Below are 121,896 nucleotides of genomic sequence, written 5' to 3' on the forward strand. Positions count from 1 at the left end.
GGACGCTACAGCTTTGAGCAGCTGCGCGCGGTCCCATGGGTGGCAATCACTTTCTTGCAGACGATCACTTTTTGGCACAACACCTGGAGCTAAGGGGGCAAAACAATCGCACGAGTGCTGCTGTTTGACTGAGGAAGAATAAAGTAGTCGTGGTAAGTCAATCACATGACCACTTCAAGATGACAAAGCAACAAGGTGATATAGTTTTTAACTTGTGTTGATAGGCCACGCAAAACCAGAGTCATGATAAACAATATATACGCAGCATTTTTTCCTGAATAGTTTCGTCACATTTACTGTCTAAGGACAGCGCAGCAAGCACTCTCTGCTTATGAGCAAAAAAAACAAAACAAAAAAAAAAACGCCCTTTCGTGTTGGTGGAGAAATGCACCATGTCGACCAATCAAAAAATGATATGGCAACATGACATTTGGTTGTTTAGGAAGACGGGGAAGTTTTAGGAGTGATGATGATGAGAGAGAGAGAGAGAGAGAGAGAGAGAGAGGAGGGGGGAGAGAGAGAGAGAGAGAGTTTTGAGATGTGAGATATTTGTTAGGTTTAGAACAGCTGATTGTTATACAAATAGTTTGAAATGGTTATTAAAAAGGGTAAAAGGTAAATGGCTGCAAATAACTTTGTTGTTTGCAAAACTTATACATATGATTTTAAAATTGACAATTTATATTTGCATTTAAAGTTATGAAGTATGATTCATTAAACATGTTTGTGGTTGTTACAGTAAAAATATAACTTTTTTTTACTCGGATTTTATGTTTTCTGTCTGATTTTAGATCAGTTGTGTTAATACAGTATGTCAAAATGAAAACATAACTGTAAATTCAGACACGTGAGGTTGTGCTGAAAAGGATGATGCCAAACAAGGCAAAGTAAATAGTTTTTAAAGCTGAAATGTAGAGGGGAACTCAAAAGTAGTAAAATGGCCAATTATACCCTGGACCCCAGAGGGTTAAACATTTTTTTTAAAGTAACGCAATAGTTACTTTTCCTAGTAATTAATTACTTTTAGAATATTGTAACTCAGTTACTTCTCTGAAGAAGTGACTAGTAACTATAATTAATTACTTTTTCAAAGTAACTTGCCCAACACTGATCACACTAATCTGCCTTATTATAACAATGCCCCCGCCCCAAGAAACACTCACAAAAAACCCCAAAAACACATAAATACTGTATACTTTACTTTATATATACTGTATAAGACAGACTCTTTGTCCCATAAAGACAACATTTCACCCTTAAAGACAAGCTTTGACATATTAAAGGTGGCTTCCATGTGTAAGCAGCTCAGAAGCACTTTATGATTCATGTCTTTTGAAGAAATAGAGGTAATGACTGACATGTAAACCTGAAGACTAAACTCTTGTATCTGACCACAGTAAAAACAACACCAACTTAGAAACGTATTAATATCCTTACACCCTCTTCCTGTATTACACTGTAAGGACTTCTTACATCATCAAAAGGGAGTACTGTACTGCCCTAAGCTTTGAAATCCTAGCAGTAACTACTCAGTACTATTGGCTTGACCGTGTTCCCTGTCACTGACTCTTCATGGCTCCCCTCTGATGATAAGAAACACAGGCTATTACATCCCTGCAAAGGCCTAGAGCCTCAATGGCTTCCCTGCCGAGAAGCCACCAAGAGCTGCTCAAAAGAGGAAGAAAAGCTTTCAACAATAAAAGCATGTGTCACAGAGCGCCCCACTTAGCTAACAACTTCCAGTGCAGACATGCAATTACATCTGAAACTTATATAAAATGTGAAACATGCAGAATATTGAATATTGTACAGCCTAAGGTGGTATGTCAGCCCCGCATCAAAAGAAGGCAACCTCAAATTGTTAGAAACAAAGATGGAAGCCGCTCTGCGAGGACATGGCGTCTGTATGGTGTTGCCCAGGAACAGTGTTGAACTCAAGGACAAAGGCTAAAACCAGCAAATGCTCACATCACACTCCTTTCACTTCTTTCACAGGCTCGGGTTACTCGTTGAATAACAGACATGCTTGTGGGCACATGATCTAACTGGAAGGAGGTGATTCCACTACACTCCCTCTCAGGGTGCTCACAGATATGCACAAAAGAAACCACTCTTACTGCAATGTTTCCATCTCCAGCTGACACCCAGCGGGCGAGGGACTCACCCCGTGAGGACGACCACGAAGTCCATTACATTCCAGCCATTGCGGAGGTAGGAGCCTTTGTGAAATGCGAAGCCCAGGGCGATGATCTTAATGGCGGCCTCAAAACAGAATATTCCAATAAAGTAGGGCTCTGTGTCGTCCTGCAGAAAGACAGAGAGAATCAGAGAGGGGATGAGACCAGCAGAAGAATATCTTTTTGTTGGAGGTAGGAGAGTGTTTACTGAAGCATTAAGTCAAAGAGCAGGGGGTGAATAAAAGACAGGGAAAAAACTTCTTTCACTTTTTATGCCGGCATGAGCAGAAATGCAGGAATTGAAGCTCTCTTTTGGATGAAAAGACAGTAAATACTGGGAAAACAAATATCCACAAACGCAGGATGATCGTATGGGGGTATTGTAAATTAATGGCGCCCCAGGCGTGCACATTTAATGCATTCAAACAAAAAAATTTAGCTTCAAGTGAATGCAGACAACTACATGTGCAAACAAAAAATTGTCACATTAAATATCATCAGTGCTGCGTGACTCCAAAAAAAGGGCAACCTCTGCTGAGGCCATGCAACAGGGCACTTTAAATGGAATAGAGGGCCTTTCTGTCTCACCAGTGAGGTAACAAAACCAAAACTAGAGGTCAGGTAGAGTATCTGGCACTAAGAAATGGCCACTTAGGCTGACCAGAGAGGCATTTGAGATACTTAGCCTGATAGGGCAGCAACAACAAAGGCACTTGGCCATTTCTTGTATGACATAAGAGAAAAATAGGGAAGGGAAATCTTGCTGCGATTATGTTGGTAGATGGGCAGAAAGAGGAAAAGGTGAGGTGGGGACTGACCAGAAGGTCACTTAAAGTACTCGTGTAGCATTTGAGGTTCCTAATAAAGAATCAGATCCAACTGAAAGGAGTCTGAGTGCTTTATTTGCCCTTATTGTGTAAAATACAAGGCAAATGAAAGGCACCTTCTTAAGATCCTAACCACAGACTGTATATAAAAGATGGATGTAGCCACTATAATGTCATTGAATGGTTTGCATGGTGATTTGGAGCCAGACATAAGAGATGGATGGATGTCGCTGAGAAACTCTCATACAGTTTTTACTTGTGACTTATGAAGCTGCTAGAAAGCACAGCCTTGTTCTTTGTCTCTACTCTTATTGTGATGAACATTTACAAAAAGAAACATCCTGATATGTTTACAACCAGCTATTGAAGCAACAACCACATCAGAAAGGTGTTTACTGAGATCATGGATCATGTAATGAGCAGCTGAGCCATTTTTCCATAGATATCTACAGAGCTGCCCCCTGCTAACCATGAGAAAAAATTCAGGTATAAGACCTCAGATTAAAGACTTTTAAGTTACGTGAGTCTTTTATAGACAGTCATTGAAGGTTAGTTGGGCACAAGCATGGCATTAGAAACTTCCAGGGAAGAACTTGACCCAACCAGAAAAGAGGTTGGACTGTTCAAATGCCCTGCTCATGTGTCATGGGAAAATATAAGCAACCAACCAGGTTTTTAAGGTGTCAGCTAGAAGTGCCAAACACTGGAGCATTTGGACAGTCAAACTGGTGCTTAGAGCAACAACAGGAACACAAAAATGAAGCATCGCACTGGCAGGCAGGAGCAATTACAATAATTGGAGATAGCAGGGCCAAAAAGTCAGTTGGACCAACAAATAGGGCCAGTGGTCAGAACACATTGGAGCACATGGAAAGGCATTTAAGAGGCCCTGTGGCGTGACAGCCCATTCTTATTTCCTGGGTGTCAAATGCTGCCATTCTGTCACAGCTGCTGGAATCTCTCAGACACGAGGTCATGACGTGCTGGGATATAACCATAGTCACACTGGTTTCACATCCAGCTGGTCAATTATACATGTTTGTAAATAGCAGCTTAATGTCACACGTAAATGCACTTCATTTTTCAGCATGCTTCACTAATGCTGTGTATTATTAACCTAAACTAGGGGTGTCGAACATAAGACCAGCTTGCTAGAAATGCTGAAAGATTTCTTTCTTTCATACGGCAGCATGTCAATGTCATGTGAAAAGAGGTAATGTTGACATTGGACTTCCTTTTTCTCATAAGATATCTCAGGAATTAAATGCTACAACACCGTGAACTGTTAAACTCCTTTAGATGAACAGAAAGGGCCGTTTCACTGGTCCGGCCCTCTTAAGATGAAAGCAGGCTGTATAAGTCACAACACTATGACTTTTTCCTAAACCTCACCACGCAGTTTAGCCTTCTACTTTCACAAAATAAGTGTAAGTACAAAGTGAAGGAAAAGGAAACGAATCAGTAAGTGAAAACAAAGCAAATCAAACTGGGAAGCACAAAGTTCCCAAACAGGACACACACTGAGCACTGAACTTTAGGAGACGGCGATTATCTCCTGACATCTAACGCTGCTGTTGCACAATGGCTGTAAGGGACGCCTGGGATGAGAACGTGCTCCGACACGGGCCAAATGTTTGCACTCACATGGCAACACGTATGACTGGGCAGTTTATGTGAGCACTGCACTACTCTCGAACCATGTCAAACAAGCAGCTCTGGGTCACAGTGGAATAATTTGCACTACGTGGTTGAGCTAACCCTAGGATGTGCTGCAAGTAAAGGAGCTAGCTCTGGCCTGTGTGGCAGGACACTCTTTGCCTTTGCCTCCCCATTAATATCTCAGAGAGCCTGAAGCGACGCACAGGGCACGAGCAGAGGATATCTCACGCCTACACTTTGCCTTCTCTCCCCCCTCCATTTTTTGTATCTCTCTCTCTTGCTCCCAGCATGCTACAAGCTGACAGACAGTGCCCCCAACCCCCAGCCTCACCCAGCCTCCAACGTAAATAATCACATAAAAACAGTGTGACAGGCCCGTGCACTATAAGAAGGGTGACCTTTTCTATACCCCCTGAGTGAGTACAGGGAGCACATGATATAGATATGTTGGATGAGAGTTACTGAGGTGGTGGAACAAGAATGGGTTGGGGTTTTTTATAATTGAGGAACAAATTAGTGGCTTCTAGGCTATTAATTATAATAATTCCAGTGCCCTATAAAAGGACAATAATCATACATAAAGAAATTGAAATCTTTACATACATAGCAGGAGGAATTTTGGGAATCATAAAGAAAAGCCTTCTGAAAACAGCTAAAGAATCCTCTGCGGATCATGGCATTAAAGCCCTGCAATGGATGTGATGTACTCTCACTGAATAGCTTCTATCATCACTTCCACTTACAGCATGCCTGCTGGTCTATTGACAGAGCTTCATAAACAACAACAAAAGAAAAACCTGATCCCTTGTTCTAATTAAAAGGCATCTTGTTGCATTACATCCTCGAGGTGGAGGAGGCAGCGAGAGGATGCTTGTTTTCCTTCTTTGTGTAACCACTCTAATCACTTCCTCGTGCGCGTCTTCGCTGCTGAATTAGCATCACGACCATCAACAGCAGCAAGGTGGATGAATATGTGAGGAATTCTTTGACATTTTCCACATCAAGCTGTTGCTCTTCGTAGCGCTCTTTGCCTTGCTATTTTTAAGGCTAAATTCCCCTTCGGCCACAGCACCCTCAAACTCAAGAGGAACAAGGTGCTGGAGCATGCAGCTTTGCATGCACAATTTCTGTCCCCGGCATATATCACACTTGACCTCGCTGTGCAGCAGTCTCTTTTGTTTCTCGTGTCTCTTTTGACTGGTCAGCAGTGCGACGTGACCGTCAGAGTTCAAATGCTGGTTTAAATTGCATATGTGAGAATGGCAGCAGGAGTTGTGATAGGATGAGGAAGAAGAAGGGTGGAAAAACAACCAGTCACAGCTAAACACACCAAATAAACAAAAGTAATTAAGCAAGTGCAGATCAATATTTGGAAAGATGCTAATTAACTAGTTGCTTACTCTTATTGATAGCTTATTGTGCAGGATCATTTATTAGACCATAATGAAGAGCTTTGTCTTAATCAATAACCACCTGATAACCATTTATGATGTTCAGTAGGATATATTATTTCAGCATTTTTCTGCCTTTCCTTCTGGGATGCTCACTTTAGGGTTCATCACAGCAGGCCATTTGCCTCCTCTGTCCTCCTTCACTACATATGTGACCCTCGTCTGTGGTCTTTTTCTTTTCCTCTTGCCTGGCAGCTCCATCTTCAACACCCTCTGATTTCCACTCTCCCTCATCTGCACATCCAAACCATCTTAGCCTTGCCCCTCTTCCTTCTCCAAACTGCTCAGCCCGAGCTGTCCCCCTGATGTATTTGTTTCTAATCCAATCCCTCTTGCTCTGTCTTTCAACAAGGACTAACTGGTGCATTTTGAAAACATTGGTTATCGCTGTTTTCTGATACAGCTCAGTTTCCACAAACCTGCACTGCTCCTCCTAAGGCTACAGGGAACTGCTGAGTTTCTCACTCGTGATTTAATTTCTCTTTTTTTCCACATGATTGCAGAACTATCTCACTGTGGGTGTTACTTTCCTCAATTTAACATATTGCCACTTTTAGTGAATTTGTTCTTTCACTGAATCTGACTGGAAACTGTGCCTCTCAATAAGAAGAGGAGCTGCTAACTGCAGTAGTAGTGTGCCATGGTGAATTTCGAAAGTGTGAAGGAGGTTATTAAAGTGTCAAATACAAGTGAAGGAATCACTTTTGATGTTTACCACAAGAATGGACTTATATTTGTTAATAAGGATTGTAGTAGTGCCACGAAAGGCCAATACTGAGCATGCATAAATACGTAAAACCAATAAGCAGTAAACTGGAGATTAATAAGTGTCGAATAATTAGCAATTAGTAAATGTGTGCACTTAAAATAAAGTGTTGCCCAATATTTTTGTAAATCTGGCACCTCCGGGGAAGGGACAGAAAATCAACGTGTGAGGGATGCGACCTTAAAGAGATGGACTTACCAGGCGCTCTGACATGGGCGTCTTGTCACCGGCAGGTAGATGCTGCTCCAGGGCCAAGACGATGCAGTTGGCGATAATTGTGGCCAGGATCATGTACTCAAATGGAGTGTGCAGAGTTAAGGAGTAGTTATAAATGATGTCACATGTATTTCATTTCAGTATGTCTGCAAACCTTCTTAGCACTGATAAACTACTTTATACTGATGAATAAACATCACATTTTTGTAACTCATCTATTCTAATGGAATAAGGAAGCAGATTCATGGCGGTTGCACAGGAATAATCCTGCATGCCCCTGTGCTAAACTTGAATTTAGATGCATTCTGTCCAACTAAGCATAAATTTTCCATCAAGCTCTGGTTGAAGGCCTTTTGTGGAAAGAAAGCATCCTATACATGTGCTCATGATCCTTCCAGATGGTTGACCACTTCATTCTGTCATTCATTTTCACTCTGTCACTGCCCTGAGGGTCAGTGCCTATTGAGGGTCCATGAATCACAAGGGAATTGGAAGCTGATAATCGTAACAGCAAAGATATGGATAAAAATACTGAGCTGCTTTACATATCCTGAAAATTTCAGGAATGAGAGTGAACGCGGTGATTATTTTATTATCTTGTCCATATGGAATATCAGAGGTTCCGGTTCATATCAGCCCATAGAGGGCACGGACAAACTGATAAATGCTGTTATTTGATTAGAGCTAATGTTGTCCTCATTGTCGCCCACAGAGCAGATCCAGCTGTCTGGTCATGTTCATCACACAAGCCCTGTGGCTTCCCAGTCTAAACAATTTCAACACAGAAATATATAACCTCTCTCTGAGCTTATAACCTACAGTGGAGTCTTTAAGAGACATTAAAATATAAAAAAAATTTTTTTGGCTGTTTCTGGGACAAGCAGGAGTAACAAGACACCAAGTTAAAACCTGAATCTTTGTCAGATGATGGCTGATTTTTTTTTGTTCCCCAGGTGTACTTTTTCCCCCCTTCACACAAATAAAGCCTGAATGTGATCAGAAAATAGAATTTAAACCCTCAGCAGCAAAAGTCGTGCCTGTTGTTTACATGCAGATATCAGTTTAGCTTTTTTTTTTACATTTTAAAAGTTAATGTTGCATTATATATATGAAAAAATGTGAAAATGAGATTATCATTATTATTATTATTATTACATCTGTAACTCTCTAAAACGTTTTTAACGTTTAACATCATTAAAACACAGCTACAAACCTACTTTAGGAGGGGAGTGAAACTGAGTCTTAAAATCGGGGGAGATGAGATTATTTCCTGAGATTTTTTTTTATTGATTTTTTTTTTTTTATAAATGAATGAAAGACTGAGAAACACGCTGCTGATGATCAAGTCTTTCGCTAATTTTAAGAGAGCAAACTGCGATTATAAAAGTGACCACGACTCCTCGAAGAGGACTTTTTTCCTTTTCTTTTTTTTCCCTTTCTTTCTTTATTTTGCAGTGTGGAATAAACGGCGTGGAGCGGGGAGCGTGGGCGAGTTCAGCACCACGGAGAGGGCTCCCGACTAAGACAACGAGGCGTGCTGCTATCCTGGACGAGCGCTCTCTGTTTTTCTACTTAAAGTAAACTGCCCCCCCCAACACAACACAGTGTAGGAGAGCACGGGGATAGGGCGGTTAAGCGCAAGCCACATCGCCCCTTTTACGCACGCATCTCTTCATTGACTCGTAGCTGTGCGGATCAATAGCGATGTTTGATCGTGATTAACCACTGCTGTCAGTGCCCAGCGAGCAGTTTACAGCTGACATACTGATAAAAGAACTTCTCGGTATATATGTGGGCGCCGGGAAGGTGGGGGTAATAAAAGAGGCAGCACAATAGGCGGATGTGAAGTCTTTTCACAGCCCGCTGCTGTTCAGAGAACAGCTTTGTGTCATGTTGAAGGGAGATAAGAAGCGGGGCGACAGGTGTAGCCAGCGTTGCGCGGAGGGGGATAAAGAGGGGACAGTGTGTTAGCGGCTACTCCACGGGCGTAAATAGCTGCACATTCAACACTAGAGAAGATAATCCACATCTAAACTTAATAGCTTGGCAAACAGGCCTGCAGGCGGTTGTGTGGCTCTGCTTTTCAACCACTGTGCCTCTAGGCTACAGATGCACCTGCTCTGTGCGTCAGGAAGGATATGGCCACTCTGTTATTCGCTTTGCATACTTCCTGATGAGGTTGTCCTCGCGGAAGATGAAGAGGGAGCGGTTGACGGTGAAGCAGTTTTGTTTGACAGGGTTCGGGTTGTAGATGGCCATCGTCCGGGCTCTCTGGGCCATCGACTGCTTGTACATCCTCTGCCCACCCGGAGCGCCACCACCCCGGGCGCCTCCTCTCCCAGCGCCCGGTCCACCTCTCCCTCCGCCGCCTGCGCTTCCTCCATAGCGGGTGGGTAGATCTTCTGCGAAGCGAGCCATTCTGGAAACGCACAGATCCAAAAGGGGAAATCCAAAGTGGTGTCAGTGGAAATGGAGGGGAGAAGCATCACAACAAACACGCTTCATACAAACCACTGCTCAGCGTTAGTGTGAGGAGAAAGCGCCGCGTTTGGGAAATAACAGATAAAAGGTGGCCTCACTGAAAACCACGCTCTCTTGATCCTTTCCATTCATTCATCTTCGGCGAAATTTAAAACGTTAAAGTTTTTGAGCCGCAAAGCACTTCCGATGTAAATCACTCAGTTGAGGCTGTTGCATCCATTACAGCTCAAAGTGGAGAAAAATCAGGCTGAAATAAGATGAGAACATCCTGCCTCAGTCCCAAATCCTGTCAGCATCGTCTCCAAACACCAGTTGAAATGTCAGGCGCTCAAAAAAAAAAAAAAATACCATGAGGAAAAAGAAAATCCTTTTTTGCGGCTTTTCCCCCCAGCCGACAGCAATAATAAAACAAGCAAATCCAGCAGGAGTATTAGTCCTCTGATTTCTGTTTGGTCGCTCCCTGCATGAGGGGCTGTAGGTTTTATACCAAGTCCTCGGTGGAATAAGGAAGAGCGCACGTGACCAGAACGAGCCTATCAGTGACTGGAGCGCACAGACGCGCTCACCGTCTGCTGGCAGGTTATAATGAAGTTCAGAAAAGCCCTGAGGCTCGAACATTTCCCTTTTGGCACCAATGAGAGAAGATTAATGCTTATGAAAGACGAGGCTAAGATCCACCTTTAACATCTCACACTGCAAAACAGGTTGCGCAAGTATCCACATTCAGACCGTGGTTAGAGTAACCATGTTAGAGCTAACAAAAAATAAATAAAAAGGAATTCACTAGAAGATGAATATATGTTAAATTAAGATGAACGGAATCTACAGAGGTGCTGAAAATGATGTGAACACTTTAGAAGTTCAGATCCAAAAACAACATCAGATCTCCTAAAAGAAGACAAAGATAATCCAGTTAAACAAAAGACCAAAAAAACAGTTTGTTCATTCTTTCATTCATTCAATCCATCAGTTATTTATTTATTGCAGAAACACAGGAGACTCAACGTTTCAGAAACTTTGCAACATTATTGTACCTAACTGACATCTTTTATTTTTAAGCACATTTTTACCCCACACAGTGTGTATTTGTGCATATGATAGTTTCCTGTTTGTTGGGTTTTTTTTAATTGTTTTCTTTATGCTTTTGTTCCTGTTTGTCTGTCAGCAACGTTGTGTAAAATCTGTAAATCCAATTTTTATGAAACCTTTTCTGTCTGCACTTGATGAACTAAATTAATTAAACTAGCACATTAAACCTGATCTAAAGTACTTTCATCTTATTTGCTTATATTGAATTATTTCTTTATTTATTACTATGACTTATATTTGATTTTCAAAGGTACTTACTGTAAATTTGTTTAGCTACCAAAAGAATAGCTTTGAATCCATAACATCAATGTACTGCTGTCGAATGGCTCGGTCATTCGACAGCAGTAAAAATAAATAAATAGATTTTTAAAAATCTGTAGTTGCCTATCAGATTATTAATTAATCAGATTATTTTGATTGCACGTGTCGCCTGACGGGAGGAAACCTGTCTCCAAACAATTGCAATCACTCTCAGATTTTTAACATTTGTTTTGAAGACAGCAACTAACTGTGAGTGATCGTACACCTGGTCCCCATCTCCAGCGACCGTTTTCCCTCGGGTGACCCCAGCAGGAGAGGTATCGACTAAAATTAAACTAAGACTGGACTTTTATGCAAGACCCCTTTATACAGCAATATGTGACTCTATTTAACCACATAAGTCCGTAAAAACATTCTTATTTAAAAATTTGAAGTCCCCTAAGAAAACGGGGATAGGGCCAAAAAGAAATATATAAAGTTAAAAGAACGGAAAGTGAAAAAATCTCAACATACAAACTGGTAAAGTGCTGCCCCCTGCTGTTGAAGGTTTGAATTAAATTCCGCAGAGTGGGTAATTACAAAAAGTACCTTTTAAGATGGAGCAGAGAGACTCACAGGACTGTTAATGTTTAAGTTCAGAGATTGGTGGAGCATAGTAACTGTGCTTCAGCTATGTGGTGCTTAGGTTTTTGTGGATGTGCCTGTTGGATACAGATCTGAGTTTCCATTCAGGAGTTTTTAATTCACTTGCAAGATAAATCACTGGCCTTGGCAGAGGTATGCGCTCTCAAACGTCTTTCATTAAGTTACATAAATGTTTGATGGGCCTTTTTTCAACCTGACCGCATGCTCAGACTTTTGTTTCTTTATTATTTACACACAGCATGTGTGTACAGAATGTGGGGGCATTGGATGTCAGTTAAAACTTAACTACAAGCTTTAAAGTGCTTTATTATTTTTAGGGGGTTGCCAGATTTGATCCCCTTCCTGATGCAGCTTTCCCATTTTTCCGGGGCTAGGACCGAGACGCTAGCTCATGCGCCTTTGAAGCTGGGTGTGTCCTGCCAGAGCTGAGCATGGGGATATTTCACATGCATGGCAGATGTGTTAACCACTACAGCAAAGAGCCACAACTAAAGTATAAACATCCTCACAGACACACGCGTGATGTTGTCTCCTCACTCTCTCTTTTTGCTTTTCACATGGTAACGTTTCCTATTCTTCTAGCTGGGCTTGCATATGTGATGAGCTTTATAGATGTTCATGCTTCCACCATTGTTTTGTATTGTTTCGTTTTGTTTTCTGCATGCGTGATCATTTTAATGAGCTGCTGGTAGTTAGTTGTTATAGGAAGTGGTTGCTACCTTGATTCAGACCGCTATAAATCAGGCAGGAGTCTGCAGAGATGAACATTAATTGCCGTTTTATGTGTGCCACTTACCGGAGACGATGGTTATGCTTTTCAAATTAGATTTGGAAACTGAATCTGCTTTGCCACTTAGATCTGTAAGTATGTTTTCTTTCATTCATCATTTTCTACGACAGTATTAATGAGTCTGAATATTGAAGTAGTCTGAATCCAGTTTCCTGTTTTACTGCATGTCATTACTTCAGCTTCATGTGAGTCACCTCCTATTAATATTCATAGAAGAATTGTTGTACTGGTGTCTTTTTAAAGCAAACAGATGACTGTTAACTGCTTGTTTCTCTATAGGTTTCTTTGTGTTTGTCCTTCAGGTAGCATGTGGTGTTTAAGCTATGTTCAGTTGGTCTTCTGCCATCCAATCACGGTGAGCCCATGTGGTTTTAGTTTCCACTTCTTAGCTGCCAGGAGTGCACCGGGTCTGGTTTTCTGCTTCTTTAGTCTATCTGCTGCAGGGTTTCACATGTTATGCATTCGGAGACGCTCTTCTGCAAACATTGGTTGTAGCATTTCCACCTTCTCGGAGCAGTGTGATCATTCTCCTCTGACATCTACGTAGCAGTTCTGTATTTTAACCCAGAGGACTGTCGCTCACTGGAAATTTTCTCTTTTTTTAGACCATTCTCTGTAAACCCTATGGTTGTGCGGCAAAATCCCAGCAGATCAGATCAGCAGGTTCTAAAACACTCAGTCCAACAACCATATCACGCTCACAGTCACTGAAATCCCCTTTATTGCCCATTCTGATATTTCAGTTTCAACTTCAGGAAGTCTTCTTGAGCTGCTGCCACATGATTGGCTGATTAGACGTGCTAATAACGTAAAAAGTGGGTGTAAACCAAAATTACGTCGACACTGGAACACAAAACATGTGTCCACATAATTCACATTAGCCAAACAAACAAAATCTACATGACCTGCTCACTTTACACTCTGGTATGACTTTAATGTCATCTCATATTTGTTTAGTGTGTCATTTTATATTCATTTTCATGTTGCTTTATTTAATTTTTTATATACATATTACGCTTTGTTAAGCAAGTTTCTTGTATTATATAACGCTTTAAATAGAATTTTTAATGGATTTCATGATTTCCATTTTCTTACTGGGCATCTTTTTCTTGTTTTTCTTCATTATGTAAATGAGCTCTAATGTTAGTATTACCTTTGCTTCATCTAAGTATTTGTTTAGTTATGTAATTTCTTTATTTCTTTTTTTTTTACCTTTATACATTATTTAAGGTTTTATAGACTACATTTAATGTTTTAGCTTCTGTAACACAGGAATTTCACAAATAAACTTATCTTATTTCATAAATTTAACCTTTGCCACTGTATTGCAACAGATTTTATAAAGGAAGGTGTTGCCTTTTCAGCCTGAGTACACTTCATTTTAAAGCTAAACTGCATGGTGCCATTTATTCATGAACATGAGACAACATTTCACCATTAGTCATAAAACTTCAGACTTTTCTTACCTTTTTTGTATCTAAAGTATTCGGTTCATGTTAAAGTAGTTGCTGTGAAATGCTGATCATGGATGCAAACTCATTAGATATGACTGAGGAGACATCTGGTGGTTTAGCTGATTTACTGCAATAAGAGTTACAGACACTTGTGCTGTAGTTAGAACATTGAGTCAGCAGATGTCTGTGCAGTTGTGTGCTGGAAAAGCTGTTAAAATAAAAATTTTAAAAAAATGGAAAATATCCAGAGCACAGGATTTGGTGACAGAATTAGTCTACCAACAGTATGATTTCCAACCAGCCACACCCAAACTGTCTCACCTCTGATTAGTGGAGGTGCTCTTCAGGTTGTCATGGTTCTTTATGGCCTCCCGGACACCATCTCCCATTTCTCGTCTGCTCATCCCGTCCAGGTGCAGAACAGTCTCGTACTTCTGTTCTGGGTCCTTGTCAGCGGATATCCATGAGGACTCCCCCTGCTCTCCAGTATCTGATGGCCCCGGCTCCTCCTCCTCCTCCTCCTCCTCTCTGACCAGCTTCTCAGGACATTCTCTCCTGTCAGGTGACCGAGCCCAGGTGTCTAAGTACTCCGCCCCCATCGTGAGCATCCTCCAGGAGCCGAACGTGGCTGAGCGAACCGCTGGAGCATGAAACAAGTAAACAGGATGATATTTATTATTTCTGATGAGTTTATAAGTTTAATATTCTAAAGCTTAAGACTCACTATATTGGCTGCCATTAAGATCCCTCAGATTGTAAAGAAATATATACATTATACAGGAATATATACAGGCATTTTTTCAATTTATTTCTTCAAAATATATCGTGCAGTTTTATTTTAGCTTTTGGGTGGAAAAAAATGCACACTGATTATGTAGAAGTTTAATAGAACTCACAAAAAGATTCACTCGGCTTTAAAGGGTTATGTTCATTCAACTGGTTTAATGATCATAATACAATAAAATGCCATTAAATGCTTGTTTTAAACAATCAAAGAAAAAAAAGTTGAAAACACTATAAATATATTATACACACTGCAAATTTTCGAGGCTGTATGTGTCATGGGCTGTCACATTTATATCACCAAATGTGTATATGTTAATATTACGCACCGTTTTTTCTTCTTTACAACTTTGTTTCAGTTCTGAAAGGTGCCCAGCTTCTGTGACTGCACACCAAGCCTTAGATCATCACCAATCCTCCACCGTGCTTGACAGCAGCTCACTGAACTTTAACATTTAACATGCTAACTTTACATGTGTAATGATGAGATTTATGTAGCAGCTGAAGCTGTTTGAGCATCCTGGCTCAGTAACACCTACTCGAGCCTTTTTTAATGATAAGAAAATAACTTTTTTTTTGTGCTGTTTCAAATTCTTCAAGCTCAAGTTTAAATCTGTAAAATCTGACATCTTAATCTCTGTATACAAAAGTAGACTAAGTTTGTCAAACTTTCCATAATCTCCCAAGATAATCTCAGCCAATTTTACAGCAAAGATTCCCAAGAACTTCCAGAGAGCTGTTAAATTAAAGGTCCTTTAAGGCCGAGACACAGCATCATAACATGCTTTTGAACAGCGAAATGACTACACATCTCAGACCTGAACACAATCTTCTATATAAATAATTTTTAAATGCATAGTATTCATGCAATTACAATAAACTAAAGTTAATTTGTTAATCTTCTTGTCATTTCTGAGACTTTAAACAGGAGCTACTGACACTCGAGTTAATCTAGAGGCCTTTACGCACCATTTACTGCCGTTATAAAGCAAAGAAATATATGGAAGGCAAACAAACAAATACATCGAATGTGAGCAATCCAGAGTTTTACTTACCATAAACCACGGTGGATCGTCTTTCTGCCCATCTGGAGTAGTGAGGAACGGCTTTCTTCATCGCTGCTCGGTAAAGCAACACCAGTTCATGCAGGTCTGCTGACAGGAGGCTGCCCTGTATGGCACCATGTGAAGGGGCACCAAAGACCAAAAGAAAACTTTCTGCCACCTTGGAATGCGGAAAGGCTGCTTCCTGCCCTGCCAAGCTAAAAACCTCCTTATCAGATAAGCCATCTGCGATGCTCGGGGAGAAATTTCTCTGATTCAATTATCGACTCAGTTTTCGCTGTCCACCCTGGTAATCAGGAAGGGAGCAATCATCAGCCAGTTTATGAGACCTACAAGGCCTCCAGATGCACAGTCACTCGCTTCCTGTGTTGTTTTTGCTTTTTTTTTGGGGGGGGGGGCTCCCTGCTGGTCCTATGGGGACATTTTTCAATCTTGGTCCACTGGGGGTCTTACAGCTTAGCTGCTTGAGTGACAGCATTTCAGCCTTTACTTTTCTGTTTTACATTTATCTGACAGCTTTACTGTGCAGGATAAAGTTTAACGTTCCAGTGTAAGAGCAATACAACAAGGGGATGATTTGGTTTCCCCTACTGGATCTAAATTAAAATAGTCAAGGATATATAGTGTTGATTTAGGCTACTAAAAATGAACTTTTGAATTATTTACAAATACTAACCACTGTTAGCTGAAAAGAGGACCATTTATCCATTTAAGCAGATTTACTTACAAAAGACAAATCTATTAAAGCTACAGTTTGAGTGTATTCTTCCACGCTCGTTTCATTTATAACCGAATTTAAGAAAAAGGTGTGAAACTGATGGGTCTGCTCACTCCCTTTCACAAATATTATTTAAACTGTTTCAGTTGCATGTACACTGCAAGCTGCTTTGCAACATGGCAGCAATCCAATGGGCGTGACATGCATGTAGATATGGTCACGAAGGCCTGGTGAAGTTTAAACTGAGAATCAGAATGTAGAAGAAAGGTGACTTTGAATGTGACATGGTTGTTGGTTTTGTCAGTATCTCTGAAGCTGCTGATCTGCTGCGATATTCCCCCGACAACAATTTTTAGGGTTTACAGAGAAAGGCCAGGGAAAAAAATAAATAAAATAAATCCAATAAGCAGCAGTTCAGAGGATGACCACGATGTTTCAAGCTGATAGGAAGAAACAAACCAAACAAACAATTACAACCTAGGTATGCAGAAGAGCAACAGACCACCAAACTGGGTGCCACTGTTTGGAAATTGGAAACAAATTTGAGTCTCGATTTTTGCTCCAACATTCAGACAGTAGGGTCAGGACTGGGGATAAACAACAAGACAGCATGGCTAGTAGAGCCCCCTTGGGATGTGGTAAACAGGAGATTCCCATGTGTATGTGTGGATTAGTTGTCTCATCTGTAATATGATGAATATTCGATGAATGTAAGAAACTCCCATTAACCGCACAATATACAACCCCCCACCGCCCCAACAAAACCCAGAGAAGATCCTATTTTATCGTGCCTAGTTTAGTCTATTAGGTTGTATATTTTGGCATCACACATGAAGCTTTGCACACCAATTTTTATAGCTGATTCTCCCCCCCAGAGCTATACCGACAAAGATGAAGTGAACAAAGGGTCACACATTGGTCATTTGAACTGAAACATGAGACACGAGCACTGAATAATGTTTAACTACATGACTTTTGTAGACTTGATTGGCCAGAAAGCCCAGAACATTTTGTTCCTTGTATCAAAAAGCAAGAGCTCTCTGTTAGAAGAAGTTGATTTAGGTACTTACAGTCTAAACCGCTACAGAAATGAACTCATGGCACAAACAAGTTTAAAAATCTCAACTCATTAAAAGGAGGCTGCGTATGAAGCGTCAGCCTCTCAGGTGCTGAATATTTAAGCCCATCTGTCAAACCTGGGCTGCTACTCAGTTTGTGCTGGGTCAAAGTGCCTGCAGGCTTCACCTCTTTAAGTAATGTGTTCATGGTTGACAAAGTAAAAGCTACGAGGAAGCAGTTTCTGTTCTAGCACATTTTCAGGAATGCATTCAAGCAGACTCCAACAAATGAAGCATAACAGGATAAATGCATTAGTATTAAATTTATTGAAAAAGATACAACCAATCAGATGGATGGTTCACGGTCCAGAAATATGTAACAGAACATAATGGAAGTGCATTTTTATAACCTTTTTTCCACCTATACCTTTCAAGACTTTGCACAACAGTCACTGCTTTACTAACAACATTTAAAATGACAGGTTGGCTTCTGTCAGCAAAAATCATGAAACTAAAATAGACTACGGCAACTACAATTAGAAAACTGGAGATAAAATTAAACTTAAAAAAAAACTTTAAAACATTCTCTTATTTTACAAATTATGTTCACTTGGGTAATAAAAATGAAAACAAAAGTAAAAACCTTTGTCAGCACCATTTTCTTTTTTTTTTTTCCTTGCTCATTTTCACTTTAAATCAATTCGTCAACAAGAACGGCGAAAACGTCCGGCACGTTTCACACCCCGTACACATGCTCAATAAAAAGGTCAGCCAATTTATTCAGACTAGAAACGCCTCAATGCTGAGGAATGGATTAACATTGTTCCACTTTACAACCTATAACCACTTGAGGAGCAAATTAAAAGCAGTCCACTTCTTTCTCTTTAGTAAATTCATCTTCAGGTGTCGTGAAAAATGTCTGAAAAGTCCTTTGAAACACTCAAAGATGAATGACACCAAAAAAAGTGGCAACATAATTTAATATTTATCAGCTAGTTTTGCTGGAATGGTTCATGGTCAATAACGGAAAAGGTCAGAAAAGTAACACCCAGCTGTGCGCTGGGGCTGTCTTTGCAAAAGACAATATTACCCTTAATCAGTGACCTCAAATTCTTTGATGACTTTTGTAAAAGTCCACTGAAAATCGTCAGTCGTGTCAAAACAAAACAAAACAAAACAAAAAAAAAGAGGGGGGGGGGGGGAAGGGAAAAACAAAAACGCACAGTTCTGCTTTCCAGCAAAGTGAAGTATGAAATGTAAAGACTGTTTTATCGTCTCTGTGGCGTTTACTGTGCGTGATGACATCACCCCCTGCTGTTCACATTACATACGGCGGAATAATAGAGCAGGAGGTTAGTCCAGGATGTGATTGTGCATCTCGTCTTTAGGTTCTCAACGAAGGTCAGTGGTCCGTGGTTTCAATCCAAAGTGGAGATACAGTACAAGTTCACCAATGAAAGTTTAAAGAGGATGTGGACTGGCGTCCCCGTGTGTCCGTCAGTACACGAGGCCAAACTTAGTGTGTGGAGCGTTTGTTTGTTTGTTTGTTGTTGTTGTTTTTTTGTTTTTGTTTTGTTTTTTTTGTTGTTGTTTTTTTAGGAGGGACTGGAAGGACTGTTGGAAGAGCTGGTGTCAGGCGACGCGCTGGGCTGCTGCTGGTCCTCGGGTGTGCTGTCCGCCTGCAGGGACGCCATTGCCGCTGAGGAGTACCTGCACTTGGATGAGCCACATTCACAGCTGAACACCTTGCTTTTGACTTCCCAGAAGTGGTCACCATAGTTAAATCTGAGAGGAGGACGACAGAAGAAAGGAAATGTTTACATAAAAGTGCTGCCACTTTTGTTGCTTGCAAATACAATCAGCAGTGGTTAAAAGTTAGCATTTTTTATAAATTGTCCATCCACTTTCTGCTGTTTATTCAGGTATGCCACTGACACTGTGGCAGTGTCAATTCAAAGCTCTCCAGATCCCCTTCAGCTCTTCAGCTGACATTCCAAAACCAGTTCAGAGACACAATCTCTCCAGTTTGTCCTGGGATCTCTCACCCAGGAAGTTTCATCAGCTAGCTCATTGTGATGTGGAGAAGCAGTGGGTCAACCCAGGGCCCCGTGCCTCATTCTTGCATGCCACTGTTTCCCTTAACTGCTGAGGGAGGGAGATGCTGCATTCAGGAGAAAACTGCAGCAAGTCCGGCATGTCTCAAGAGCCAGTATAAATGGCAATGGTACCATGGTGGCCACAAACCAGGAGCTCATTTCTTCCACCTGATCCATGATGTCACTCTTTCAGTCACCACCCACAGCTCATTTCCCACACGTAAGGGTTGGAACTAAATAGCCGTGCTGATCTGTAGCAATTCATCACTATGACATTACTAGACCCCAGAAACGCATTTATTTTGCTCTGCTGTCTTGTACAGCGTTGTTGTTTTTTAACTTTGTTTTCCTTTGTTTTATTTGTTCAGATTTTCTAAGGGGTGGGGGACCAAAAAAAACAAAAACAAAAAAAGACAGGGGACTGTGTTATAACAACAACAAACACAACATTGCAGAAAAACAGATGAACATAAATTAAAATAACTAAAGCTTACCCAAGCTCCTCTCCAGCTTTGATGTTTTCACTGGCAAAGAAGGCAATGTGTGGAAAGCGCAGGTCCTGGTGTTTCGTGAACACTCGACAAGCGAACAAGTTGGGCTCGCACATGTGGTTGAGGAAGCGACTGATATTTCCATAGAAACGAGCATCAATGCAATAGAAATCCTGTGGTTTGCAGAAGGGGGAATAATAAAATAAATGAAAAGCTCAAATTAAAAGATTTTTTTAAAAGAACTCTGCATACAAGGAAGAAAACCAGAAAACAATCCAACGTCTATTCAAATTTTTCTTCACTTTTACTTCACCTTGTCATCCAGACTGAACAGGTAAGCATCATTTTGCCTCATCTCTGCTTCTGCTTCAGAGATTATCTCACCGACATACCTGTTCAAAAACAGACGGGCCATGAGGGGCGGGAACATTTTAATATTCATCTTTTGTTCACAAGTTTGTGACATGAACCGTGCAATACACCAGACTTTACAGCCCAAGCTGGTTTGCAACACCTAGAAGAGTTTTTAAAGCACATTCAGAAAATCAGTCACATAAGGCACGAACTGCAGTGTACCGAAGGGCCGTAAAACAAGGGGCAGCACATTATTCATGACCGATTCCTCTTTGAAAAGCAGTGATTTCAGCCAGGGTCCAGTCTGACTTCTGTAGATAAAAAATTCAAGTCATTTATAACTTTCTGTGTTGGTCAGACATGATGTACCACTTCCTTTGCTAAGACAGATATTTCAGATGCTTCCATGCTCCTGTTTAAAACTAAACTTAACCAAACATCTGGTTTTGTATGTGCAATACTTGCATTTAGACTACTGACAGTCGTCTTGGGTCAGTCTTGGGACCATCTGGCAGGAGATAAAGATAAAGCTGCACGTGCAAGAATAGCATTTTAATTTTTCCCAAAATGAAAGCAGAAGTGATAAAACACAAAGTCGTGGCCACTATTCTCCTCGTTTTCAAACTATAAATTATGCTGGGAAACACTGAAGGATCGATCCCTACAAAACAAGTGTTATTGGGCTGTCTTTGACTTACTCGCATACAAAAGTCCCTTGTGGTATGTCTTGCAGTGCTTGGACACCCCAGCCTTTCTTACTGGTCCTGAACAGCTGGAGTCTGGTCCTAGAGGACCAGAAACATCTTTAAGCAACACTCATCTTTTTTACCTTCACACAGCAAGTAGTGCAGCTGTTCACATCAAAACTCTGTTATATACACACATGCTGGCTTACAAAGCCACAAATCCTTTAAGAGTTGTATTTGTTAAATCACCTGAGTCCGTTTTGCACTACGCGGTTCTTGCAGGTCCTCCAGCAGGAGCACGCATGGTTACACTCAAAGATGAGAGGAGGCTCCTCTCGGCAGAATTCAGGTAGAAGTCGACCACTCTAAACAGGACAATACACACATGTAGTGCTCTCTATGAGCTTGATGGTTTCAATGATGGTAGTTACACTAAACTGTAGTGATTTAATGTTGGGTAAAGCTTATTTTATTAAGGTGTAGGCACACTTTCAGACTCGCAGATTGCCCGTTCTTACCTTGTCGTACCAGCAGCGCAGACTGAGCTGTCCACACATGCAGATACTCGCAGAGCAGTCTTCCTTACAAACACAGTACTGCAACAGAGCAGAAAATAATATAGGTCACTTCACAATGCAAAGAAAAACCTATAGTTCTTTTTAAAATGTCTAATGGCACTGTATTACTGATGGCTTGGATCAAATGCAACACAAACAACGTTAAAACATTTAACAGAAAGTGCCGGAACAGTCTGATCATGCATCCACTCCAAAAGTAAACTTTTGACCACAAGTGTCTGCAAAATTAGGTGATCTGAATCAAAGGATTTCAACCTTAGCAACAAAAAGTGGACTGAGATAAATGAGTGAAATCACAGGACTTCCTGTGAAGTTCTGGTAATGTGCTGTAACTTGTTTCCAGGTTTCAGCTGCACCCTTCCTCCCCTTGGCAGTTATGAGCCAGCATTTGTGGATTCACAACGTGATCGTTTTATTTATTTTTTCTTAAATACAGATCCAAGTACATTGTAAGTTACGATGTGAATTCTGTGTTATGTTGCAACAGTGAAGAATTTTCCATAGATTACTGGGTCCAAATCTGGATCGCCTCCAAAACTTCATCACTTCTAAGTGGAAACGCAAATTCATCTGCAACTTTTTGAGTAAAAAGAAAAAAGTTTTCTTCTTGAACTTTGTTGAGGATACTGGATCTTTGTGTTGATGACAGGGGTTTCTTCTGTAAATCTGAACTTGCTGTTCTTCATGCAGACAGTTTCCTTTTAGTTTGTCTCTTTATCGTTTGTTGTTGGGGTTTAAGTAATGTTAAAAGCCTAATCAGATGGCCTTTAGCTCACCTGTAAGTGTGTTATGTTCCTGTCAATATTCATAGGGGAAGTAACACAGTTTTCGGGGATGTACTTGTAGCCATCTGGGTAAGGTTCACTGTCAACTGCGTTGACACAGGGGATGGGAACTCGCTCTTGCCCTAAAGCTATGTCACTGTAAATGGACAGAGAGACAGTTTAGGTGCTTTAATTTGAAAGAAACAGGTGGACAGAATCTTGACATCGCTATTTATGATGCTTTATCCCTCCCAGCCTGGTCTTTAACCTGTGAAGGGCTTTCTCTTCTGCTTGACTAAGCCTAATGTTTTTGGCATCCCTCTCCTTCCTGTTGGCCTGCAGAGCGCCCCAGGCCTTCGAGTTGTGGCTGCAGCAGTCTGGAGGAGTTTCTCCCTCGCGGTTCTTCAAAAACACATCTGCTCCTCGAGACAGGAGGAGCCTGATGAGACAAAGAACACATTTTACCGACTATCTACGACAACAAGGACTTTTTTTAGCGCCGTTATTATCCAGTAGGTGGGGCTGGCAACTCACGTGATGCAATCCAGGCGATTCTCCCGAGCAGCAATGTGTAGAGGAGAGTCTCCGTGGATGTTGACAGCTTGCAGATTGCAGTGAGCGTTCAACAGCAGCTCCGTTATCTCCACACTGCCAGAGAATGCAGCCCAGTGAAGGCAAATGTTTTCTTCCTAAATGAAGATAACCCAAATAAACCCACAATTAGCCAACATTTAATTCTTCTGCAAAGGATTTCAAACCTGGGGTGGAGAGACTTCTATGCTAACCTTGTCCCTGATGCTGCAGTCAGCTCCTTTAGTAAGAAGCAGCTTCACCTGGTCTGCATGTTTGTACTCTGTGGCCCAGATCATGGGCGTCCAGCCTCCGTCATCCTGTGGAAAATTAATAATGGGCTTGAAAATCAGCTGAAGAAATACTGAAACAACATCAATCCAACTACATATTGGAATTCCTATTTTAAAAAAAAACAAAAACAACAACAACTAAGAAGAAAAGCACAGCTTTTAATTTTCAGTCCTCCTGAGTACAGAGTAGTAATAAAGGAAAGGCTGCTTCATTACGTCAAAGCTGTCCTGATGCTACATATAGCAAGTTCATACATCTTAATCCAAGACACATGCAGCAGAGTGCAGCACGTCATGCATCAATTATTCCCAGAGAACCTTTTAAGCCCAGTTACAAAGTGCTTTACAGTAAAAATACACACTGGAAATCCATCCTAGTGTGTCACATGAATGGAAAACAAGTAAATCAATGAATATTTATTTTTTTTAATGGAAGTTACAGATCATATGAAACATATTATTCATTACTGAGCTTTGAGAGCAACAATTTTTAGTGCAGAGGACATCAGTCAACCAAAACATTTTAGCTCAGTGCAAAATGTTTGCTTTGTAGGCAGTACACTGAATAAATAAATAAACTGAATACGAACGTACATCCTAACACGAATTACTATTATATAAAACTTTGTTTATCATCTCTCAGATCTGAAATTTTAAGAAACTTAAAAGACTGGTGTGGAAGTATTTTAAACAGGTATGGGGAAAGACATTTTTACAGGGTTTCAACAAATGTAGCTAAATTTAGGATTATGTTTTAAATTCTACTTTTAATGTCTCAAAATGAAATTTTGAAAACTGTACAAATTCTCTAGGATTGAGACAAGTTTCATGTGTACTCATGAGCATCCACAACAACTTCATCTATGTTGCTTGTTAGAACTGCTTAAACCATCAGATTTAAGCAACCAGCATCAATCATTTTTGATTAATGATGCATTTGAGACTTTTTAAGGACCCTCAGGAACCTGGACACCATCTGTTTCTTTGCCCATGGATCAGAAGCTTGATACCCCCTCATCTACAAAGCAATCATGAAACTACAGCCAGAAAACCAACCTTTTGCTAAGGTTGAAATCAACTGGGAACAGGGTGACTATGGGAAGCTGAAGTAAAAGCACACATGTTTTTTTTTTGTTTTCTTATAAACTAGGATAGCTGTTTTTCACTGCTTGTTAAAGCTAAGCTAGTCTACACATGGCTCTGTAGTTAACACATAGACAGAGTGCTGCATCCTGAAGCTGTACATTTCAATCTTGCAGCCTCTCCCCTTCTTTCACAAGAGACATTTTTAAGTGTACTAACCTGGCAGTTAATATCAATCAGTCCAGTGGACAGAAGGTGCTCAACAATCTTGTAATGGCCAGATTTGGCCGCTAGGTGGAGGCACGTGAACCCTTCAACATCCTGAGAATGGCAGAGGATTTAATTATTGACCTGGATCTTTAGTTGGCTGATGGGAACCTCAGAGAAAAATCTGGTGCATATTTACCTTGTGCATGGCACTGGCTCCAGCTCTGAGCAGGTACAGGACCACCTCCATGTGGTTGTTCTCACAGGCTTCCATCAGAGGAGTCCGCTGATCTTCATCACACATGTCCAAGTTTGCACCAGCCTGAAACATCATACAAACAGCTAATGTAAAACTGCTTCCACAAAATCAGAATCATTAATATTAGAATAAACCTCTGGTTGAGATTTTTATTTTAAGGTTTTTGTCAGAAAGTTACTCAAAGTTTAATATTTCCGTCAGAGAGATGTGAAGCACAAGGTTACCTGAACAAGCATGTGGCAGATGTCTTTGTAACCTCCCTCTGCTGCTGCGTGCAGCGGGGTGCGTTTATTCTGCGATTCCATCTTAAAGTTCGGGTCAATACCGTCCACTGGAAGGTAAAGGAAGGCGAGGAAGATGCATGAAAATACCTGCCAACGTTTATGTTTAAAAAAAAAAAAAAAAAATCCCCCCCGACACACACTTCTGTGTAAACTGTGCCAGCTGTCCAGCTTAGAGCAGAGCTAGTTTTGATGGATAATTTTCTTTTCTTTTCTTTTCTTTTTTTTTTTTTTTAAAAAATGGCATCATTTGTGATTTTACAATTAGTATTTGGATCAAAGTCGGCAACTTCTTGTCACATGTTGGATGCACGTGACAAGAAGTTGCCAGCTTGTGGTGACAGATGGGCTGAAATTGTATACAGTGTGTGGACTGTGTATTTAGGCTGGGGGTCAAGGACTTTGTAAGTTTTCTGTGTTTGTCTAATGCTACCAAATGCATGTGGTAAAATTATTCATAATAAAATTTGAGGGTCATGAAAATTACACCAGCTTCCTGGAAGAAGCAAAACTAGTTTTGGCAGACATCACTACAAGGTGAAAAATGAAAATGAGTGCAGATGACAGAGCCTGAATGGGATTTACGTACCCAACATGAGCAGGACCTTCTTCAGTTCTCCTTGCTTGGCAGAGAGGTAAAGTTGTTTAGGGTGGAAGCGCAGTTTCTTGGGTCTGATCAAACAGACACAAAAAAATGAATTAGCTTGTAAATGGATCGTGGTCTTTTAGGTGAATTAAGGTGGGTTTACTTACTTTTCTGTGTCGAGAGCCACCAGGATGCTCTCTAGAGTTTCTCTGGGTCCTGGAGTGAGTGTACACAGGGCTGTTGTTGCCATCACAGCCTGCAGGGGGGCAGCCCTGGAGGACCCAGGAACAGCAGATGTGTCGAATCCATGTGCAGAACGAACAGGCAGCGAACTGTCAGCCCGGCCACTGACTTCAGCCCCCACAGTTAAACAAGAGGAGCTAGAAAACAAGTGAGAACAAAAGTTTAAGTTCGGCATTTTGTAATAAACAAACAAAATAGTTCCAAAGTTGCATTTTTACCTGCCAGTGGTCGTGTCTGCTCGGCCCTCGAGGGCTCCAGGCGTGGCTGGCCCATGTTCAAGAGCAGGGGGCACGGTGGAGGTGGTGTCAGCCTTGGCAACGGTGACCTCCTTGGCCTTGCTGGCCTCTTCTCCGCAGTGAGGACAGAAGCTTTGACCTTTCAGCACTGAGGCACAAGCGTGATGGAAACGGTGAGAGATGTTCACATCTGGTTGGCACTCCATGAAGGTCCCCTGTGCAGGAACAACAAACAGTCTCTGTAAACAAACATTCACAAAGCACATGTCCTCTGACCACGTCTCACACGAAAACAGTGTCTAGGTTGCTTCTGTAAACCTACAATATTCACTCATAAGAGCCCAAAGGAGGAAGAGCCCTACAACCAACATCTGCCAAAAAAGAATGGTGAATGATGTGAGAGTCCGCCATAATGAATTACTTCAAGTTTCTCCTGATAAAGTTAGTTCTTCACGATACTGAATCACGGCGTGTACTTAATGAGTAAAAAGACTAACTGACATCCAAGTGTCATCCAGGACTCACACTTAGAAATCTGAGGCACAAATTAGGAAAGTGTTTAGTCAAGACTGTCAAGCACAAACTGTGTGGTCTTATGTATCTGTGAACGTACTGTGTGTATAAACATATTAGATGAGTTACACGTTCCTTATAGAAGCTCCACAGATCTATTAAAAGGCCTTGAGGTATGAGTAAAGGAGCCAGAGAAAAAAGAAAACCTCAATGGCTTCATTGAGAAATGGCAAACGCATCACATGCTGTGTCCTGTGTGAAAGCGTCATTAACCCCAAAGAACTGAGATTAGTGCAGCTTCTTCAATCTTCAGAGTAAATGCAGAGCCATTTACCATGCAAGTGTTTCATCTGTGTAAATTGTTCCATTTGTGACAGTAGCTGCAAGTTAAACTGCAGCCAGAGACCTCAAACTGATTGGCACGCAGTTTTCACCCACCGCTCTGCAGAAGAAGCCGCAGCCCGGACAGCACTGGTGCTTCACCATGCCGTTGCGATGGTCCTCGCACAGAACGAGTAGCTGAACGGAGTTGGAAGGACGCATCATTTCATGTTTCACTACAGCGTCCTGGCAGCGAGTCAGCTGTCCATCTACACTCTCTGTGGCCATGCACTTCCTGTCTGCCAGAATGAGAATTTCTCGACTCTTGGGGGTCTCCATGCGGCAACTGCAGAGCGGAAGCTCCTGAGCCTCCTCAACCGCCAACCCTGAAGTGTCTGAAGAAAGAAAAGAGCGTGGCCAATGAAATCAACCACATTGGTCTCACCAGGAATAGAAAACTATTTATTCAAATCAACAAAACAAGACATTTAACCCTTTATCACCCAAATATCACAGAAGCCCTTTGGAGGTTCATTGGATTTTTTTTGTAATTTTGGGTGTAAAACTTGCAAATTAAAATCGAATACTCAATTTTCACCACTCTCTCAGTTCTGTAGCATTTTGGCTTTTAAAACTTTGTGGCTCCATTGCTTTGAACGTGTGCACTATAACAGCTCCTGATTGACATGAAGGGAAGAAAAAAAAAAGAAAAAAAAAAAAAAAGATCCAGCAACCATATTAACAACCAACTTCACAGCAGAAATAAGCATGTTTACAGCCTGCTATGAACACACTTTTGGGTGGTGTTTCTTTTTTTTTTTTTTAGTAACTCATCCACCTGGATACTGAAGTTAGGCGTGTAGATGCTTCGATGGGTTTTGTGGCACAGGCAGGTGGAGCCAATCTGTGTCTGAGGCCTTACCTCTGGTAACTGGAGTGACTGAACTAGACTGAATCTCACCTTTGCTGGGTGAAGGCATGCTGAGGCTGACAGGTGGGACAATCTGCGTGTACTCCTTGTGATCATGGGGTTCGGCTGGAGTTGGAGCCTGAGGCTGAACAGCCACCTCCGGCTCTGTGAGAAAGACGAAGGATAAGAAAATACTTAAGGAAGAGCCTTGGTGAAAAATGTTCAGACAAGATATAATTATGGCATTTTTCCTTTAGTTCAAAGCAGCTGCAGAAGTGTACATAGTTTGTACACTTCTGCACAGTTCAAACCCAGCGCCAGTTGGGCGCTGGGTTTGAACTGTGCCATGTTTTCAGACCAATGTGGATCTGAAGTTTTAGTCAGCTTGCAATCTGACTTTTGTCATTTTAGTCAATAAAAGCCAAAGCCACCCTGTAGAGTCTCAGACAGATTTTAGGGTTTAGCAGACGCTTAAACTCACATTTTTAGAAACCAATTTTTACCCAGAAGATCACCAGCACTGTGATTATATACATTTTTAAAGCTCATTTTATTAACTGAGCAACTATTTACACAAATATAATATACTTTTAAAATTAAATTGTCAAAAATGGCCAGAAAATACAGATTTCTGCCAAAATAAGCCAACTTAACTGTGTGCTGTAATCCTGCGTGCATGTATACTGAAAAATACTGCCCGCCACCAGATACATATGTATTTTTTGCTACCAAACAGCTGGAGACGTAGCCTAGGGTTGGATTAAGAGATATAAAATGAGGCAATATTGCCAGTAAAGCTATCTCCACCTCTCACATGGGATTTCAAGCTCCCTCTAAAAAGGAACCTGAATCAAGGAGACAGACACAGAGCTGCTGCAACAATTGAGAGCTTTGTTTATTGTTTATTTTGTGAATGTGCAGTTCAGATCTTAAGTCTGAAGTGGAGAAATAAACTCACCAATCAAGGTGAGCAGCACACAAACAATTCACATGTTTTTGAACTAAAAGGACTGTTTCTGTCAGTCTGGCAGCAGGTAAAGAGGTGAAAAGTTTATTTAGAAAAGAATCTAAATAAAGCCAGTGTATAAACCGATACTGAATCTATTAGGTGGCTAAAATCAGTTCACTGCTGAACATTTACCCAGCAGTACATAGTTTTAGTTTCTGGGGTTAATGTCGGTTTCAGAGAATTACTTTCTGTCATCCACTTGCAACATGTTTCTCTCAAGAAATAGCATCAGTCAGCCTGAGAATATTGAGATAGGTGATTGGGTGGATGTGCATATAGAGGAACAGCGATCACCTTTGGACTTCATCCTCCTTTTTCGTTTCCTGGAGGGCCGGAGCCATGCGCTGTCTGCTTTTGTTTTCTTTTTCAATTTTTTCTTCAGACTCGACTCTGTGCTCTGATGCAGGTGAGAGTTTGGCCACAGGGATGATTTTAAACAACAGAGAGAAACAAGAAAAAACCCCAAAACAAAACATCAATTCTCTTCCATTTTTAGCTAAAAGAGGTGGTATGAGATGCAGTTGGAGAAGTGGTGGCAAGCGGTCTTACCAAGTCAGATTCAGTGCCTTCCTCCTCCAACTCTTCCTCTCCAGATTCTTCAGACTCCTGCTCGTCTTTCACCTCCACCAGGAAAAGCAAACAGAATTCATCAGTAGCATTTAACACATAAGACTTTCACTGCAATGCATTGCATTCACAGTTATTCAGAGTTCCCACAAAGAAACAACCACACAAGGTTTCAAGAGAAGGAAACAACTTTTATTCTCCAACCTGAGCGATGGATTCAGAGGGTTCCTGCGCAGCACTTTCCGGTTCTTCTGATGGCTGCTGTTGTTCCTCCTCTTCAGACTCCAGATCTTCTGACTCTTCATCCTCAGATGCATTTCCCACTTTCTCCCCATTTATGCTGGCCACCTCTTTAGCCTGCAAGACAACAAATGGAAAAAAGTGGATGTAATGTCATATCTTAACAGCAGCACCTCAGCATTTCCGAGGTCATAAATGAACCTGAACAACTTCCCATTAACCTTACCATACCAACAGTCCTGGTCTGTTTAAAAAAAAAAAAACTAGGAAAAGTTGTCGGAGACGTTGATTGAAATATGTTCTGTTCTCAAAAATGCAATAGCACATCTAATATATAGAGCTGGGGTCATATATGACGATTTTTAATTGTCTATGTCTCAGTGGACAATGATTGGAATAATTTATTCCACATGTGGCAATTTTTTCAACATTCAAGTGCAGAAAGTGCATGAGAAGCATAAGACTGAAACACTGAATGTATGAGATGTGCCTCGAGAGGCTAAATGAATACGTGTTACGCTTTCTTTTAATTTTGCAAATTTTTGAAAAGATGAGAAGCTCAGACCTCTGGACTCTTGGCAGTCTGTTGTAGTTCCTTAAACATTTCCAGCACAGTTCTCTGCTTTAGCACTTTGGTTTTCTTCTTGGGAACCAAGCTGTACATTCCCATTCGCCTCTTCTTCTTACGGGATGACAGCGCTCCTGAGTAAGAGCCTAGAGCACAAGAGAACACCACATTTACAGCAGAGTGTTACCGCAGACAAACATTACACTCTGCTCCAATTTTTAGTGCATTAGCTTTTGTGATGTGTCGCTGGAGTCAGTCTAACCTAGCTGGAGCTTGGCTTGGACAGGAGCAGGAGAAGCCGAAGGAGCTGCCCGTTCTGCAGGAGCTGGAGGTGGCTGTGGTGGAGGAACAGGTGCTGGTGAAGCTGATGATGCAGTTTGTGCTGAAGATGGCGTATCTGGTGGACTCTGAGGTAGGTGGTTCTGAGAGGGTGACTGCGGTGAGGATTTCTGCAGGTCGGGTGCAACATGAGACTCCATTTTGGCACTCTTTGCTTCCCTTAATTCCCTGTTAAGAAGCTGCAGAGTGGCAAAAGCATTTAGGATCAATGTGTTACAAAAGGTTTCCTCATGGTTAGTTCTTGTTTTATTTTCTTGTTTTTAAAACCAATTTCCATTCAAATGGATTTGTTCCAGCTCCAGGACCCCCCCACCCCCACTCTATTCATGGACTCCTTTAGAGCAGCTTAGCATGATTCAAGTACAAAATAATCCATATTTATCGTATACTAAGCCCTGGTTCAGCTGATCAGCTCATCCTCTGTCTCCTAACTTTAAACCTGTGCTCACAGTCAGAGCTGTGGCTCTGAGATGTCAACATAAGTGAAATCTGCACGCACTGACATCATAAAGAGCCAAGAACAGAAAAAACTCCCTCAAACTTGAGTTTGTAGAAGTAAACCAATTGAGCTACAAAGAGTGACTTCATTATCTGAAACTTTGGATATGCTTAATATAAGCATATGATTGTAACAGTATATTTATGGCAGAATAAGGAAAGTAAACAAGGCCCAATTTTATTTTATTTTTTAAATAAAACCTAAATATACACACACTAAGTAAAATAAAGCCAACATTTTTAGTGTTGTAATGTCCACATAGTGAGCTACGGTTTTACAACCATTCAATTAAATATTTCCAAGTAAGAAGACTCAAATACACGAAGGCTCCATCATTGCCTGGGGCTTCATTTCAGCCAGTGGTGTTGGGAGAGTACCATCAGATTTTGAACCACCATTCATTACCATCTGCAAAGCTTCTAACTGGCAACAGCTTCATTTTTTCAGCATGAAAATACAGACTGCAATAGAACGCTATCAGCCATGGACTGGCCTCCCCAACGCCTGAACCTCAACATTACTGAAGCAGTGTGGGATCAATGCGACAGGAAATAACAAAAAGGCTGCCGACATCAAGAAAGGAACTTTGAATGGCCCTTAAGAAGCCTAGAGAGTTATTCCTTACTAGAAGGTTTTCTAAGAGAGGCCAACGTGTGTTGAAAAAGGAAGGTGGTCATTTAACTGTTTTTGCCTTATATTCATTTTATATTTGCACATGTTTCTATTCATCACTGAACCTCCCTTTCATTTTCCTGAAAACATAAAGCAATGAGTAGTTGCTCGAACTTTTGCACAAACACATTTCCTTATATACTGCTAGCTAGTTAATCTGTATCTATAACTGAGTATCTAAAGTGTGTAAACAAATATAGTGGAGTAAATGATGCGCCCACTCTCTAGACTCCCCTCTGCAGGCTGCAGCTATTCCTGCTAGAGAGCCAGGATGGCTAATTCCAGCCTGCAGCTATTTTATTAAGAAATATCCTAAGTTTTATTCAAAGATGCAGAAGATAATGTGCACAGATTTTATTTGAACTTCCTTATGCAGTAATGCTGTCGCTGTGTAAAACAAGCCAGTAGTGGAAGGGAGCAGCTAAAAACAATTCTTTCTCTGTCAATCTCTTGCTCTTTTAAAATAAATAAATAAAGATTTAATTTATTCTTTTATCCTTTACCAAGTGAGTGGCAGACAGGAAATGACAAGCAGTAAATAGCTTAGGGCTGTAGGCTTCCAGCTTATGGGTCACTTGCTAAACCAGGTAAACTTCATGAAAATACTGACTGTAAGAAATATAAAGTGGTTTTACATGTCCGAGCACAATATCAGTGTCACAAATCCAAGAGTTAGTGAAGCCTGTGAAGCCTTCAGCTGTCAGCCATCTTGGCTTTTTGAAACTGAAACTAGGGGCTGGATCTGACTGTGAAACTGATGGTCACAGCACGCCCAGTAGCCAAAGAGCACACCCTGGATAATCCTCTTTTATTTCAATAATGACTGCAATTTAATCAAATTAGGGTGTTTTAAACAGCCTGAAACTACTGACTGAAGCCATAAATTCTTCAAGGTTTTTACTGAGGTCACAGGACAAGGAACTGAGGCTGTATAAAACTAGTCACCAGATGCTGGCCAAGAATGCAGGCTTAACTTTTACTGCACTTTTACCATTGATCCCTGTGTTTGCTATAATTTGCTCTTGTTAAAATCTTGTTCAGTCGTATCGTTTATCATCTGCCTTCATATTAGATTAGAGAAGCCGCCTGTTGAGCAGCTGGCTCGATGAACCTCAGAGTGAAGAACTTGTGTGCCCCATGTCTGCTTTCCAATTAAAAGTTTCACTTTTCACCAAGGGGACCCATTACATTTGTTGTAGTTTGCACTAGTGCTGCAGGTAATTATTCTTATTGAGAAATGTGCACCCACATGAGGTGTTTCAATGGTGGCAAGTTCTTCCTTCCACCCATCTTCGTTTTAATGACAATCTTTTCAAAAGCAAAGTTCCACAAAGGTCCCAATCTCTTCCATTTCCACTCTGCTCCTTATTAAATGTTCCTGTCAGCACCTTTGTAAACAGTTCTTAGGAGGTAGGAACTTTTAGTGACATTTCAGGTAACAAAGGCAAGATAAGATCCTTTTGTGAAAAGAGCCACAGGTCTAAAAAGGAAGCAGTCATGCACTCGAGTACACAATACTTTAACACAGCTTTGTAACCATTCACACTCAAGTGTGAGGCACCCAAATGCTAAGGTGTGGATACTCAGAAATGACCACGCTTCAGCACTGGAACAGAAATGGAAAAAGTTCAAACAGGAAACAAAATGTATGAGGAGGATGTTTTCTGCAGAACATCTCATCTTTTCCTACGTTTTTAGCATCTCCCTCTTTGCCAGCTGGGAATCTGAGAACTCCTGTGTTGATGTATGATAGAGCTGCTGATATAAAGCATAATGCAAGCCTCTAGCAGTTTAATAGTACCCTAACTATGAAACTGCTATTGAAATTGCATACAGGGCAATATAAGCTGTATTACTATAAGAGTTGCTGCAGGGATAAACCTGTTGTATATTGTAAGGGCATTTCTGACTTACAGATTTTTCCAATTTGGCCTTCAACTATTTTTATTCCTTAAGGTGTTGAAAAAAAACAAATCTAAAGCAAACATGATAATCCCTTGCTCTTGGTCATGGTTCACCTTTTGTGCAGGGCTGACAGCAGGTCTGGACATGGTCTTGCGCGCTCTGTGTACGGTGACTGGCGCTGGAACCGGGGAAGGAGATAAACTGGGGCCATTTTTAGTGTCTGGTGTCCCCTGCCCCGGCTTTGTCCCTGTACTGGGGGCAGTCCTTAGTGCACCTGAACTCTGTGCACTCCCAGATGCCGAGGCAGGGAGGGTTTTGGCTGCATGCCCCCCTGTCGGTGAGCCCGAGGGCAACCAGTTAGTCCTGTGAGGGGAAACTCCCAAACCTGGTGCCGCTGCAGCGCTGCCTTCCTGCTCCGGCTGCTGCTGCTTAGTGAGAATGAATCCATTGCTTCCAGTAACAGAACCATGCGGTGGCTCCGTGTCAGACGTGCCATTTTCATTTAACAACAGTACAGTCTTGTTATTTCCTGTTGTCAGGTCCTTGTGGCTTGTGTCGTCGCTCTCGGTGCCGTTCAGCATCACCTCTGCTGCAGGGGAAAAGGCCAGTCTGTCTGCTACCTCTTTGTCCCCATCTTCGCATTCAAACAAGACAAATTAAATCACAATGTAAACCCATCATTTACACAAATAAAATACGTTCAAGCGTATTTAGACAAATACCTGACTTCTCTTCTCCATTGCTTCCTGGATCTAGTCCCTCTTTCTTTGTGGATCCACCTTTATCCACGCAGCTCTTGGCTAGACCAGCGGGCTGATTTAAAGAAAAACAAAAAACAAAAAAAGTACATGTGAGGGAAACTGTTAAATTAAGCTTTATTAAATACATTTTTTGTGGATAACATTATCAAGTGGCTGCTTAGTTTGTAATGTGTCTAAAAATAGGCCCCCCAGGTGTTCCTAAAGCCTAAGACTATCTGAAAAGTGAGTGTAAAGACATATTTCTTGATAGAAATACCCCAAAAAGTCTGGTTTTAGCTTCTCAAAGCCACATTTGTGATCCAGGCCTAAGCAGGCATATCTCTGAATTAAACCATCATCCTTCGATGCACCTAATCCTGTGTAAAATCCCTTTTTATTTGTGCTTTTCAGTAATGTATCAGTGTCAGGAATACTGTAGAGCCAGCCAAGAGATTGGGGGCCACCACTATGCACTCTCATTGTCTCCGGCTTCTCTCCTTATATGCTACAACTAACCAGTGGAGCAACAGACGCCTGCCACAGCTTCAAAAGAAAACCAAATCACCCATCGACCGTCTTTACATCTCAGAGATAACAGCAGGAAACATAAAGACTCTTCCTCCGGAGCAGACCTTCATCTTCATGCTCACTCTGGAAAAACAGGCCCAAAGGAAACAGGAGGCCTTGAAGGAAAAATCATCGTGACTTCACTCTCATGCTTACTATTAAGGTCTACTTTGTTGCAAAGCCTTCTCTTTCAGCTCAAATATCAACATTTAGTCAATCTAGGCCAGTTCAACCTTGAGGAATTACACAGAACCAGCGCAGAAAATAAAGGTTTACACTTTCCCTAACCTCTTAAGACTCATTTAGGGCATATTTAGGGACAGACACGTGCTGATCAGTGGTGAGAGGTCATATCTGATGAGAAGTAAGTCAGGTACTGAAGCCAATTGCCCCAGGAAAGCAGAGGACTCATTTTCTTCTCACATTAAGCCAATCAAATATAGTCTGAGTGGTCTGCCATGCATCCTTTCTCCCTGTTTGCTTCCCAAGTGTCCACCATCCAGATAAAAGGCAAAGCCTATCCAAAAAAAAAAAAATACACTTTGCATAAAATATCAGTTAACCTTTATGAAGGAAAGCAGAGGACACATTTTCTTCTCACACAAAGCCAATCAAAAGACCTGAGAGAGAATAAGGCCACTATAAGCTAATGGATTCAGTCAGTTACTCTAAAGCCTCTCCTCAATGGCTCAGACAGTCAGACTGTGTGAGTCCTGATCTGCTTACAACCGAGACTCCAACTAAATAAACCGTCAGGAAACACGTCCCTGTTCATGCTCCTGAGCCAAACATGAACCTAATCAATTAGCAACAAGTCCAGGCCAAGGACTGGTCTGTGAGGGTTTGTCCCCAAAGAACATCTAGTCTGGGACAACCCTCTTTGGTGTATGATCAACATGGGGGAATCTAGTGAACACTTGTGAGCGTCAAGAGAAGAAGAATCTTTTAGTTCCCCTCCCTTCCCCCCCCAATGGTTTGAAGAAAGCCAGTTACACAAAAAACACACAAGCCTCAGCCCTCCCCCTAGTGGTGAAAAGTGGAACATACACAGTGGAGACAGGAGAAGGGGGAGGGAGGGAAGCAGAGAAGGCTGTCTGCAGATCGCCGCCATTTCGCAACCAGATTGTTTACTGACACAGCGCAGCCATTGCAGCAGTTTTCCACTAGATGGGGACTGAAGGGGTCTGGAAACTCATAGATGGGAATATGGAGGCTGCTGAAAGAAGCTCCAAAGCTGAAACCAAGGCTGTGAGAGCTAATCAGAGCCTAAGCTGCAACTATGAGTGCACAAAGAAGGCCCCAGTGGTTGAGTTACTAGTGATATTACACTATAAATATTAGAAAGAAGCTCATAGCACTATAAAGGATCAGCCTTTCCTGTCCATACAACTTAATGTGAACCTCTTATGTGACAAGGCAGGTGCTGATGTGACCTATCTTTAGATCTGCTGAAAGAGACCTGAAAACAAGTCAGAGAGAGCTACCAAACCACAAACACATTACACAGGCAGCTATCAGGCTGCCGGGGCTGGCACTAAGTACCGAGTACCTAAGTACCCAGATGAGATAAAACAATAATGAACCCTGATCCCTCAAGAATGAAGAACCAATTTGCAAAACCTGTTCTCTGCTGTGATCTGCTTACATAAAAGTACCCCCGCCCCCATTACATGCTAATAAAAAAATCCTAAAAAATGCCCAATCGTACAGATCACCCTGACATTTAACTTGCTACCACTTCACAGTAACAGCCTGACACTGTGCTAAAGAAATCTGACAAAGCTCTTTTTCCAGGTGGTTTAGGGATTGAAGCTGCAGACTGTAATTGCAAAAAACCCTCAGTTTGAATAGTCTGGGTGGTCTGTCATGCAGCCTCTCTTCTAGCTCATTTCCTGTCGTTTCCCAGCTGTCCACTGTCTAGATAAAAAGGCAAAGATAGCCTTAAAAAAAATAAAAAAAATAATTGACTTGGCATAAAATTTCAGCTAACCTTTATGAATATGTCAATAATTAACCCGCCATGGGACACATTGTGCAAATGAACCAATGACCCCGAGTCAGAATCCAGCAGCTGGTAAACATAGCTCACATCACACCCCAATGTACTTCCTCTAAATTAATAAACAGCATCTGCAGTATATATCTGAACATACTGTAGCCTAGACAAGGGCCACAGTGACCTCATTACTACATACTGACCACTGAGAGAGTAGAGAAGAGAAGGGATTAAAGATAAAGGTATAACCAAAAAAAGGTGGCTGTACCTCACTTTAGAAAAATCAGGTAAATTTCAAGATCTTCAGGAGGTCACGCTTATCTTCCCATATTGAGATTGACATTTGTCATGAAGTGATTGCTCTAATTCAAAGGGAGCCGTCTCCAGTCACAGGATCCATCCATGCCATAATCACATCTCTCTGCTACCACACACACAAAAAACGCACAAACAAATCCTCTCTCCTTTAAGATCTAGTTTTCGATTTCAGGAATCCAGAGAAATCTGACAGATTAGAATTACTGACAGATGAGCAGCTCGAGGAGCACGTCTTAAATTAAAAAAACAAAACAAAACAAAAACAAAAGAAAGAAAGAAAGAAAAAACAAAAACAGAAACCTTCTCAAAGAGAAGACAGCAAGAGCTGAAACTAATTGGTAGTAACTTGGTCTAAAAGGAACTGGGAAGAAAGACTATGCATCTCCTCAGACCACTAAAAGCCAACTAAGGGTGAAGAATACAAAGCTAACATGTCGTTTCTCTTGTGCCTCCAGGAAGCATCATACCTGCTTTCTTCTCATGGCCTCCATTGAGGAGAAGAAGGCGGCAGAGAAGGAGTGAGTGAGGGAGAGTGTGTGTTTGAGAGAGAGAGAGAATGAGGGAGGACAGAGAGGGAGAGCGCGAGGATCTGTCGAACAGATTGTTCCTCCTTTCCTTTTCTTTCCCCGCATGCACATTCACCTCGCCGGTCATGTGACCTGGTGGCTCCCTCTGTCGGTCCTCTCTGTCAGAGGGTCTCCACAGAGCATGCTCAGTCATTTCCAACTGTAACACCACTCCATTCTCCCCCCCAAACTGGAAGACCCCCACTGCCAACGAAGACCCAAATCACCACCCAAAGGCTGCATACCCAACAAGAATAAGAGGAAAAAGCCTGAACAACCAGCACGTACAGACGATTTTATATTCCTGTATTCATGCCAAATTCACTTATTCTATTTATACATATTTTGTAATTCCTTTCATCGTTTCATATAAAAATAATAAATCTTCTCGTCAGTAAAGGATTTTTAAGCTCCAAAAAGCCTCGACAGTATGCAGGCACTGCCGTTTCAGGTGGAGCAATGGAGAGAAGGAAGGAGGAGGTACAAGAAATGAGGCCCAAAACCAAACTGCTTTTCTTCATAGACAGCAGGCCACTTTTTGAACCTCTCAACAGGAGTATCTTTTGTCTCCACTCAGCTCAAGGCCAACAAACACCACTAAACATGGCCTGCCAGGCTCATGAAACAGATATTAAGTTATAGGCTGAGCAGCCATTAAAGAAGCCTGGAAACACTTAGAAAGGAAAGCACAAAAGGACCTGAAGATATCAGCCTACGAGATCAATCAAACTTAGCATAACATGTCAGTACAAAGGTTTTCCATCGTTGTTTTTGTTGTCTTTGTCGTACTTTGTTTTAATGTGATCAATGAATTGAATCATCTATCCAATAAAAAAAAATGACATCAAGAGGAAGTATATCAACGAACCCTGACATTTTATTTTAGCATTTCTGCCAACAATTAACTCACAATTAATAAAAAAATCAAAAACATAAAAACAGGTTAGTTCATTGGGAGACTTCCTGGACAGGTAGGAATGCAGATGTAGAAATGCTACAGCTTATACTGTTTCACAGCTAAACAATAACAAGCTAATCCTGACATGTGAGCTATGCAACATGCCCAAGACAATGACAATGGAAGCAGGTTGGGAGGCATACCTTTCTGACATCTTGGGTGTCTAAAACATGAAAATACTCAAGTTATTATGAATAAAAAGGAGAAAACAAGCAGTTCTAACAGAAAGCATTATACTTTATATTTCATGAATGTTCATTTTAATTCTGGCTTCTAAATTATGACAGCCAAATAATCAGGACATAATTATTACTCTCTCTGTATTAATTTTCTCTACAAAGCTCTCCTTTTCCTGCTCCAAATCAAGCACTCCCATTTCCATTATATAAGTGCATTTGTGCCCCTCCTAAAAAGCTCAGTGAGTCCCTGATGATAATAAAAAATAAAAATATTTTTTAAGAAGTACTCTTTCACAAGGAGCTATTCAGCTATTCTTCAAAGATCGCTCACCAGCCAAAACATGCTCTCAAATAACATCGGCTTAATGATCCATTTATGCTCGCCACAATGGCTTTGTGCGCTGATCAGGTGACGTCATCACACAGCCACATCCATTTGTACTCGTGAAATTACTCGGCACTGCTGCAGTAATCTCTCTCCACGATTTCTGTCCTCCCATGTTCGTTGTGTCATGTATGCTTGCAGAGGTGGACATGCTCACACAGCCATGCCTGAAACATGTCCATTTTGAAAATAACTGCACCTGCTATAATTTAACTTAAATGTGCAACCAGCTGAAACAACACTAAAGGACGACTTACACCAGCGGATGTGACGTCGCTTTTGTCATTTGAAACCACTCACAATGGTGAGAATGACAAGCATAAGGTCTCAAGACCAGTTGGTGATCCCTTACAACCACTGGTGGCTCAGGAAAAATGTGTGTTCCCCGATTGGTCGCAAGTGTTTGCTGTCTGCAACCAAGTTAAATTGATTGCAAAAAGGTTGCTGCATCAAAACCTTCCTTGTGATTTTCTTTGAAGATACTGCCTGTAGTTTGCATGGACAATGACAGCAGAAGTAGGCCTGGGAGACACCCATTTTTGTCATATCTTGTAGAGATTAGCATTTGAAGCAAAAATTCAATTTGTTATTCAGTGGGACCAGACAACCTCACTTGCCAACAGCTCTCCCTGATGAACACGTGTGTAGGCCAGCAAAACAAACACTCCACCACACTCCACACTCCAAAAACTACAAATAATAAAACCCAAGGCATCAATGTGGACTAAAATAAAAATTAAAAAAATTAAAAAAAGCTTCATATCTCAATCTGACTGAGCATTGATGGAACAAACTTGATTCATACAGACCCAACACAGAGGATGTGCTGCCAAAGTTCTGATGATAACACACAGCTACACACCCTCAGATGCTCCACGTCCATTTCCCAAAGTGTCTAAGCTTTTCTAGGAGTATAAAGGGACCCCTAAAAAAATATTAGAGGGGTAATCTAATTGTTGGCTCCTAGAAACCCTTAAAAAGCTATCCAGGATAAATCTATTATTATCTATTATTAGAAAAATGTGTTTTTGAAAAGACCCCATAGTTACTAAACCCTAGTAACCCTAAAAAGAGACTGCTAAGCCCAAATCATTTACATTGAGCAAATGTTAACTAGGGATGGGTACCGGTTCTGACATAAACGGTAGTGACCAGACCGAAAAGCAGTGCACATTTTGGTGCTTTTCCCCCCTGAGATGTCATACGCTTTGGATTTTAGCCGATCATTTTACCTTTCCAAGGATAGTAGGCGGGCCCAGGTACGTATGTTCTTTTAGAGCAGAGCTACAGATTAAAAATGCCCAAGGCGAAGAGGTAAAAAGTCTGGCTGTATTGAAACACCTCGAATCTGATGAAACTCCTGGCAACGCATAGTGTTTTTTTGAAAGCCGAAAAATGCACCGTATTTGATAGCTTGCTGCGAGACCTCACACTGAGCACATCTACTGCAGATGTGGTGCCTGTTATCGGACCCGGAGTTAGCAACATCCCCCCAAGAACCCGAGGAGTACAGTCCTGGCCCCTAGCCCTGCCAGTGTAGCAGAAATGATGACGGATGATGATGGCAGCAGCAGCCGTTCTTCTCTGGGTGAGTAGCTTAATGTTGTTCGTGTGCAATTTGTTTAAGCACCGGTTTGAGCACCGTTTAAGCACAGTCACCGTTTCAAAAGTACCGGTTTGGCACCGGTATCGGATAAAACCTAAACGATACCCATCCCTAATGTTAAGTAAAACAGAGTCATGTGAGAAATAATAAAGACAATCTCAAAGATGTCGACGACGACGATTGTACCGCATTTTGATCCGGGACGTAATCTGCATGAAAACAAGCGCTCACTGTTCCTGCTCAACAAATGACAAGGGCGGAGCCTTATACCACGTGATACAGAAGCTGTGCCGTGTGATGCTAAAATTAGCAGGGAAAAAACAACGGAGAGCACGTCAGGGATGACGAGAAAGTGACAGGAGAAAATCCGTCCCTGTCAACCACCCAAACATCAATAACAGGAACCTTATACAGCGCTTCCCTATACCCGTCGAACTCCCGCAGGCACAAAGAAATTACGGAGGCTATCACTTATCACCTGACCAAAGATATGGCTCCCATCAACACTGTGCAAAACGAGGGATTTAGGAAAATGATCAACACCCTAGACAAACGCTACAGAGTGCCGTCCCGCAACTATTTTTCTATTGTTGCACTACCTGCTCTATACACGCAGTGTCAAGCAACGGTGGAGACGGAATTTCAAGTAGTTATGTGCGATACCACTGATTTCCTTTCCGATCCGATACCAAGTAATTTTCAGGCGGGTATCGACGATACTGATCCGATACCGATACTTTATCCAAAAACCGTATTTTATTCTTTGTATCTCAAATTATAGCGTCATAATGATTGCAGGACATCAGATTACTTGTTCTTATCACTTAATAAGAATCCGAGAATCCCGGAGCCACCATTCTCCCGAATTTCCACCTGGACAACAAAATTGAAAAACCATATCGCAGAATTCATAGCGCGGCCCAGCCAATTCCAGTTTCCAACAATGGCGGCAGCTACTTAGTTTTAATATTACTCTTATTTCTCTTTCTGGGTCGCAAAAAAACCCAACTTTTAACATGTTTTCAGATGAGAATGTAGCTGTGTAAACTTCAAATATCTGAGCCGATCGACACATCGTTTTCAAACCCCCGCGGTCTTTCGCTACTCGGGTTAAACATGATATACAAGTCACTTTGATAACTTAAAAATGTTATTGTTTGGCTTTTTCAGTGTTTTATTTGTTCGTGAGTAAATCGGTTTGGCTAAGATTAAAGTTATTAGATTAGATTAAATTAAATTTAACTTTATTAATCCCTCGGGAGGGTTCCTCCGGGGTTTTCACACAGCCGAATAAACATCAAACAGAAAACTAATTAAAGAAAGTGTGAGACGGTCGAGAGTTTACGCCAGCGCCCGGTTATATTTTAGATAGCAAGGAGCAGATGGCTGAGTTTCACTCCACCGAGGGAACTCATGACGTACTACCTGGCTTTCTTTAGACCGTGAAGGGCGGGTCCTCAGGTGGAAGCAGCCTCTGAATTTGGACACCCCCGCTGTTTCTGGACCGGCTAATAATAACGGTGACATTTAACGTATTTTATCCGATAAATAAACACTGTAAAATGTATTTATCAACCCCCCCCCCCAACAGCCCCTTTGAATGTCTCCCTAATTCTGAGGTCTCAAGGTTGGGAAAGTATAGCCACAACGCCTCACTCTTGGAGCACTTTTTTGCCACATGTATCGCAAACCATGACTCAGCTGTTTGAAACTGATGAATCAGAATTGGTTTGTAAAAATGCTGCAACTTCAGTGGTGTGGAACTGGTCTGGCTTTCGTCCATCAGATACACAACAAAGCACTATTTTTGGTAGAGCATGCTAGCGGGCTGTCGTTATTGCCGTGTTGTTTGGAAAATACGGCACACTTAAAAATCAATCCTTTGATTTTTCTGAAAGTCGACAGTGCTCCTTATAATCCTGTGTGCCTTATGTATGAATTCTGTTTTTGTTTACTGACCTCGAAACGATTTTATGTCGTACACGGCGCTCGAAAATCTGTCAAATGTCTTAGTACGACTTTGCTAAGCTACAAACCCGCACCGCTTGATGGATTGTCGGAGCATTACGGCTATATTAGGCAGGCGCCTCGCGGAGTGATACGTACTGTGCTTCGACATAATATTACCATATTGTGTGCGTATTAGGGCTGCTCGATTATGGCAAAAATGATAATCACGATTATTTTCACTGAAATTGAGATCTCGATTATTTGACGATATTTATTTAACCCTTTAAGACCTACCATAGAACCAAGTTCGCCAGAACTTATATACCGGTATATATTTTTTTTACATGTTGTAGTGCCATTTGTGGGAGCATTTCAAGTTGCTATACATCAATACAACTGTTATAGCCCATATTTTAATATATGTATGCATTAAGTCCATAGTAATTACATTAATTGCAAAAAAGTGCAATAAACTACAAAAAAAAAATGGAAAATCGTTTTTGTCTCTTTTTTTTTTCTTCTTTTTTTTTTTTTTACATATATATATATATATTTCTACTTGGGGAAATTTAAGAGGTTTATCCCTCAAAACTTTAAATACAAAAAAGTTGCAAAAAATACTTTACAACAACAGGAAATTTATTTTGAGTGTCTTCATAGTTTTATTTTAGAGATACAGCAATTTTTATATACTGCAGGAAAAACGAAAAACAATCTTATGATGCAAATTTGCAAAGAAAACAGCATGTGCATCAAAATAAACTATTTCCAGCAGTGCAATTCGAGTTCTAAGCATCCCAGAAACTATTCAGAAAGGTCAAACATTACTTATAAAAACACCAGAATAGGCTTTTAAGGCCTACAAGTAAAAAACTACATTTTCCGCGAAAATGACGTCACTTCCGGTTTCGGGCAGGAAATGGCGGACATGTGATAGTTCGCGCTGACGTCTGTTTCAATGTGGGAAGTGTTACGAACAGCTGATCGGATTGGCAAAGCGTGTTTCTGGAATATTATGTTTTTGTTCCTGCAAGCCTTTTTATGCAATTTTTGCAAAGCTATATGTGAAAGGAAACCGTGACCGAGGACAAGCTGATGGCATAAGATGCAAGTACAACTCCTCTGGTTTCAAATGCAAAAAAAATATTGCGCTAGCTTACATGGTTCAGGTTCTACAGGGATTTAAAAATAGTTACACAAAACGGAGCGTGCTGCTCTGACCGGCTTTAAAGGGTTAACAATAACAATGTATTGAATAATGATTTTAAAAAATAATATAAAATAGTGTGCAAATACTGATAACAGTGCAAATGTTTGCAATATAAGAAATAAATGAAAAATGTAAACATCTATGTTTAGTGAACTTTGCAGTGTTGCTCTGTGGTGCAGCTACGACACCATAGCAAAGTTTACACACTGTGTCTACTTGATCCACGTCTGACTCCACGAACCCATAATGTTTCCACACCACTGAAGTTTTTTTTTTACCTCTCTTTTCAACCAACGGCAGTCACTCTCCTCTCCAAATAACTTTTGCTTAGCTTTCCGAGCTTCCCTCGGGTCCATTTAATTGTTGTGACGCGTGTTTGAAACGCAGAGAGGTGCGCTCGATTTGCCACACTGAGCAGCGCGAGAGTAAAGCACGAGGGAGGGGCTAATAATCGGCTCAGTCATTTTTAAAGATCGTTGAAAGCCCAGATCGTAATCGTGATTAAAATTCAATTAATTGAGCAGCCCTAGTGTGTATAACCTCTTTTTAAGTTTTGTGGATATTATATATGGTTATGCTAAGGATATGTTGGCCAATTTACACTGGAAATGCCCTTTGGTTAAACGGTCAGCAAAGAATTTGCACTGTTAAATTTTTATATAACTTTAATGCACATAAAAAAAAAATATATATAGCTGCTTGTTTAAGTGAAAATACATTATTAGTGCAAAAAACCCCATCAAAGTTGTGGAGTTGTAAAGTATTTTGTCTAGTGTCAATTATATCGTCAGTTATATCGTTATCACAAATTTTCAAATGTATATCGTGATAAATATTTTTGGTCATATCGCCCTGCTCTACCGAGAAAAATAAGTGTTGTGATTATTTTGGTCAATTTTATAATTTCAATTATTTAACACAAGATATTAACTATATTAAAAAAAACTGCATGATGTTTGTTAAACAGTGGATTCTCTTAGCTTTAAATGTAATTCAACTGAAAATCAAATAAACATGACACAGGTTCATTTGACAATGAGTTGGGCCGGGACTAGCGGGTCTTTTTGACAGTGAAGCCCATCTCGCAAAGGCAAGTAGACTGCTGTCAGAACTACCTACTCGTCTCAGGTTTTCCACTGGGTGGTAGCACATAGCACCAGGTACTTTTTTTATTACTTACTCAGCTGGGGTTCCACATGATATTAGGCAACCCGAAAATGTGACATCAACAGTCTGCATGCTACCGACTGGCTATTCAGTGGCGTCACTCGAGTCATGAAAGAGTCTTTTTTTTGAAAATCAAAACCACTCTTATTAAAACTTAGCAATGAGGGGAATGGGTAAACAAAGAAAGAAAGAACACCGTAGTCCCCAAACAAAAAGTCATACACTAACCAGCAGGTATACCAACGTCTTGACGTCCTCCATTGTTGTGGTGTTGTGTTGTATACAAATTGTGTCACTGGACTTTCACCTGTGTTTCTATAACGACCCCACGCAGACTAAATCTTACTCGATTGTAATTGGAAATGACTGCATGGCAGGGCATGGTCTGTGGCGCAGCTGCGGGGGAGGCGGACACACCTGACCGGCATCTGCAATAATCAATTACAGTGGTGCCAAAACCCAGAAATCGAGCATGGCGGAACTACGACTGGGCCAGCCAGGCGAAGTGCTAAACCAAATGGTGGCCGGGAGAGCGGAAGGAGCAGGTGGCAATGTTACGCCGCCAGTGGAAACAGCCGCAGGACCGCACAGAGTGCCTGATGCAGCTCGGATTGGGTCCTGGCTGACACTGCCACCTCCCCCATCGGCGTCCCACGTATGGCCAACGCCATTCGGTCCGGGTGTCCGGCAGAGGGACTTGCTCAGCCTGAGCTGGTTGACAGTGTGCAGGAGAGTCCTGCTCATCCAGAGCATCCGCTGCTCAACTGCAGGAGGTCAGAGTGCAGGAGGGACCTGCGCACCAGCTGGACCTGCCTCGTTTCTACCAGAGACCAGCGTGCGGTGGGGTCCTGCATGCCAGCCGCCTGCGAACCTCGGCTCACATCCGTAACTGCTGCGCCAACGCCGCTTGCCATGCAGCCGAGCCAACACATACCTGCTGCCGAATAGGTTCGGCCGGATGACTCCCCGGCCTCATTCAAGCGATGGGGGTATGTGGCAAGGCGTGGTCTGTGGTGTGGCTGCGGGGGAGGCAGACACACCTGAGCGGCATCAGCAATCACGTCTCACTGGCTTAAAAGCAGAATGAACTGGATTCTGTTGTTGTTAGTGGTGTGTTTAGCTGGCAACTGAAAAGCTGCCACCGTGCATAACTTGTGACAACCGGAAATAAAAGAAAAAGTGCTGAAAAGTGGGAAAATGTGGTGGAGTCTGTCATGCATTGTTTAGAGACAATGTCTAGCCTTAACAGCCTTAGCCTCTAGCATTAATTTACAACAAAATTGAATTAGTTGCCTTACCTGATCTTTACACACCCAGTGTGATTTGAAGCTCTGCAAAGGAGGCAGACAAGATAGCACACACACCCAATGCTGATGTTCGAATTAACCCAGGATGCACACGCTTTAAAGTGGCAGCACCAAGATAAAGCCAACCATGAGGTTCAAACACAAAACCTTCTTGCTTTGAAGCAACAGTCATAAATACTGGTTCACCATGCTACCCTTAGTTTTCAAATGGTTCTTTCATGTTGGTGTTTTCTTTTGGGATATATAAGCACCTAGTTGGTGAAGTGGTTCCTACAAAGAAGGGTTGCCACACAGGAAATAAAACATTTTCCCACTTTGCTTTCACTTTTACAGTGAAATCAACTTCAAAGAATCAGCAGGCGATCCTTCTGCATTATATCTATGCTGGGGGTGTGTCACTGCAAAGGCTTGAAACCCCTACACTGTACCCCATCATGCACCTCACTAAAAATGTAACTACACATCACATAAATGCAACCTTCAGTTACTGAGATTGGCCCATTGAGTAACATTTCCTCCTAAACAGTTCTGGTCAATTCTTCTTGTGATACCATTTTTTTAAAGTGACTAAATGAAAAAGGCTGAAGAAGAAGACGAAGAAGAACTCCACCATCAACTAATGTTTTGGCATAATAATGACCACAGAGCAATAGGGATGGGTACTGATGGTTCTGACATAATTGGTAGTAACCAGAACGAAAAGCAGCGCACATTTCGGTGCTTTTCACCTTTCCAAGGATAGTAGGTTTATACAGTTACATTCTCGCCTGAAAATATGTTAAACGTTTATTTTGTGACCCAGAAAGAATAATAAGAGTAATATTAAAACTAACTAGCTGCCGCCATTGTTGGAAACTGAGCTGGGCTGCGCTATGAATTCTGGGACGGAGCTACTTCTTCTTCGGGGTTTAACGACAGCTGGCATCCTTGTACATGCAGTGCTGCCATCTTCTGTTTCACTCCGTTATTACAAACTTAAATCCTACTACTTATTCCTGCGTCTTTTGTGATCTTACAAAGCTTCAAACGACGCGTCGACTATTGAATCAGTCGTCGACGATTTTGATAGTCGACGTAATCGTGACTAGTCGACTAATCGTGGCAGCCCTACTAACCACGTTATTAAATTAAGGCATGTAAGGTGAACTGGCAAACACCGTCGTAGTTACATGCGGCTGTCTTCTTGTTTGATGGCAGATACTCCCTTCACCCTGGCCAAAAAGGCTAAAATGACCAAAGAAAAAGTGCAGAAAAAAGGAGACTGCTAAAAATAAAAACATATGAGGTTTTTGGACAAAGTTTGTGTTTTCCATTCTTTAAGCACCAGTTCGAGCACCGTTTAAGCACGGTCACCGTTTCAAAAGTAGCGGTTTGGCACCGGTATCGTATAAAACCTAAACGATACCCATCCCTACAGAGCAATATGGTTATGAGGTTAAATGGGGTTGAACTAGCACTACTATAAATGTTGGCAATAGCAGTGGTGCTGGACATTTCTATAGGTGCTACATAACTTGCAACTCTGTCTTACACATTTACAATAGCTTATTTAAAAAAAATAAATAAATAAACACTACTAGGTTTAATAAAATCTTTAGTATCCAAATTTTTTATTTTTATTTTAAAAAAAAAAAAAAAAAAAAAAGAAGATGGGGTTGGGTAAAATTCATATTTTAACTGGAATCTGGAATTAAGTACAGGTACCCAGCTATACCTTTTTGGCATTTTAGACTGATCTCTAATCTGTCTTTTGTCTCTTTGGTGCTGGAGAAATTTGCTTTCTACCAGTTTCAGGATCTCCTAGGGAAAAAAATGTCATCACTTAAACATTTCATTCTGGTTTCAAAACACATAATGGCACAGAATCAGATCATTTATTGATTTTCTACTGGAGAGTTGTACTAAAGAAACTCTGCAAAGGTTTCACCACCAGGTTGATTAGTTTTTCATCATCACCTGCTCCCCTCACATGGGGGCTTTACAAGGATGCATCCTAGGTCCAGTACTCTTCACTTTTCCTGCTCCCATTAGGAAATATTTTCAAAGAAAATTTCAAAGAAAGTGTATCCCAATGCGAGTCATCTGTTATGCAGATGACTCACAAATCTATCTTGCTCTCAAAAAGAATACCACAGCCCCAATTTCAGACAAAGTTGTATTTCTTGAACCTGAATCAACAAAAAACAGAAGTGGAACTAGCCCTCCTGAGCCTTATGCGTCCTTTAAATGTCGTCTTGGCCCTTTGGATAATTTCTAAATGTCCCTTGCAAAAAAAAAAAAACAAAACAAAAAAACCTGACAACAGCTTCACATTTGGTAAACAAATAAATGCTGTTGTTGGAGCTAGATTCTTCCAGTTGACGGGTTTTCTAAGGTCTAACCCCATTGTATCTTTAATTGACTGTAAGGAAGTAATTCATGCCTAAAAGCCATATACTGGGATATGGCTTTTAGGCCATATCACAGTATAATTTGAAGCATGTGCAGTAACGATATATATCGCGATATATTCTTTTCTTCTGTATAAAGTATTTTACACACTATAAGGCACACTTAAAATCCTTTAATTTTCTCAAAAATCGACAGTGTGCTTTATGTATGAATTCTGGTTGTGCTTACTGACCTCGAACCGATTTTATGTGGTACACGGCGCACAGAAATCTGTCAAAAATGTTTTAGAACGACTTTGGTAAGCTATGAAGCCGCACCACTTGATGGATTGGAGGAGCATTACAGCTGCCGTAGTCAGGAGCTTCGCGGAGTAATCTGGGTCCAAAACTTCATCTGCTTCAGGTCCCAAAGTCAAACGAACACTGAGGCATCACTGAGAGTTAAAAACTGTCTAAATTCTTTCATCTTTAATAAAATGATCAGCATTTTTGTTACACCTGGTAAAGCAGCAAAGTTTAACATCCAGGCATGAAAACAGAATTTATTAAATTCAACAGTTAGAAATTAGCAGGAAGTTAGCTCGCTAGTTTCCACCTAAACATGATATGCCATGTTCTGACTGAGAGATTTTCACTCGATAAAAGTTAACGTGAGGGATTCTGGTGGTTAGGGACAAATGCAACTGCATGGCAGGATGCTATAAATGGACCAAACTTCAGTCAGGAGAACAACTGAGATAATCCATCCACAATACGAGGTTAGTCATTAATATACTGCAACATGGGAATAGAGCAGCTGCGAGAGAATTCAACATTAATGAATCGATGTTACGGAAGTGGAGGAAGCGCAGTTTTTGGCTTTCCCCATATTCCAAAAGTGCTTCATCTCTTTGCCATTACTGCCGCCAGGCATAATTTGCAGATGATGTTGTTTGCAGCTGCTGCAATGCTTTCGACCAAAACAGGCGCAGCTTGATGATGACACCATTAACATGCGCTATCGCGGTAGAGCGGTACAGTCAAAATCTCTACAGTTGGCCAAATTTATATCATTTCTACCGTATACCGTTTATACCGCCCACCCCTACCTTCATTTCATGCATGCTTGACTATTGCAATAGTCTTTATCTGGGCAGCCAGGCTCTGCTTTCTCATCTGCAACTTGTCCAAAATGCATCATCTCGACTCCTTACAGGAACACACAAGCGGAACCAAATTTTTCCTGTTTTGGCTTCTTTCTTTCACAGTGTTTTTCAGCTTTTGTTTGTTTTCAACAAATTAAATGGGTTAAAACCTGACATTCCTGCTCTTAACTATGCACATTCCCAAAAGATTGATGAGATAAATACAATTCAGTCAGTACCCCTAAAACCTAAAAAAAAAAAAAAAGCTTAGTACCCAACCCTACCAGTTTCAAAATGTAGGTAAATAAATAAATAAATAAATAAATAATCTTTTAGATGTTATAACATGTTTTGACCAGTGATCTGTTGGGCAAGGCAATACCAGACCATCAATGTTTCAAGTTTTCTCCTTTGAATTTTCAGATAATATTTAGAGCACATTATGGCCCCCAAATTGGCTGTGCCACACACAGAGGTGTCACCACAACACTATCACCGTTTTTAATATCGCTGTATCAATATAATTATCTGGCGCCGGTGAGGTCGGCTGCCATGCTGGATGCTCTGCCCTAACTTCTCCACTTTTTGCAGTTTTTCGTCACTTTTTGCTATATCTGCGATAATCTTGCATGGGCATCATGCAAAACACACAAATCCGCTACAGTAGAGACACTTTGGTTTCTATTGGTCTGCAATACAAGAACATTTCACCATGTTTAACTCCGGACCCAACCTGGCCAAAGGAGATCCTGAGAGAGAACAAAGGACGCGACCCTAAGCGACGGCCTCGAGGTAAAAGAGCCGGCATCAGGAACAGGCTACAGGCTCGCGCACACCGCGCACCCATGCCCAGTATCCTGCTAGCCAATGTTCAATCCATCGAGAACAAGCTTGATGACCTGAGAGCCAGAATCAAGTTCCAGAGAGACATTCGGGACTGCAACCTCCTCTGCTTCACCGAGACTTGGCTGAACCCAGCGATACCAGACCACGCCGTGCAGCCGACGGGGTTCTTTTCGGTTTACCGCATGGACAGGACAATGGAGTCGGGGAAGAAAAGAGGTGGTGGAGTATGTTTGATGGTGAACAACAGATGGTGCGACAGCACAAACATCTCCCCACTCACACGCTCTTGCTCGCCCAATCTGGAGCTTTTGATCGTTAAGTGTCGCCCTTTCTATCTCCCTCGGGAATTCACTGCGGTCATTGCCTGCACTGTTTACATTCCGCCTCACGCGGACTCGGACACTGCCTTATGTGAGCTACATGAGGCTCTCACACATCAACAAACACTTCACCAAGATGCCGCACTCATTGTTATGAGAGATTTTAACAGAGTGAATCTCAAACGGACATTTCACAACCTTCACCAGCACATCAACTGCCCCACCCGGGGCACGAGGACATTAGACCACTGCTACACCCTGTTCAAGAACTGTTACAAGGCTCAGCCCCTGCCGGCATTTGGAAAATCGGACCATTCCGCCATCTTCCTCATGCCTGCTTACAAACAAAGGCTAAAGCAGCAACCACCAATCAGGAGGGAGGTCGCTCGCTGGACGGACCAATTGGTGGCCGCGCTGCAGGACGCACTGGATGACGCAGACTGGGACATGTTTCGGCACATCTGATGACATCAACATGTTTACGGAAGCGGTTGTGGGATTTATCGGGAAACTAGCGGACGACACAGCAGAAAGAACTATCATCCGAACGTTTCCCAACCAGAAGCCGTGGGTGGATAAAAACATCCGCGACGCTCTGAGATCACGCACCGCTGCCTATAATGAAGGGCTTGTCTCCGGTAATATGGACCTATACAAGGCTGCATCCTACAACGTGCGCAGCGCGGTCCGAAAGGCAAAGCGGAGCTACGGGGAAAAACTAGAGTCAACAGCTACGACAGTGCGACTCTAGGAGCCTGTGGAAAGGACTGCGGACTATAACGGACTATAAATGACCAGCTTCTTCAATGATGAATGCAGATGTTTCACTGGCTGATGAGCTGAACACGTTTTATGCTCGCTTCGACGCCGCAGCAATTAAAACAACAAACGGCTGCGCGCGCTCGGAGTGCACCAGTGAAGAAGATGCATTCGTCATCACAGAGCATGCTGTGAGGAACACCTTCAGGAGGGTGAACACCAGGAAGGCAGCAGGACCAGATGCAATCCCTGGCCGGGTCCTTAGAGCCTGCGCTGATCAACTAGCACCGGTGTTCACGGAGATCTTCAACCTCTCCCTGGCCCAAGCTGTGGTTCCCACGTGCTTCAAACAGTCCATTATTGTCCCTGTTCCAAAGAAACAACAGCCCGCTTGCCACAATGACTACCGTTGTAAATGACCTCATTAATATTTGGTAAAGTGTTTTGTAAACTTATGAGTGGCTATTATATTGTTGGAGTGAATGCTTTTATTTTGAAAGTCACAGAGCGACAAGGTGCCGTAAATCAAGTGGCGTAAACCATATGGCAGAAGCGCGCGTTTTAATGCACAGAGAGAAGGTGTGCTCTATGGTTAATGGACGGGAATGGGAAAAAGAACGGCTATTAAGGTGCAACACTGAGTCGAAAGCAGTTTCTTAGCACCTGGTTGATGAGGGAACAAGGTTTGTAACAAAGTTTGTCCTGTAGATATGTATTTTGTTGTTTTACGGAGCATATAGCTGCTGACCGCTACTAAGCATAAAGGCTAAGTTTTCACCCACTAGAGGGCGCTAACGTACCTCGTCATGTTTAGGCAGCAATGCAACGATTTCCCTGTTATATGCAATAATTTACAAGTTTTAGTGTTATTTGTTATGTAAGGTAAGGAGAATTAATTTGTGATTAATGAATAAGTCAAAAGGTTAAAGGTAACACACTGTTTGATTTACTAATAGTCTTTTATTCTGTATGTTGTAGCTCTTACGGTGTGTTCACATACACGGCTGTTTAATAAAAGGATTGTGAACCATCAGTTTGAGAGACCATCTTTTCAACCGGGGATGCTACAACCGTCCAGTAGCACTGACTTCAATTGTGATGAAGTGTTTTGAAAGACTGATGAGAGATCACATCACTTCTTCACTTCCTGCCACCATCGACTCACTTCAGTTTGCTTACCGGACTAATCGTTCCACAGACGATGCCATATCTCACCTGCTCCACACATCCCTGAGTCACCTGGACACTGGCAGAGGGAATTATGTTAGGATGCTGTTCGTGGACTACAGTTCAGCATTCAACACAATAATTCCCTCTAAGCTTTTCACCAAGTTGACGGATCTAGGACTCAGCTCATCACTGTGTCAGTGGATCCTCAACTTCCTCACAGACAGACCCCAATCAGTGAGGGTGGGAAAACAAGTCTCCCCCTCCATCTCACTCAGCACTGGAGTGCCTCAGGGCTGTGTTTTAAGCCCCCTGCTGTACTCACTGTACACTTATGACTGTGTAGCCACATCCGACACCACCTCCATTGTCAAGTTTGCTGACGACACTGCTGTTGTGGGCCTGATCTCCGACAACATCGAGACGGCCTACCTGGAGGAGATTAGGAACCTGGAGACCTGGTGTCAGGAGAATAACCTCCTCCTAAACATCAGCAAGACTAAGGAGCTGATCGTGAACTTCACTACAAAGCAGGCGAGGAATTACAAACCCCTCATCATCAGTGGCACGCCAGTGGAGAGAGTGGACAGTTTCCGATACCTGGGTGTCCACATCACTCAGGACCTGTCATGGTCCTGTCACATCAACACCCTGGTTAAGAAAGCCCGTCAGCGTCTCTTCTTCCTCAGAAGACTTAGAGACTTCCATCTGCCACTGAAGGTGCTCAAGAACTTCTACTCCTGCACCATCGAGAGCGTCCTGACGGCAAACATCTGCACCTGGTTTGGGAACAGCACCAAGCAGGACAGACGAGATCTGCAAAGGGTGGTGCGCTCGGCAGAACGCATCATTCAATCAGAGCTCCCTGACCTGCTGTCCATCTACACCAAGCGGTGCAAGTCCAAAGCTAGGAAGATTATGATGGACCTCTCCCATCCCAACAATGGACTCTTCTCACTGTTGAGGTCTGCGACGCGCTTCCGCTCCCTTAAGGCCAAAACAGAGAGAATGAGGAGGAGCTTCTTCCCCCAGGCTATTCGGGGCCTGAACCAGGTGTAGGACTGGACTCTCCCAAACACGTCACTATAAGACTGGACTCTCACACACGTCACCACACGCACTACCACACATTTCCTATAATCCTATAATTCCTATAATTTATAATCCTTATCTTTATAATCTCTTCTGCTATTTGCACATTCTTTACTGTAAATTCCTAAGTTAATTTGTAAAATTTTGTAGTAAACTGTAAATTGTAAATATTGTAAAACTTTTCTTCTGTCATTTAATGGTCGGGCATTGTACAGCTACAAGCATTTCACCCCCATGTCATACTGTGTATGGTTGTGTGTGTGACAAATAAAATTTGAATTTGAATTATCTAACACTCATGTCTTCAATCCAACTACGCTAGTTTACATAAACTTAGCAGTGCACAACAAGCCCAAATGAAACAAAGCGTGGCTTGAACCACGAGACGTGACGTTTCGGTGACTATTTACTCTATGCTATGGATACTAATTCCACACTTATACCATGATGTAGACACAGAAACCCAACAGCCAAGTAGTCCTCCTTATTGTATGGCTTTAAAGTCCACCTAGAGCTGGGCGATAGAACGATAACGATATGTATTGCGAAATAACTTTTTCTCGATAGAAAAGTTAAACTATCGCGATAGACCTCACCGCTCTTGTCCTCTTTAAAAAAAAAAAAAAAAGAACGAACGAAAGAAAGGAGCAGCCAATCCAAATTAAGTAGCGCAGAGCCAAACCAATCACAGCCGCAGCGTCACGTGACGTGACTTGTTACGTACAGCACAAGTGCCAAGCCGCACATGTGTATTTGTTTGGCAAGCAGCCAGCCGCAGTGCCACCCGGGTAATGGAGGAAATGAGTGTGCTGACTAGAGAAAAATCAACCGAGAGCATGACCGAAGGTTACCGAAGAGAAAACAGATGATGGTTCCAATGCCGGAGAGATTGTCGAACGGAAGAGCCATAGAAGTTCCGTAGTGTGAAGGTATTTCGGCTATTTCAAGTCTGACAAAAACAGAGCAGTGCGCACTGTAAATTGTGCTGAAAGCAAGTCTGGAAATACAATAAACCGGTGCATGCTCAATCTCTGACTGGAAGCGCTAATTCGTCATTCGGCTTTTGTCAGACTAAAGTAACTGTTAAAACTGTTAGAAAAGCTAAGCTATACAACAAGGAGAGATTGAGAATTTCCTTTTAGTTCTCAGTTTATTTGATATTGACAAAAGTTAGTCAATTTTGTCTGTTCTTCTGTAAAACAAACTAAGATTTATTTTTTAGAAAAATAATATTTTGTTTCTAAGTGGAATTGACAATTTAGTAGTCTGTTTTGTTTGTTCTATTTTGAAACTTAAACGCTTTAGCGGCTGCCTTTTGTGTAGTTTGCAATATTTGCCTTTATTTATCTGAAAAAGTCTCATGTTCCTTAAGTACATCTACCCTGTTGAACTTATTATGGGAAATAAATATTTAAATCAAAACAAGCTGCTGATTATTTCACATTTTACTTGTGAGCAACGGCACATTTAAATCTTACAAATATAGTTATCTGGCTTATATCGCGATATATATCGTTATCGCCTGAAATGAAAAAAAAAAACATATCGTGATATGAAAAAATCTTATATCGCCCAGCTCTAAGTCCACCTAAAGTCTACTGCTTGGACCGTATGTGTAGTTTATGGTCCATCATGTAAATTTGTGGACAAGTGCATGTGGTTGCAAAAAACAAACAAAAACAAAAAGCTAGCCATTTGTAGAGCAGGGCGATATGGCCAAAAATATTTATCACGATATATATTTGAAAATTTGCGATAACGATATAACCGACGATATAATTGATGCGAGACAAAATACAACTCCACAACATTACTAGCGCAAAAAGACAACCTTCCATTTATTTTCACTTAAACAAGAAGCTGGTTTTTATGTACATTAAAGCTTTATAAAAATGTAACAGTGCAAATGCAAATTCCTTGCTGAAAGTTTAACCAAAAGGCATTTCCAGTAGAAATGGGCTGACATATCCTGAGCATAACCATGTATAATATCCACTGAAGTTAAAAAGAGGTGCTTTGCAACATTAAACTGCAGTGTGCAGTACGTATTTTTCGCACCATAAGGTGCACGGGATTATAAGGCACATTAAGCGAAACAAAGCAGTCAGATAAATCAAACTTTATTAAACTCATTCTTCTTGCTTCCTCCACTTCTGTACCATTGATTCATTAATGTTAAATTCTCTGGCAGCTGCTCTATTCCCATGTTGTTGCAGTATATTAATGACTAACCTCGTATTGTGGATGGATTATCTCAGTTGTTCTCCTGACTGAAGTTTGGTCCGTTTACAGTATCCTGCCATGCGATTGCATTTGTCTCTAACCATGAAGAACCTTCACGTTAACTTTTATAAGTGGAAAAGTGTTAGTGTTCGTCCTCCAGCTTCACTGTTTATGTTATGCTAACATAGCTGTGTCGCTAGCGATCACGTAGCACATCATTATATACTAGCTAGCCCAACTTCAGTAACCCTACAAACGTCACTGCTGTTTAGTTTCCTGTCTTCATTTATGTTGGAAGTGATAGCAGAGCTGTACGTTTGATTTTTTTCAGAAATCTCTCAGTCAGAACATGCAATATCATGCTTAGGTAACTAGCGAAACTAGCGAGCTAACTTCCGCTAGCTTCCTGCTAACTTCTAACTCCGTTAAATGTAATAACTTTTGTTTTCATGGATGCCTGGAAGTTAAACTTTATAGTTACACCTGGTAAAGCAGCAATGCTGATCGTTTTATTAAAGATGAAAGAATTTAGACAGTTTTTAACTCTAAGTGATGCTGCAGTGTTGTTTGACCTGAAGCATACGGAGTTTAGGACCCAGATTACTCCCAGATTTAAGAGCATCTTAGTCCGACAAATATGACAATAACAACGGCCGCTTGCATGTTCTGCAAAAAAATGTGCTTTGTTGTGTATCTGACGGACAAACACCAAACCAGTTCCACATCACTGAAGTTGCACCATTTTTACAAACCAATTCTGGTTCATCTGTTTCACTCAACAATCGGCCATGTGCGTATGAAAACAAAGGCACTGCACATGCGCGTTTTACTCCCATTCTATCGCGATATTTCATTTTCCTATCGTTGCCTAACATTATACCGGTATTACCGTGAACGGTATAATATGGCCCAGCCCTAGCCATTTGCACGAACCCTCACACTACACTCACCATCTGATGATAAAATTTATATCACAGGGAACCACACAGACCCTGTTGGTCTCACAAACATGTAAATTATAGTCCCACAATAAACTGGAGCAGGTTTGAAACTCAAACAGGGATAATGCTTAAAGTTGGTGATAAAAACACAATTCTGGGTTTAGATTGTGACTATTGAAGTGGGTGTAAAATTGATTTACTTTGGTTCTGAGGGGGTGAAGTAGAAGAAATATATTTTTTCAGGGATTTACCTTTTAGCATTCATTTATTCAAACATTCACTCAGGTTGCCTGTTAATAACCAATCTGATAACCAATGTGTCTTTTAATTTTTAAAATGAAAGGTCCAACATTTCATTCATATCATTTCTATCACATGAAAAATAAAGCCTTCCAATTCCACCGACTGTACTCCAACATGGTGCCTGAAATTATCAGCTTAAAACCATGAGATTGGCACGCATATTTCCTCATTTTCCTCCTTTTTAAAACAGGTGAAGTGGCCCATTGAGGGCAAATGCATCAAATAACAAACACACTCACACACCAGATATGAGCGTAAACGGAAGTAGCTCAACAGCTCAATGCCCTACACCTTTCTCTGCTACACCCCGAGATACTCTCAGCACTGTTGGAGCGACCTCTGCCGAACAAAGCAAGCATACCATATTTGCCATATCTACTAAAAAGAAATGAAGCACCAGAGACTGAAGCTGTGGCAGCTTTGCACATGCCGATCAGCTGAAATGATCCACCTTCACCATTAAAACCTTCCTGTAAAAGCAAATCAAATCAATGCACCTACAAAACAGCCAGCAACACTGAGAGCCGTGACAATATCCAACACAGATCAGCCTTCAATCGACGAATAATTCAAATCATAATTGAAAGGTTAAAAAAGAGAAATAATGAGTGAAAAGGTGAATCCGGATCTGGCGCCATATGTATGCAATGGGAGGCTGTTGCAGCTCTGCCAGTGCTGGCTTCATTTGACTGCATCAGTTACAGCACACCACCGTGGAGATAGCATTATCAGTCGAGCGTTTAACCGCACTGTTGGGGAATAAATCGAGACCGATCGGTGTAAAGAGGACAATCGCTGGAATCCGGGTTTTTTTTAGTAATTTAAAAGTGAGCATTCTGTTGTTAGCTAGCATCGCTGCTAACAGCTAGCTACAAAACAGTGTACAAATTAGCCACCAGTGAGCCGGAGACAAACAGTGCAGCAAGAACTTTGAGAATATTGGCTAAAAATGCAAGTTTAAGGTGTGTATGTGGTTTATTTTGAACCGCTAAAGCTGGACACAGGCAGGACAGTGACACAACCCGGGACCATGTATAATCAGACCCCGGCACAAAGCGAACAACGTGCCTGCACAGAGTATTCATTTTCCGGGGCGCAGCATCTTCCTGCACATTCAGTTGCCCTCCGGTCCAGCACAAAAGCAAAAGACTCCAAGGCTGGCAGCGGCCAATTTGACGCGTACCGACAGTTCGACACCGGCGGCTCGGCCGCTCACAGGGGGCTGGTCCACCGGTCGGGACAAAACATATTTTCCGTGGAGCGGAAAACAGGGCAAAAGGAAAACAAGCTTGGCGCAGAAAAAGCTCACACACTCACCTCGGTCCCAACCGAAGCCATGGTGCCTGGACGTAAACTCCGCCCACCGTGGAATTACGTCACACTTATTGATGCGCGCACTAAGTTAAAAAAGCCACACCTGAAGGCTGCTTTTGAAGAGCTTCTGTACTAAGACAGGGTATCAACGGCTCCGAAGGACAAAATGAGGAGCAAACAAGGGCAAGTCGATCAGTTTATGGGGAAAAATGTCAAATTTCCTAGAACAAAATTTGGAAATGTACAAGAAAAGGCTCTCAAATTTCTGAGGAGAACAAAAACATTTTTTTGCAAATTTAGAACTAAATTTTTAAATTAAATATTTACAAAGAAAAAATGGAAAAGGTTACCAAAATTTAGAACAAAAATTTAGAAAATAAATGAACAAATTAGGGAGAAGGCCCTGGGGGCAGATCCAGGACAAGCTGGAGAGATATCTCTCGGCTGGCCGAGTCCCCCCGGATAAGCTAGAGGAGGTGGCTGGGGAGAGGGAGGTCCGGGTTTCTCTGCTTAGGCTGCTGCCCCCGCGACCCGGCCCTGGATAAAGCGGAATAAGATGGATGGATGGAATTAACAAAGACAGAATTACAATACAAAGTCACACATTTACTAGGAAAAATGGCAAATTTACTAAAATTGGGGAAAACAAGGAAAAAGTTGCAGATTTCTTGGAATAAAACGTACGTAAAGCGTAAAATCGTGCTTATTAAACATTCTGCTTTTGAAAGGTTTCTGTAGTAACATGGACTTTCCTTGCTACTGCTGTCAGACTCCACAACAAAGACTTTGCAGCTGACCAAACATCCACCCATGTGCAATAACACTAAGTGCAATTCTCTTTTTCTGACAACACTGTATTTTCCCATGTGTGGGACTAATAAAGGTTATCTTATTTGACTTTTAGAGGCTACGAAGGACAAAATAAGGGGCAAAGAAGGACAAAATGAAAAATGTATAAGGAAAAACTGTCAATAAGATAAAATACAAGAAAAGCCCTCAAACTTATGAGAGCAAAGTCAGAAATTTTATTCAAAAAGTTGCAAAGCTAATTTAAAACTTTAAAAAAATCAGATAAGATAAGACTTTATTGATCCCACGGTGGGGAAATTTGCATTACCACAGCTCAGGTACCAATAGCAGACGAATGCAAAGAGTATACCAAGAATATAAAGTTAAGAAATACAAATACACATACATCCATACACACTAAATATACAGTCAGGTCCATAAATATTGGGACATCAACACAATTCTAACATTTTTGGCTCTATACACCACCACAATGGATTTCAAATGAAATGAACAAGATGTGCTTTAACTGCAGACTGTCAGCTTTTATTTGAGGGTATTTACATCCACATCAGGTGAACTGTGTAGGAATTTGGCATTTTGCATATGTGTCTCCCACTTGTTAAGGGACCAAAAGTAATGGGACAGAATAAGAACCGTAAATCAAACTTTCACTTTTTAATACTTGGTTGCAAATTCTTTGCAGTCAATTATAGCCTGAAGTCTGGAACACATAGACATCACCAGACGCTGGGTTTCATCCCTAGTGATGCTCTGCCAGGCCTCTACTTCAGTTCCTGCTTGTTCTTGGGGCATTTTCCCTTCAGTTTTGTCTTCAGCAAGTGAAATGCATGCTCAATCGGATTCAGGTCAGGTGATTGACTTGGCCATTGCAAAGCAGTCCACTTCTTTCCCTTCAAAAACTCTTTGGTTGCTTTTGCAGTATGCTTTGGGTCACTGTCCATCTGCACTGTGAAGCGCCGTCCAATGAGTTCTGAAGCATTTGGCTGAATATGAGCAGAAAATATTGCCTGGAACACTTCAGAATTCATCGTGCTGCTTTTGTCAGCAGTCACATCATCAATAAATACAAGAGAACCACTTCCACTGGCAGCCATACATGCCCACGCCATGACACTTCCACCACCATGCTTCACTGATGAGGTGGTATGCTTAGGATCATCAGCAGTTCCTTTCCTTCTCCATACTCTTCTCTTCCCATCACTCTGGTACAAGTTGATTTTGTCTCATCTGTCCATAGGATGTTGTTCCAGAACTGTGACGGCTTTTTTAGATGTCGTTTGTCAAACTCTAATCTGGCCTTCCTGTTTTGGGGCTCACCAAAAGTTTACATCTTGTGGTGAACGCTCTGTGTTCATACTGCTGGAGTCTTCTCTTGATTGTTGACTTTGACACACATACACTTTCCTCTTGAAGAGTGTTCTTGATCAGGCCAACTGTTGTGAGGGGTGTTTTCCTCACCAGGGAATGGATTCTTCGGTCATCCACCACAGTTGTTTTCCATGGTCTTCCGGGTCTTTTGGTGTTGCTGAGCTCACTGGTGCATTCCCTTCTTTTTGAGAATGTTCCAAACAGTTGTTTTGGCTACGCCTGATCTTTTTGCTATCTCTCTGATGCATTTTGTTTTTTCAGCCTAATGATGGCTTACTTCACTGATAGCTCTTTGGATCTCATCTTGGCAGTTGACAGCAAAAGATTCCAAATGCAAATAGCTCACTTGAAATGAGCTCTGGACCTTTTATCTGCTCATTGTAATTGGGATAATAAGGGAATAACACACACATGGCCATGGAACAGCTGAGAAGCCAGTTGTCCCTTAACAAATGGGAGACACATATGCAAACTGTTGTAATTCCTACACCGTTAACCTGATTTGGATGGTAAATGGTAAATGGCCTGTATTTATATAGCGCTTTACTAGTCCCTAAGGACCCCAAAGCGCTTTACATATCCAGTCATCCACCCATTCACACACTGGTGATGGCAAGCTACGTTGTAGCCACAGCTGCCCTGGGGCGCACTGACAGAGGCGAGGCTGCCGGACACTGGCGCCACCGGGCTCTCTGACCACCACCAGTAGGCAACGGGTGAAGTGTCTTGCCCAAGGACACAACGACCAAGACTGTCCAAGCCGGGGCTCGAACCGGCAAACCTTCCGATTACAAGGCGAACTCCCAACTCTTGAGCCACGATCGCCCGCTGTAAATACCCTCAAATAAAAGCTGACAGTATGCAGTTAAAGCACATCTTGTTTGTTTCATTTGAAATCCATTGTAATGGTGTATAGAGCCAAAAATCTTAGAATTGTGTCGATGTCCCAATATTTATGGACTTGACTGTACATTTATACATATACATACACAAATACATGCACACGTTCATACATATATAAGATGCATTATGCATGAGGTGGTAACCGTGGATGACCAATGGATGACCACAATGTCCAAGTGACTCATGACATCATGAGGAGGAGTTATAGAGTCTAACTGCTGTTGGGATGAATGATCTGCGAAAGCGCTCCTTCCTGCAGTGACGGTGTTTCAGTCTCTGACTAAAGGAGCTGCTCAGCGCACTCCCAGACTCATGCAAAGGGTGATGTGGGTTGTTCATGATGGATGTCACCTTTACTAACATCCTCCTCCCGCCCATCACCTCCACAGACTCCAGAGGACATCCCAGCACACAGCTAGAGCTCCGCACCAGTTTGCCAATCCTTCTCCTCCTGTCCCTGTTTGTGCATCCACTCCCCCAGCAGGCCACTGCGTAGAAAAAGGTGGATACTACCACAGTGTCATAAAATGTCCTTAACAGAGTACTGCAAAGGACCTCAGTCTCCTCAGCAGATGGAGTCGACTCTGGCCCTTTTTATACAGGCTGTCTGTACTGTATTTGTAGTCCAGTCCAGTTTATTGTTGAGGTTATCACCCGGGTACTTGTATGAGTCCACTATCTCAATGTCTTTTCCCTGGATGTTCACCAGTGTTGTAGGGGATGACTTCCTCCTGAAGTCTATGACCATCTCCTTTATCTTGCTAGGTTCTAGGTTCTTTATTATTATTTGTCACATGCATAGTTATACAAGTATAACACACAGTGAAATGTAGCCTGACACGCTCCTCGACATGTGCAAAAATTGGGGGGGGTGTAGAGGAAGAACATTATATATATATATATATATATATATATATATATATATATATATATATATATATACACATATAGTATATACACTGGGTGAATGTGCAGTAGTAGCAGCAAGCAGGTGAATTCTGTACATTAATATGAATAGACATCTGACTATTTTACAGGATAGACAATATAAACATATTTAAAATTAAAGGAATTGAAATGTACATTGTGCTCTGGTTTAGTGTCTGGAAGAGTCCTGTCTCAGTCAATTATAGATGATGTGAGAGGGCGGGTGTGTGTGTTTAGGGCACGGATGGCTTGGGGATAGAAGCTCCTCTTGAGTCTCTCTGTCCTTGCCCGGATGATGCAGAACCTTCTACCAGATTGCAGAAGTTGGAACAGTTTGTTGCCAGGATGGGACGGGTCCTTCAGTATCTGCGCTGCTCTAGTCCGGCATCTCCTGGTGTAGGTGTCCTGAAACGGGGGGAGAGCAATCCTGCAGCAGCGTTCTGCTGTACGGATCACTCTCTGGAGAGCTTTTTGGTCCTTCACACAGCTGTTCCCGAACCACGATGTCATGTTCTGTGTGAGGATGCTCTCCACAGCGCCTGTATAGAAAATCCTGAGGATCTTTGGAGAGACCCTGAACTTCCTCAGTTGTCGTAGGTCATACAGGCGCTGCCTAGCGTTGATTTGGAGAGCATTGGTCTCACACCAGCCAACAAAGTCACTGATGACCCTCCTGTATTTCTGATCATTTCCGTCTGATACGCATCTAATGATGGCTATATCATCTGAGAACTTTTGTAGGTGGCAATGGTCTGAATTATAACAGAAGTCAGAAGTATACAGTCTGAACAAGAAGGGTGAGAGAACCGTGCCCTGTGGCGCCCTGCGTGCTGCAGATTACCACGTCGGACAACAGTCATGAAGCCTCACATTCTGTGGTATGTTGGTTAAGTAGTCAGTGGTCCATGCAGTCAGCTGTTTGCCCACTCTGGTTCCCTCCAGCTTCCCTAGTGTAGGCTGGTTGGTGTTGAAAGCACTGGAGAAGTCAAAAAACATGATCCTCACAGCGTTCCCCGCCTGCTCTAGGTGAGAGAGGGATTGCTGCAACAGGTACATGACAGCGTCATCCACCCCAATTCCAGACCAGTAGGCAAACTGCAAATCTAAAATTATTAAAATAAAACCTGAGTTGAACAGTAACATGAGAAATGTTACAACATGTCATAATTTATTTAATAAAGCCTAAAATGCAGAAGCAGTGTGTGAAAAACACACTGATTCAGTGACTTGTAGGACCACCTTTAGCAGCAATAACTTTAAGTAATCATTTTCTGACTTTATCAGTCTCGCACATGGCTATGGAGGAATTTTTTTTTCTTTTCCTGTACTGCACCAATCAGACAGAGTACTGGACACCCTCACATACTGCTTCTTGTCTGTCATGTGCTCAGTAATATAGCTTCTCTCTCAGCAGCAGCCGCTGAGGAATCTCCCAAACAACGTGAATCCGATAACTTGAGAACTAGATGACATAGCAGCTGCAAATTGATACCAAAGATCTACTCAAGGTCAAGTTTTATGAAAATCTTGTAAGTGTGATCACTTCAGGTGATGCAGTATTTTGAAATTGATACCATAGGTATATCTACTTGGAGGCTGTGGGTAGCACTGACAGCAGCCAATATGTTTACTTTCTCCAGATGTGTACTCTGGATTGTTCTAGTACTGAATGTCTCTCTAGTAAAACTAATATGAGGCACAGCTAACCGTCTTTAGGCATTAGTCCAGTTGAACTGCATCTAATATATGCATGGGAAATTGAGGATACCTGTGGTTAAATGGTAAACAGTAACTCTCAACAGCAACTTAATTTAACAGTAGGTTTTGTTGTCCGCCAGAGGGCGCAAGCCGGACATTATCGGTGTTAAACACAGTGGAGAAGAAGGTCAGATATCTCTTAATATAAGAACTCTCGCTCTATCGACTTCTGGTTTGATAGGGGGCGCTCATGAGATGGTTCTGGTAACGAGTCGATATTATATAATTTCGAATTCATTATTATTGCCTTGGAGAACAAAAGTAAAATAACATTTTGGCTGTTTATGTAGAAGCATTTGCAAACGATTGCTTTAGCCGTTTCGTTATAATTACTCCTATTATCTGAGGTCTTGGTCGTGTGCGCCATCTGCTGGCAACCTTCTAAACTCCAGTTCATTTCTACACAATGTTTTTAACAGGAAGTAGACTCTCTTCCAAGTTATCGCCTCTGGTTGGGTGTCCGGTAGTTCCTCCTGGGTTTGAGTTGTCTGGGAAACCCGCCATGTACGGGCTCTGCTTTTCAAGGAGGTTTGCTGAATAAACAGTGCTGAATATTTGGTCCACCCCGGCTTGTTTAGCTCCTAGGGATAGATGACGAGCTAGCCGACCGAGTACCTCGCGTTTAAAGTCAGATATAATCCGGTGAAGGTTGACCTAAAATCCGACATGACCCAACAAGCTGCGGCTCTGCAGACCTACAACAACGAGCTGGTCAAATGTGAGTGAGCCTATTTACTGTCAATAACACATTGGACTGATTAGCATAACAGTGTTAGCGGCTTAAATTTAAATTGTAGTATACTTACTGGTTAATATATAAATTAAGCATATTTGCCTAGTAAATGACTATTGCGCTTTAATTTCGCAAGAGAATATGTAGACCAAGCATATTGTAGCCTGCACTGTCACCAGAGAACAATACTCGGGTTTACTTATTGTGTTAAATTCTATTGTGTTCTCCTTATGTGTGTTTTGTAGCATTTTTATTCAGATGGCTTGTCTTGTCATATTGGGTTTATTTTAATGAGCTATTCTGCGGCCGGAGTGGATTCTTTGGGGAGCCAGTGTTCTGGTCCCAGCTTGCAATGTTAATACCCTTGTGTTAAAGAAAGTTTGCTGCCTGTAATTTTGTCTAAAACCGATAAAAGTCCTTTTTTTTGAGAGGTTAACCTGTGATTCTGCACCTCGCCTAATAATCTGATTAACCTCCTCAGATCACCTTTAACCCTTTGCGCTCCACACTGGCGCAAATGGCGTTAACAGGTATCAGCTCTGAGTGCTTGCAGCAGTCAATTTGACACTTTTTCTTCTTCTCTCAAAAGTTTTAGAAGATAAAAGACCAGTGAAGCTGAAGCTTGTCACATGTCAGGTGTTGGTTAATCTGTTTCTGGTCTGCTGGAATTAGGGAAGCACTAATCCTACTTTTTTAGTCCAAGTGGCTAAACCATTTCACTCACTCAAATGAAAATTAAGACCAGTAAATTCATATCGCGATATAATTTGAAGCATGTGCGGTAACGATATATATCACGATATATTCTTTTCTTCGATATAACGTATTTTCCATACTATAAGGCACACTTAAAATCCTTTAATTTTCTCAAAAATTGAGTGTGCCTTATGTATGAATTCTGGTTGTGCTTACTGACCTTGAACCGATTTGGGCGTGCAGAAATCTGTTAAAAAATGTTTTAGTACAACTTTGGTAAGCTGCACTGCTTGATGGATTGTCAGAGCATTACAGCTGCAGTCGTGAGGAGCTTCGCGGAGTAATCTGGGTCCAAAACTCCGTCTGCTTCAGGTCCCAAAGTCAAACAAACACTAAGAGTTAAAAACGGTCTAAATCCTTTCATCTTTAATTAAATCATCAGCGTTTCTGCTTTATCGGGTGTAACAATTAAGTTTTACATCCATGAAAACAGAATTTATTAAATTTAACGGAGTTAGAAGTTAACAGGAAGTTAGCTCGCTAGTTTCCACCTAAACATGACATACCATGTTCTGACTGAGAGATTTTTGAAACTAATTCAAACGTACAGCTCTGCTACCACTTCCAACATAAATGAAGACAGAAAACTAAACAGCAGTGGCGTTTGCAGGGGTACTGAAGTTGGACTACCTGGTATATAATGTTGTGCTACGTGACTGCTAGCGACACAGCTATGTTAGCATAACATTAGCACAGTGAAGCTGGAGGATGAACGCCAACTTTTTTCCACTCGATAAAAGTTAACGTGAGGGATTCTGGTGGTCAGGGACAAATGCAATCACATAGCAGGATGCTATACACGGGCCAAACTTCAGTCAGGAGAACAACTGAGATTATTCATCCACAATACGAGGTTTGTCATTAATATACTGCAACAACATGGGGATAGAGCCGCTGCGAGAGAATTCAACATTAATGAATCGATGTTACGGAAGTGGAGGAAGCGCAGTTTTTGGCTTTCCCCTTATTTCAAAAGTGCTTCATCTCTTTGCTATGACTGTGGCCCGCCATAATTTGCAGATGATAATGGTTTTAGCTGCTGCAATGCTTTCGACCAAAACAGGCGCAGCTTGATGACATCATCAACGAGCGATAGAGCGGTATAGTCAAAATCTCTATCATTGGCCAAATTTATACAGTTTCTATTGTATATCGTTTATATCGCCCACCCCTAGTTTACTGTATCCATGTCTGTGTTTGGGCTGCGTAATTATGGCAGAAATCATCTGTCTGAGTCCCGAGGAGATCTACTGAGGCTCTAGTTTAATCCCACCTTTCCCTCTCGATCAGGTATTGAGGAGCTTTGCTCGAAGCGGGATGAGCTGAACCGACAGATCAAGCAGGAGGAAGAGGAAAAGGAGCGGCTGCAGCACGACATCCGTGTCCTCTCGGAGAAGCTGAGCCGAGTCAACGAGAGCCTGACGCAGAGACTCGCCGCACGCGCCACCTTCGACCGCACCATCGCCGAGACGGAGGCTGCATACACCAAGGTGTGTCAATGACCGAGCCTGCAGTGGTTTTCATATGCTGAGTTTTTGTTTACACAGGTATTTATAAAGGCAAAATTTAAAAAAATTTAAATTCATGTGGCTCTTCTGCAAAGTTAATCAATATCACATAACAGGTGCATGGCGAATGGAGAACAAACGGAGCTCTGCATAACAGCAAACCCAGCAAGAATTTCCATGTTGATTGATGTTCTGTATTATATATTATTCTGCATTATACGGAGGTTTCTTCCTGTTAATAGGGAGTTTTTCCTTCCCACTGTTGCCAAGTGCTTGCTGATAGGTCATCTGATTGTAGGGTCTTTGTAATATAAAGGATCTTATGTAGTCACACCATGGCTGCTTCTACCTTGTGACAGAAATGTTATTTCTAACTCAAAATAGCAAGTAATTTTTGGCACAACAGCCTCATACCACAACTGCTTCTCACCCAAGTTTGCTGGGTAATACCAGCTGCAGACGTTCGGAGGAAGGAGAGGCGGGGGTGGGATACCTTTATTAGTGCATGAGTAATGGATCAGTGGTTATAAGGTGTTAAAACAATAGCTGTTTGTTGGACTGTCTGCATCAACCAGAAAAGCTCTGTCTCAAGCGTTGATTCAAGAACTAATTAAAAGTTGGGTATGGCCACAGAAGCTTTTGGCTGCTGTACTGGATGTCAGTAAGATCCCACCTGCTGATGCTGAACTCCCTTTGTGCTCTCACTTAATCACTGTAAACAAACACTCCTGAGCTGCTCTGATTAAAAAGCAACAAATTGGCCAAGCCTGGACCCCTTCTTTAATTGCTTCTAAAGTGCACCCCACACTTCCTCTGAGTTTCTGCACAAGTTAGTTCATGTTGTTTTGTTTTTACTCCTGCAGATATTGGAGAGCTCCCAGTCTCTCCTGAGCGTCCTAAAGCAGGAGGCAGGAAACCTCAGTAAAGCCACGGAGCCTCGGAGGACGGAGCACTGAAGGCGAGGAGCAAAACTGTGCACCTGACCTCACCTGACTGTGGCTTCTGAGGCAGTTTATTCCCCACTTTGGACTAATTTTTAATATATTTAAACCTTTGTTGTAAGTTTCTGGATTCAATAAATGTATTTCCTAACATTTTCTTTGTGTTAAAACTCCAATTTGTTTGTTTTGCTTGTTGAGTGAGAGGCATAGGCATAGTTCTCATTCAGCTTAATTGGCATTCTCCAGAGACCACCAGCAGAGTCTGGAGATGCTGTGGCAGACTTCACACCGTATGACACGTGATGGGTTTGGCAGTGGGTCAATTGGTATTTTGGGAAAGCATATTGTTGGTGAATGCCAGTGTCAAGTAGAGTGGTGACTCCTGGGATCTCTTCAACACTCTGCCATGACCAGTTGGGGTGAGGGGAGGAAGACTACCTGTGCAAGTTGAGGAGAGCGCGATGGTTTCTACTCAGTTCACCAAACAATTCCTCTTCTTTTGGGGGACGCTGTCGCCTCTTTAGTGCACCTTTTGTCACCTTTATTCTGTTTGCATGGCTCCAAAAGGGCTGCTTCTACCCACTGAGGTTTTTTTTTCCTATTTGTGTTCTAGATTAATGTCCTTGTTTTGTTGTGTATAAAAATGTTTGTTCCCATGTGGTTCATCCACCACTTTAGACTTATTAGAACTGAGATTTCTAACAGGTTTTGTTTTTTAAGGGATTTAAGCTTATTTTTTCCCCATCAGACATTCCCAAATAATAAAGTAACCCATATGCGTAGAAGTCATACTTGGCGCATAGTTTAATTCATAGACAAGAAAGGCTAGAGCACTCGCATTTCTTCAAGTCTTCTATTTATTGAGCTTTCATTTGTACAAGTATGACATCACTTTTTTTTTTTCACTTGCCCAAATCATTGACAATAACTTTACAGTAAGCACATCTGCTGCGATGTAGATTTACAGACGAGAGGAGGGTGGAAAGTAAAAGATGAGCAAGCTTTCTACCACAGTGTTGCTACAGAGTGACCAACACAAACTGCTCATTTTGCATCGGGCATAGACAAAGACGGAGTTGGGACACTGCGGCAAGAGTCGGTGTGTACACTTCAGAAGCGCTAAAGTTGAGTGTTGCGTCTCTGGCCATCAGAAAAGTTCTTGCTGGTGCCATTTAAGACGAGATCAGTGAAGTTTGCCCACAGTTTGGTCCTTCAGTTCACAGAGAGAGCAAAAAGAGTACCGCAGAGTGGGTTTTGGTCAACAGAGGCAGCAGTTACCACAGGTTGATGGATCCACAGGTGTGTCATGTGACCATTAGCCACAATTCCAAAGGAGGTCCAAGCAGGGCTCAGTTAAAGGGGACCCGCAATGCTTTTATGGTCATAAACTCTGAGAGACAAAAGTTTGTTTAAAACATTCAGTTTCTAGCAGTTTTTTCTACTCTTGGTTCTATTTGATATCAGAAAGCATGGATATCACTAGTATGGTCATCTCGAGCACAGAGGCCCCTCCCACCTGTGGTTGCTTGTGAGGGGCAGCCAATCAGAAGTAAGCTGCAGTTAAATCAGCTCATTTCAGACTAAGAATTACTTTAACCTCTCTATCATGCACAGCTATTCTGGTAGGGTCCACAAATAAGAATATGGAAATGAGCATTATGGGTCTCCTTTAATCAGTGTGTTTGGAGGATTTATATCCATGCCTACAAATCAAGCATACTTAACATTTTTTTGGTGTTTTCGTTTACATACCCAAGATTTTTGTGTTTCAAGCAGTTTTCATTCATTTCCTCTCATATGATAGAGCACTCTGTAAACACCACAGTGAACAACAAGTTTCAATCAGTGGTCCTCGCTTTTTCTGAGGTGATCCTTGATTATCTGTTGTCTTTGATCATGAGACGCACCGTAGTCGAGTTTCTGCAGATTGTGTTTGCACAGCTACAAGTGACAGGGAATTGTCGAGTGTATTGGAGAGATTATTGGGTTAGCAAGGTATAATCCAGCGTAGTTTTTAGTGTTTTCAGAGGTGGCTTTCTTTTAGTAACAAAAGCCAGACACATAACCCAATCCAGAGCAGCCAACCTCACGAGTTTTGATTTCAGAATTTACTGATTCACTTTTAGGCTTTATTTCCCTGGCATGGAGGTTCAATGGGCTAAATTTGGCTTTTTGCTCTTGAACTAGGCTTAAACTATATCTGGTAAACTAAATTTAAAGGTGATCTGTATTCCAAGTTCATATATTTTATACCTTCAATCTTGTGAGTGCCATATTACCACTACCACTGAATGAAGCTCTGCTTTCAAGTTACAGCAGCACAAACTGTGCATTTTCTTCTAGCAGGAATTTGCACAGATTTGGTTGGTGATGGAAAAAACTGATTTCCTCTTCTATTACTTCATCAGGCCGAGTACCCTTTAATGTTTAAATGATTTTCTGCAGAAAGGCTCTCTTGACTAAGCAGCACCAGGGAAGACTTCTGGGTCTTTTTGTAAGTTTTCTCTCTTTTCATATCTAAAATATTAGCAGGATATGCTCAATTGATTGATTTTGTGCAGAATGAAAGCCAAAGTGTGTCCAATGCCTCCTTGTACGTGAGTGCGCACACAGGCTGAAGCAGAAAGCTTGGACTAATAAAGGAAGCTGATAACTGCTGTTGTGAAAGCTTTTATCGCTTGATTGGGAATTGAGGCTTTGTCAAGCCACATAACACAAAGAAAGTCCAGCTATTTTGAACCAGACCAAGTAAAATGTATACTGCAATAGATGGAAATGTGTTCATTATTACTAACTTTTTGCCAGTTTGAGACCTTTTCAGAGAAATGTATTGAAGGTCAAATCCAGCCATGCTAAAGTTTGGAGAAACAATAACAGGGCTCACTGTTCAATGTGATGTTTTCTGGTAAGCTGATAATCATACCACAGGAAATTTATTGAAAAAAAAATTACATTCAGTCTTCTGAAACAGAAGCAGTGCTGAGCAGTCACATTGAGCGCATGAAGTAAACATCCAAAGTTCGTGGTTCTTTCAAATCGGTGTACACCAGCAGGGGGTTGGAGAGATTTTGTAGGCGGACAAAGATGAAGTCCCTGTGGACCTGTGTGGCGAAACTGCACTTCGGGCTGCTGTTTTTGGTCACAGTGACAAGGCCAAACAATCGTAAGACTAGAGTGGCAAAAGAAAACAAAGTGGTCATGGCATTCATCGCGATGCATTCAACTGTGTGTGGCTGAAGAGTTTCATTTCAAATTTTAATTCATTCATGCCGACTGAGACATGGGATTGAAATTAGAAATGCACAGATTATCCCCACCTTTTTTCTTTCAGAATATCTAAATATCAATCAGTGCAATCTAAACTGATATATCAGTCCACCCCAATCAAAACCCTGACTTAGACTTAAGTCAGGCTTTTCTTTGAAATGTAACTCTTCAACCAAATTTAGGTTGGTGACAAATTAAAGGAAAAGCCTGAACCCTTTAACCCCATATATGCCCTCAGGGGGCAATTTTGCTGGCATGGTTGATGGAAGTGGTCTCTTACAGGATGATAATGCCCTTCCCCGATCTTGAAAGGAAACAGGTGGGATGTCACTGAATGGATTAATGAGGATGACATCATTAAGAATCAAGTGCTACAGTCTCCAACGTGTTAGATGACATCATCGTGTTTTGGAGGCACGTCATTGAGACGCTTTTAACCTTCTCCTCTAATTTGTCACCAGTCTGTAGGCTTCTCATTCTTTTAAGTGCACATTTCCTCTACAGCCCACTCTTACTTCCTCATGAGGTGCAAAACAAAGCTAAAAGCATGACAGTGCAAAGACATCTATCAACCAAGACTCCCGGACGAAACATAAGTTGTAAATCCATCAGAGAGAAAGACAAAGCTCCTGACGGCAAAGAAACAAATTGCATCTGATTGGAGAAATAAAATGTAAAAAAATACATGAAATAATAAGCAGAAGAGATGAATCCCAGTGGAGACAGTACAACAATACTGGCCGAAGAGTGGATGCGAGGCCTTTACAGGAACTCTTTAATCAGTTGGCATTATGAGCATATAAAAATATGAATAATAAAAAAAAAAAAAAAAAGACAGACACACACAGACACACTTTCATTCTTTCTCACAAAACGCCTTTTTTTCTTTTTCTTTTAATGATCAATCACAATCACTGTTGCCTTCAAAGTGGACCGCCTTCTTTCCCTGTGGAATGTGAAAGTAGATGAGGTCCGACTGGTCTGGCGGGGATCTTTCGGAGCCCTCACCAGCAAACATCTGTACAAAAAACCAAAAACAAACAAAACGACCCCCCCCCTCAAAAAAAGCAGATTTCAGACATGCAAACTTCAACGTTAAGCAGGAATAAATACACAAAGAGCTGAGGAAAGGCATCGGGAGGTCTACCAGCTTTCCAGAGCAGATATACGGACACGTGATTTCAGCAATACGGACATACAGACATTGTTGGCCAAGGTCACTTTATCAAGCATTTAATAAGGAATGAGAGGTGCTACTGATCCCGGGGCGTGGGGTGCATATGTTTCCTCCCTCGTCACATGAAGAAGTGAAGCGTGTTGAAGTTTGCTTGCCAAAAAAAAAAAAAAAAATCCAGCAGCTTCAATCAGTACATAGTCTGCCAGAAAATATACAAAACCTAACAAAAAAAAAAAAAAAGGCATAGAGAAGCTTTACAGTAAGACAGAACCAACAGAAGTGCTGGACTCAAATCAAAACATGCGGATAAAAAAAGAAAAAAAAAAGAGAACAAAGAAATGCATTTGTGGCACCCTTTCACCATTTTTATGTGTATCTGCCGCCAATCTGCTGTAATGACACGCTTCCACGATAACACTGAACTCTGTCGGCTCCTTCCCTCGTCGACATCCTCCAAAAAGAATAAAATAAAATAAAACCTGAAGCTAAATTTGAACCTCGAAAGCAGCAAAAACTTCTACAGCGTGGCAAGGAGGAAGATTCTGGACGCTGACAGATCAACTGTCTGTTAGAGGATCACGGGTTGGGAAAGACAGCCCAGCTGCTTTTTTTTTTTTTTTTCCTTCTTCTTTTCTTTTTAAGATTTGTTGCTTCAGCTTCAGAAAGAAGGTGGGCATTGAACGCCAGCCACCCGGCAGCTCCAATGCGCAGCTGGTAACGTGGCGTGTGGCGGTGCCGTGGCAGGAAATCAGCCAGAAAAACAAAAATAAAACACCCATGTTTCCTGTCTGGTCAGGAAGATGTGCTTATAGTCGGCTGGAGTGTCGAGGTGGAGGCAGTCTGGTCCCACGGGTGAGATGCTGCGATGCTACTGTACAGCTGATTGGTCAGGCAGATCAGAAGTAAAGAGCGGGCTCACTGCTGTAGTCTGTGAGGGAGGAGCTGTCCGCCGGCGTGAGCTGAGAGAAAAGAGAAAGAAATACTTTGAATTAGATAAAGTTATGTAATCTAAGATACCCTACAATAAAGAAAGAATAGAAAGAATCAAACTACTATATGAGTTTTGGTGCAGCCCCTCAGTTCACCTTCTGTCCTCTACTTTTAAGTCACCTTTCTTCTGATTGGCTGCCCCTTTACAGACATAAGGCTGGAACAGCAGGTGGGCGGGGCCTCAGTGCCTAAAATGACTATATTAGGCACTAGAGATGAGTTTGGTTGCAAGATGAGCAGATCTATTCCCCAACTGGTTGACATGTGGTCGCTGGAGGTTGCTGCAATCACTAGAATGAAGTTGGTCACACTGAAATCTTGCATGCGATTGCTTTGTTTGCTAGCAGGTTGCTGTGATTACCAGTAGTTTGCTTCTTATCTTCAAATGTTTGCAGACAAATTGAAAAAGTGTAACTGAGACCATTCACCTTCTGGAATGTGCTGGCTGTAGTTTCATAGAGTAAAGGACGAGTGTCTGAAGATAAGACAGCAACTTCAATGCAAACTACAGGCGGTTAAGGCAATCTGCAAGTGACCAAAATAATCACACAGAGGTTTACAGTGCAGCATCCTCTCTTAAACCAATTTCACCCAGCAACTGCCAGCATCCAATTGCCAACCAGTCTCTATGCCTCTGAATGAAGATTCATGGGTAATAGGAAAAGAAAAACACTGTCTGAAACTGTTTGTTCAATGCATTCTGAAGCCTGAACCTTTCCTAATCATCACATTAAATGTATCACCTACAACTCTATAAAATGATGCCGTGTATAACAGTCTGAATTGCTGAAGTATCACAAGTTTCAGTTTAGGACCCAGTACCTTAATGTGCCATCTATAATCAATAATCCATCTATAATTTTAACCAAAATTCATTAAATCATAAGATGGCAACATACCAACTTTCATGGATGTAAAATATGCTGCTTTTCTCTGTTTCATATATTTGTAAATCAAATACTTTGAGTTGATCGATGGAGGTGAAAAACAGGGGGTCACATCTCCTCCTGTGGAGTCTGAAACCCAACTTTAAGTATGGCAGCTGAAGGCGTTTCCCTCACCATGACCTCCTCAGTTCTCTGTGTCTGCTGGGAGGCGGCATCCTCCTGGTTAATGCCGTCATCGTGTTTGTGCTCCTGCCAGGCGCTGAAGTCCACCGAGTGCTTGGGAATGTAGCTGGACAGATCTGCAGACAAAAATAAATAAATAAGACTAAAACACATTAGATATTAACTGTGTAACTTCCCCCCTGCATTTTTATTTTTATCCAAGTCATTCCGACATTTAGGTTTTCAAGTGTGTTTTTGGTATAAAGAATGTGAGCTGCTTTTAATGACTGTGCTTTATGAGATACAGTATGTGAATACACTGTTGTTAAATCATTACAGTGGCCACTGTTTCTTGGAGGATGAAGTTGTTTCACACAATAGGTTGCTTCAGCCCTGCTGCACCACAGTGGAGACTGTGACAGCAGAGTTCTTAGAAACATTGGTTTTATTTTAATTACTAAGCAACGCCAAAGACTTTTGCACAGCCTCAGTAGAGGTTGAAGAGGGGCGTAACATAATCTGGTGATTTAGAGCTACAATTATGAGCTTCCTTATTGATTTCCCAGTGGCAAAGCACAATATAGTTCATTATGTAACCCAGAGGAGACACGATAGTCATCACGTTTAACAAACATACAAAAATCACCGGTTCAATTTTTTTTTCTTTTTTACCTAAAAAGGCCAAAAATGCTGCTATTACAGGATCCACTTGTTAGCTGAAGGGCTTATTATATCTGAGTGAGTCAGCTGCTCTCAGATGTAGTAAACAGGGCAGCCAGTAGGGGGCTCTGCCATCACACCTATTATGGCCAATATGAACTTGCAGAATGCTAAAAGCTTGATAAAACTGGATATATGCATGTAGGTAAGTAGTCAGATTAGCAGTCTGATCTTTCAGTGCCATTTTGCCCAGATATATAAATACCCCCAAAAAACCCAAACAAACTAAACCAGCCCCCTTTAAAAAAAAAAAAAAAAAAAAAGATAAAAATACCACTAGCCTATCCTCAGTTCATTTAGGATGCGAATGCACTTCACCATTTTAATCTCTGCTCCACATGCAGTGTTTTTTAGTGCTAAACCTTTAATTCTGTTAACATCTGCTTTATCTAATTTGCATCAGAATGTGGCACGTGCTCTGTCTGGTAGGTGTTTTTGCCTAAATTAATTTTGAATAAACCTAAAAGCATAGCTATGTTGGCAACAATTAACATGATTTTTAACTCATTCTAAAATTATTATGAGGCTACACATATGACAAATATGCTCGCACTGAAAGCCTAAAGCCTTAAAGATGAAAACTGACCAAACATGCTCATGCAGACAGGCTAGCCTGATGTTTTTAAGTGATATAACTTGTCATGATAAGCAAACTGCTGTAAAGGTTTTAAGTTAATCTGGGGGCAGCTCACAGTAAAAGTTCAGTAAATGCAGCTCAAGAGTGAAGACAAAGTAGGGGTGTGTTTTTTAAAGGTAGTTAATTTCTCCCACTACTAAAAATACTGGATCAATCATGAAAGGTGATTCGCTTTGATAAGTTTGATTTACATGGCTGGTCGCTTGCAAACTCTCCAGGCACTGGTTGCCTAGGTAACCCTCTAACGTCTGAAGTGAGAATTTAAAACTAAAACTAAAAAAGTTCGTCCTTGCAAACAAAAAACTTGCAAGATAAGTGCGACTGCAAATGCACTTATCTTGCAAGCTGTGCCATTAAGTACAATCTGAGCCAGTGGATTTTAGGGTACATTGTGTTGATGATAAATAAAATAATAATAATCCTCATCGTCATCCTCTGAGGAACATGAGTATATGAAGGAGATTTGACAGCCAGCTCTTCTTTGTCTCACAAAATCTCACCGTTGCTGTTGGTGGTGTGGGAGGGCGAGCCGGTCAAACTGGCTCGAGGGATGTGGATCCGTCCTACCATGCTTGGCTGTTCGTCTGCCAACTTCTCATCTTGTTTGTCCTCCTCTTCCTCCTCCCCGCTGTCCCACACGCTGCTTTCTGATGGATACTCGTAGGTGCTCTGGAGGCTGGACTCATTGAAGGAGATCTTCAGCTGAAAGATGTGCAGAAAAATGGGTGTGATCACCTGCTGTTCTTTTTAAACATCTATACTTACGAATATTTAAACTCTTAAAATATAAAGTCCTTTGCTGTAAATCCACATGGTCATACATGTATGTTTCATGTTGAGTGAAACATACATGTATGACCATTATCAAAGAGCTCAGTTCCTGTCTCCTAACTTGATGTTTTTGCGAAGATATGATGTGAAATGTCCAATTATGCCCCACAATATCCTGCAATAAATATAAAGAATCTTTCCAAAAGTTCCCGGATTTGGATCAGGAGCATCTACACAAATTAATCTCTTCTAAATTGGAGTAACTTCCTATCTTTAGTAAAAAAAAGAAAAAGAATACCAATCCCTTGGTTATCTGCTTGGAAATACTCCTAATGCTAACAAACACACCAATAACACCTCATCACCAGATTCAGCATCTCACTCAAGCGTTTTTGTTTGAAATCAACATTGAGCTTCTTGTAATCACTTTCTACAACTGAAATACCTCAAATTCTACCAACATGCATTTATTTACTTCCTGGCAGAATAATTTGATGCAACGCCGCCTTGACTTATAAACCTGATTTGTTTACAGGCCAAACTTCTCCTTTCCCAGCACAGATTTGAACTTGACACTCGCAGCAGGCTCCTTCAAGAAGGCTTCGTTTTACGAGCCCAGTTAAACTGAACAGGTTATTACTTCCTTATTGCTGCGTAATTATACTGTCGATACTGAGCATCGCGTGTCTCAGTCATTTGATGACACTGCAGTCATGGCAGTTTAACTCGATGCAAACCCACTTCTTCATAACTTATTCAGCAAAGCTTTTAATTAGGATTCCTGCAGAGCCAGCTGCAGTTTGTTCACTCATCTGAGGCTACGTGTGCTGTACTTTGTGTGCCCTCTAAGTGGGACAGGTGGCAGCCTTGCAGGAGCTCGAGGGCCTGTGATTGATTGTCTCAGAGTATGCGGCGAGACGCGCCTGTCTGGCAATGCTTCAGAGGCTTGCAAACACAGATCTGCGGGGTGAGACGAGCCCTCGCACTTTGCTGGGCTGTGTAATGAATGCAACAGAGGTTTAAGCTGTCAGGGAGCATTTATTCTAAAGGGAGACATCTCACCACCTGTCGCCTGTACAGAAATCTACAGGTGGTGTGATCAACATGTATGTGCATCAGCTGTGCTGCAATCAGATCTGCCTATCTTGCCGACAAATCCAGGTATCTCTGTATGTGTTTGCCCATTTTTCACAGCTCTCAAAAACCATTCCCTTGTAGACTGGACGTAAAAGACGTTCGTAGCCACCGTATCATCACATCCTGAACAAGCTACCCTGCTGGCTATTCAAAGAAATGCAAGTTCAGGAAACATCCATTCTGGCTTTTCTTCTACTGTGTGTGGGCCTCACCTGTGTCAGTACTCCTGTCAATATATCCTCAGATTTTGCGATTGTGTTTCTCCTGTTCTGCACTTTGTGTCATTCAGCGACTGTTTTGGATTGAAGGTGACTTGACTATTTGATTATTTATCAACATTAGCTCGGCTCCTCTGGCTCACTGAAAGCATTTTATGTTTATTAGTAGCAACACGTACACACTTACACACACTACTGCCTGCATGTCAGATGTTGTGGCTACAGAAAAAAAGCTTAGTTCACTAGTTCATACAAATTAAAGCTAAAATACATCTTCCATTTCTGAAAGCTAACAGGAATTAAAAAGCACAAACATATGCAAAGACACCATCTTGCCATCAGTACACGCCTACTGCACATGATTTTTCTGGAGTCAAGTGTGCAGCTCTCTTCCTGAGGGCTTTATTTTGAAGTTGGCAGAAAGTCTATAAATGGTTTATAATAAGTTCCTATTTCTGTCTTCTGGTCGGATGTAGGCGTTGCAAACTCAAAAAGCTTGTATTTTTTCCCCCTGAGTTGCCATGGCATTCAAAACTGACACACACACACACACACACACACACACACACACACACACACAGACAAACCTGCTGTTTGTCTGTGTCTTCTCTGAGGCGATCAGCTGACTGTTCTTAACCTGCTGTACCTGGCTCCATCAACTCTGCAGGCCGTGATCTAAATCTGCTCTAATCTCCATCACAAGGCCGCCCTCCACCACTCAGAGCTCGCAGTTAACCTATATTATAAAACTTCTTTCCCCCGGATCCTTTATGTCCTCTCTGTAATTGATAGTCGGAACAGGAGCGTTTCCAGGTGTGGCACAGAGGATAAAGAAATCTTGCCGAACTATAATACTAAACCACTTGTAAACTGATTGAAAGTTAAAATGGTTTTAAGTATGGACAGACCTCCTGCCTCCATAAATATGTATTAAAAGATGTGTAACAATATAATGACTGCAATTAAACACAAGGTTCAAAATTCAGCCTGTCTGTGACAACTGGTCTTTTTATAAAGAGGATGCAATAAATAAGGTGAGCTGTGCATTATATATACACATGTTGTATTAGGTTCACCTTCATAAAGTAAGAGTTCAGTTTGTTTATTTTCAGCATTATACACTGAAATATATCCACCCATCCAGTAGATCAGTAATCCTACAGTGTTTCTATAACCTCTTACACTACCCAAAAAATACAAGCAGGTATATCTATCCATACAGACATACACAGTAAAGAAAAACAAGAATCTTGATTCTTCTAGTGTACACTATGAAGACAATTACTCTCTCTTGTGCACTTTGGCTAAGGTAACAAAGAAGCTGATGGAAGAAGCAGGTGGAGGATGATTAAAAAACCCATCCATAAATGGGTTATAGCCAAAGGCGACATTGTAAGTGATGGCACCCAACAAAAATCTAAGTCTTTAATGAATTTTGTTGTATTTACTAAGCACTGAAAACCAAAGTATGATCACACCTCAGCGAAAGAGCTGCCTATTGGAATAGGTCTATAAAAATGTTTTGTTTAAAGCTGTACATTTAATTCCTTATTATTCTGTACATTGGCTTGGAAAACTGGTAATTATGGTAGTTAAGGTTAGAAAATAAAAAATAAAAAATATACGGTGGCACGGTGGTTAGCACTGTTGCCTCACAGCAAGAAGGTCCTGAGTTCAATTCCACCATCAGGCCGGGGTCTTTCTGTGTGGAGTTTGCATGTTCTCCCCGTGTTTGCGTGGGTTCCCTCCGGGTACTCCGGCTTCCTCCCACCGTCCAAAGACATGCAGCTTGTGGGGATAGGTTAATTGGATAATTGAAATTGCCACTAGGTGTGAATGTGAGTGTGAATGGTTGTCTGTCCCTGTGTGTTAGCCCTGCGACAGACTGGCGACCTGTCCAGGGTGTACCCCGCCTTTCGCCCTATGACAGCTGGGATAGGCTCCAGCGCCCCCCGCGACCCTGAAAAGGAGAAGCGGAAGCGAATGGATGGATGGAAGGTTAGAAAATATTGATAAATGCTGAAATTTGAGAATGAGGCCAAAAATCTTGACCCGACTCGCCCGACCACTGTCAAGTGTTTACGTGTGAGAACATCCAGACAAGTATCTATGAGATTTCGAACTTTAGAAATCAGTTTTAACTGCTGAAGTTTAGTGACAAACCACACCTGCCGTACGTCCGTTATCATATCCTGATGATATGACAGTTACCAATATCTGATTAAGGTTAACAGAAAGCTCATAAAAAAACAAATAACAACATATATTAAGATAATAATATCAGTAGGATTTGTGCATATTTTACAAATCTTATTATCTTATTGGTATTAATGTCACGTAAAGCACATTACTGAACAGCTGATGAGTGTAATGCTTTTAAAGTTTTTGTCTTGTCTGTTTTTCAAGGCAAAATATTATTAAGAAATAAATTAATATGGCACAAAAATCCATGTTAAGTCCAAAACAAATGAGGGGTGGGGGTTAATAGGTAAGTAACAGTAACTTCAGCATTTAAATAAAAGGACTTATTTCTTCCTCTCAACACTCAATTTTACAGTACAAGCTAAATCCATAAACATCATTTATGCCTTTAGACTTTTGTTTTTAATGATCATGGTATTAGATGGAAACTTGGGGTTCAGTATCTTGCTCTGCACTTTGAGAGCAGACTGGAGGAGCTGGTGACCTAACCAGCGACTCCCTGTTAGCAGGCGACCTAGTCTACTTCCTTAGCTAAAGCCACAGTTGGTGTGGAAATGACAAGCCAAGGGTGGGTCTGACTGAGGACCTGAGAGGCACTGCATGCTTATAGGCATCACCATGTGGTAAAGCATGCCTCATTTTACCCTCCATTTTTACTCTTAGTGGGCCGTAATGTACAAAATTAACATTATCCTGAATTCATTAAGACTTGGAGCTAACGAATGAGAAGCAAAACTAATCGGGAGAGTGCATACTAGATGGGTCTCCCCCTGCTGTTCGTTAGAGATAATGCCAGCGTAATTCACTTTAAACCTGGAAGCTACGCCCATCTTTTATATACAGCCTATGGTTCAAACCTCAGTCTGTGACTTTTAAACTAATCATGAGTACTGTTTTCCCAAATATGCCTCCTGACAGCCATGACGAAACATCAGTATTCAGCAGTAGTAACAGCAGAAACCACAATGTCATTTAAATCCTGTGTACACACACTCTTGACACAGTGTGTTAGCATCTCTGAAAAGGGCCCTCGCTCCCAGAAATCTCTTATTTTTTAGCCCCAAACCTCGTTTTTTTAAGTTCCTCTGTTAAATCCTACCCCACATAAAAAAGGTTTTCCTTGCTAAACTGGCATCCCGACTTAGAGGAAGTCTCTGGATGCCAACAGCACGTCCCATCAATAAATCAGGCTTGCTGCTGGGCTCGCTTCCCCTTTCACAGTCTTTCACTTTTTCTTTTTGTCTTTCTTCTTCTCACATGAGACTCGACGGTTAGACGAGACTCCTCTGCAGCGCCTTACTCCGTATCCTCTCTCTCTGACTTGCTGCTTTAGCTGTCCTTTCTTTTCTCATGTTATGGAGAAAAGAAAGGGGAACGAAATTCTGTGCAATTTAATAAAGACCACAACTTAACGGGGATGTTTGTTTAGGGGCCGCTCCCTTCCTGCTGCAGTTAGTTGTGTGGCTCTTTTTTCTATGATAAAAGGCTGCATCATGGAGACAGAAGCGATTCGTCTTCTGTCCTCAGGCTATGGGACAGGCCATACTCACGCCTGCTGTCCTCCTTGCTCACCACAGGGTGCCAAACAGACGCCATTAAACAGGACACTGATTTAGATTCATTTCCACTTTGCCTTGAGAAAGACGCTTTTCATTTTTCATTGTTTCAGCAGGGTATTTTTTTGATATACAGTCTACTTTTATATTATTTATTGATAAAGTTTAACGTTAGAAAAACAGTCATCTTCAGGCACTTTTTTGAGCCAGCACACAAACACCCACAGCGATGACACTCCCCAACAGCAGTGGCCTCCTGAGAGAAATACGTCTCAAAAAGGCTACAAACGCGTACGCTATATAAACTAAGATTTACAAACGTTTGCAGCAATTTCGGTGTAACTTTTGGAGCACATGCTTCAATCCACACACAAATACAAAGCAATTTGAACTTTGTAAACTATAATTTATCTAGAATTGATCAATTTCAGCTTCACGAGTTGGATAATTCTCTCTTTCAAAAAGCCCCCTTTGCATACAAATTCCTAAAAATGAACTTGACAGCCCTCTTGCTCACTTACAAAAAATTAAATATGAGTGCACGAATCACCTGAAACACACATTTACACTTCATTTTTTCATATAAAGTGGGTATTTCTATGCTGTGTTTTTATTCACTTTGCGATGCACATATTGACAGCTGCACACACAACGTGCGAGTAAGGCAGGGTCCAACTTAGGTCACAGTCACACAGGCCTAGAAAGCACTCAGCAACCCGATGGCAACTTCTGGTCATTGGGCAGGACCGGTATCTGCTCCATTGTGTAAGGAGGTACAGATCGAGCACTGCCAGAGTCCTGAAAAATTACCTCCAACAGGCTGCACACACCCATGTGTCAAAAAAAGACTGCGAGAGTAGTTTAAGTTACCACCATCCTTTAGTGGAACCTGTGGCAGCCTACATCAACACTGTGCAGCTGGTTACTGGTGCCCCATTTTCTTCGGGTTCATGTCAATGCAACGTGTAGTGACATTTCTAGAGAGGCCACATATGCGGAAATATAAATCTCACTAAAGTCTCATAAAGGGGGATTACCGAGGGGATATTTGCTGGCTAACAACTTGTGACTGACAACTTGTGACTGACAAGTGCCGTTTCAGTGAGATTTCTGCCAGGGTTCAAAACACAAAGATGGAGATGGCAAAAACACTTGAGGCTTCGTAACAGGACTTCACAAACTGAAGTTAGGGCTCTGACAAATACTTACACTACATTAGACAGGTGGTTTTAATGCTGTTGCCAAGCAGCGTGCACAGCATGTAGACCAAATGTAAAGAATCGTCTGTGTGATAAGATTAATTGTTTTTGAACCAGTAGTTAAGCTTAATTATGATGAAGACTTCCTGGAAGGCTGATGTACTTTCACTTCGTGGATCAAAAGTCAGATGATGATGTGCATTTTATAAGCAAAGTTACTGATTGATCTGAACTGAAAAAGCACTCAAATATGGGACAGTGTGTGAGACTGCAATAGACAACCTTGTGTCAGGTTTGTCAAGAAACATCTTGATGATCTTCGAGACTTTTGGGAAAACATTCTGTGGGCTGACAGGACTTTTTGGAAGGTTTAAGTCTTGTTACATCTGGCATAAAACCGACACAGCATTGAATAAAAAGAAAATCACACCAACAGTCAAACATGGTGGTGGCAGTGTGATGGTCTGGAACTGCTTTGCTATTTTAGGACAGCTTTCTGTAACTGATGGAACTGTGAATTCTGAAAATCCACCCAAAAAATGCCAAAAAATCCTGAAGGAGAATGTCCGACCATCAGTTCATGCCTTGAAGCTCAAGCTCATTTGGGTTATGCAGCAGGATAATACAAACGCTTTTGGGTTTTGGGTCAAAGTCTGGACTTAAATCCAATTGAGATTCTTTGGCATGACTATGGCTGTGCTGGCAAACTCTTCAATGTGGCCAAATTAAAACAATTCTGCAAAGACGAGAGGGCCAAAATTCCTCCACAGAGACGTGAAACACTCACTGACAGTTACTGCAAGCACTTGATTACCGTTGTTGCTCCCAACGGTAGCACAACCAGTTATTAGGTTTAGGGGCAAACTACTTTTGGTTTGTTTTTTTTCCCCTTTAATTAATTAAATCATCAATTAAAAAGCATATTTTGTATTTAACCAGGTTCTCTTTGTCTAATATTAACATTTGTTTGATAATCTGAAAGATATAGGTGAAGTCATATCATTTCAGCAGTGTGGTTGATGCTTTTCTTGCACTGAAGAAAAAAAATATTCATTTAGAGCTCAATAAATCAGATTTCTTCCACAAGTTGTTTCCACCCTAAGTTTCATCAGCTGTGTTTTTTGCTCTTCATGCTTTACGAAGCACAAACAGACGCAAGAGAAAGACAAACAAAAGAAGTAAGGGAGAAAAGGAAGAGGCAAGCCAGCTGATGAGATTACGTCTTTATGATTGTGCTTCGGCCAATAAGCGAGATGGGAGCAGTGCCACGCATTTTTTCCAGGCCACCCAGCATGGCGTGTCCTCGTTTGGTGAAAAGTGGCTCTTGCTGAATGGACACACCGAACTGGAAGGCTGCAGACTTACAGCAGAGCTTCAGCACAATAGTTCAGCCCTATTGAGTTTGTTGCAGCATGGGTGCGTTTGTATTTACACGGTGTGCCAGTCTTATGTCGGTATTTCCAGGTGGTGAAGGGTGCGGCGTGTACAGTCATGTTGGTATTAACCATGCAGCTGTTCATTTATAATATGTGTAGAAGAGTGTTTGATACCTATTGTCCATTCAATAACACATAAAATCAAGTCATCAGGATCTAATGTTGGCACACTGATGCCCACCACAAGGACTACACGCATGCAAGGCTGCTGGAAGAAGACTGACCTGGTGCCTGATTAGAGCTAATCTCCAGCCAGGTAGATAATATTAGAACAGCACCACAATGACCCGACTGAAGAGTCTGGCTGCAGAGGCATTAGCACCAACAAGAGAGATAACAAAACGTAACGTAGTTATGATAACTAGTGCCAAAAAACACAAAGTAGTAAGTGCATGATTATCAAAAAGAGGATAATCACATTTTCACGTTCCTATCCGGTTGTTCAGTCTGACGTCACTAGCCGTGTCTGGGTCTAAACTCCGCTGCAGGTCCATATATCAAATGATCACTATGGCATTACTGAGAGTTGAAAAACTGTCTAAAGTCTTTCATCTTTAATAAAATGATCAGCGTTCTGCTCTACCAGGTGTAACAATTGAGTTTAACATCCAGGCATCCATGAAAACGGAATTTATGACATTTAACGGAGTTAGAAGTTAGCAGGGAGTTAGCTCGCTAGCTTCTATCTAAATACAATATAGCATGTCCTGACTGCGGGGTTTTGGAAAAAAATTAAAACGTACAGCTCTGTTATCACTTCCAACATAAATGAAGACAGAAAACTAAACTGCAGTGATGTTTGTAGGGTTACTGAAGTTGGGCTAGCTGGTATATAATGATGTGCTACGTGACTGCTAGCGACACAGCTATGTTAGCATAATATAAACAAGCTAACTTTTTTTCCACTCGATAAAAGTTAACGTGAGTGTTCTCGGTGGTCAGGAACAAATGTAATCGCATGGCAGGATGCTGTAAAAGGACCAAACTTCAGCCAGGAGAACAACTGAGATAATCCATCCACAATACGAGGTTAGTCATTCATATACTGCTGCATGGGCTGTGCTGTAGTTACATCCTAAGGTTTTAAAAACTGAGCTTAAATAAATGATTAGTGGTAATAAAAGCAGAGGGAGGTCAACAGTGATCATTGACTGTTTTAGGAGCTTTTTGAGATCAAATAGAAGAAAATACATAACATTAAACATGTTAACAACACAAAAGCCATATTAAACGCAGACTACTTTAGACCCGGAAGTAGGATTCGTCGCGTCATCACTGAACAACCGGATTGGAACTCTTCTATTTTACTAGCTCTGACACTTTCACTCCAAACTTGCTAATAATACCTGCTTTATACAGTCAACAGGAGATTTGTTGATTTATTTTTAAAACCTTAACTAAGAAAAATTAACACCATAACATCACCAACTGATGGAGTCATCACTGGTGACAACCTTAACCCTAACTATCAGAATCATCTTTTCCCCTATACTGCAAAACTCATGAGCCACCCCTCATTTCCCTAGATCTTGCTAGAAAAATGGGAAATAGCTGCAGTAATGTACTGAAACAAGAAAATAAACAACTATAACAAGCTTCAGAGACAATATTTGCAAGATCACCTTTATTCTTAAACACAGGCTGAACTCTCTTAGGAAAGCTTTTTTGTAATTTCTTTAGGTAATCTCCAGGAATAGTTCTCCAGGCTTCCTGAAGGACATTCAAACTTCTTATTTACATGTTGGCTGCTGTTCTCTGCTGTTGTCAAGATTATCCCACACTGCTTCAGTAATGTTGAAGTCAAAGCTCTGGGGAGCTTTTCAGACAGTATTACATGTTTGATCAAAATCTGAATGCACTTTTCAGCATTCATAATTTCATCTGTTTCGACAAGATCCCCGCAGCCCCAAACCCTGGCAGAGCCTCCACCATGTTTTACAGACAGCTGTAGACGCTCACCTGTCTCCTGTTTTCCTCCATACAAATTTGGATTCCTGTTACAACTGATATTCAGTCCAGTTCTTGTGTAATCTGCCATACATGAGCTTTTTCTCCCCGTTTACCCTCCATAAGTAGTAATTCCAGACAACCACCCTTCCACTGAGACCACTGAGACTTCAGTGAACAGCAGATAAATGAACTGGACCAGATGCAACTCTCAGGTCCTGCATCAGGTCTTTGCTGTTTCCCATTTCCTGAGGACGTGACTTTCAGACACTGTTCATCTACTATAGTTTTAGACACTTCTTCTCTTGTCATCCACTTGTCCAATTTCCTCAAATTTTGAGGACACGTGGAAAACATTATTTCTTCTCTGTCATACTGGCTTATAATACAACTGAGAATTGGTTCTTTACTAAGCAGTCTGCTATTTGAAGACACAACACTGGTCCATCTCTTTTTCTGCTTGAACAATTCATAGGACAGTGTAATGCGGCTTAACAAACAACAAACGACTAACAATCTTCTGAAAATGGTCAGGTAAAAGGACTGGACCGAAGATGAGTGTAAAAGTAGCCATTGTCCAAAGAAAAGAGCTCCAGTAAGCCCGGAGAACTCTTGAATGTTACCCCGAATGTTAATTTCTGACAATCAACTGGTGAAAACACAAAAAGTGCCCTTTGAAATCACTCTACAAGCGTTTCATTTAACGCATGAAAAATGAAACGCGCTGTCTTTTTTTCTTAATCATTAGCTAATGTTGGTGCAGTACCCAAACCTCTATGCAGTAATTATGAGTCAGATTTGCTGAATGCCAGCACCACCCAGCAGCAAATTACATTCAATCATTTTACAACAGGGACAGCAGATAAATTAACTTGTTGGATTCAACGCCCAGTTCTGGACCAAATATCCAACCTTTGGGATACCAGTGTCCTAAAGTATTTTGGTTAGAAAGAAAACAAAAATAAATATGTGCAGGTTCTTATAAAGCTGTGTAGATTTCGCATCACGTGTGAGTTGGAAACGGTCCGGCATTTGGAAGCGCTTCAAGTGATCATCAGTGATGACAACACTGATATAAATGTGGAAACTCGCGTGTAGGTGGCTGACACTCGAGGCTGGGGTTGGCAGCGTGGGCAGCAAACAGAGCCAAATGTGAAAATCAGTATTTACACTCAAGACTGAGTGAGTCACAGTTGTAATAGTATGCCCTTTGTAGCCTTGTGCGTGTATGTTTTGTGTATTTAATCCTCCCTGTGCTATCAGTGCTCACAGATCATCTCACAGATAAGAAATGAGATGCAACAGGGAAGACATTGCTTCTATTTCCTTGCATCGACAACTGTTATTGATCAGCCTGAGATCATTTTAATAACCCTTTTGCTCCGTCTAAGGACGCTTTCACTCACGTAGTGACGTGGCACGCTCTAATGTAATTGCGCACACTTTATATGAAAGGTGACACCAGCAGGGTGGAGATCGAAACCTTTCAGCGCACAAAAACACGGTCATTGTGGGAGCAGTCAGGCCATTTAAAGCTCTCTGCTGGACTCTCATGTGAAAGTACTGATGGTCGGGTGTGTCCGGAAAGCCACAATCAAGACAAGGCACATGACACAATGACGAATATTTGTCAGGTGAAGAAATCTGCTGGATCACAATCGTGTTTGCCCCCCTTGTTTTTAAAAAGCTTTCACTATCCAGCTTCTAGAATCTTAAATGATGAAGGGGGCTGCAAACTCGCCTCATGAGGCTCTTTTGCCCAACTCCGGTGGCTCCCCGTGGATTTGATGAGCATTTATTAGCAGGTGATTAAATAAATCTTTTTACAGGAACACATCCGGCACTGTTTACGGTTTGGACGGGCAGTTGGAGCCACTGTATAAACCTCCTAGGACCTGGCATCCACATATGTGGACATCACATTTTGGGTTATTTAGACCAAAATACTCAATTGTGCTCTACAGGGGCCTGATATCCACTTACGAGGACATTATACAGCTACTGTTCTATCGAAATTTCAAATGCATATCCTCATATGTGGCTGTCATTTTTCTTAGAAACAAAAATCAGGTAAAAAAAAAAAAATTAATAAATAAAAATCTGGTAATTCTTTGTTTTTACAATCACCGGGTCCCAATCAGCCCAAATATCAAAGAGAAATTAAAAATGCATGCCGTGGAAGAGTTCGGGTCTTAGGAGGTTAATGAACTTTGGGATCTGAGATGAGTCAGCGACTGACCCATTTACAAGGCGGCATACGAGAAAGATATCACGTAGTCAAAAAAGGTGAACACCATGTACATCCAAGGTGGGTCAAAGTTCAGCATCATTAAACACAAACTGTTGATTATATGCAAGTGTAATAGCTAGGTTTGCCCCCCCCCACACACACACACACACACACACACATACACACACTCTAACTCTTTTCCCCATTTAAACTTTTAAACACTTCAGCTAATAAAAATAAAGAGCAATTATTGTAAAAAATAATCTCTAGATTAAGTTACGTGCTCAGTGCAAGTAAAGTGAAAAGTCTAGCTTAAGGCATAAAACACCTCGTACGTGCCGTTTCACACTTCCTGTTACAGGAAATATAACTTAACGTCAATGATCTTTCATCAGTGTAACAATCAGTGTGCCCAGTATCATCAGTACTGCCAGTTATCTCATATTCCTGTCCTTACTGCTTGCATTTCCCTTCTGTTGCCAGCTTCTCTGCGCCGTTAGGAACCAAACAACTAATGACTAATAGGCACAGTGAGGTGTGTTTGTTAGGAAATGTTCCAAACTTAACACCCCTCACAACTAAATTTGATGTTTTTAAAGGATCAGTGGAAACAAACACAGCTGATTACAGATGATGAGTTTTTAGCTACATTTATGTTTTTGTAAAATGCCCAGTTTATGAACTACACTAAGATATCGGTGCAATTTAACGATGCACCTCTTACAAATACATAGACGGCCACTTAACACGAATATCTAATCACACAGCAGCAACTCATGCATATAGGAATAAAAAGTTTCTGACAAAATTTGGGCATTTTTAAGAGTATTTAGGAAAACTGTGCACTTGCATCTCCTCCTTGTCTAGGATGAAGTTAATACTGATACAGAACAGCTCACAGTCCAGAACAGAACAGGGTTTAATCTGGGCGAGGGATGGCAGGGTGCAAAGAAGAAGGTCGTAGATTTTGGATTTTTATCTGTATTTTTGTCTGTTTTACAAGCAAATTGAATATTGATGGCCTACCATACACCACAATATGTAAGTAATAGATAATTTAGGTGTTTTTTATTGTTAAAGTTGCATCAAGTGACAAAAGTTTATGGGTTTTTTTTTCTTCATTTTCCATTATTTAAAGAATGAAAATCAACAAAACTGATATTTTCTGTGAATTTCTGTTGTCCAATAAAAGGACACAAATCTAAGTGATGCGCTGCCAGTACTTGTTCGATAATTTTACACATTTCACTTAAAATCAAAGCCAACTGAACTGTTCTTATGATATTCTCAGATTTACTACATCAGCATTTCTTTATAACCTAAAAAAGCTGAGGTGTATTATTAAAATTCTTTCTCTTCTTCCTGTTCTTAAGGAATCTCAGATTGAGATTGAGTGTTTAGTTACACTTCTTTACAGTGAAGTAAAGAGGAACAATGATTTAAGATCTTAAAATGTGAATTTGGGTTGGGTGTTTATGCATGAGAATCTTTTACTTCTCTTATTATATTTTTTTAAGTCACGCAGCAGAAGAACTAACCTCTGATTTTCACAGCCTCTCTTAAACATCAGAGTGCTGAGCTGTTTGCATCTCCACCCACAAAAAAAAAAAAACACAGATTCCGCTTTGCTGATTACAGAACTGGCTCGCCTTTGACGCCCAACATCTTTATTAGGCTGCGTTTTACTTTTACGTCAGTCGCGTCGAAGCGCTGCTCCACCTACCTACAAATTACACGATCTGCAACATCAATGCTGACGTCAAAATGTGTATGTGTGTGTGACGAAGCGAGAGAGAGAGAGAGTCGGAGAGACAGTCTGTGTCCTTATCCAGGAATCCTAATGATGGGATTGAATGGCCGCGGCTCTCGTTGCCCTGGTGACAGGCGCCATGAATATGTGTGACCGAGGGGAAGGAGAGCGCAGAGACGCAGAGAAGCACACAGGATTTTGATCGTGTAAAGAGGAAAGCAAATTATTAAGAGCAGCTACTGAAATACAATTTACATACAGGACACCCGGTCCGTGGCCTTGATGTTATCAACCGTGGGAACACTGAGGCGGATTGCACACAGGTTTCATGGAGAGAGCATTTGAATAAAATTTACATCCAGCACCAAATTCACGTATTCCCAGAATTTGTGTTTTGCATTTGTTATCAAGGAAGCAGAGGCCGAAGTGTTCAGTTATCGTGACAGCGTGGTGGGTTTCACAGATGATTTTACCTGCTTAATTAGAAATGCAAGCAAACAAATAAATCCAGGAATCAACAAAGGCTTTGACCTCCTCTTTAAAGGAGACCACCCTGAACTGTAACACAGTTTTGTATTTATGAAACACATTTGTTTAACAAATTACCAAGAATTGCAATAAAAGGCACGCATTTTCTGTAAATAACACCCTTACTGCCTTCATTTTATGCAGCACCCCACAAAAGGTCCATACTGAGCCAGTTAAAACCCCGAGAAACGATGAATCTCAAACAGATAGCGGGGGAAACGGTGCAGCTGATAAAAGTGAGCATCTTCTACCTGCTCCTTACACTCGCCCCGCTCTGGTTTCTTTTTATAAACTTCCAAAAAAGCCCGGTCTGTTAGCGTCCTGTGCTTCTAGTATTTTCAGCTTCATGTACTCTAAAGACACACAAACACAATAAATTAAACATGACTATGATAGTGGGGCTTTGCTGGCTGAATTCTAATTACACTGACTTTGCAGGGGTGCACATGTGTGTCTGAGGGCTGTGTGGGAAACTCATGAGTCTACATCTCTCTATATCTACATGTTGTAATGCCTGTACAGAAATTAGACTTGTTAGTGTGTTCTCGGTGAGTTTGTGTGCGCCTGTCCACATCCTGCAGCCACGCAGAGAAACCACATTTTCACCACCTTTGACATGAATTATAAAAACAGCAGTAGCACTTCTCTTATGTGAGAGACGTTAAGATACAAAATCTTTCTTTAGAAGCAACTGCTGCTTAAAGTCTATTGCAAATTATAGACCGCGACCGATTTTACGTACACAGTTGCGTTTTACTTTCTGACGTAGGAGTTTGTCCAGCAATGAAGAAGAAAAAAGGAAGCCCACAAGTACAGGAAAAAACTACAAATGGAAGATGGCAACTGATTAAAGATGTAAGGCAGAATCGGCTTAAAGTCGAATTAAAGATAAGTCATTTGGAAAAAAGATACTATGCAAACAATATTATCGTGTTTTTTGGACCAAGAGAGGAAATCATTCCAGATCTGTTTGAAGAATCCTGAAATGCAAAACGCTCTGGTTGTGAAATCATCGTTCCAAAGGCTTCATTTGCAAAGCCTAACATAAAATCCTTATGTTAATGTAATGCAACTGTTACATTAGTAGACTAGTCTGCAACCATCCTCACATTTTAGTTTGTGTCTTGTCTACAAAATATGTCGTTAGCATATTAATTCAATGACCTGCCATCACATCAGTGTTTTAAAACAGCTTTTTAATAAAGGAGTTATTGTTGAAGTATGTGAGGTCATCTTTGTGCTTTGGTATCAAACTAAGAATTGAACAGTTCTACTGGTGCTGGCTACTAAATTTCTGGCATCCTTCTTCTGAAATAATCCTCCTGTCTGACTCTTAAAGGTAATAACGTACAAAATTAAATTTTTATCAATAGGATCTGATTCTGGGATTTACTACAACAGCATTTATTAATATTGTACAGGTTAATAGTCTAAATGTACACAAGTTAGAGGAAGTGGAGCTACGAGGCCGCATATTTCACCTTCTTTAAAACTACTCCAGTCATAGCAATTAACTTTATAAAGTGGCGACCAGAATCAGCTTCTTTGTATGAGGTATAGTATGGTGCTTATGCATATAATCAACTAAATTAATATTAGCCTGTTTAAATAAAAGGAGCACTCATGCAGTACAGAGGTTGGGCCTTTTTTTAAATGCAAGGAGGTTGGGTGGTAAATCTTCAGGAAGTGTAAGGGAGGAGAGGTGGGAAATGTCTGCTGAGTGGTAAATAATTAAACACAATGGACTTTCACACCTGTAGTCCAGGAGCACAATGTAAATGTAGGAGTGTGCCCTTTCACTGGCCTTCCTGTGTTACAGGGAGCCTTTAACTATTTAACTTTGGGTATTTTTAAGCTTTCTGCTTCCATGACATTTAACCGCACACAAAAAATATAACAGCAGTGGTTTGTCTAACCCCACATGCAGGAAACATACTTCAATTTAATGCAACGTGCTCCCTGCTGCAGAAGCATGACTTTGAAGTTCCTTAAGGACTTGTAAAACATGCTGGCATGTTTTTAATTTTGTTTGCTTTTAGTGTTAGTAAAATAAACCGTGATGACTTTTAGTCACAGTTTGATTCTTGCATTCAAGCCAAGAGGTTGAAAACAAAGTTATATGGCCTGACGGGAAGCACCTTTATCAGTTTTGTTGGTGCCAGTCTTCATTATCGCAGATAATCAGAAGCCAGTATTTGTCTTCACTTTTTTAAAAAATGCTTATCAAATGTTACCTTAGTCTCTTTCTATCTCTTTTATCATAATAATTACAAGCAGTAACATTGCATGTTATCATTCAAGACAACAAACTGGCTCACTTCCTGATTACTTACAGTACACAAACTGTATTTGTACTTCATGACATCCGTACTACTAAACCTCGATATCTAATTTGATTCGTTTAAACTTTCACACAAAATATTTGTTCAAGAAGAGAAAAATTAAAGAAAAATTCATTTTATTTTTACTTCATGAAATCTGCATTTTGACAGGCACATTATTGCACACTGATCTACACTTAACTCCAAACTATTAATTACAAATCAATCAAATCAAATCACTTTTATTGTCACATCACATGTGCAGGTACATTGGTACAGCACATGTGAGTGAAATTCTTGTGTGCGAGCTTCACAAGCAACAGAGTTGTGCAAAATACAATAATGTAAACAAGCAAAATAATTACCCTAATTATGTTAACCCTACAATTTATGAATTTTTGTATTTTCTGGATGTCTTGTTGACAGGTTAAAATGTCCTCATGAACTTCACTATGAATTTACAAAGAGGATTCTGCAATTTTACAGTAAATCGCTGTTTCTTCTGCAGCTGTAAATGTTGCTATTCTTGTGGATTACAAATTCACATTTTTTTAAGATTTGATCTGCTCACTGCCGCCATCGTGGGTTGGGACTTACAGGAAGCTTTGGGAACTTTGTAAGGGGTTCCACGTCCTAAAAAAATAAATGTTTTCATCCAGCACGGAGGGAATTTAGCTACTCCTGCAGTGTTCTCTCTCTCTCCTCCACCAAAACCTCATCAAAACCAGCAACAGGTATTTAGCAGCAGTTTAGACTGAATTATTTTACATTTTTACAATTTTCACTTTTCTTTGAATTTTGAGTTTTGAAACGGGACATTCCCTTTTTTGCATTCTTTTCAAATGTAAACGTAAAACCTGGGTATGAGTATAAACATTTACTTTTGTAAGGTTGTTATAGGTCATTCTGGCCTAAAATTAACAGATCCCTGGAGCTTTCCAAGATTTTCCAAGCCACTAAGGTCAATCTCAGCAAGTGCCATAGATCATTAGGAGAGAGCCACCGTTAGTGAATGTGGCTGCGCCTTACTCAGGGTTGCTAATGGGGTGAAACATCTAGCAGACTGCAGGGTAGGCTTTCAGACGGAGGTAGTGAGTGCTGGGTGAATCCCCCCCAATCATAGGTTTAAATCAGTTTCTGTTAACCTACTGTGGTAATACCCCTAGACTCGGACTCTTTGAACAGAGAGCCGGTCCAGACTTCTATACAGAGGTAACTGTTAGCATTGTTTAAACACAAAATGTGACCACTCGTTTTTTCCTTCCCATCCAAGTAGGTTTTGTTCCTACACTTAACCAAACAGTGACCGAAAATGAAATTAAAGTGTAGCTAAATGCTAAATTTAAAAATGAGTCAAAATAAGTCAGATCCGTTTCAGCGCCCTCCGCACCAACTTCCTCCTAACTCTGCCTTTGCTGCACTAGTACTGCTATGTGTCACTGCAGGGACAAATGATCAGTATGACTATTGAGATGGAAGATTTGATGATGAATATGCTACACATACGTAGAAACTTAGTAACACCGGAAGAAACTGGAGACCATCGCGGCTCTTAGAACTGATTTTAGGGTCTTTTCCCCCTCCCACTACACAGTAGGTGCTTTCCTAACATATAAGGAAGCAAGAGTGGTGTAGGTGTATGAATATATGATGCAGCACCACTAAATTACAAAGAATCATTAACACTGATAAATAGATAGAACAAATTCCAGAGAGGTTAACTGCAAGTGAAGCCCAGGCTTTATTAATCATCAGAAGGAACTCTAAAAATCTTCATGAGAAATTCCCCTCAACTACCTGTCATCCACCACACAGCTGAGGACATCTACAGAGAAACTGAAGAGACTGAAAGAGAAAAAAAAAAAAGACCACAAGAAGAGGTGACGCTGCACTAACAACCACTGAAAGCTAACTGGGTGCAGAACTATGGTCTGAAAGCAGCTCAGTTCCCAGCCAGTTCTCATGATCAGCTAGCGTTTCTAATAATACTTGAAACGACACGTATCTGCTATAAGATTTAAAACCAAAATTCATACAGCTTTAAACCACAGGTCGTCCTAAACTGAGCTCAGCTGAGAGCTTTTACACCAGCGTAAACTCACTGAACCAAACAAGCCCAAAGCTCCAACCATTCAATCATCCAATCACAGGTTAATATAGACTGACTTAAAAGAAAAAACAAAAACATAACTAATCTGCTTTCCATGATAATAACACTCATTCATCTGAATAATCATCCCTTTCGGTCACAAATGCATTAGCGTCTTCACTAAAACCTAATCGAGTTTAATTGACAGAATGATCATATTTACATAGAAATATGCAGCAACAGTTTAAATATTAGCAGCGTTACCGTTTCCTCTGTGAATACCAAGCAGAAACACCCAGGATATGAAGCAAACACAAAAGTGCAAAAACTGCAGTTCCTGGCTCTAGAACTGCAATTTTTGCAGATTTACCACAGTTAATCATCATGTTATCACAAACAGGACTAAGAATCATAAAGTTAATCCCACTGTCAATGGAATTGCTCCATCTTATTGCTGTTTATGACTGTCCAGATGCATCAAAATCGCTTTGAGCATGGCAACTGACTGCAAGTAGTCGCAGTTCTTGGTTATTATCTTCGAAGTAATCATTTCAAAGGCAATGAAACTGCAAGTTAATGGGACATGGTCACGGTAATTTTGTTTGTCCTAATTAAGGTTAGAGTGCAAACATGTGTATTTCTTGACCTGACCTCTGCACAGCCATTTAAAGCTTCATGGTGGCTCTGTCCATCTTTTACATACAGTCTGTGGCAAATACACAGAAATGCCTCTCTCTCCATTTCTCTCTTTGGATGTTATGCTGACAAACGCTTTGGCTGCTCTCGTTTTTCCCATAATAACAGTCATAAGGAGCAGCAACTTAAAAAAAGAAACAAATCACTCCACCTCCTCCTGTGTCCCGCTGCCAACTGCATCTCTGCTTCACAAAGAGCTGCAGCGTATAACAAAAAATATTCTCCAAAAAAAAAAAAAAAAAGTCAACCAAGAGAGCCAATCCAATCAAACTGCAGCTGGAAAGTGAGTCGAAAACCCTGAGTCGCTTTTATGCAAATACAGAAGTGATAGTGCTACAAGAAGCTGCACTTGACCTACTTACTCTAGCTCTTCCACAATTCCTTCCCCAACAGAGAGGAGATCAGAGGAAGCTAGGAGCGAGGGGACAGGCCTTATTAACCACCACCACACAGGAATAAAGCGTCACTGGTTAGAGAGAGATGGGGGAGACAAAGCAGAGTGGAAGAAGGCTAACAGGAGAGTCTTTGCTGGATGTGCTCCAAAAAGTCTTGGGAGAAAACCAGTAAAAAGATTCTTGGAAAATCTAGCGGAAGAGTTGATGATCTGTTCCTGACGTACATGTGGATCATTCAGTGTCAGCCAAGCTCCTCATAAAAAAAAAAAAAAATTAAAAAACAATTTAAATGGTTTGGGTTTGTTGGAAAAAGAGAGCTCAAATAAAACCAAACCCCAATCCCAGCCCATAATTCAAAGCTGAGGCCGTTCTCCGAAAGGCTGCTCTCACACAGAAGCGGCCCTGAACAAAAATTCCACACAAATTATACAGGCTAGGCCTTGATGCTTTTGTAATTGCTTGTGCAGCCCTGCCCAGAAAATAAAAGAAGCAGAAGAAGAAGAAGAGGACAAACAAAAAAAACAAAACAAAAAAAATCCGGGCCTTGATGATGACCAAGAGGAGCGGGCAGAAAAACAAAAGAATAAAGTGTTTTTGTTGGACACAAAAGGACAGGATGTGATCATGTGTCGCTGCCATGGTCTACATGTGCACACAATAAAAAACACAGACACACACGTCACAACCAGGTTGCACGGAAGTGTCTGCAGCCTCCTTATCTCTTTTATGACATTAAATAGGAGCAAAACTCAGGTAATTTTATTCTAGTCAGTTTCCACTGAAACTAAAAATACAAGTTACAGGAACATATGGAAAAATTCCTGCTAAGGAGCTTTAAATTCATGTTTAAAACAACACTGCTACAAACTTCCGTTTCACTTAGACTCAACATGGCAAAAATAACTGACAATACTGCTGTCAGCTTATTTATTTCGGTACAGTAACTTAACAGGTACTTATTTTGCTCATTTCCACCTCCATGTTTTTTATTCTTAGACTCTACTCGAGTTGCTTTGCGTGATTCACAGCTTTAAACAGCCACATAGTTCAGGATAAGCTCCACTTTTCTCTTCTGACTGGCTGCCCCTCCAAAACAACAGCAGGTGCACCGAGCTTCTGTTCCTAACATGGACAAATGAGGGATAACTTCTTTCTATGACATCATTTAGATGCCTGAGAAACAACATCAACAAGTAATGTCATATAAGTAATGACATATAAACATGTCTACTGATCCCAAACTGGGAGCTAGTCCCACAGGAGAAGGGTCTGACAACTGAAGGCTCTGCCTCACATTCAGCATGGAGGGAATGAAGTGCTTTGTTAGGATAATATGATAGTTTGAGGTCTTTAGGACCAGACTCTTCAACTCTGGATTTAACAGGGAGCCAATATTCTCTTTTACATGACTGCAAATACTTATGATGGCTATGAACATAATTAACCAAGCATGCAGCGATTATGCTAAAAAACACACGGTAGAGTTGTGAGCTTCAGGTTTCTTGGCCTGCTTGTACAGGTAGCTGGATTTACTCGCAGAGATTACAGTTCACCGGGTCGAGGAAGCACACCTGCAGGCTGACGTCTGAGATGCTGTAACACTGGCCTACATCGAGGACATGCCAAATGGCTAAAAATATTCAGGGGCTGAAACAAAAACAATCCCCCCCCAAGCAGAACAGTGAAAAGTAACATCCTGCTGAGGTTCTATACCACACCCCCTCCTCAGCATCTGAACCACCAAGACATCAATAAAATATTCAAATTCAAGCCACAGGCTCTCTTCCCTTCTCCCTTTATTGCAGATACCCGAGCAACATAAACACCAACACGCTTAACATTACACAGACTCTGGATGCAGCCTGCAGCACCTTGCAAAATTAAATAGAAACACTGCCACAAATTTAATTAAACCCCTAAAACTGTTAAAAACAAGGCAGGATGTTCACCAGATACATTAATGTGACATGAACATGCCTCCAACATGCTCTGTGCTATGATTTAATTATGATTCATGAGCAGGATTGGGAATATCTCAGCTCTTCTTGCAAAAGAAGCAATATATTTGTACCTACAGTGGACAAAAAACTGAGAACAGCTGTTCAGTCAATAAGCTTGGAGGGCCATTTAACCTAATGCCGCACTAACATGCTGTTGTTGGACAGAAGTCCACAGCGTGTTGTTCCAAGTGACTGCATAAACACACGCTTTTAATCCACTTAAGCTGGCAGCGGGTCAAGTGATGGGCCATTTAAAGGAGCCCAACATGACAAAAACGGTCAGGATAAGGTGAAAACAATCCTCCAAAATAAAACTCAGGTGACCACAGTTTGGTAAGGATGCAAAAGAAACGCACACAGAAAAAAAGAGAAGAAAAAATAAACCCCACACACAGCGGCCCCTGCATTTGTGACGCTCAGCTGCTAAATTTAGATCACATGAAACTTGCGCAAGTCTCCTGGGAAGGCTGCAAGGCATGAGATTGCAAGGTAACAATAATATTAGTACTTTGTGTGTTTGATTGATCTATGAAGAGTTCAAACCCCAGAGATTTTCAGCAAACAAGCACACACAGGCAAAATACAACCCGACGTCCTAGAAGGAAAACTAAATAACACCCAAAACATAGATAAAAACCAGCATTGTGTTAATGAATCTCGAGGCTACTGACTGCAAGTCTGCAATGTTATTCCAAAAGAAGATACCCCGCTCATACAGACAGTATTCCCTCTGTACAACATCACAGTACACTTAAAAAGCAAATGCACACTTTCAGTTTTGATTCGAGGAGTTTAGCACAAATGCATTGCATTAACCATTTGGGAATTACAGCCATTTTTTGCACAGTCCCCCACTTAATTTGGACAGACACCTTAATGGCCAGATGAGGCCTGCTCCCTCTTAAATTCAATAGAAAATTATGCACATAAAAGATCTGGAGATGTGCTGAACTTGTATTCAGTAGCTGTTCACTGGACCTCTAAATGTGAGGTCCACAGAGATGTGGATGCAAGTGATACAGGCTGAAAAAGCAAAATAAACCAAAAATCCACCACAATGCTGCATAATTACACCATGCAAATATTTGTGCACTTAACTGTATGCTCATATACACTTTTGGCAGGTTGCAGCTGATTAAACATCTGTCTTGCATGTGTCAGCAACAGAGGCCATGATTTGATGGTCTCGCAGAGAGGTTACTGTCTCAGTTGTTTGCACAGTGTCAAGCACGGCATCATTGTAATGAAGTAAAGCATTCATGTGTAAGGCCATGTGCTCATAAATAGCCCATATTTGCTTGCTTTTTGCATGCATGTACCCAGGCCTGTTGTAATGCATTGTGTAGTGTTAAAGTGCTATAAATCACCAAATATTCACATTTAACAAGCCACAAAAATAATTAAATATATTGTTTCATCTCACCTTTTTGCCCGTGGAGCCAGTCTTGGAGAGGCAGGACTTCGCAAGGGAGAGGTACCCGCCGATGACTTCAATCTCCTCCACAGCAGGGTAGCGCTTCTTCAACAGGGAACCCAGCTGGGCGTAGGGGGCCTGGGGAGGGGTTGACCCCGGAGGGGCTTCACTCGGGGCTTCACTCGGGGCTTCCTGCTGGGGCTCAGGTGGGCTCAGCTGGGCGTCAGACTCCACCCGACGTTTAGGCACCACAGTGAATGTGTTCCCCTTTTTCCTCTGCACCAAGGGGCTCGGAACAGGGACACGCTGGGGTGGGGGCTCCACCTCGATGTCGTCAATGTTTGTTACTGGCAGCTGATCCACTGGAGGTTGCACTGGAGAAGAGACTGACTGGGTGGGAGAGAAGGGAGGTGAAGATGGGATAGCTGGAGAAGAGGGGGGTGAAGAGAGGACAGGCGGAGAAGTGGGAGCAGGGGATGGAGATAAAGGTTCAGAGAGAGAAGGAGCAGGACTTGTGGCAACAGTGAGAGGAGATGGTTCAGGTTTGGATGGCCTCTCCACCTCCTTCTCCTCCTCCTCTTTCCTCTTTAACAGGGTGGGGGAGGTTGGCACTCCAGGTTTGGACACCTCTGCTGCTCTGTGTGAGGGGGAGGACTTGATGGGGCCAGGTGTCACCATGGGGCTGCTTGTTGAAGATGAGGCAGCCAAATGGCGCTTGGGGATCACTGTGAAGGAGTTTCGGGACTGGAGGCGAAGGTTTGCGAGGGCCCGTGCTTGGGTGTCGCCATCAGGAATCTGGGCGAGGTCTGGCTTTGGAGCGGGACGGATTTCAAACTCGTGTGAGGAGCAGGTCACCTTGGATGAGACAGGGCTCAAAGGGGCCTCGGCACGGGCACGGCGGGTCTCCGGAGAGCATGGCACCTTAGGTTTGGGGGGCACCTCAGCGGCCTCCCAGTCTCTCTCCCTGGTGGGCTTGTTTGTCCCCCTGTCCGGCTCGTCTCTGGGGGTGACGGCTGCGCTGCGGTGGACTCCACTCTCCTCAAAGCGCTGACGGAAGGAAGACACGGGCTGTGAACGCTGGGGGCTGCCCGGCCCAGAGACGGCAGGCTGTGGCTTTGGTTTGGAAGACCAGGGACCCTGGAAGACAGGCGAAGATGGCTGGCTACTGCCCGGGCTGCTGACCCGTGGACCCGGCCTGGGCTTTGGCACCAGATCTGGCTGCGTCTTGGGCCAGAGTCTTGGCCTACTGCTGGCACTACAATCCAGGTCCAGGAGGTTCTCTGTGCTGTGGGACTTCTTCTGCAGCTTCCCATAGTTGCTGTCAAACTTCTGGAGGATCCGGCTGACCCTACCTTGACCGTCACCTGTATTATAGGGGACCTCCTGATCAGGACGGCCCAGGGTGCTCAGGTTCTCCTCGCTCTTGCTTAACGTGGTGTCATAAATGACGACTTCCTTGGCTCTTATCTCGGTAACAGCACTCCCTCTGCGGTCCAGAAGGTCGTTTAGAGAGCTGTAACTACTCACACCGTTCTGCTGCCATTGGCACTCGCTTTTCACGCCTCCACCTTCCGCAAAGTAATCCGGGTCCGACTCGATGATGATGATGTTCTCCGCTCGGATAGTCCGTATGCCGGGGACACTGCCGTACAGCTCCAGGATGTGCTGGACCGGGCGGGTGGCGTTTTCTTGCTCCTGCCGCCTCCTCCGCTCCTTCTCCAGCTTGATGAACGGGTTCTCCTCCAGCGGCCCCAGGCTCTCCTGCAGCACCAGACTCTCGTGTCTGCCCTCCTCCCTCGGTGTCGCCGCGGCCGTCGCTTGTGGCTCTTTGTTGTGGGAGAAGTGCTGGGTGGCCGGGGTGATGGTGTAGTTCCGCCCGGTCGCGCCACCACCTCCTCCGTTCACATTCCCCGTTAGTTCGCCGTTTACCCGCTGCGGGCCCGCTCCCCCGGGGCTAGCCTCCGGAGCACCGGTTCCCCCAGCCCCGCCGCCGCCTTTCGCCTTCCTCCTCTCCAGGATTTCTCGCTTCCAGGCCGGCATCCTCGGGCTCTCTTGGCCGCCCTCTTGGCGGAGGACGCGAACCTCTCCTCCGCCAGACATCGCGGAGGGTTGTTACTGGAAGAAATGAGGAGGAGAGAGAGAGGCAGGCAGGCTCCGAGGCGGTCTTGCCGCGGTCCGGTGCGGCTCTTGAAGCTGTATCTCCGGCTGTGACTGTACCTGCAGCACCGATCACCGCACACTCACACACATCCCTTTTTTCTTCTCTCTCTCCTCTCCCTCTGCTGTCACACTGTCTGGCTCCCTTTCTCCCCAAAGGACCCTGAACGCGGCTCCGCCCCCTCAGCGGCAGCCCGAGCGTCTGTGATTGGTATCTGTGTGCTCTGGGCACGCCCCCTCCCTCCCGTTTCTATTGTTGACGGAGCAAATTAGGCCTGCCAATCAAAAGTGCTGCGTTCAAGTTCAAGATATTTTTACAATATGTGATTAAATATAAATTTTGTTGCTGTTTAATTACAAAAACGCTGTTTAATTTGTAGTTAATCACAACAAAAATGTCGTTTACATAACACAGTAGAATTATAACCACTACACATTATTATTGTTGTTAAAATTGAATTAAAACCCTAATTTACCTTTGTTGTATTTACTAAATGGGGAACATTTCTTAAACTTTACCACCTATTATGTCCCAGTAGTGTTCAAAATAATTCTTTTTGTGGTTTTTCCACAGTTTTTATCCCCAGTCTCACTGGATAGGAATCAGGTTATTCTAAATGGTTTTGGTTGCGATGTCGGAGTGTTAAATACACTTAACCTCGGTTCATTCAGCATTTGCCGGTGATACCACCTGTCGATAATCCGCGTGCAGCGATCAGATGAGCTGGGAAAGAGTCTGCTGCACATGAATCAGCACTAAGAGGGCTATTCTTGGGTACTACAAGAGATTACTGTAGCTCATAAAACATTCATCGCGGGGCAATAATTAAGAAGAGCAGGGCTGAAGAGGGCGAAGAGTGTGCCTTATTTCCCCTTTGAAGCAGGACCGAAAGATGCAGAGAAAAAACTAAACAAAAGAAGGACATAAAACCTTCATAATATTTGGTATTTTATTTATCTTTATTTTAAAATGTAAAGTATATCAAGCGTATGCAGCCATAAATACGTTCCTTTAATTATTTTTAAATGTATATACATTTTAAACTTGGAAAATCTGCAAACCAGGAATTTTTCCACATTGTTCTGCAGATCAGCTTCAGAAAGAGATTTTCTATAATTTGCAGAGACCATTCTGGAAACAGTTCCAGCTTTAATCAGGAACACCACACCGAACTGGTATGCAGCCGGATATTATGCTTTTGTTCACCTGTAGAGAAGCTTCCCATATTGTTATCATCAAATCTAATAGAAATAATTTTAAACATTAGAATACACATTACACTACAGAGCACTAAAGATGTGATGTTTGCTTTAAGGATGGGTTCCAGGCTGGGTTCTCCCTGTGCTTGAGCAGGTTTTCTGTGCTCTAAGTCCAAAAGCATCTGATGGAGAATTAGCTTGATTAGTGACCCTGTACCCTGTCATAGCTGGGATAGGCACCCTGAGGCCCTGAATGAGAAGAAAATGGATGATGTACAAACATATCCTACGATGTAGGTCAGTGTTAACAGTGCCATGGTTAGGTAGATGAAGTCCCAATTATTAAAACTGCTTAAGAAAAAACAAAAGTCATACTTGTTTGATTTCTATATGCAGAAAAAAATGGCTGCATTTGACTTAATTATGCGGTGACATAAATGTTTAGTCTTTTACCCCACGAACTAGCGCCCCATTGTGGACAGAGAGAACAGACTCAAAACATTTAATGGACAACCATTAAATGTTATTTTATTTACATGTATATACAGATGACAATAAAAAGGTGGCACAGAAAAAAATGAACATAAATAACATTTTAATTTATTTTTTTTAAAAAGAAAAAAAAATCAACATATACACAGAATTTCACATCAGGATTTACCCTAAAGTGAGGCCTTAAATAGATGCACTACACAGACAGCAAAGGACTCAAAATAGACTAAACACATTACATGTTGTCAAAGTAAACAGCAGTTTGTTTGTTTTTTTTAGGGATGATGTGTAAAACAATCCCCTCTGAGTCCCGACAGTTTTCACATCCAGCTTTTTACCAAGTCCAAACCACTTCTCTGTGATGGAGTTTGATGAACACACACGACATAGTCAGATTAAAATCCTAAACACATTTTTGCTGGCAAGCAGTTTCTCAGTCCAAGTAGGGAAACAGCAATCAATAAAGCTGCAGCAACGTCATGAAAGTTGCTCAAAAAGGTTACCTGGGGCTTTGCTGCTTTAACATTGAGTGCACAGTGCATTAGAGCGATACCTCTGGAGTAAATTTTCTACCACTGACTGATCAGTGCAGATGTGCCACTATGGTCCAAATACAAGCTCTTTCAAATGTATCACAAAACCTTATTATGCATGTTAAAGCAATTAGAAATTAACTGCGTGTTTCCTGAAATGTGAAACGCTCTTTTTTTCTTTTCTTTTTTTTTTTTTGGGGGGGGGGTGCGCCAATGAACCAAAGAAAACAAAAATAAAAATGAAAAATGGTTATGCTTTAAAATCTCTAATGGCAGATGAAGGCTACACCCACACTAACATGTTTGTATTTTAAACCAGAAAATGTCCATGTCCAAACCAACATGTTTCACTTGTGCAGTCTGGACAACAACGGGAGATTAATGAGATGATACGATTTTTATTATTATTATTAGTATTTATTTTTAATGGAAATAGGGATTTTTCTTAATGGTGAAGACTAAGAACTAATGTGTGTGCTTGAGCCAGTGAAAAGATGAAACAAATCTTATGCAAAAGACTATGGGGGAAGAACAGCAGTGACAGAGCGCAAAGACAGGCTTGTTTACTTGGACTCACAACAAAGTGGAAGCATAAACTGTCTATAAAAGATAGATGTAGCCACTGTGACTTCACCTGTTGGTTAGTGAAGTTCTGTTATTATGCTTTGAGGTCTGTCACAATACTTGCGTTTTAAGAAGTTTGGATCTGACTGAGAAACAGGAATGCCACAAGCTCACTGGTTAACACATTTCTGACCCAATAATGACCAAAGATTAGAAAATTACCTTTATGTTTTATTTATTAAGACCTGTAACTACCAATTTAACAAATAAATGCATGCGTCACAGGGCAAGGGAGTCAAGTGATGTGTTCCCACAGGCTTTTATATAATTAGAAGTCATTTTGAAACCAAAAGGAATTGCCCCCTGGTGGCAGATTTAAGGCACTTTAGCACTAGCTTCACTTTTTTTGTTTTTTTAAGACCCAGAAGCTACATTCATCTTTTATATGTTTTTTTCCTGTGGGTAGAACTGATGTTGAAAGTAACTTGTGGGATTTGTGATAAAGTGAAACATATGAGGAAGCCTTGGCAACGGCTAAAAATTAAGTCATACTTTTCACAAACATAAAGAATGCAATCATAAATGGTTTCCAAGTCGAGCTACAGTGTTCTCACTTCCTTTTTGTGGCCCTATGAGAAATGTTAGCGTCTGCATCAGCACTTTCAGAAGTTTCGGTTTCTGCCCGTCCAGACTACAACACAAAATCTTGACATACAGGCAGCAGAGGACTTTGCCCCAACAATATCATCCTGAAGTCTTTATCCCGTGTACTCCGTATTTATTTTCTGGATTTCATTCCCCTCTCATTTCTATGCTAATTGTATTCGATGTTATTCGCTGGGCTTTTAGATTTTATTTCACTTTTTTATTAACTGTGCTGGTCTTGTGGATTTCTTCTTTTTTTGTCTCATTATAATGTATCTATTTTAATAGGCTATTCAACACATGTTAGTTGTATTTAATGTTTTGTACGCAGGAAGGGATAAAATATACGAGGGCAGTCTCGCATAGTTTAGGGGTCTTTAAATGCTGGAGTAGTGAGAACATTTTAAAATGCAAACCTATTAGTGTGGATGTACCCAAAGCTGCTTTCTGCTTCTATGTTGTCAGTTAGATGAAACACTTCAGCTCCTCCTCAGTTGACACGGCACGCTCGTATCATGAGCAGCTGCAGGAGGATGAAAAGCGGCGAGACGATGAGGCCGAACCACAGGTCTTTGGCTTGCTCCTGCTGGGCCAGCTTCTGGCACAGCAGAACTTCACACACCAGCTTCAGGCTGAGCACCGTTAGGACCCAGAGGAGCCGCAGCACTGCCAGGCGCTTCTCGTTATCCTGGTAAAGCCGGATGGACACGATGGCAGTGAAGTATGTGCTGAGGCCGTCTGCAGCAAACAGTGGGACGAACACCAGCCACCAGCTTAGCCCGGTGAACTCATCGACTTGCAGGGCGACCAACATGCTGAAGACCATCAGAGCCAGCAGGTGGAGGAAGAGTTCAAAGGTCGCGAAGCCCAGCCACTGGACCAGCTCTCTAAGAGAGAACAGCATGGCGAAGGACGTTGGGGACGGAGTGACTGTGGATGGCCAAGTCACACACAGGGCAGCCCTGGATGCAGGTCAAAGTACTCCAGGGTGAGGGTGGCAGAGGGCTGATTATCCCAGGGCAGGAGTGGTTAGGTGGTGGAGAGGTGGCACACTGTAGGCTACATCTTCAGATCCACCCTGGGAACGACAATAGAAGTGAAAAAGCTAATGATGATCATAGCTTTGTCATTAAATTAGTTTACCACCTTATTTTTAAACATTTGTTTACATTTTACAGACTAAACTACACAATTTCAACTCTTAGCCACAGTGTTGGCACAGTTTTTAATTTGTTACAGACATATAGTACTGTGCAAAAGTCTAGAGCCACCCCTCAATCCTTTATATTTTGTTTTAAGGATGTCATTTTCTTCTAGTGGTCAAGAGCAACACCACTCCAGGTCTTTCAAAGTTTTCATTTGGATATTGGTTGCTTTTTCCATTTTCAAATCTTGTACCTGGTCATTTTCAGAGGAATGCTTTTTGTTTTAATGATAAGCCACTCATACACTGACCTAACCTCACCTAATCCTAACTAAGGATGAACCGGTGAGCCTACACATAAGTTAAAATAAGAATTTTAACTTTCATCTTTCAAAAAAACAAACAAAAACAAAACAAGACCTGACAACAACACAAAATTTGACAAGTTCAAAATTGTATTTTGGGACCCACAAGTTGATTCCCAAATTATCCAAAAACCTGGCAAATCTTGGCTTCCTGTGCAGTGTGTCCTTTTAATAAAAAAAAAAAAATTGAAAGAAATCTGGATAAGTGAAGCCGTCGTAGGCCTAAAAAGCGATCTACAGCAGATAAACAGTATCTGTAAGTAATTCCCTTAAGAGGAAATTTTTTAACCAAAGGCCTGACACATTTGGCCCTTCATTTGATGCATATATTACTTGCTGCCTAATATACACACCGTATTTCCATTTGTGTTTGCACATTTTTCAATTAACTGGTGCATTTTAAAATGTAAAGAAATGAGGGGTAGCTCGAGATTTTTGCACAGTACTGTAGTTGCACTTAAAGAAACATGCTTAAGAGAGTTCAGAGTGTGTTGAAGAATAAAGGTGGTCACACCAAATACTGACTCTTCCAAAATACTTCTCTCTCTGTATACATGCTTTGTATTTCCATGTAGCTTCATTGCAATATATCCCTGAATGAATTTATCAGAAATAAACCCTTTTGTGTATTTCAAAACATACTGTGCTTCACTCATCAAAACTGATAACAGGATCACCCAGCACAGTTGAACAAGCAGATTTGTATTATTTTGGAACTTTTACTTATTTATCCTCCACGCACACACACACTCATATTTTTAAAAATGTGTAATTATGATTATTCAGCAATAGTAGCGTTAATAACATATGATTTTCTTTTTAAACTATTATTTGTGTATGCATTGTTTTATTGTCATTTATTGATTTTACAATGTGTTTTAAATATATTTTTTAAAAGTGTACATGATTTTTATTACACTTTATTGTTTACTCGTAGTCTTTTTTTGAATGCTCAGGGCCCCCAAAAACACCCATATTTTGTAGATACAAGGCTGTTGATTAAACGTCACTGACGTCCACTCCCTCCTGATTTCCAGACCTTGACAGCTCCATAACTATTCTTATTAATCTCAGCCCTACCGCTCTGAGTGAGGTAAACACGTCTGACGCGAGAGTAACTGCAAAAAATAGTGTTTAATACAGAGAATCCAGCGGCAATCACGAAGATAGCTTCAATTTAAGCTAATAGCCAGTTAGCTAGAAATTATACTGAGCTTCTAATTACTAACAGTGCGCTTGTTTACATACACAAGACGTGTTTCAGTATAACACTTTTATTTACCTTAGAAACAAATGCGAGTCTTCTTCTTCATCACACTAGATGTCTGAAATTTTAGAAATCACCGAGGCTAACAAGCTGTTAGCATTGTACCTTCTGCTATTTTCTTGCTGCTGAGAGATATCGCGAGAACACTACCCCCACCCCACAGGCTGATACGGTGGCCCTTAAAGGATAATTTGTTTTGGGTTTTTTTGCGTTTATTTATATATTGTTGAAAAATGCCCAAAGATATATCAAACTGTTACAGATACATGAATAGCAATTATTTGTATTATTTTTTTTCTAAAAAATTAAAAGTATAATTATATTAGACAACCTTATTACAAGCAGAACTGCAGTCGATAGGTGGCGATAGCATAAAACTAAAATCGACACCACCGAAGAAGGACACAATGTCAGTCGACTTCAGTACGGAGAAGTGAGAAGCTGTTGTCTTGAGAGGTGAGTTTATTGGTGTATTTTAACGTCTGCTCTTTTTTCATGTTTTTTAAAACAACTATAATATATTTATGACATTAGCTGCGGTTAGCGATGATTTCTGTAGTTCCCCAGTCAGTAAAAACTATATTTTCTAACTAAACGTGAAGAAGAGTACCTGCTCAATGAAAAGCTTGAATTAAAGTTCAGAGAAGAATGACGTCTCATTTAAAGTGTTTTTTGGCCTTTGCGGTTCTCACTTTGATCATAAACAAGGTTAGAAAATATTTAGTAACTGTGTTAAGATGCCACTATGCGCTTCCTACTGTGGAGTTATTCTTTCTGAAATCATTACATTTTTACATCCTAGATTTTCCTAAAATTTTGTGGTCCAAAGTTTGCACATAAATAATACTTGCTGTGAAATTTTAGCTTCATATATCAATATCAGTTTGCTTTCTTTCTTTCTTTCTTTCTTTCTTTCTTTCTTTCTTTCTTTCAAAAAGACCTGTACCTCCCAAAATGAAAACCTGTACTTACATTTTTGATTGAGCAAACATGATAATTTTATATTTTGTGGTACAATTTATCAGTAGATGATCTGAAGAAACAAAATTCTGCAGTTTCTTCATAGTACTCTTATTATAAGACGATAATTTTGGAAAATCAAATTTTTCATTTTAGACCCCATTTACAGACCTACTGCTTAGGAGGGGTCTTATAATTCAGGTTAAGTTAGAAATATACTAAGAAGAATTAAACATTCAAAAGGAACACATGTATTTTTTTTGAATATATAACAATAAATGTAATAAAACGATTAAGAGTAATGAAAAAGGGATTATTGGCTCATTTCTTGTAGGTAGTCCTGTCAGGCCAAGTCTGCATGGCAGTTACAAGACCGTAACATAACCCTAAGATCTTGTGGTGAAAAGCTGGTTCAGTCTATTAAGATAACATTTCGGAGGCAGCTGTGGGTTGTTGACTCTGCAGTTGGATTGAGCCGAGCTGCTGTTTGAAGAAGCAACTCCATGCATGCTTGATCAGTGTTAACGGTCACCGAGCTGATGGGCAAATGTGTGACAGAGAGGGAATATTTTGGATCTTTGTCATTGATGGTTTCCCTGTTTCCGTGTAAAGATGCAGACGCCTGCAGAATCAATCCTCCACAGTGGCTACTTCCACCCAACCCTAAGATACTGGCAGACCTGCATTGCCGATTTAAGACCTGACAATCTTATCTACCCAATCTTTGTTACGTAAGTCTTAAAATGACTTGGGGTTGACCAGAAGAAGTTTAGGTCAGTACATTTAAATCTTCTCACTCTTGTTATGTGGCCTTCTTTGCTGCAGAGATGGTGCAGATGCAGTAGAGCCCATCGGCAGCCTGCCGGGACAAGCCAGGTAAGGTCCACAGCCATCAATAGCATCAAGTCTTCACAGCTGCAGCACCCACTTTCAGAACAGCTTAAAAACCTATTGAAAAAAGAATAATTACATTATAGAAGTGTTCATTTTAACAAAAATCACATGGGGTATGGTGTCACCCTGCAGTTGTGAAACCACTGAGGGTGTAGTCTCCAGATAAAAATAGTCAGGAAGGGCGGAGCCAGAGCCAAACACTGGACCTGGACCGAGATAAGACGAGAATCGTTAGACCTGTACCTCCCAAAATGAAAACCTCTACTTACATTTTTTGGAGCGTCTTGGTAACAAGACATAGAAATGGAAAATTTATTAAAATATCTGTTTACCATGTAAATATTAATGTTTGCACATATACAGAATGTAATGAAATTCATTCTGGTTTCTAGTGTGTAATTGGTGTGTCATTTGGGTTCCATGAAATCCAAATGACAGACCAGATCACAAACACCAATTACTTAAACTGCAGAAATGGCGTGTTGATGACATAAAGTCTTGGATGATCTCTAATTTCCTGTTTCTAAATTCAGATAAAACTGAGGTTTTTGTATTGGGCCCTTAAAAAAAAAAAAATTCAGAAACATCATGTCAAACCAGATATGTCAGATGGCGTGACCTTGGCCTCGAGTAACACTGTGTAGTCTTGGAGCCATTTTTGACCACAATATTTCCTTCAGTGTGCGTATTAAGCATCTCTGTAGGACTGCTTTCTTGCATTTGTGCAATATCTCTAAAATTAGAAACCTCCTGTCTCAGAAATGAGTTCACACGTTTATTACTTCTAGTCTGGACTATCGTAATTCATTACCGGGCTGTCCTAAAAACTCACTGAAGGCTTCAGTTGAACCAAATATACAATTCCTTTTGTGCATGAAACTAAGAACCAATTCAAGTCACACTGATGAATCACATGAAAACATTCCTGTACCCTGTGATAGGGCTGGGCGATACATCGAGTTTTTTTTTTTTTTTAAATATCGATATATTTTCATACGAGATATAAGATGTGACAATATCGTTTATATCGATATAGTCTATGTTACGTTGTGTGGAGCCGCAGGTTTGCCTCTCTTTCGTCCACTTTTGTCTCTACGCAACGTTACTCGGCCTCGACTCTCCTTCACTGAACACAACTCCCCCTCCCCCATAGCTTCACCTGCAGGCAATGACAAGATGAAAGCGGAAAATCTCCGTTAGCGAGTTACCGCGGATAGCCCCGTGCGTGGGGCTGGACGGCGTCAACGTGTTAGCGAGCTAACCGCGCTAACGACATGCAGCCCGGAGGGGCTGCACGGCCTAAAATCCTTTCATTTTCTCAAAACTCGACAGTGCGCCTTATTATGGGCTCAAAATGTGGTCATAAATATTTTGTATGTGTAAAAAGAATTTGTGTGCGTAAAAAAGATTTGTGTGTGTGTAAAAAAAGATTTGTGTGTGTGTAAAAAAAGATTTGTGTGTGTGTAAAAAAAAGATTTGTGTGTGTGTAAAAAAAGATTTGTGTGTGGACTTAGAAAAAAACCCCTGCAAGTTACAAGTACGGATTTTGACCCTATTTTTCTTCCTTTCATCTGATTGGTGAATGTCATGTCAATCACAAATGTAACAATCCAATCAGAGAACAGATGGGTTTGGCTGTCGAGGGGCGCTTTTTTTGAACTGCAGGTCTTTGAAGGGAATAAATGCCCTTTTACATGCCAACCCAGCGTTTTCCTTCATCACCACGAAGGAAAACAGTCCGAGTTTGGTGATTTTTGTGTCACAGGACTACGTGTTTAATACAGGGACTTCCACAGCCTTTTCAACAGCGCTGCGGACCGCAGGGGGGGGGCAGTGTTTTGGAAATGACAGTCTTCATTACAAAGCTTTCTTCGTTATGAATTAGCATACATGTTTTTATTGAACATTTGAAGAACCAGCAAAAAAAACCAAACTCTTGTAGAGGACATAAAGTCAGAGATAGAAAAGACAAGGAGCAGGTGTATCTAGTACAGGTAGAGCTGCTGCAAAAACGCACAGAGCCCAGCAGCCAGCAACAAATTCTGGATCCTTTGCTTTTAGTTAGCAATTAGCATTAGCAGCACATCCTGTGTCCGATGTGAAAGGACTTTTATGCTGCGCACTGTGACTCACAGCAATGGTCCTGGGTCAGCCCTGACTTTGTATTAAACTAATCCTAAAGTAATAATGGTATTTCTAACCACTGATATACCACAACTTTTTCCTTTCAATAGCTACTGAAAGTTAGGGGACCTAGCTGCTATCGGATATTTATATAGCGATCCTCCAGCTTCAAACTGTATCACCCTTCAAGGACCTGCAGTTCAAAAAAGCGCCCCTCGACAGCCAAACCCATCTGTTCTCTGATTGGATTGTTACATTTGTGATTGACATGACATTGACCAATCAGATGAAGGGAAGAAAAATAGTGTCAAAATTCGTACTTGTAACTTGCAGGGGTTTTTTTCCACACACAAATCTTTTTTACACACACACAAATCTTTTTTACACACACACAAATCTTTTTTACACACACACAAATCTTTTTTTACACACACACAAATCTTTTTTTACGCACACACAAATCTCTTTTACGCGCACGCAAATCTTTTTTACGCACACACAAATCTTTTTTACACATACAAAATATTTATGACCACATTTTGAGCCCATACCCTTATGTATGAATTCTGGTTGTGCTTACTGACCGCGAACCGATTTTATGTGGTACACAGCGCTCAGCAATCTGTCAAAAAATGTTTTAATATGACTTTGCTAAACTACGGAGCTGCACCGCTTGATGGATTGTCATTATATTTGTACCTGCAGATATGGAGTGAACAAGCTGGAGGGAATGTTGCGTCCACTTGTGGATAATGGCTTGAAGTGTGTGCTGATTTTTGGTGTCCCGGCTAAAATAGCAAAGGTATGAAGATCTAAAAACCTCCAGGTAGACTTTTTAAGTCATTTGTTAAAAGTTCATCAGTGAAAAGTTTCTGTTGGAAATGATTAGACTGGATTCACTTCGCTGATATTTTGTGCCTGAATGGGAGCAAATTCCTGAAGCCAGAAGCTTTCTGGAAAGCCTGACATCTTGCTATAGCTGGTTGTTACTGCCCGAAGATTTGTACTGACACGACTCAGTTCCCTCACACTTGGACTCGCTGATCTCTCATGCTTCCTCCTTCAGGATGAGAGGGGTTCAGGCGCCGACACCGACGATACACCGGCGGTACTGGCAGTCAAGAAAATCCGATCTTTGTTCCCGGAGCTGCTGGTGGCGTGTGATGTCTGTCTGTGTCCCTACACGTCACACGGACACTGTGGTCAGTGGCTTGTCCTCGTAAAGCAGCCTAAAGTTCATATATTTGTGTTGTCATATTATTTATTTATTTGTTATTTTTCTTTGCAGGCATCCTGAATGATGATGGCGCACTGAACAATGATGCCAGCTGTCTGCGTTTGGCTGAAGTAGCGCTGGCGTACGCTCGTGCTGGTAATTCTTTACTTTGTTTTTTCATGATTGTGCTTGTTTTATTAGTGTGACAAACTGGAGGAAGCCTCCTCATCCTCTCCTTTCCTCTTTTTTTTTTTTTTTTTTTTTTAATTTTATTAATGTAAGGCAAAGTTAAAGCCACACTACACTAGACTACATTTGGTGCACTAATCATCGCGTTGTATGTTGCTCTGCAGGTTGTCACATCATCGCTCCCTCTGATATGATGGATGGAAGAGTTAGAGCCATAAAACAAGCACTGATTTCCAATGGTTTGGGAAATAAGGTAAATGTATTAACTTTTATTAATATTTAGATGCAACTCAGAAACCTGCGACCTAGTCTCATAGTGTGGCTCATCAAAGTATAACCATTCGCCTGCGATCCTACCTTTTACTATTGGGAAAGAATGTGGAAAATGCTAAAAACTGAGAATGATGTTCCCTCCAGAGAATTTCAGAACAGATTTATTCTCCAGGAATAAATCAAGACTCATCAGGCCAGGCAACATTCTTCTTCTATTGTCCAATTTTGATGAACCCGTCCAAACTGTAGCCTCAGTATGGTCTTCTGCTGCTATTGTGCAGAGATGCTCTTCTGCATAACAAATAGTTATTTTTAGTCATTCTTATCAGCTGCAGGAGCTGGTGTTACACTCATGATACACAGACAGTGACTGGTAATTGGATTATGTCATTGTTATTTTTATATGGTGTTCATTTTGGCAGCAAATTGTGATTCAGATTTAGTCAGTGCCTTTTAGTCATTATTTAGGCATCTAAATTCTTTTAGTTTTAGTTGACTAAATATCATATGAGTTATAGTAGACTACATCCAAGAATTGAATGTTAAAGTTTGTCTGTGAAGGTTCTCAGTCATCCAGGTCATCGTAGTCAAAGGAGCTTGCAAAGAAAGCGTCTGGACTTCTTTAAGTTGCTTGAAGACGTTTCACCTCTCATCAGAGAAGCTTCTTCAGTTCTAAGGTCAAATGGTGGGGAGTCCCAGATTTAATCCCAGTGGGAGTATCCCCCCAAAGAGGGACAGAAGGACCCCCTGATGGTCCTCTAATCACATGAGCCAAGGTGTGAAACTGGGTGTGGGTCACAATCAGCCAAGGTTTCGGGTGAGTTCATTGTGAAACCTGGCCCCACCTTATCATGCGATTTCCTGAGGTCAGATGGCCCAGGGTGTGAGTGAGCGTTAAGGCGTCTGGGGAGGGATCTCAAAACTGGATTATAGATGGTAGACAGTTTGTGTCGTAAACCCCACTGTGAGCGACCATCTTTGGTCGCTCACAGTGGACATAGATGGCTTCTTTCATTCCTCTTTCAAACCATCTGTCCTCTCTGTCCAAAATGTGAACATTGGCATCTTCGAAAGAGTGTCCTTTATCCTTAAGATGCAGATGGACTGCTGAGTCTTGTCCTGTGGAGGTGGCTCTTCTGTGTTGTGCCATGCGCTTCTGAAGTGGCTGTTTGGTCTCTCTGATGTAGAGGCCTCTCCCTCCGTCCAACCTCACAATACAAGAAAAGAAGGAACTCTGGGACTCTCCGCCATTTGACCTTAGAACTGAAGAAGCTTCTCTGATGAGAGGTGAAACGTCTTCAAGCAACTTAAAGAAGTCCAGACGCTTTTCTTTGAAAGCTCCTTTGACTAATGTTAACGTTTGTTTACCAGAGAGAGTTGTGCCACATGGTTTACCAAGAGTCTTATTTTCCTTGACACCAAATCAAAATGTGTCCATACTTCTACTCTTCTCTTCCTCCCAAGCATTGACATTTTGTCATGTTTCCATGAGGAACGGGGAGCATGGGAACTCCCACCCTGTTTGTCAGGAGCTGATCACATTGTGCGCGTCTGACCTTTCTGCACAATGAGATTACTTCTGATTGGATCACTTCCAAACTCGTCCCGCCTTCCTACACATCTTAATTAGTTGTGATTGGCTCTCGTCTCTCCAGACCGTTTTCATCCTGTTGTTATTCATCTACGAAATTGTCAATACTCTTCATCAGTTTTTGTCCCCATGCAACAGTTTTTTATGTCATCAGGTGGGAAAAAAGGTTCTTGACAAAAACTGTAATAAAATAAAATCTTCTTGAATTTTTTTTGTTTTTTCTTCTTTGTTTTCAGGTTTCAGTGCTGAGCTACAGTGCAAAGTTTGCTTCTTGCTATTATGGTCCCTTCAGGTAAGTGAACTTCAAACTGCATTGTTAACAGATCAGTCAAGGCGCACTTTGAACTGAGAAGAGGCCTAACCCCACCCCTTGCTGTGTTCATATACAGGGATGCTGCACAGTCGAAGCCTGCATTCGGGGACAGACGCTGCTATCAGCTGCCTCCTGGCGCGCGAGGGCTCGCCATCAGAGCTGTGGTAAATGATTTGTGAACACATCTGTTTGGCAAAAAAGTTTTTACACTCAAACACTTGTTGGGTATCCTGAGCTGTTGGTCTGTGCTGCAGGAGCGAGATGTGAGAGAAGGTGCGGACATGCTGATGGTGAAGCCGGGTCTGCCATATCTGGACATCATGAGGGAAGTCAAAGACAAGGTGAGCAGCTATATTTCATGTACCAGTCCAGTGAGGGTGGGAGAATTCAAATAAAGCATACTTAAAATTCCTTCAGTTAATTAGCAACATTTTAAAATATTAAATGTTCTTTGGTTTCCTCGCCTCAGTTCCCCACTCACCCCTTGGCAGTGTACAATGTGTCTGGGGAGTTTGCTATGATATGGCATGGCGCGCAGGCTGGAGCGTTTGACTTGAAAGCGGCTGTGATGGAGGCCATGACAGCGTTCCGCAGGGCAGGTGAGACCCTCTGACAGTGTTTAATTACCTCAAAGAAAACCTCTTAATGTGCAGAACACTGCGCTTTTAAAGCCCCAGTCTGATGTTACAGGTGCTATTTTTAACCTCTGTTTATGTTTTATTTTTTCAGACAACAGTAGATACAGTTAGGCTAGTAAGTGTTTTGGCAGTGACACTAGTTTACCTGTTTATTTTTTCCTTTGTACTCCACCACAGTGTATTTTAAATCAGCCCATCCAGATGTGCCTGAAGTACAGACTTTCAGCTTTATTTCAAGGGATTTAACGATAGTTTAACTATCTTTTGATAACTTTTGGTCTCTTTACTTTTTACCCCTCAACTGTAAAAGGTATATGGGGTTTTGAGCAATGTGAACACCAAAGTTTGTGTAGTGTGTGACATAAGACTTTCAGATTGATGCCATAGGAGTATCTACTAATAGGCCACTGCCAATACTTTTTACTTTTAGAGTTATTAAATTTGTGAATACCCTTAAATGACGGCTGGTTTTTACCCCAGAGCAAAAATAAGAAGCAGGTGATCTCTGTACAGGAACGTTTAATATTCACCATCTTGTAAAATATGATCACAAGCTGCTCTGAATCATTTTTCTTTCATTTAGCTAGCTGCTTACTTTTCACGTTGATGCAGTCTGTGGTGAAAGGGACCAGGATGAGTCCACAGCAGTCAGCTAAATTAAGAGGAAGCTAAAGTAACAGCAGAATACAGATAACACATTTAGCTTGACGCAGTCTTTGAATTTCTTGTAAACTGGTAAAGACTGACAGCACCCATCCTGTCTCTCTAGCAGCAGTACCTGCAGCATGCAGGGGTGAGTCTAAAGGGAGGCACAGAAGTTACACTGCTACATGTATTTTAAAGCTTTATTTACTTTTCTTCATCCATTACCTGCTGCTTATTTGGGTCCTTTCATTGGTACGGCACTCTAAGAATAGATTCCCAGCCACTACCTCTATCTCTTCCACCCAACCCGGGGTGGATGCTTGAAGACACTCCACGTTGTAGCTTGGGCATGGCTGTGCTCAGCCTGAAAGTGTGAGGTTAGCCCACCACCCGCAGGAGGAGCTGCAGGGTCTGATGCAGTGTGGTCTAATCCCCAGTTACCAATATAAAGCGCCTTGAGGCGACTGTTGTGATCTGGCGCTATATAAATAAAATTGAATTGAATTAATATATATTTTTATATTAGAAAATATACATCTAATAATGTACTATTCTCATAGATTAGGCTAGCAGTAATTAAATCTGCTTTCTTGTGGGTCAGTAACAATCTGGTCTTCTGGTCTGGGCCCAAGTGAGGGGAAAAATTACATCCAGTTTCTATGTAGCTTTAATTAAGTGTTAGTTCTGCTCTGGATTTGGCTAATATTAATAGCTTCTCCTTGCTCTTTGATATAGGCGCTGACATCATCATCACCTACTACACACCTCAGCTGCTCACCTGGCTGAAGGAGTGAAGAGAGATGATCTGGACCAGAACAGAGGTGGACCAACTGACAGGGCATGCTCGCTAAAAATCCCTTTAAGGGGGAAAAATGAATAAAATCCACAAATTGTGATCCGTTTTGGGCCTTTTTCTAATGTTTATGGTCAGTTTCATGATAGCAACTCAAATGGCAAAACTGCACATGTATCCACTGATACAGTATCATATATACCTGTCTGAGCTTATCAGGGGCTGATATGGAGCCGAACGCTGAGAGTGTAAATGCAGATTTTTCATTGTGACTTCTGGGTGTGTAGGATCAGTGTTAAATAAAGTCAGTTATCTCTACTAACCGTATATCTGTATGAATCATCCTAAAATGTCTGATATATGTGAAGTATTTCCAGAGAAAATAAAGTCATTCACTCGGATCTGTAACTGTGTGTATTATTTTTAGTCTTGTTTTTGTTTTTCCTGCTATGATTACACAAGTAATATGATTGCACCACTACTCTCATTACATAGGTACTTGATTACATAGGTAATCTGATTATATGAGTACTCTGATTACTGTATTACTCTGATTACCCAAGTACTCAGATTATCTAGTAATCTTATTACCTAAGTACTTTACTCTATTACAGTTTTACCCAGGTACACTGATTACCTGAGTAATTTGATTACAATAATTGATTCCAAGCATCGTACCTAGTTATGAGAGTAGTGGTGCAATCAGATTACCTGTGTAATCAGAGTAATCACATTACCCAAGTACTCTGATTACAGCTTTACTCTGACTACACATTACTGATTACTACCAACTTTTTAGTTACAGCAAGCCACAGACCAAGTCCAGCAATTTATCCAGAAACTTTGTTGTCTAGTAACAAAAATATACTCCTAACTCTAAAGTCGGTGGCTGGCTGGTTGATTTGTTTAACTTAATAAATTTGCCTTGCCTTAATATCGCTACATAAAGTCAATTGACACCTACATTGAGCTTTATTGTTTTTTACTTTTATTTAATTTTCTGAGTTTCATCTTGTTTTCTGGGTGATATGGGAGCAGTAGGAATAATCAGAGCAGAGCGCCTGCAGTGTTTCTGGTCTATGGTGATGATTTTTGAAAGATTATGTCTTAAAGGAAGGAGACAAACATGCTGCTTTTTCTGTGAGTTTTTTTTTTAATTGAATTGTATTTCTAACATACTACTATTCAATAAACATTTCTGTTATAATGATTATGCCAAACACGCAAAATTAATTCTATGGTTGTTTTTGCAGCGTATAAACACCTTGACTGCTGTCTTTTGAGTCGCAGAAAAGCTGTTCAATGAATCATGAATGTCTAATTCAAGGTGCTGCAGTGTGGGTAGAGGTGATCACAGCTGGGCAGAAAAAAACCCCTGTAAGAAGCAGCATTAAAACAGCAAACAGCTATTTTAATTGCTGCATATGACCTCTCCCTGCCTCTTCACAAGCCACATTTTAGATTATTTTCTGAGGAGTAAAGTTCCAGCTGAGCAGGAAAAGCCATTAAGATAGAGTCAAATATCAAAGAGGTGTCAACCTTACTACAACAATTGCAAAAAATAATTAAAAGAACTAAACTTAAACTAGAGGTGGCCAGAGCGATCCAAATATCGATAGTATCGATACCAACACTAGTATTGGTATCAAATTGATACTAGGAAGTTCAGTATGCAGCCTGCTGAACTGTGTTAATTATATCTTTGGACCAAATAAACCTCAAACATGCGCTATGAAAATTGTGTTGTTTAGAGACCGTAAGGTTTACATTCCAGGTCTCCAAAATCCCAGTTTCAAAACACATGAAAAGCTGAAAGCTGTGTTTTGTTGTGTTAACTAATTATTGTGGACAGTAACAATCACAGTGATATAGTGGTGATTAAATTGTGTTCAGAATTTGCAAATTGAGAATTCATCTCATAAGTCATAGCACACTATACTCGCCCAATTAGCTGCCTGAATAACCTTGGCAACACTGGCCCTGTATTTTCTTGGTATTGGATCGATACCAAAATTTGTAGTGTGGCACAGCACCACTGTGAATGAGGGAAAGTATGAATATTGAATGTTTTTGTTGAAATGTCCAGGCAAGTATATACATGTTAAATGACAAGATATACGTGTTCAAGGAGCGTCAATTAACACACAACTTCAGGTCTTTTGATTTCTATATGATAATTCTTCATAATTAAACAATAAGAAGAAGTAGTCTGATGTCCTGTAACCATTTTGAAATACAATAGCACATTAAGTATCGGTTTCGGGTCAGTATCGTCGATACCACCCTGATTTTTACTTGGTATCGGATTGGACAGGAAATCAGTGGTATCGCACATCGCTAACTTAAACATTAATGAATCATTCATTTATCATTTTCAAAAGCAGTGATGAAGAGCCTGAATTGTCTTGAAGAAAATACAGTATGTGTGTAGCTTTTCAAAAACAAAACAAAGTGTTGGACATTTTATTCATTTTAACATTAAATTTCATTCATAGCTTTTCTTGGACCCTGTCCACGATGCTTGATGAGTATATCTATAAAATATCTATAATAAGCATAAAGTAAACACTATATCTGCTTATCTACTACTTCAATGTGGGAGAAGAGGTTTTTTCCATATAGCCTCACATTTTCAGTTTTTGAACTCCCTTAACATGAAAATATTCATTATTTTACACATATAAGGAACCTTTTTACTCCATTTTCATCAACACAAGGCCCTCTTGCAGAAGGGCTGGCCCACCCTTTGCTATACACAGAGACGATTTTAAGGAATTTTGACCCCAAGATGGAGCTTCAAACCATATTTGAGCCTTACTTGGCTGAGTTTAGGGGAAAAATACTGCTTTTTTAGGTTCTTGGTTCCCTCGGACAACTTTAATCACGTTGACTTTAACTCAAGTGCTTAAGACATCCGTGGGTGCTATAGGAGCACCTATAGGAGGTGCTTGGAAACCCACTGTTTTTGTGTGCACCATTGAACTTTCTATTTTCTTCCATGACTTTTATTTTTTGGATTTTAATCCTTAGTTAGGTGGAACTGAAAACTATCCACTTCTACTGAAAATTAAAAAGATAAGGTGACAGGTGACAGATGTAGGCTGGATGGTTAATCAAAATGTAATGTTAAAAAAGTATAACTGTTCGTGTCCCATACTATACTAGCAGCATGTCTCCTGGGAATCTTTTTAATGCCTGGAAAGAATTCTGTGACGTTTTATACAAACACTCATTTTACCAAGTGAATCAAATTTTGCTGATTCCCTGTTGTGACCAGAATCCAACAAGCAAAACACGGACAAAGAGTATGTTTACTTTAC

The 121,896-nt window shown here is 41.3% G+C and overlaps 6 protein-coding genes across 10 annotated transcripts in view; 2 read left to right on the forward strand and 4 right to left on the reverse strand.

The window, feature by feature from the left end:
• The window catches only part of cacna1bb (calcium channel, voltage-dependent, N type, alpha 1B subunit, b), a 221,529-nt gene extending 211,307 nt beyond the window's left edge, over window positions 1–10,222 (reverse strand). For all 5 annotated transcript variants that reach the window (XM_082541616.1, XM_082541615.1, XM_082541614.1 and 2 more), the window contains exons 1-3: window positions 9,237–10,222; window positions 7,079–7,184; window positions 2,165–2,304 (exon numbers count right to left, since the gene is read on the reverse strand). In XM_082541616.1, the coding sequence (XP_082397742.1) occupies window positions 2,165–2,304; window positions 7,079–7,184; window positions 9,237–9,514 (524 nt within the window). In that variant the 5' untranslated portion in view covers window positions 9,515–10,222. The remainder of the gene's footprint in view (window positions 1–2,164; window positions 2,305–7,078; window positions 7,185–9,236) is intronic.
• Window positions 10,223–17,747: 7,525 nt separating this feature from the next.
• ehmt1b (euchromatic histone-lysine N-methyltransferase 1b) lies at window positions 17,748–38,072 on the reverse strand. The gene is given in 27 exon segments (XM_082541621.1): window positions 17,748–19,224; window positions 20,030–20,199; window positions 20,340–20,418; window positions 21,079–21,165; window positions 21,316–21,431; window positions 21,585–21,662; window positions 22,421–22,565; window positions 22,677–22,847; window positions 22,943–23,097; window positions 23,194–23,298; window positions 24,574–24,675; window positions 24,761–24,883; window positions 25,045–25,151; window positions 25,691–25,773; window positions 25,855–26,067; window positions 26,149–26,381; window positions 27,118–27,395; window positions 27,962–28,075; window positions 29,214–29,316; window positions 29,469–29,540; window positions 29,691–29,843; window positions 30,292–30,440; window positions 30,557–30,812; window positions 33,823–34,343; window positions 34,432–34,522; window positions 37,798–37,875; window positions 37,877–38,072. Coding segments are annotated over 27 exon segments (4,146 nt in total). The 5' UTR covers window positions 38,051–38,072; the 3' UTR covers window positions 17,748–19,034.
• Window positions 38,073–65,335: 27,263 nt separating this feature from the next.
• On the forward strand, window positions 65,336–69,001 carry ssna1 (Sjogren syndrome nuclear autoantigen 1). The gene is made up of 3 exons (XM_082541622.1): window positions 65,336–65,624; window positions 67,686–67,885; window positions 68,767–69,001. Exons 1-3 carry the CDS (start codon window positions 65,573–65,575, stop codon window positions 68,857–68,859), a joined length of 345 nt encoding a protein of 114 aa, XP_082397748.1. The 5' UTR covers window positions 65,336–65,572; the 3' UTR covers window positions 68,860–69,001.
• Window positions 69,002–71,740: 2,739 nt separating this feature from the next.
• On the reverse strand, window positions 71,741–102,918 carry tprn (taperin). Its single transcript, XM_082542641.1, has 4 exons — window positions 100,583–102,918; window positions 77,185–77,386; window positions 75,340–75,464; window positions 71,741–74,247 (listed from the first exon to the last, which is right to left on the reverse strand). The coding sequence occupies exons 1-4, from the start codon at window positions 102,671–102,673 to the stop codon at window positions 74,185–74,187; spliced, it is 2,481 nt and encodes an 826-aa protein (XP_082398767.1). The 5' UTR covers window positions 102,674–102,918; the 3' UTR covers window positions 71,741–74,184.
• A 2,239-nt stretch (window positions 102,919–105,157) lies between these two features.
• On the reverse strand, window positions 105,158–109,115 carry tmem203 (transmembrane protein 203). The gene is made up of 2 exons (XM_082542422.1): window positions 108,956–109,115; window positions 105,158–107,242 (listed from the first exon to the last, which is right to left on the reverse strand). Exon 2 carries the CDS (start codon window positions 107,066–107,068, stop codon window positions 106,655–106,657), a length of 414 nt encoding a protein of 137 aa, XP_082398548.1. The 5' UTR covers window positions 107,069–107,242; window positions 108,956–109,115; the 3' UTR covers window positions 105,158–106,654.
• A 176-nt stretch (window positions 109,116–109,291) lies between these two features.
• On the forward strand, window positions 109,292–118,977 carry alad (aminolevulinate dehydratase). Its single transcript, XM_082542421.1, has 12 exons — window positions 109,292–109,396; window positions 110,513–110,631; window positions 110,726–110,776; window positions 113,624–113,720; window positions 113,985–114,120; window positions 114,207–114,290; window positions 114,488–114,576; window positions 116,424–116,479; window positions 116,577–116,664; window positions 116,755–116,841; window positions 116,970–117,099; window positions 118,519–118,977. The coding sequence occupies exons 2-12, from the start codon at window positions 110,513–110,515 to the stop codon at window positions 118,575–118,577; spliced, it is 996 nt and encodes a 331-aa protein (XP_082398547.1). The 5' UTR covers window positions 109,292–109,396; the 3' UTR covers window positions 118,578–118,977.
• Window positions 118,978–121,896: the final 2,919 nt, after the last annotated feature.

The sequence above is a fragment of the Aulonocara stuartgranti genome (assembly GCF_965226115.1).
Source record: "Aulonocara stuartgranti genome assembly, chromosome: 7".
NCBI classification, from domain to species: domain Eukaryota; kingdom Metazoa; phylum Chordata; class Actinopteri; order Cichliformes; family Cichlidae; genus Aulonocara; species Aulonocara stuartgranti.

Coding starts and splice junctions, on each gene's coding strand:
- alad (XM_082542421.1), top strand. CDS start 110,513: ATGCAGACGCCTGCAGAATCAATCCTCCACAGTGGCTACTTCCACCCA. Junction 110,777..113,623: donor AGCCTGCCGGGACAAGCCAG/GTAAGGTCCACA, acceptor TTGTACCTGCAG/ATATGGAGTGAACAAGCTGG. Junction 114,291..114,487: donor GCTGGCGTACGCTCGTGCTG/GTAATTCTTTAC, acceptor GTTGCTCTGCAG/GTTGTCACATCATCGCTCCC.
- tprn (XM_082542641.1), bottom strand. CDS start 102,673: ATGTCTGGCGGAGGAGAGGTTCGCGTCCTCCGCCAAGAGGGCGGCCAA. Junction 75,465..77,184: donor CCACACCACCAACAGCAACG/GTGAGATTTTGT, acceptor TTTTGTCTGCAG/ATCTGTCCAGCTACATTCCC. Junction 74,248..75,339: donor AGAGAACTGAGGAGGTCATG/GTGAGGGAAACG, acceptor CTTTTCTCTCAG/CTCACGCCGGCGGACAGCTC.
- tmem203 (XM_082542422.1), bottom strand. CDS start 107,068: ATGCTGTTCTCTCTTAGAGAGCTGGTCCAGTGGCTGGGCTTCGCGACC.
- ssna1 (XM_082541622.1), top strand. CDS start 65,573: ATGACCCAACAAGCTGCGGCTCTGCAGACCTACAACAACGAGCTGGTC. Junction 65,625..67,685: donor CAACAACGAGCTGGTCAAAT/GTGAGTGAGCCT, acceptor CCTCTCGATCAG/GTATTGAGGAGCTTTGCTCG. Junction 67,886..68,766: donor CGGAGGCTGCATACACCAAG/GTGTGTCAATGA, acceptor TTACTCCTGCAG/ATATTGGAGAGCTCCCAGTC.